The sequence below is a fragment of the Musa acuminata genome, chromosome BXJ1-9, assembly GCF_036884655.1.
Source record: "Musa acuminata AAA Group cultivar baxijiao chromosome BXJ1-9, Cavendish_Baxijiao_AAA, whole genome shotgun sequence".
NCBI lineage: Eukaryota > Viridiplantae > Streptophyta > Magnoliopsida > Zingiberales > Musaceae > Musa > Musa acuminata.
The window spans coordinates 44,103,202-44,225,097 of record NC_088335.1 but is presented as its reverse complement, the minus strand read 5'-3'; the positions used below and the strand labels follow the sequence as shown (position 1 = coordinate 44,225,097).

The 121,896-nt window shown below is 38.0% G+C and overlaps 13 protein-coding genes across 16 annotated transcripts in view; 6 read left to right on the top strand and 7 right to left on the bottom strand.

The window, feature by feature from the left end:
• The first annotated feature begins 202 nt into the window (after window positions 1–202).
• Window positions 203–3,330, top strand: LOC135593696 (probable protein phosphatase 2C 27). The gene is made up of 5 exons (XM_065083924.1): window positions 203–497; window positions 601–965; window positions 1,066–1,251; window positions 1,724–1,929; window positions 2,623–3,330. The coding sequence occupies exons 2-5, from the start codon at window positions 789–791 to the stop codon at window positions 3,179–3,181; spliced, it is 1,128 nt and encodes a 375-aa protein (XP_064939996.1). The 5' UTR covers window positions 203–497; window positions 601–788; the 3' UTR covers window positions 3,182–3,330.
• Window positions 3,331–7,664: 4,334 nt separating this feature from the next.
• LOC103998803 (F-box/kelch-repeat protein At5g42350) lies at window positions 7,665–10,229 on the top strand. The gene has a single exon (XM_018818505.2). The coding sequence runs from the start codon at window positions 8,080–8,082 to the stop codon at window positions 9,868–9,870; it is 1,791 nt and encodes a 596-aa protein (XP_018674050.2). The 5' UTR covers window positions 7,665–8,079; the 3' UTR covers window positions 9,871–10,229.
• Window positions 10,230–12,435: 2,206 nt separating this feature from the next.
• Window positions 12,436–15,677, bottom strand: LOC135593694 (protein indeterminate-domain 5, chloroplastic-like). Of its 2 annotated transcripts, none has more exons than XM_065083922.1 (4): window positions 15,521–15,677; window positions 14,797–15,049; window positions 14,265–14,664; window positions 12,436–13,599 (listed from the first exon to the last, which is right to left on the bottom strand). In XM_065083922.1, the coding sequence occupies exons 2-4, from the start codon at window positions 14,957–14,959 to the stop codon at window positions 12,585–12,587; spliced, it is 1,578 nt and encodes a 525-aa protein (XP_064939994.1). In that variant the 5' UTR covers window positions 14,960–15,049; window positions 15,521–15,677; the 3' UTR covers window positions 12,436–12,584. The 2 variants fall into 2 exon arrangements, with proteins under 2 accessions (XP_064939994.1, XP_064939995.1); XM_065083923.1 differs by having other exon boundaries at window positions 14,797–15,038; window positions 15,521–15,671.
• Window positions 15,678–21,437: 5,760 nt separating this feature from the next.
• Window positions 21,438–31,778, bottom strand: LOC135594374 (probable adenylate kinase 6, chloroplastic). Its single transcript, XM_065084757.1, has 4 exons — window positions 31,434–31,778; window positions 28,477–28,617; window positions 22,805–23,077; window positions 21,438–21,829 (listed from the first exon to the last, which is right to left on the bottom strand). The coding sequence occupies exons 1-4, from the start codon at window positions 31,722–31,724 to the stop codon at window positions 21,686–21,688; spliced, it is 849 nt and encodes a 282-aa protein (XP_064940829.1). The 5' UTR covers window positions 31,725–31,778; the 3' UTR covers window positions 21,438–21,685.
• A 365-nt stretch (window positions 31,779–32,143) lies between these two features.
• LOC135594373 (lignin-forming anionic peroxidase-like) lies at window positions 32,144–33,493 on the bottom strand. The gene is made up of 3 exons (XM_065084756.1): window positions 33,197–33,493; window positions 32,923–33,114; window positions 32,144–32,837 (listed from the first exon to the last, which is right to left on the bottom strand). Exons 1-3 carry the CDS (start codon window positions 33,422–33,424, stop codon window positions 32,277–32,279), a joined length of 981 nt encoding a protein of 326 aa, XP_064940828.1. The 5' UTR covers window positions 33,425–33,493; the 3' UTR covers window positions 32,144–32,276.
• A 1,238-nt stretch (window positions 33,494–34,731) lies between these two features.
• On the bottom strand, window positions 34,732–43,350 carry LOC135593693 (tobamovirus multiplication protein 3-like). Its single transcript, XM_065083921.1, has 11 exons — window positions 43,089–43,350; window positions 42,564–42,654; window positions 42,415–42,467; window positions 42,248–42,340; window positions 42,076–42,147; window positions 38,933–39,005; window positions 38,811–38,856; window positions 37,635–37,698; window positions 37,491–37,544; window positions 37,325–37,402; window positions 34,732–35,278 (listed from the first exon to the last, which is right to left on the bottom strand). Exons 1-11 carry the CDS (start codon window positions 43,227–43,229, stop codon window positions 35,186–35,188), a joined length of 858 nt encoding a protein of 285 aa, XP_064939993.1. The 5' UTR covers window positions 43,230–43,350; the 3' UTR covers window positions 34,732–35,185.
• A 3,477-nt stretch (window positions 43,351–46,827) lies between these two features.
• Window positions 46,828–52,577, top strand: LOC135586530 (pentatricopeptide repeat-containing protein At2g17140-like). The gene is made up of 6 exons (XM_065083920.1): window positions 46,828–49,356; window positions 49,619–49,974; window positions 50,412–50,513; window positions 50,611–50,730; window positions 51,683–51,806; window positions 51,974–52,577. The coding sequence occupies exons 1-2, from the start codon at window positions 46,832–46,834 to the stop codon at window positions 49,743–49,745; spliced, it is 2,652 nt and encodes an 883-aa protein (XP_064939992.1). The 5' UTR covers window positions 46,828–46,831; the 3' UTR covers window positions 49,746–49,974; window positions 50,412–50,513; window positions 50,611–50,730; window positions 51,683–51,806; window positions 51,974–52,577.
• Window positions 52,578–52,974: 397 nt separating this feature from the next.
• On the top strand, window positions 52,975–62,164 carry LOC135593692 (eukaryotic initiation factor 4A-III homolog B). The gene is made up of 8 exons (XM_065083919.1): window positions 52,975–53,393; window positions 56,906–57,146; window positions 57,233–57,313; window positions 59,177–59,284; window positions 59,365–59,484; window positions 60,938–61,105; window positions 61,302–61,388; window positions 61,781–62,164. Exons 1-8 carry the CDS (start codon window positions 53,083–53,085, stop codon window positions 61,892–61,894), a joined length of 1,230 nt encoding a protein of 409 aa, XP_064939991.1. The 5' UTR covers window positions 52,975–53,082; the 3' UTR covers window positions 61,895–62,164.
• Window positions 62,165–62,854: 690 nt separating this feature from the next.
• LOC135593691 (protein BRICK1-like) lies at window positions 62,855–65,650 on the top strand. The gene is made up of 2 exons (XM_065083918.1): window positions 62,855–63,085; window positions 65,318–65,650. The coding sequence occupies exons 1-2, from the start codon at window positions 62,953–62,955 to the stop codon at window positions 65,437–65,439; spliced, it is 255 nt and encodes an 84-aa protein (XP_064939990.1). The 5' UTR covers window positions 62,855–62,952; the 3' UTR covers window positions 65,440–65,650.
• Window positions 65,651–76,330: 10,680 nt separating this feature from the next.
• LOC135594372 (BTB/POZ domain-containing protein At3g19850-like) lies at window positions 76,331–79,064 on the top strand. The gene is made up of 3 exons (XM_065084755.1): window positions 76,331–76,616; window positions 76,700–77,890; window positions 78,413–79,064. Exons 1-3 carry the CDS (start codon window positions 76,554–76,556, stop codon window positions 78,824–78,826), a joined length of 1,668 nt encoding a protein of 555 aa, XP_064940827.1. The 5' UTR covers window positions 76,331–76,553; the 3' UTR covers window positions 78,827–79,064.
• A 6,527-nt stretch (window positions 79,065–85,591) lies between these two features.
• Window positions 85,592–94,126, bottom strand: LOC135593689 (photosystem II stability/assembly factor HCF136, chloroplastic-like). The gene is made up of 8 exons (XM_065083917.1): window positions 93,601–94,126; window positions 92,383–92,618; window positions 91,356–91,486; window positions 90,190–90,322; window positions 87,922–88,044; window positions 86,882–86,956; window positions 86,037–86,152; window positions 85,592–85,824 (listed from the first exon to the last, which is right to left on the bottom strand). Exons 1-8 carry the CDS (start codon window positions 93,935–93,937, stop codon window positions 85,758–85,760), a joined length of 1,218 nt encoding a protein of 405 aa, XP_064939989.1. The 5' UTR covers window positions 93,938–94,126; the 3' UTR covers window positions 85,592–85,757.
• Window positions 94,127–101,990: 7,864 nt separating this feature from the next.
• Window positions 101,991–115,164, bottom strand: LOC135585021 (ENHANCER OF AG-4 protein 2-like). Of its 2 annotated transcripts, XR_010479776.1 has the most exons (13): window positions 114,791–115,164; window positions 114,237–114,313; window positions 109,100–111,070; window positions 108,465–108,978; window positions 108,175–108,283; window positions 107,754–107,866; window positions 107,495–107,682; window positions 105,552–106,140; window positions 104,949–105,477; window positions 104,740–104,835; window positions 104,542–104,641; window positions 104,261–104,418; window positions 101,991–102,318 (listed from the first exon to the last, which is right to left on the bottom strand). XR_010479776.1 is itself a non-coding variant. In XM_065083916.1 (12 exons), exons 1-11 carry the CDS (start codon window positions 114,899–114,901, stop codon window positions 104,571–104,573), a joined length of 4,368 nt encoding a protein of 1,455 aa, XP_064939988.1. In that variant the 5' UTR covers window positions 114,902–115,125; the 3' UTR covers window positions 102,198–102,318; window positions 104,542–104,570. The 2 variants fall into 2 exon arrangements, 1 of the variants encoding a protein (XP_064939988.1); XM_065083916.1 differs by lacking the exon at window positions 104,261–104,418 and having other exon boundaries at window positions 102,198–102,318; window positions 114,791–115,125.
• Window positions 115,165–119,956: 4,792 nt separating this feature from the next.
• Window positions 119,957–121,896, bottom strand: part of LOC135585018 (transcription factor SRM1-like) — a 4,571-nt gene continuing 2,631 nt past the window's right edge. For both annotated transcript variants that reach the window (XM_065083914.1, XM_065083915.1), the window contains exon 3: window positions 119,957–120,555. In XM_065083914.1, the coding sequence (XP_064939986.1) occupies window positions 120,276–120,555 (280 nt within the window). In that variant the 3' untranslated portion in view covers window positions 119,957–120,275. The remainder of the gene's footprint in view (window positions 120,556–121,896) is intronic.

Genomic DNA, 121,896 nt, shown 5'->3' with positions numbered 1-121,896 from the left:
AATTATTTATCTGACGTTTCCGTGGATATTATTATTTATCTCTCAGCAACATCGAATCAGATGACGACAGGTGTCCCGGTCGCGATCACGTTTCACGTCCACGTGCGCCAAAATACTAAATCTCGACCGTCCATCCATCGATGGCGTCATCAAGCGGTCAGACATCATCAACACACCCACCGCGTGGAACACAAGTCGGAATCCACTCCCCACCAGCGGCGCCGTCGTCGTCGCGCCCCTTCCGTACCGAAACGTGTCCACTCCGACAGCCGCGAGACGTCACCGGGGTAACCCGAGATCGCCGGTCACCTATTAAACATGGGAACAAGTAAATCCCGCATCCTCCGCCGCTCTCTCCTTCCCCTCCTTTCCCTTCTGATCAAAGCCCGACCACCCATTAGCTCCAAACCTTCGCACTTGGTTCGGGAGAGTTCTTCCGGTCTTCGCCCTTTTAGATCAGTGTACCTTGTCGCGGCAGTAAAAAGTTGGAATCTTTGGTGGGTTTCTTTGCATCTTGTTCATGATTGTTGAGGAATTGTCGGTACGAGATGCAGTGATTTGGATGCTTTTGGTGCTTTCTTCTTCCTTTTTTTATGGCAGATCAAGGAAAGTTGGGATCTTGGAGATAAATCCATTGCCTTGACTTGTAGAGACTGGCTGGTGGGGTTATAGGCTGCTTCTCAGTTGTCTCAAGGCTCCATATTGGTAGCTAATCCTCCTCCTGTTGAGTGAGAAGGGCGTGAGGTTTCTGCAGCTTCGAGTCTCTCGAGTGGCTGAGGTTGTTGGAGATGGTATCAGGGGCCGACTTGACGCCTTCTTTGAGCATAATGAATGGCGGATCCACGCCTGACGCCGAGGACCTCGAAGCGCCGGAGGGACCGAGGTCGACGAGAGCCGTGAGGCCGCCCCGATCGGTGATTCGTCATTGCGCAAGCGCTGCGCGGCTGGACATCGCAGCTGAATCGGTGTGCTCTGTTCTGCTAATTACGTCCTTCAACTGTTTTATTTAATTTCTCATTGCATGAATCCTAGATTGTGGAATTTATTGGTGTGATCACTATGTAGGAGTTTAATGTTGGTGGTTTGGGCTTGACGTCTTCCTGTTCGGAGTTCTCGCCGGTGCTCCGGTCTGGAAGCTGGACTGAGATCGGTCTGAAGCAGTGCATGGAGGATGAGCACATCTGTATCGACGACTTGGTAGACCATATCGGAGAAAATGCCAATATCTCATTACCGGGAGCTTTCTATGGGGTACATCTACTATATGTTGTTATTGGTTGCAATTCAATTTCATTCTTCACTTATCATGTTCTTTAGCTAAGCTACACATACTTAAAAGTCTTGATCATTGTAGAGTCCGGATTGAGGATTTGCCTCACTTTAAGTTTCCTTTCTTTTATCAAGACTTTTTATTTATGAGATTATGGTTAAGTGTTGTCCATCGAAAAATAGAATAGTGTTTCTTCATTTTTATGAATCATATTTATAGTTCTATTTATTATGATCTTGAATTCTATCCTTGTTATTTATGGTTCTCTTAATATCTTGCTGCTTAATCTGACTTTTGTGTAGCTGATGTAACTTAATAGAATCAGTCAAACTGTCATGCATCACAGTTCGTGCATGTAATCTAGATACCAAGACAACGCATTAGGAGTGATATCACACTTTGGATCATATCATTCAAGCAATTGATTTAGAAACAATTGTTTGTCGTGAACAGGTTTTCGATGGCCATGGTGGCACAGATGCAGCAACTTTTGTCAGATCAAACATCCTGAAGTTCATAATTGAAGATGGCTACTTTCCCAGCTGCATGGAGGAAGCCATTAAGAGTGCATTCTTGAGAGCTGATTACGCCTTTGCTGACGCATGTGCTCTTGACATCACCTCAGGCACCACAGTGCTCACGGCCCTTATTTTTGGAAGGTTAGGCTTTTAATTTCAACCGCCAACTGCTCATTTAGCATTTATGGCTTTTGAAGTTTAACAAGTTAGGATAAGATGACTTCTCTGCAAATCTTTACCATTCAATGAAACAGCATGGTCTGTCTTAAGTTATACGTGACTTCCCAACTACTTCAAAGGGTTTCTTGAGCTGCCCCACTTAAGATGCTGGTTGGATTTTTGGTGAGGCCAAATTAGCTGTCATGATAGTTGACCAATGATTTCTTTCTAAATGGTTAATAAATTATTTGAATCTGCCAATTCTTTTTGTTAAATGTGGGTGAGAAACTTGGATAGAGAAAGATATATCACTATGATTACAAGAAAGCAGCCTCAGTCATATTTTTGTTGAATAATTCCAGCATTATTATGAAGCAAAACCAATAACTTTTGTGCGCCGAGTGTCAAATGATAAGTCCTACTTTTACCTGTTGACCATATGCAGCTATTATCATGTTTAGCATACTCTCTAGCTAAGTTGTAAGTTGTTGCTGATTTTATGAAGCATGACAAGTCTCATGCTGGTTAAGATTGTCTATTGACACAGGTAAACTGCACTTCAAGTTTAGTTAGGTCATGGATTCCTTCGATAAAGCAACACATATTGTGATACTTACCAATATATATTTTTGTTGTTTTCCTTTCCTTGAGATCAAATTTTCATTTAAAATACAGGACCATGTACGTTGCTAATGCTGGTGACTGCCGAGCGGTGCTAGGTAGGCGTGGCCGAGCGGTGGAACTGTCCAGAGACCACAAACCCAACTGCAGTATCGAAAAGCTCAGAATCGAGAATTTGGGAGGTGTTGTCTATGATGGGTATCTAAATGGTCAAATATCAGTAGCAAGGGCTCTTGGTGATTGGCACATGAAGGGCCCTAAAGGATCTGCATGCCCCTTGAGTGCAGAGCCAGAGCTGAAGGAGACAGAGCTCACAGAGGAAGATGAGTTCCTAATTATGGGTTGTGATGGTCTATGGGATGTGATGAGCAGCCAGTGCGCTGTCACGACAGCCAGGAAGGAGCTCATGGCTCATAACGACCCCGAAAGATGCTCACGGGAGCTAGTCCGAGAGGCACTCAAGCGAAACTCCTGTGATAATCTTACAGTTATTGTTGTTTGTTTCTCACCTGATCCACCCCCACAAATTTCAATCCAGAAGACTACAGTTCGGAGAACCATATCAGTCGAGGGACTGAACTTTCTCAAAGGAGTACTGGACAATAACGTCTGACAGAGAATAAGAAGCAAAATTGTTCCTTTCCACTTCTCTTTTCCTTCTGAATGTCTCCATCCTGTACATAATTGGGACCTCATGTATTTTGTGGCATTAGGCCTGTTTCCAGAAATAATACATCATAATGTTCATCTTTTCCCTTCCAATTTTCTATTTAAATACATGCACAAAGTATAGTGCTGCTCCTATTCACTCTGAACTTTCTGATGGCATGTCTTGGTGATGTTCAAGACTCACTCAGCACTCCTGAAAGCCAAAGGGTGCTTTTATTCTTGACCTACTTGTCATCTAGTTTCTGTGTTTTATGTGGTCCTATTGTTGGATGACTTTTGTCAAGCTCAGTGTGGGGTACAAAAAGCACTGCACTTAATGAGAATTTCAGCATCTATTGTAGGGTGAGGAAACAAAGGAGGCATCATTGTTTGGTTGTCAGGCTTCTGCCACTGAACACTTTAAAAACTCATGGAATGCATGAAGCAGTGTCCACCATTTCTTTCAATCAAGCACATGATGTTCCTTTTTCCAGCTATAATTTGTTGGCTTGCATGAAAGAGATTATGAAGGTACCAACTTAGAAAGACTTGACTATTGTTAGAGCCAAAAATAACACTAAATCCATCATGAAATGCACCTATGGAACTAAAGGAAAGCTTAGAACTCAAAACACAGCTGTTCTCTTGCCTTCTGACTATGCTCTCAGAAAATATGCAACTTAAGTTTCAATATGCAGTCAGAAGTTCTTCAAAAATGATTGTGCCAGTGCAATTGTGGGATAAGACCCACCTTTCTGATGGAAATAAAGTAATCATTGTGAGGCAAACAGTAGGCTGATGCAAGACCCATTATTGTGTGAACATCAAACAACTGTATACATTTGGAAGCATCATTCTATTTATGGATCATTACTTTGGATCTCAACATTTTGGTATGTTACTAGGTCATCATCTATTGAGATAGTGCAAGACAAGTGACAAATACTAGAGTCTCAACCACTCCACCAACATGACTGCATTTGCCAAATTCCCAAATAAAACAGGCTTGATCAATCTGATCTGAGATAGTGGTATTTAGGTTGATCAAGTCACCCATAAAATAAATAGTATCGTCTCTGACAGGCCGGGATACTAATACATTCTTCGAAAAATATTAACAGAGAGCATAAGATGCCAAAATTTCATATTTAAAACATGTTGAGTAATCAATTGTCTCATCATGCAGGAAATGTGCATTTTTCCTCACAAATATTGTACTATAAAGTATCCCAAAAGGAAGGTTTTAATTTAATTGATAGGTATAACAGTGTGGTGTGGATCATAGAAAAGCAAGATCAGTAAGCAACTTTACCATTTGTCAAGATATAAACAAAGAATGAAAAAAGTGGCTCATAGAAGAGCAAAATGATGTTTGCTTAGGGCTGTAAGCAACTTAACCATTTGTCATGATGTAAACAAAGAATGAGCAAAGTGGATGAAGTGTCCAAACCCAACAATCATAATTGAGAGTATTAGCCAAATGAATATTTAAAATCTCACCAACTAAGTGAAGAAAAGTGGCAATAGGAACTGAATTTTCTAAGTGACCTCATGAACTCAGCAATCCATTGATATTAACATAATTTATTCTATGTTAATAAAGGTGGACCAGCTGTTAAGAGGTATGCTAGCAAGTCAAGATTCCTCTCACACCTTAGGGCTTTGATAATTATCAATCAACAATGGAAGACCACTCTGAACATAATTGATCATATGGTGAACTCCTTTTCAGGCCCAAGAGGAGTAGGTAAATGTTTCCAGCTTTCATGGGGCACAAGTATCATATTTAGTATAAGAACATGGAGGATCCATTTAGGATGGCAAGAACTACTTTGGCCCCAGTAGTCTTTGATTCATAAACCCCCCCTAGCTCTCTCACTCTCTCAGGATAGAACACCAACCTATAGCTTGAGATTGCCTTCAAAATATTTTAACATCTTTTCTCAGATCATTAAGGGTTGATCAATCTAATTTAGAGCCTAATATCTGTTCAATCAACCCTGACTGAGGCATCACCTCCCAAGTGTGGGCAGCCAGGCAGGTGGTTGAGGTGTAGGGTGAGGCACATTTCATCATAGGGATGAAATTTGTAGTTCCTTGGAACCTTTGAATCATTATTTTAGTTCTTTTTGTTGATGGAAACAAGTAGTGGTGGACAAATGCAATAGAAACTGATGTCTAAAAAGGATTTTCAATTATGATTCTTCCTTTAGATGCTGCTTTCTTTCCATTCCTTAGCTCCTTTATGAGCCATTTGCTTAGGAGAAAATGTTATAGAAGTGAAGTGAAGGATATCTTTGTCAAAGAAAACAAGTGAGATTGGAGCCATAGTGTTGCACCAAATGGTTGCCACATTTATAGCTAATCCTACATTTGCATCTCAATCATTAACTTGAAGATTATATCATTGCAATCATTCCAAAGAAGAAGAAAAAGAACCCCATAAGACAACACCAAACATGGGTTACATCAATGTCATATAAACAAGTATCTAAGATGAAGTATTGCATACAGTTACAAAATTAATGTTCATTCTCTCAATAGATATTGCTTTAACATTTATAGGACAATTCTCATTTTTGTTCCTAGAACTATATTTTTTTAAAAAATGACTTTTTGTCACTAGAAAAATGCTATTTTATTGTGTTTAACCTTAAAAATTTGTTAGAGCAGTTGATGCAAATAATGTTGCCTTATGGATTCTCTATCCTCTTCATTTTAACCAAATTTATTGTTTATAACTCTTGAATTCATTTATATATATATAAAAAGTGGATATATGGAAAATTTACACCCCCATCATTTTTATTTCTGTATAAGTATTTGTCCTATGTAAATCATGTCTTTATAACAAGTTTCATTTTCCTCATGTCCAAATTGCCCCATCCTTCTATGAACTAACTTCCAATATTTTTTCTCTCTTGTAATAACTTTAATTTAAATTCTTTTTCTCTCTTGTTTTCTTTTACATAATTGAATCAATTTAAATTGGTGAAGGTCAACAGTCTCACCAGTCACACCTGCATTTGCAAACTTGAGCTCCATTAACAGCTGCACATGGACAACATAATGAAGAACTTTATTCTGCTGCAGCCCCAACCTCAAACAAGTCATGCTGATACCATTAATCTCTACAGCAACTTGGCCTCTGTGGATGTGCAGGTGTGGAGTTACTGCTTCAGCCAACCATGTTCTCACCACTTCCATGGTCCCTCCAAACTTGCTGTGTATTAGTTTGCTTTAACCACTAATATATTTACTTTATCCTCAAGCTTGGGAATCAGCTAAAGCTGACTTTGATGCCAATCTTTTGAGAAACATGACTGGCCTTCATCATGATAAATCCTTCTGGTCAACAGCACCATGATCATCTTGTGTTCAGAAAGCTAAAGGCTCTTCCTGCTGTGGATTAGTTTACTTTAACCACTAATATAATACAGTGGAAGAAGTTATCCTCAAGCTTGGGTATCAGCAAAAGTTGACTTTGATGCTAATCTTTTGAGAAACATGACTGGTCTTCATCATCATAAATCCTTCTGGTCAACATCACCATGATCATCTTGTGTTCAGAAAGCTAAAGACTCTTCTTGCCTTGAGAGAAAGAAACTGCAATATTTTATATATATGAAGGAAAACACATTGTCAATTATCCACCATGTTTAATGTACAGAAACTAACTATTTCCAAAATTATTATATATATATGAAAATAATTAAAAGATAAATAAAGTATACAAAACTGTCACTCCTATGAGATGTAAGATTAGGAGAAGATCAGTATATATAGTCATATTTTTGAAATTTAAGAACAAATATGAAATCTTTTCGATATGTTTAAAATTAATATTATGACCCTTAAGATCAAAATAAATCCTCTCACTTATCGTCTCTCCATACGCAAGGAGAGCATATTATGTCTTGATTAATCTCATATTTGATATGATCTATAATAATAATAATTATTATTATTATGATTATTATTATATAAAATTTTATTTTAAACTAAAAGAAAAAAATAAATGTTCCTCTTAATAAGAACAATGATAGCAAGCACATGCTAATCTAAAAAAATTTATATTTTTTTTTTCTTTTTTGAACAAATAGGAAAGTGAGAACAAGATTTGGAATCATAACAATTAAAATTAAAATTTGATATCCACTGAATCAGTGGATCTTGCAGTGAGTACATAATTGTGGTAATGTTTCATGCCATACAAAGAATAGCATGCACGAGAAAGCAGAAAGAAAAAGAAGGGGGGACGCCGGTAGAGCTGTGGGTCACTTGGGATTTGTGACACTCCATGTGCTCCATTGAATTCTCAGTACAACCTACAGCCAATCGAATCCAATCTTTTTTGGGTCCCGCAGAGGTCCCTTTCCGGGTACGAAACGTGACGTCGCGTTGTGTTTTCTTTTACCTTACCTATAAAGTAGAAGTAAGCCCCCAAAATTGACCCGCTGCATATCCGTCGCCTCCTCCTCTGCTGTTTACGGGAAAAGCCTTTCCGAGATTGGATCGCCACAGAGATCTCTCTGCGTCGTCGCCACGGATAGAATAGAACGGTCTCGGACCTCGTCATTTGGGGTTTGCGCCTCTCATTCAGCCCCTGTTTTGTGTTCTTGGTTTGGTTTCCCTGTTCCTGCCTTTGGTTCCGTCAAAAAAGGAGCTTCTTTTCCTGTTTCTGTTTGTGTTGGAATCTAAAGATCGTAACTTGATGGTGTTTCTACCTGGAAAGGGCGAATTTTGATGGCTTTTTCTTGAGTTTTGGTTTTTTTGTGGTGATATCGTTGCTTCCAAGAAGTCAATTAGAGAGGAAATTCGGGTAATTTATGTAGTAGAGAGAGGGTTTGAGCGTTTTCTTGGATGGCTACCATCAGCACTTTGAATAGATCCAACAGCGACAGCAGGACTTCCCTTATCTGCAATGACTCCAGAAAAGCTACCAACGAAGGTGGCGAGACGTCTCATCGCAAGGATGTGGAGGGGTTGAGCATTTCGAAGAGTCTAATGCGGGGCGTGAGCGACAAGTTTAAGAAGACAAGGAATGTTCTTGGAGCTCATAGTGGTGGTGAGAGCTCGAGGACTAATTCCTATGCATGCATGGGGCTTTCTTTGAGGGGTGGTGGGTGCCGGGTGGGGACTTGCGAAGATCTCGATTCAAATATTAAGAGGCGGTTGAGCGCCATGGACGATTGCATGCCACAGAGAATGGCTAATGGAGTAGAAGAAAGTGGGGTGGTGTGTTTCTCTTATGGTGTTTCTGAGAAATTTTGGAGAAGAAATTCCAGAAAGGAGAAGGGTTCTGTGCGATGCCCATCGACTTCACCTTCTGCTACCCCAGCTTTGCTTCCTGATGATGTGTTGGAAATGATTTTTGCTCGGCTTCCATTATCATCGATCGCGATGGCTCGTTGTGTCTGCAAGAAGTGGAGGTACCTGACTGGCACACACCATTTCATACAGATGAGAGCCGAAGGTTCTTTCGGTACTCCATGGCTGTTCCTGTTTGGCATCATGAGGGGTGGGTGTCATGCTGGTGACATTTATGCTTTGGATGCCTCTCGCGATTGCTGGCATCGGATTAGCAATGCTGTTCTAAAGGGCAGGTTCCTGTTTTCTGTTGCAAGTATTAATAGTGATATCTACGTCGTCGGTGGTTGCTCTAGCTCATCTTTGTCAATGGAAAAGAGCTCCATCAAGACACACAAAGGGGTCCTGGTTTTTAACCCTTTAAGTGGTTCATGGCGCAAAGCTGCACCTATGAGTTCGTCAAGGTCAGGACCTATTCTGGGTGTCTTTGAAGTCGGAGCCAGCTGCTGTTTATTTAAAGCTAGAACTAAGTCTCACGATCGGCCTCTGTTAAAGTCTCGAATTGGTGGAGTGTCAGATGTATATGAGGATCCTCACCGTCTCTCTGTCAGGCTACGACTTAGAGATGCATTCAATGAGGAGGATGATTCATCAGAACATAAAAGAAGATCGTCCAACTTTGTTAGAGAAAAGACAAGCGAGCAGTTCAAGTTTGCATTGATTGCAGTGGGTGGTCGTGGGCCTTGGGATGAACCTCTTGAGTCTGGGGAGATCTACAATCCTGTGACTGATAAATGGACTGAGATTGCAAGTTTGCCAGGGGAATTTGGAGTGGTTTGCTCAGGTGCCGTATGTGGCCAAATGTTTTATGTCTACTCAGAGACAGATAAACTTGCTGGCTATGATCTGACAAGAGGCTTCTGGATGACAATACAGGTCGCCCGGCCACCTCCCCGTCTTCACGAGTACTACCCGAAGCTCATTGCTTGTAGCAGCCGGTTGTTCTTGTCATGTGTGTCATGGTGTGAAAGAGATGGCCAAGTGAACAGGAGGGAGAAAGCTGTAAGGAAGCTTTGGGAGCTGGATTTCAATTTGCTGACATGGAATGAGGTCTCACAGCACCCAGATGCCCCCATGGATCGGAACGCCCTGTTTGTTGCAGATGAGAGCATGATTTACAGTGTCGAAATGTTTAGAATATTTGGACAGGTACTGGATTTCCTAACTGCTTGTCACCTTTCTGAAACTGGACTGGAGTGGAGTCGTATCACCAAGAAGCATGCCACACATGAAGTAGATGCTTCCTCATGTTTAGTAAAATCGATGCTAGTGTTGCACCTGTGAATTTCTGTCTTACTCAATCCTTTTAGTTCTTTGGTTTGTTTACAAGCAAGGTACCAGCGTGCATGTACTTTGCCCATGAAAACTAACTCGGAAGTGAAAACGGAGTATTGATGAAGCAATATACATCAGTCAACTATTCACTGTCATCTGTATGTTTAGGTTGCCTTGAAGAAAAGAAGGTATAACTTCTCTCAGTAGTCATCTGTTTTTTAATTCCTTCCACACATGTTCATTGTTTATTGAATTGCTGGGGCAAAATTTGTTTGCGATTGTAACAATTTCTTCATTGGGTTGTGAAAGTTGTATTTGGATTTGTGGATTTCTTCAAATTCAATCAAGTTGTTGAAGTATACTAGTTCAATCATTTTCTTTTGTGTTTGGCAACAGTGATGCATCACTCTGGTTGGTTTCAGTTCTACAGAAAAGGAACATATATCCAGAACTGATCTTTTGGAATTTGCCATTATCTTTACCATATATGTCCTAAGAATTTATGTTCTAAAAGAGCTTATTACAATATTAGAATGCATGACAAAGCCAATAACTTGATGTCTGTATTAGTTGTCTCTCCGATTTATTGGAATTAGATGTTTGTGATCCTGTGATAACCAATGGGCAACCTTCGCTGTTTTGTGATGTATTGTAGATAGAGTTGATGCATAGTGCTAAGATGGTCAGCTTCACAAGCTGATATGTTTCCAGTGTCATCATGCACAATATAATTAACTTTATAATGGCTACTTACTATATGGGGTGACTTTGTAGGAGATCTTTCAACAAGCTCATGATTGATTTGTTTCATCTTATATTTGGCCACAAGTAATGCTTGGATTACACAAATTGTGTGCAGGGAATCATGGATGTGTTGGCATTGATATAAGAGTGACATGGTGTCCATATAGTCTACAAGGAGTTTTGATGTTTCACCACTCATATGGATGACCTATGCATAAATCTCATCTGTTCCTTATTTTCTGATGAGAAGTGCAACAATTGACCCTAAATCTCTTAATTTTGCACATGAGACTCTCAATTGCTGTCATGATATGAGAATTCATCAAATTCTGTCAAACAACACATTTTAATAATTTATCATATTAAACACAATAGAGTATTTTCATGAATTTATATTTTCTTTGTAAAATAAAATATGAATCAGTTTATAAAATAAATATTGACATTATATCTATATATATAGAGACTAAAAATAAAAACTTAAATTGTATTTTATGTCGCTAAATTGTGGTTTCTGGCATCAATTACAACCCAATCCAAGTTAAGCTTGAGACCTATCACTTATCATTAAGTAATCTGGAATATATTATTTTTTTCCTTTGAACTATCTTTTAACCTATATATTTTAAATATCAATTCCTTTTCCCTTAAACTATCTTTTAACCTACATGTTCTGATAAGTATTAATTTATTTCAAAAGATTAAAGAACTAATAGAAATGGGAGTGTGGACCAATTAAATCCATTCCATGCATCTGCCTCACTTGGCATTACCCTCTCAAACATATCATTTGGCTTGTAATGGAATTGAAGACCTGGAGAGCATCTTCTCCATGGCTGAGCTATATTATCTGCACTGTTCTTCATATATATACATATATTTAAGGATCATCTACACTTATCAAAGGCATGTGCTTATAATTTCCATGTCAATAAGGACAAATTCAGATTCCCTTCTCCTCTGATTCATTTTTTGATCTATAATTTGTCCCTCCAAAAATTAAAAAAAAGGTCAGTGGAAAAAGTAATGCAAAACCTATATATATATATATATATATATATATATATATATATATATATATATATATATCCCTCTCTCTCTCTCTCAAGCACCAGAGTTGTGAGTCAAACATGTGAATTCCATTTCTAAGAAGACAATTCTCTCTCTAGCTGGCTTAACCAATGCTTACTGAGCAATGACTGCTGCATGTGAGATATGCAAAATATCTGTAAGCCAATCAAATTTATTTTATTAATAAATAAAATAAATTGTTTCTGTATAATATGCTTTCACTGTGTAAAAACTTGTATCGAGTTCATATAATTAAAATATAAATATCTGATGATGAATATCTTGACTAAACCAATTTTTAATACCTATGAATGACAATAATGAATTATTTTCTTTAAGATGATAGAAAAAAGAAAGAGATAACTATCCGACTTGTTTGGAAGGAGGAAATCTAAATGCCTAGCAGAAGTTCTAGGGTTAGCGATGTCGGGGGTGCAGGCTGACGTGGCCAATCCGGTCAAATCTGTCGGTGGACGGCGACCGGTGGTCAACGCATGGTTATCGCATTTCAAAGCAGTGGTTGGAACTGTGGGTGATGACATACGTATGTACGACACGTCAAAACATTCTTTTCACCTAATGTGGATTATGTTATGCTTACTTGCGTCCTCTCTCTCTCTCTCTCTCTCTCTCTCTCTCTCTCTCTCTCTCTCGCGTCTTAGAATCCAAGGATGGGTGGTGCATGCTGCCATGGAAGTCTCGTTTTGGGGACTGAGACATGTGTAAACCATGCATCAAGTTAAGCTTCCATTAACTCCGTGAAAGAAGAAGACTTGTTTGTTCTGAGTGGCAAATGCAAGTTATTGGAACCTGAAAGATGAAGTTATCTGGATCCTATCCTACCGACCAAGATTAACAGTGACACAGTACAGAGAGTATCAAAGACAGCTTCCTGAGTCCCTAAATCTCTATTGCAGATTCCCACCGACAAAAGATGGAGTAGAGGATCCAGACTTCATCTCTGAATCCAGTTCGTCGATGTCCATGCCGGAATGCTGTTCCCTTCGTGCTATCCCTCTCCCCATGTTCCTCATCATGCTGCCAACCCCAAGGAAGTCTCTGGTTAACCTATCGGATGCTCCCCGGCCAGTGGCTGATGGGTATCCCTGCAACTTGCTCTCGTTTCCACCACCGAATGAACCAGTACTGTTTCCAGTAGCGAGGGAACTCATAAGGCCTTGGAATTGGGTCTCGTCCTCTTCCTGACTTGCTGCGCTCTCTCTAACACCGTCGAATGACCTGCCGAGTCCTCTGAGTAAGGAGCTTGCAGTGCCACGACTGGACGTGGCGCCCATTTGCGCAGCCTTCTGGAGAAGTGCAGTCGCCGACATGTGCGGTGGTATTGATTCCTTGCTCATGGAGTGGTTGTACACGGAAGACATGTTTGGGTCGAGATGATTGCTCATGAGATTTCCTGCAAACAGTGTGGTTGGCTCATTGCTTCCGCTAGCATTGCCAAGTTGAGCAGGGATCAGGAGATGAGCGTTTGGGTTCATCCCAGCACTGCTGCTACCGGCCATGGCGTTCCTGTTGCTGCTGTTGGAGAAGATGCCAAGGTCGAAGATATCAAAAGCAACTGCGGCAGATGAGGAGCTGGCATGAACCTGCAGATCTTGGAGTTGCAGTAGGCCATGAGTGCTTTCATTGAAGTCTTGGTGGCCGGAGCCGCCACCAAGGTAGAACGAGCTGGCAGACGGAGGTGGACGAAATGACGGCATAGTGAGGTGATCGAATTGGGTTGCACCGCCACCGAGCCGGATTTGATCTTGCAAGGACGAGAGTTGCGAATTCACCTGAGGAAGATCTAAATTGATCCCATTGTCGCCGTATAAATGGCTGCCGATGGACATGGCCGCCGGAATCCTCGCACTCTCTTGTGCTAACGCATCACAGAAGGCTCTGTGGGTGATGAAACTATCACGCCTGCATTAATTACAATGAGTTCATTTACCTCAGAGGAATTAATCTTCAGACAAATGCTTCGTAATGATGCTAATAAAACAAGCTTAATTAACGTGAAAATAGTATTAGTCGCCAAATTAGCACTCTATAAACCATATTTTACTAAGACAAGATTGGAATCCAAAGTTTTACTATAGATCGTCAAAGTCTTTACCAATTAGATTAGCCGACACCCTCGAAATATTATGATCAATTCCGAAAAATAATAAAAACAAAATTTATGATAGATTATCAGAATCTTTGTAGACTCACATCTCCAAACGACTTGTCAGTTTTTGTTGTCTTGTATACCTCCGACGAACAAGACAACAACCATGGCATTCACCACGTGAAGGGAAGAGATAAATGGGGTTGGCGTTGGTTTCAAGGAGAAGGATGAGTGCCTTTTGTCTGAAATCTATAAGCCAATTCACGTGGGAGCAGTTCTCCTGACTGCGTTCCCGGACCTTCTTCTTCCTTGGTGCACTGGGAATCCTAAGCCCAACTGTAACTCGAGAAACCCTTTCATGCGCAGCTCTGCTGTGCGGGGGAGTGAAGTGCCACAACCATCACCGTGAATTGAATGCTAATGCGCAGATCATGGATTCGATTTGATGGCTTGGTGGGTTGATGGGCGGATACAGTACCTGGAAAAGAGGGTTCCGCAGTCGCAGCGGTACTCGCGAGTGCCGCAGGTCTTGGAGTGCGCCTTCCAGTCCGACTGCACGGCGTAGCGCTTGGAGCACTTGTCGCACTTCCACTTCTTCTCACCGTGCTTGCGGCAGTAGTGCTTCTTGATGCCGGTGAGGTCGCCGAGGGCGCGCGAGGGGTCGTGGTGGACGCACGAGGGTTCCGGGCAGGTGTACACGCGGCGGCGGACGACGTCCTTGGGGTTCTTCTGCTTCAGCTTCCATGGCAGGTTGTGGCCACGCCGGTGCAGCTGCAGGTTCTGCTCGCGTTGGAACCCTTTGTTGCACACCTCGCAGATGAATCTGTTGGTTGCAAGAAGTGATTTTGGCGACAAATTGATCACCTCCGCGTCAGGATCTGATTTTGATCAGAACTCAGAGATTATGATCAGATGGTTGATGAAATTGGGTGAAGACAAGAAGAAAGAACGGTGTGAGAGCGAACTAGGGTTCGGAAAAGATCAAAGTCCGTAGAAGGTTGGGTACTTGCTTGGATTTCCGGGGAGGGTCCTCTTCTTCTTCTGAGGAGATGCAGGTCGAGTAGCAGCTGCCGATGAACTCGACGATTGCTGTTTCTGTTGCGGATGCTGCGTGTTGGACTGATCTTCCTCTCTGAATCCAAGGAACGGTACCGACGAAGAAGCGGCTGCCATTTCCTAAAGCAAAGCAGAACAACAGCACCGCCTTCTTGGTCTTCTTCTTATCCTCAGCAAAAGCTGTTCTTTGTGGTGGCTGTAAGGATCCTGATGTGAGTCCAAATCAGAACCATAAACGAGTCATCACTACCCAATATGCGACCATGATCTCCCCTTTGTTCTTTCTCTCTCTCTCTCTCTCTCTCTCTCTCTCTATCTCTCTATATATGTATCTATTTTGCTGTGCCCAAATTATCTTCAAGCTACCCCTTCTCTAGATCTAAAAGACAATAAAAGAACCAAAGAGATGAAGAGAGAAAGACCCCAAATCTTAGTACATGAGGTGTGAATCTACACATCCATGATACAACCCTAAAGGAAAACCTCCAAACTCTACCTCTACTACAGAACAAAGAAAGCTGGCAATCCAAACAGTTGCACTCAAATCCAAATATAAAGAGAAAGGGAGAGAGAGAGAGAGAGAGAGAGAGAGAGAGAGAGAGAGAGAGAGAGAGAGAGAGAGAGAGAGAGAGGAAACAAAAACGAAGAAGAGGAGCAGACAACAGAATTAAAGCCAACCTCTTCCCTTGTGTTTGAGCTTCTGCTACTTCTTAGAGGTGGAAGAGACCAAGGAGTTGGTGTGTGATTTCTTTGGGTTGCTTGTCATACTTTTCGCTTTCTCCCTTCTGCCTCTATGATTCCTCATCAATTACCTAGAGAGAGAGAGAGAGAGAGAGAGAGAGAGGTGCTATTGATGAGGTCTCACGTAGGCAAGAGATAACAAGTTTGGTGGCTATATTCCTCTTGACATGAAGACAAAAGACAGCCTCTCATTCCAAACTTCTGAAGCCATGGTGGTAAAAGAACACAAGAACCAGTAATTAACACTCTCCCTATCTTACCACAAGTCAAAATGAGGCTTGAATGCCATGGACATTGGTCAACATATAGATGTCACATGACCATATCCTCCCTATGTTATTACTCAGACAGTACTGATTGATGGATATTCACTTTTTATACAACTAAAACATTGATTACATGATAGAATATCAAACTCACTTGTCAAAGCTTAAGAGTTCTTTTTTTTGGGGGGGGTGGGGGATGTTCACCTTTTATATAACTAAAATATTAATAACATGATAGAATCTCAAACTCACTTATCAAGGATTTTTTTTTTTTTTGGACTAAAGATTTTGATGGTTGATAGTAGAATATAAGGATCAAAGATTTGTAAAAAGCATTTATCATTTGGATAGTAAACAAGAAACTTTGTTGTATTTTCCTTATGTCTTCTTTTATATAAAAATGACTAGAAACTTGGTAAGTGTTTTTTGGACTAAAGAATTCGACGACGGTTTATAGTAGAATATAAGGATCAAATCATATCCTCACCATTTACTATTTGTCAAAAATAAAATATATCATTGGGATAGTAAATAAGAAACTTTGTTATAATGTTAGTATTTTCCTAATGTCTTATTTTATATAAAAATGACTAGAAACTTAGCACTGTAAATACTCTATCTGAACTTATATGAAGCATGAAAATCCATGATGATGGTGATGATAGCTCTAAATCAGTAATATAATCTCAGTAGCAATGTTCTAACACAGTAAATTCAAGCCTAATAAAGACCCCCAAGAGCCTAAATTGATTTAGAATCACCAGAAATAATTTGGTTGGTAGTCTTTCTAGCAAAGTTAAAGTCAAATGTCCTCAGTGCATTGGATTATATTAAATTGAATCATCTTAATTGGCAAGTGAGATTGGTTTTTCCACGGAAGATTAAGTAGATTCATGGCTTGTGATCAATAGATCACAAATGACCATAGCCTTTCTCTTCATTTGTGATCAATAGATCACAAATGAATCATCTTAAGATTAAGTATGCTAATGTTATACTTCTTGAGCCATTAGTAACCAAGTTATTACTGTTTGCTATCTTCAAAACCATCCCATAAGGCTTTGGGATTCTTATTATTCTTTCACTATAGTTATGATAATTATGAAAAGTAATCATTTAGTATTTCCATTTTTTTGCTGTTAAAACATCATATCAAAAAATTGATCAATTGTTATAGTGACTGCTAGCTTAAAAAGAAGAATCAAAATTATTCTGGTTGTGCATTGATGGATGCTAAATCATATTATCAATCTTAATTTCACTATTCAGTGTCAACTCCATCATGTCAAACTTGACTCATATGTCAATTCAACTAGCAATGGCAACTCCTTAGTCAAAGTCAACCTTTCACATTGACTATGACATTGTCCCTCCAATTCCATCTAACAATAAATCAAACCAAAATTGATTGAGGGAGTCTTTTATGTGTCACTTGATAGGAAGCTAAACCCACATAAAAGTGAGAAAGGATGCATATAGATCAGTAGTCTGGAGATGCAAGAAGAAGAACAAGAGCTTTAAAGTCCTTTACATCAAAAATTAATGAAAGTCTCTCTCTCTCTCTCTCTCTCTCTCTCTCTCTCTCAGAATAATAACACACACATTTGCTTTCCTTCTGTTTTGGCTTCTGTTCAACTCTATAGAGTAATTTGACAAAGAAGTACCTACTGAAAGAGAAAGGTCATTCATCAAAGAACATCAAAAGCATCATCAAGCATTCTAGCAGAGACCATCACAGAACAATCATGCAACACATTTTGAAGGTTGGCAATTCACAGAGAACAGAGACAGGAAAAAAAAAGGACCCCAGAACAGTCCCATCTCTTGTTTGTGTTGTGCTGATGATTGTATCCTCATGATGATGGAATCAAACAGCAGATGCAGAGGCCCACATCTAAAGTGGCTTTTTCCTGCTAAAAGCTGAGATGGATGGGTTCGGAAAACCACAACACCTTTCCACCTAAATGTTAGAAGACTGTCACCAAATCCCCAAACAGTGGATGTTCTTACTGCTTGTCTTCATAGACTTGGACTCCTCTGCCTGCTCTCTCTCTCTCTCTCTCTATGAGTTTTCATTTCAGCAGTCAGTACACTAAAATGGTACCATCTTTTTTCTGAGACAGCATCTTTGTCTGTACAAGACTCACCAACTAGCAATCATGTGAAAGATTTGTTCTTGCAGCTGTGTGAAGCCCACGGTTGTTATTTCTTGATTAGAGAGATAAGAACAAAGGATAAATGCATCAAGGTAAAGGATATATATTCTACAATCCATTTATGGTCAAGTCAAGGCCATGTATCTTAGACCACAGTCATCAATGCAGATTGCTCATGAACATTGCCAAGGGTGTGATGTACAGTGCTAATCTGTGCCTCTTAAATGGATCAACACATCACCAATGCTTGAAGGAGATCAAAGAGGTAAATTGTTTTACTTCCTTCAACACTAGAAGAACTTTTTTTGCGTCATGATTCACCACTGCCATCTAGGCCCACCCAAGATCATTTCATAGTAACTCTTTATACAATTACAAATATTTATATCAGAACAGGATATGAGTTGGAATCCTATGTGTCTCTCTCTATTTCATAGGGTGCTTAATTGATATTTATATAATATCTTTCTTTTTAATTGGCTTACATCATTCGCTTTCGGTATGGTTGACCACCAAATCAATAATGTTTATCACAATTATTTACTCTTGCACAATGATAATGATTTCGGACGACGAATCTCGAGACTACGGTAAAGTTACTTCTTTGTGATCTTAATCATGAGAGACTATGTAAATATTGGATTAGGGAGAACAAGTAACATTTCTCATGATAAATTCAAATACTGATTGGTGGATTTTTTAATGTCCAAAGCATACCTTCCCCTTTCTTTAGAGAACAAAAGTCATTCAAAAAAATAAAGGAGTTCAATGCGAGTTTTACACATCAACCATGACAAGCAGAACAACCAGGAAGACCCAAACTAAGGTGGGAAGAAGAGGAGGAGAACTGAAGCAATGGAATAATTGGTGACTTGTCTTTAGCATCTGTAGCAATGCAGTCACATATAGATTCCTGTGAGCTGGGGGATGGGGCCAAGTGTTTTAGAATGCTGAGAGTGATGTGAGGTGGCCATCGGGTTATTAGGTTTATGATCCAAACCCGATACCAAATCGGATTATGATGAATAAATCATGAGCTTTATGTGTATCTAAATTGCTTAAGTTAGATTAAAATATTCATTTATCAAGTTTAGAATTAGTGTAAGTAGTATGAGATGATTAATGATGCCATGGGACAAATGATTCATTAATTTATTATTTTAAAATCCTTTTATAGTAGTGAGACTTGATAGACATCGCATCATAAACAACAAATCGTCGGATCACACGTGATCGATAGGTGGTATGGATGGCACACTAACACCACATGGCAACACGTGCCTAACACATCGATCGCCCAAAGCCATATTGACCACATATGATCGATAAGTGAGAGGTGGTCCAGGTGGCATGCTAACACCACGTGGTAACATGTAATAAACACGTTGATCGTCCGAGACCAACAACAACCACACTTGACCCTGCATCATGTATTTATAGTCTGAATTGAGTCAGTGAAGAAGCACACACCTTGGACTTCATGAAAATAATATCATTCTCCCCATTTAGCCTAAGAATGACGTGCAATAACCCCACAGTCGTCCATAACCATGGATGTAATGACCCTCAAAGCTACTTATAAAAGGGAATCATGCATTCCTCACATATTGAAAGTTTTTTTATTATCAAAGTTTTTCGACTAGACCAAATGATTCAAACTCAAAACTAAATTGATCAGACATTTGTTAGGAATGCTCTCGATTTAATCCTGTAGGTTCGATAATTCCGTGTGATGATCGGGACTAAGACTGACATGGGAAAAGTCTTAGTTAGATCTGAACCCATTTTTATCTTGAACAATTAATAGTAAACTCATCCATCCCATATAAGTTTATTTAAATCTTAACCCATCTTAATTGGGTGAAATATGCCCGAGATGCATAAATCAAGGAAAATCGACTCGTGCCTATAGGTACCTCCTTTATGTTGCGAAGGAACAAGTTAACGACAGGCTTGCCAGGTGGATTGAACATTGAGCTCTCGACCCCTCTAACATGAGACCTAAAGCACGCCTTAGGGGCGGGGGATAAATGGTAGGGAACATATTGACAGTCAATCAACATTCAACACTTGTCACTATGTGGAGGCTAGTATGGAAGGAAAAGGTTCCAGTCACCCTCCACCTACCAGCCCTCATAGACAATAGTCTAATAGAGACGGTTTGAGTCTATCTTTCTTCTATCGCCCACGTGGACAAAACGTCAAAGGGGGACGTTAGGACAATTGCAGGTTGTCCCCTCCGTAAACTAAGTATAAAAGCTAACTCCTGGTGCTATATCGAGGGATTCTCTTTTCGAAAAAAACTCATATCTCAGAAAGGACCTCGAACTAACTTAAATGTCGAAGAAACTGGGTCAGGAAACTTCTCCCGATATTAGTCTTAGTATACGTGACGCCTCGAAAGCTCTCCCACCACTTCGAAGCAACATTGAAACTACCCCGGGACCATCTCAAAACCACTTTGGAAACATCTCAGAGTCACCCTAAACACTCCTACGCTCTTGGGTTTGGACCATGTCGGATTGACTCGGACGTTGACGATGATTTACCCTAACAAAACCTAATCCATAAGTCCTACCAAATTAAATCAGCCACATTTACCACATCAGCCTTCTATACTTATCAAAAATTTGTTTCAAATCAGATTTGGTATAAAGAATTTTCTTCTTAACCACATTAGCTCAACTTCGATACTTGGACACCACATCGACACTACGACTTTAACTCTACACGTCAGTTCCTTGGCATCTCGAATCGCACCATCCTGTTTCTACTTCAGACTCGGACTTGGTCATGTCGGCCCTACCATCTCACTTATAGTTCTACTTCGGACTCGGACTTGGTTGGTCATGTCATCCCTAGCATCTCACTTATTGACCTACTTTGGAGATAACAAATCTAAAACATGTAGCATAACAGTTAATGCTAATAATCCTATGTAGTCAGTGATCTGACTTTGGAGATAACACTCAAACAAATCCAAATCAGGTAACATAAATCTAAATTAATGATAATAATCCTACCTACTCTTGTATATAGTCACTTGCTCCTGCTTTATGTGAGACAGAGACTATTTAGTTCCATGTTTCAGCAACTTATCACACACGACACCTGGGAAAGCTTATTTATATTTATTTGGTGTCTGCAGCTCAAAAATTATAAGACCACTTTTTTCGAAAAGCCAAAACAATTTCAATACAGTCTGTGATTTTAGTCAACAATCCCATTACTGTGAACTTTAATCATATTCGAAGAAATATGGTGATGTTGAAATTAGCCAAGCTGTAGTTTTCGTGAAAAGTAGTGCAGATATGAAGCAGGTAATATTTCTGCATCAACTCATGCATCATCCTGTTCTTGAAAGATTAGAAGGAACATCAGAAAAACCATACGACTTTTGAACTTAAACTTGGCAGAAAGAAGCTTCATCCAGCAAGATCAAAATCACTACTTACAGGATTAGTTTGACCTCGATCATTTCAGCAACTCTGACTTGGAGCCATTCTTCATGAAATTACAATCTCAATGTAATTACAGCCTGAGACAGCAGCTATCCCATTGTAATTACAATCTCAATGAAATTACAAGCTTAGATTGAGACTTCATAGACAAAATTGTTGTATAATTAACACATACATTGATTATACACCTGAGAAGGAGGACCAAATGCTGAAGTGTAATCATGCTGATGCTGATTGTTTGTCGTCATGGTCAACAAGATTCAGTGCTTGCAACAGCTTTGGCCAAGATTCAGGGATCCCTCCTGGTAAATCAAACTCTAAGAGCTTCCCTCTTGCACGGTAGAATTCCTCAACCGGTTTGCTCTGTAGAAATAAACCATAATTAGGCAACATTATCATATCTACCACATAATTTGGTAGGTAGGTCAGGCAATCACTATAAGTATACAGCATCATCATATACAATGTTTGATACTTATCCAGCTACCAGCATAAATGAAATAAGAACAGTTATAAGCACCATGACAGTGAACATGCACTCAGATGTGCATGTGATTGTCAGCATCACATCCGTACGGTCCCCTGATCATCTCGAACAACATATCAAAACCACTAGTATTTATTGATGAAACCATGCTATCATTCAAAAGGGGGAACAAATAGGATTGTCCGAACACTTATGGTCTACAAGAAATATTTTCTTAGTGACTTGAACAAGAGGCTCACATTCATTCACTGAAGTGGTTGCTGTTCATCACTGGGCTATCTTCGTTCCCATCATCAGTCTTTCCCAGTAAGCTACAGTTGTAGTATAAATTTGCAACCACTCGTACTTGTGTTTTGCAACCACTCACATTCTTTCATTCACTGAAGTGATTCTAGTACCACTGGACTGATAAATATCGATCCATACCAACCTGTACTGTCAATATTTGAAACCTTGCCTACAACAGTATTGACTGTTTTCATATACAACAATTGCAGATATCTCAATAGGAATTTATTTAATCAAATGTTGACTTTAAATCCTTGATATAAATTTTATGGCCAACAAAGGAAAATTTAAAACTTGCACTCAATTCTTTCCATCCCCATTTAGCTTGAGTGAACTCCTTTTCATTCCTTTCCTTTCCCATTTCATTTCAAACAATAAAAAAGTGGATTAAAGAATAATTTTTTTCCATTGAAACAAACAAAATAATTTTTCAGTTCATTTTCCATGGAAGAGGTTTTCCGTAAGTCAATATTTAAATTTTTGTTGCACTTGAGCATACAAATAGTAGATCAGGAAATTGAGCAATTATTCTAAAATAAGCACATGATAAGTTAGTGTCTTACCATTTCATTATATATTCGCAATCGCTCTTTCACGACCTCTTCAGTATCATCTACTCGAGTTACGAGTTTTGATGCGCAATCTGCTGGGGGTAGAAGTGGAGCCATAATAAAATCTGGCCTCCCGTTCTCACCCTTGATGTTGACGGATGCAACATTATAATTCCCTCCACAGTGGCTGCAAATTCTTCTTCCAAGGCACTTTGCAAGCAGTGCATCTTCTCTGAGTTTAAGATTGATGACCAGGTCAATTTCTGTGACTCCCTCTAGTATTTCCTGATATATTAGTACATGCGCAAAATAAGAGCACACTCAATTTCTCACAGCATTAATGTTAAAGATTAAAAGCTATCATCACTATTTTCAGGTAAATATTTTAAGATCTGTTGTCTGAACATCAGATTGGCTGACACTGAGCATAAGAAAGACTTCTATACAAAAGGAATAGGACTTCCTTTTTCTTTTTATTTGTTAGAAATTTGGAGCTAAGAACAGTGATAAAATGATTTTGAAATGTTAACACTAAATGGCAAATCTTGATGATAAGTTCCAGAGATACTTGAGACTGTTTCTGGACTTGTCTAAGGATTAAATGGGGGAAACAGCTGAAGCAAGAGTGTTTAGATTACCATAGTACTAGTGATTTATCTTTAATAAAGTGAGCTAATCAGTAAAGAATATAGACGAGGAGTTGAGAAAAATATTTCAGTAATAATGGGCCCTCTGATGTGACACGAACATTTCTCCAGCTAGAAAGTGACAATGGATAATCTTAACAGACTTGTAAATAGAACTTCCAACTTATACCAAGCTTATAACTGCATTCTGATACTGATTTGTGTGGTGAGATTGCATGTTTTGAGCACTAGACAACCTTAGAGACCAAATGCAGAACATCAACATCTTTGTGTTGCTAGTGAGTTGGTTACTCGGCTTTATACTGTGCATATTGTTTTACCATTTTAGCATTCATGGGTAGAATTCCTTCGAAGAAATTAGAAGACATTTGCACTCTTATCAGCACTAAGACCTTGGAATATATCACATGCTTCATGTAACTTGAGTCTCAAGATACAAGACTTTAGAAGTTCTTGTGCAACTAGTTTACATCTTTTGAGATTGCTTATTAATCCCTTAAATATTGAAGGAAAAATTGTGCAAGTATATACCCTTGTAAATTAGCGATACTTACCACTCTTAAGTTTAGATTTAGCATATTGTCCTTACAAATCTTAAAAACTTATAAGTATGTCACTCTAGTTAATATATGTTAGTTGATTGTTGGAATAATGTCATTGAAACTCAAATTGACATGAATAACACATCATCCATTAGATGACTGTTAATATAATGATCTTGAAACTCCAATTGACATATACCCATCAAATTGAGTAGCTTCTCAGTGGACTCCAACCCTCTTCCTGATGTAATATTATCGGCTCTAAGTCTTCAACTCCCTAAATCCTCAAAATATATATTACTCTTCCAAGATGGAAGTGTGTAATGAAAGGAAAAAGAAAAAGAAAGAGGAAGCCTAAGGCAATTGTAGTGAAAGAGAAATGAAAATAAGAAGTAAAATAATCAATGAGAATAATAAGAATGTTTTAGGCATGTATTGATGTATCACTCGATATGGTACAAAACCGACAGTATGTATTGATTCTCTAGTTGACCGATAAATTGACCCAACCCATTTCGGGTGGTACACTATTAGGGGGCGTACCAGGCATCAGTGTTTTTAATAAGCGCCCAATCGCTCGCCTAGGCACTCAAGTAAGGCAAGACCCGAGCGCAACCTCTGGGTGACGCTATTTACTGAAGCGTCGCCTGAGCACAAGCACTAGGTTTTACCATTTTAGCATTCATGGGTAGAATTCCTTCAAAGAAATTAGAAGACATTTGCACTCTTATCAGTACTAAGACCTTGGAATATATCACATGCTTCATGTAACTTGAGTCTCAAGATACAAGACTTTAGAAGTTCTTGTGCAACTAGCTTACATCTTTTGAGATTGCTTGTTAATCCCTTAAATATTGAAGGAAAAATCGTGCAAGTATATACCCTTGTAAATTAGCGATACTTACCACTCTAAGTTTAGATTTGGCGTATTGTCCTTACAAATCTTAAAAACTTATATGTATATCACTCTAGTTAATATATGTTAGTTGATTGTTGGAATAATGTCATTGAAACTCAAATTGACATGAATAACACATCATCCATTAGATGACTGTTAATATAATGATCTTGAAACTCCAATTGACATATACCCATCAAATTGAGTAGCTTCTCAGTGGACTCCAACCCTCTTCCTGATGTAATATTATCGGCTCTAAGTCTTCAACTCCCTAAATCCTCAAAATATATATTACTCTTCCAAGATGGAAGTGTGTAATGAAAGGAAAAAGAAAAAGAAAGAGGAAGCCTAAGGCAATTAATTGTAGTGAAAGAGAAATGAAAATAAGAAGTAAAATAATCAATGAGAATAATAAGAATGTTTTAGGCATGTATTGATGTATCACTCGATATGGTACAAAACCGACAGTATGTATTGATTCTCTAGTTGACCGATAAATTGACCCAGCCCATTTCGGGTGGTACACTATTAGGGGGCGTACCAGGCATCAGTGTTTTTAATAAGCGCCCAATCGCTCGCCTAGGCACTCAGGTAAGGCAAGGCCCGAGCACAACCTCTGGGTGACGCTATTTAGTGAAGCGTCGCCTGAGCGCTCGCCTAAGCACAAGCACTAAGCGCCTCGAGCAAGCGCCCAAGTGAAGGTGTATTTTGTTCATGCCTGGTTTGATTGAATAGGCAAGTTGCTTCAATCGAACCAACTAAAGAGCTATGACACTACCCCCTCGGTGCGCCCAACCTAGCTTTGAAACCCAATGTCCGCCATAGCTCCCTTTGTCGCTTTTGCCTTCGTGCATAGCTCCCTTTGCCACCAACCCCTTCGTCCGAAGCTTCCTCCACCGTCAACACCTTCACCCGAAGGTTCCTCCGCCACCAATGCCTTCGTTTGAAGCTTCCTCCGTCATCGTTGCCTTCTTCCATAGCTTCCTTCGCCATCAACGTCTTCGTCTGAAGCTTCCTTTGCCATTGTAGCCTTCGTCCGAAGCTTCCTCCACCGCTAACGCTTTCATCTATAGCTTCCTCTATCGCCTTCCCCCACCTTCCTCCAAAGCTGTCGGTTACTCCTCTAAATTGTTTCATAGCAACTTTACTGTTTTGACATTTTTGTTATTAGAAGATGAATGATATGATTTGGTACGTTATATGATTACAATTTAATATAACATTTTTATTTTTATAATCATATTTATCAATCGTAATATATTTTTATATTTTAATATCCTTAAGCATCTTGCTTTGCTCGGGTAGGTGCCTCAAGCATTTGGGACTTTGTGCCTTTTAGCGCCTAGCACTTTCAAAAATACTCTCGAGCATTACACCTCTTGCATCACCTGTTACAATTTTTACTAACCAATGCGGGTTAATAATAGTCAAATTTTGACCATATCGGGCTCTTCTTGGGTCAAATCAAGTCCCAATAATCAAATTTATGATTGGGCCCTATTTTGGCTCTTTAGATCCTCCTCCCTCCTCTCACTCACACTCATTCAATTTTGTACCCTTATAACCTAGAATTTCTAGTTTATGGCTTAAACACATTTTATTCTTATCAAAATATAATTTATATACCAAGAAATTACGAGAAAAAAGCCCTCAAATAGGGCTTTTTGAATTTTAGGCCATTTTTTTATCCTTCTCTTGGAACGTCAATACACTAGTAGCAACTGATATGTAATGTACGACCAATAACCAATATAGCCAATCAGCACGAGACAACATTCCTTAGTTTTCGATATAGAGAATTTGTATTTAAACTAAAGTTAGCTACTAGTAAGAATGGAAAGTAGTTACAAAGTTTATTAGATGGGTGCTAAGAGGAGTGACATATGCGAAGGATCTTCTATTTCCAAAATTTGAAAAGATAATCATGTAAAAACCCTATTAAAAGGGTGGTCTAAAGCAGAGCATTAAGAAAAACATAAACAACCTTGCTCTTGCAAGCACGAAGCTGATAGAGAATATCTAAATTTGTCTTGAGAGAGTTGAGAAACTGAACATGCCCCAACGCCAACCATCAAAGGACAAAACCGTTTCTGGTCATATGTTGGCACCTCAAATATAAGTCAGCATGGTATGTGCTAATGTCATTCACGCTTGAGAAGCTTCAACCGATACAACACATGTAAACCAACATAACAGTCTTTGTCATGGAAGTAGACATTGTTGAATGGAAAAGGACTATCAAAGATTTTTAAAAAAAAGGGTACCAGGCAAAAGAATACAATATAAAGTTAATGATGGAATAGTACAAATTTAAGCCATATAGTTAATTGCACTTTATAACCAAGATGATCATAAACCAATATTAAAAAAATTTATGATTTCATGGATTAATTTACAAGTACCATATTTAGGGTAAAAACTTAAGGAACCTTAAAGATAAAAAAATTTTATTTTATGTTCGAAGATCTCATTTCCATAATTGATTTTATGACAAATTATTTAAAAGCTACACTTGTTTGTCCACAACTTTGAACTAGCTGTCTTTCCTTTTTAGCCGAAGTTTTATGCTGATTCCATTCTGTATATTGATGTAGTAGAGCCAATCTAATGATCATGATTCATTATCTTAGAAAGAAAAGTTTGGCAATTATATTGTGGAAAACCATGTGGGTGGTCAACAAAGACCAAGGCACATTTGTGCCAATATGGGGACGCCAATCACTTTTAAAGAGGATAGAAAAAGAATAGAGGGAAAAGGAAAAGAGAAATCAAATATAAAAGAATTGCTTCTACCTTGCTTTTAGCAGCCAAAGGCACTGTTCTCTAACATCTTCCGCTTGTTGTTTGCTTCTTTATATGGCAAGAGTGCCTAGCTATTGGAGCTGCAGCTGAACAAGGCATGGGGCTAATGTCTCCATACACAGAGAACAGAACCAAAGAAACTGTACTATTCCTTTAAATGGCTGGTTCCCTCAAACAGATTATGTTAGTTCAATTGACTGGTTGGGTTGACTGGGGCCAACTGTTACACAGAAAATACAGCAAAGAACAACCAAACCGATCCTTCTTCAAATGAATGAGGTAACTAATTGCATGGAATAAACAGTAAGAAAGAAATAACAGTTACTCTAGAGGAGATACCATGAACATAAAGTTACGAACCCTATTGCCACCTTTTACGGCAACCTGAAATCTACCTTTGCCATTTCTACCTAGTAGGAATTGCTAAAAAACAAGATCGGCCTTAAAAATGAATCATATATCCAAAAACTGACTGCATTGCTCCAGCAATTTTCATTACGAGCTTCACAAACTTTAAATGTTTATCATCCACATCAATTTACAAAATCAAATTTAAAGCTTAAATGTCTACAACAATCAAAAACTAGTCACATTGCTTTAGATTGCACAATCTCGGTTTAAACAAATTTTCTGCACAAAATAAAACAAAATGAGATGATGATCAGCCAGCACGGTAACCAAAAATAAGATGGAAGCTACTAAGAAGCCTAAATTCTCAATCAACTTTATCTTTAATTAACCAAGTAGAAATGGATATTACATTTTGTATGCTTCGTACAAAATTCATTAGCTTACCGCTTGTCTTATTGTTCGTGGGAAACCATCAAGAATGGATCCAGATTCAGCCTTAGTTGCTCCATGTTCAAGGCGTTTAATTAACAAGCTCATGATAATCTCATCTGATACCAATTGACCATGATTTACAATTCCAGCAAGCTGCAAAATAAAATTACAAATTATAAGTGTAAATAAAACTGACATCTGATAGAGCAAAAAAATCCTTTCACTCACTGTCACATGAAACAGAGCTTTCAAACGCTAAAGCATATTATAAGCAAATCATGAGCACTTCAATGATATTGAAAGATATTCTATTTCTTCATCGAGAAGTATGACTTATGGCAATCTGAGATAGAAAGGGGCAACAATACAACTCTGAAGGAACAGATTTCCACCCAACTATAAGATATGTAGCCTATTAATTTTATATCAGCAAGTAAACACTATCGAAACTAGATTTTTTCAGCTGCAGAAAATGTAGAATGAATTAACAGAGGAGAGGAATATAAAGTTGACAGTTCTAGAAACAAAGTTGCAACTCTCAGCTTCTATCAATTGACAACAAAATAATTTGCCTATGGCCTATCTAGAACACTATAGCAATAGATACTTCATAGTGGTCAAAACAAAAGATGATTTTTTTTTCCACTGAAGTGATTTCATTTTGATTTAACCCAATAATGAATGATTAATGATGAAATCCATGTCAAGTTTCCCGCAAGATGCTCTCTCATCCTCAACATATGCTATTACCTCTATAAACAATAATCAATTGACTTAGGCTATTTTGTGAAAAAATCAATATAGTAACATGTTCTAGAAAGTATCCACCAAACAGTTACCAATACTCCCAAGAGTCAAAGTCAAGAATCTACAAAGTTTGAAACCTATGATGCCCGTACCTACCACATACGAAGAACAAGAATGGAACAGCCAAAACATGTCTAGAGCATGCAAAGACATATTAGTGTTCAACATAAATTTCACTTTCTAGTTAGTTTATTGTCACCCTCATAGGCGTATATTTGAAAATTCAAATAGTATATCTACCATTCGATTACATGTTACAACTTTCTTTAGAAAAAGTAAGGGTGATCCAGTTACAAGCCTGCGAACGTGAAAATCTAGGTAGGGGGCAATGTGTAGTCTTATCTTTGCAAGCATGTAGCTTCTTTTGCAACTCAAACATCTGACACTCTTATGTAACGAACGGGCAGCCTTATTTTAGCACAAGGTTCACCATGTTAACAGAATTATTTATGTCAAATTTATCCAGTTCTAAACAGAATACCTAACTAAAATTTCTCTATGTAGTAAATGTTCTTTTGATATTTCTAGAGCCTCATGCTAAAAGGAAAAAGGAAAAAGACAACCTGTGTCATGACAAGAATAAGTAATTGATTTTTCAACTTCCACACCAGATTTATTTTTACAGCACTAACATAATTGTGCCACAGAAGCTAATATTGAATGGTAATTTTCATGACCAAAGACAGATATTCATTAGAAAAAGCAGTAAAGTGCATCAACAGTTAGCAATTGACATCAATAATATTGGATCATAAATGGATGCTGATTAGCCAGTTTTACCTAGAAAGCTGGGACATTGCCTATGAGGAACTTATAAAGTTGTTGGATTTTAATTTTTCTTTTTGCAAATAACAGTTATTACTTCCTTCCAAGAATTAGGTTTTCGACAAAGACTACTGCAGCCTCGATGAACTAGCATGAACTGACGGAATTATGCACTTTTAAAACATGGTTTTACTTGGATGGTTTATTAATCAACCAGGGCTAGTAGTATGCCAATGATCTTTCAGTTATTGCTTCTGTATTGTATCATGAATTCATCAGAATTCTACAAATTAAAATAAATCGATAACTGTAAACTTGCTACACTAGTGATATGAATAAAATACATTGATAGACAAACCATTCATATCACTTGGGGCACCAAAGATAGTACCGCCCATCAATGATAACCACATTACTTTTGTGTTCCTCTTTTATTTGTGTATCAATGGAAGATGTTCTTATTTCACTTAATTAGGCACAATACTTGCCCAATTAAGCAATAAATGTCTTTGTTCTTTTACCCTAGGACTTGTGAGAAACTGTTAACTTTTCTTTTTTGTTTTTTTTTTCATTACATTACAGTGGCAACTTGAATGATCAAGTTGGTATCTGATGAAGCCTTTCTCTTCGTTTCCACTAGTGGATGATTATAATGACCATCAGAAGGTCTTTAGCAACAAAACTTGACATTAATATCCATGGTTTGTCTTGCCAGTCCGTACCGATATACCGACCAGCTGTTAGTATGGTACGTACCAAATTATACCGAGCCGTTCTGAGCATACCGAAACATGATACATGCAAGCATACTGATGTACCGCCCATACCAAGTGGTATGCTGTGGTACGACAAACCTTGTTAATATCATAAAATGAAGAAGGGATGGAACCAAGTTCAAGCTGGTAATATTGTTTCATTCTCTCCTTTCCTTCTTAGTCCTTTGTTGTGGAAAAGCATATGAAAAGATGATTCATTTTAAAAAGGCCAAAAGTTGGTTATTTTTGGGGAAAAAAGAATTTGTGATTTTGTTGTTCATCCAGTGTGGACCATTGTAACAAATTACTAAATACAAGTTATAAAGAATGGTTCTGCTGCTACATGCCAAAGGATGTCTCAATCAGTAATCAAACATAATCATCACCTCTTATGCAAATTTGGTGCAATTGTTATGCTCACTAATTGGTATCCCATCAACTATTTTCATGGCCAGCATTAACCAAGCAACTAGACGTAAACCAACTTCCCCATCCTCTAATAATCCAAAACGTAAGCAACCCCCATTAGAATATAAAACCACTACATTTCCAGTTCATAGACGGCGTGCACAGAACAACAAAAAAAGAAACAATATAAATGAGCAATCTTTAGCTAAGACAAGCGCACGCCAACGAAATTACCTGCTGAGCAAGGGGCCCTGAGGAGGCGAGCTCCTCGCGGACGAGATCACCGGTGGAAATGTGAGGCACCCCGAGGAGCTGAGAGAGGCGGCTAGCGTAGGTTCCCTTCCCGACGCCTGGACACCCCAAGAACACCCAGTGCACGCCCCGGCCATCGGGATCCCTCGTCATCGGCGACCCCAGGCGGGCCAGGCTGGTCGAAAACCTAGCGCCCATCGCCAACGACAGCCACATCCTCGCGGGAGACCAGACCGCGGCGCAGCCTCTCCACAGGCGACTGACGGCATCCATTTCGCCGGAGCCAGGTGGTGGAAACGGTAGACACGATGAACCAACTTCGAGTCTTCTTCGACGAAAGGCGGTGGGTAAATTCTTTGGTCGGCGTAATATGCTAAAAGACCCCCAAAATAATCTAAATTTCATGTTCTCTCCAAAATTACTGATGTTTCGAATTTAGCCCTCTAAATGTAGTTATACAAAACATATCCCTAGGCAATCAAAAAACTTGCATATATACCCCTACATATATATATATACTATAATTAATATTTATATGCTTTAAAAGCTATATAATAATAATTTTATTAGTTATTAAAGTTATATAATTAATATTTATAAGCTTTAAAAGTAGTTATCAAAATTTTATTAATTAAATTATTTAATATTTTTTTGAAAAATATGATCATCCTTTCAAACATTTAACATGTAAATGAGTAATAATGGAATATCTTATTGAACACTTAAACATTGACAGATCTTTCTCGGTTGTGTACTTACACTTGACATCGTGTTTATTCAAAGCAATAGTATACAGAATGGATCAAATGATATGGTAGGCATGCATCAGTTGATGGCGCTGCAAGTCCTTCTGACCTCCCCTGCTGAGCCAGTGAGGGGGGCGATGTCGCCCATCTTCACCATTGCGGCCGCGAAGTCGGCGAAGAAAGCCGCCTGGTTCTTGCTGTAGTACTTCACCATGTCGCCGGTGGGCCCGTGGCTGAGGAGCACCTGGTCGGAGTGCAGCAGGCCCTTCTTCTGAAGGAGGTTCTTGTAGTAGTTGTTGTCGAACGAGTTGGGCGTGACCAGGTCCAGCGGCGCCAGGGTGCTGTTGCCGAGAACCTGTGACGAGGGGCAACGTCGGCGTCGCAGGGCGGCGAAGCCATGGTCGATGTTGGGCTCGTTGTAGATCCTGTTCCGGAAGGTGGCGCACTGAGCTTGGCCGATGGTGTGGGAACCTGACAGAGCAACCATGTCTTTGATGCTAAGTCCTTGGCGAGCAAACGAGGAGATGAGCTCATCGAGGTTGTCGAACGCTACGGGCAGGTCTCTCTGGACCAAATCTTTGTTGGCCGCAGTGGTGGAGTCCCTTCTTCCAAGCTTCACCTTCCATGTCGGGCCACCAACCTGCTCAAGGATCGCTCACAGTTCAACGCGTCCGGAATTCGAATGGAGGCATCAAGTAGAGTACATGATAATGGCGCGCGCTTACGTATTCCGATGAGTCCCGCGCTGCGACGGCGAGGATGTCGGCGCAAGAAACCACTCCCGGGCACACCTTCTCGACCGCCCACTTGATGCTATCGATGACTTCGTACCCTCTCGCTGATCTAAAGTTCTGGGGCGCGTTCTGTTCGCTCACGATGCCCTCGGCATCTTTGAGCAGGAGCGACGCGTCGCATCCCTGGCGAAGTTGGCCGAGCATATGAAACCGATGAGCGCGCACACGAGGGAATGGCGAGGGGAAGAAGAAGCTTGAAGCTTACCTGAACGAAGCAGTCATGGAAATGGAGGCGGATAAGCGACGCCGCCATGCGACGCTCGCGTTCGACGGCGCGCCTCACGGCAGCCCTGATGGTCGAGAGAGCTTGCGGGCAGGACTTGGCGTAGTACTTGGGTGTCAGATGCGCCTCACAAGACATTGCAGTCATGAACAGTAAGAGCGAAGCCAGCAACAATGCCTGTGTGAAGCTGGAAACTCTTGCAGAACTCATTTCCACGATGGATTGCTGAAGAAACGGATCGATTAAGTTGAAGGAGAAAGAGATGAGGTAGCTTTGTGATGATGATTTGTAGAGGGTGACAGGGCCAATTTATAGGGCCAAAAGCCACGCAGTGGGAGATCTCCACACTCAATCTCCACGAGCGGCAGATTCAAAGCTCTTCCTTCAAAGTACATGCAGCTTCCCTCCGTGACAATGTCTACTAGCAATCTTCTCAACAACTCTGGTGGAATGGTTCATAGTTTGACATGCTCTTTCATTGAGTTACACTCAATCTAATAGCAATCTCTGTCTTTTTGTCCTTAAAGATGACAAAGATGAGGTGTAAAGTGGCTGCTTGTGGCTGACTGTTCCTTTATTCACATGTTATAATAGCAAACTTGACATGGTCTTCCAATGATTTGTTCAATAAAATAGCAGTGTTTGAAGCAATCAAATCTTAGAAATGTAAACTAGTTCTAGTTATTGTTACTTTCTATCATTAATCTTTTAGGTTTTCCTAGGCAAATCTATTTGGACCAAACTTTGCCATCAAGTTGTGGCCTGCCTTTGCAGTTGATATGATGGGTCAAAGCTGGTGGCTTTGCTTAAGAATCAATCATCGTCGGCTTGGTCCTTTTTGTTGATAACAATTATGTTGCCATCAATCTCTGAAGCAAAAGAAATCAGCCAAAGACAGCATTTGGATCAGAAACATTTGCTATGTTTATTCTGCTACGAAATAGCACGTGAGATTCTATTGACAGGATAAATTCCAATGAACAGCTCAAGTGGATTCCTTTGAACAACATGTGTCATTGGCCCATAATATAGTTAATTACTTTCCCAACATGAGTCTAAATCACAACATGAATATATTTAGCATGAACTATACAGTGGTTTATTTGGACACAAGAAAGGATTCATAAGAGATGGATTATCTTGGCAAACTGTGGAGGCCCAAACAAACAAAGATTGAGTTGAATGGAAGATAGAAAACATGACCAAACATTCAACTTAGACCGTCAGTTTAGACTGATAGGTTTGGTGAATTAAATCTCCTCCTTGTAGCACATTTAACTCGCCGAAGACCTGCTCCAAATGCTCTCAAGATGAACTGTGCACTTGATTCCAGCTGCAGCTTGCGGATCATTCAGAGGTGGTGCCACAGATGGTATGTGATTCACTCCCCTTAATTCTGATGTTCTAATGTTCATCACATTGCAGTATATGATACCGGGAATAATTTATAGTGATATTTGCAGTGACAAGACAATACGATTTGCACAACCATGCACCTAATTCTTAGGCCGAGAGCGTAAGGAGAATGAATACATAATTAAACACATCAAGTTTTACTTGGGCATCCATAATTAACATATGAGACATGATGTCATGGATAATTTCACATTAACGCTGATGCATTTAAGAAATTCGAACCGAAGGGGACAGCAAAATGACAGACAAATAACTTCAGATCGATATAGCTGCAGGCTGCTTAAGGCATATAAGATCTTTCTTGTAAGTTGCAGCTCAGAAACAGATGGGTGTTGCAGATTTGAGACTCATAGGTAGACCTTACATAAAATGTTCCCAAAGATCAGCAGCCTCTCCCAGATGCTATTTGTAAGAAATTGAGCAGCCTTAATGTTTGCAGTTATTTCTGATCCCATGTAGCAGACTAAACTGATAGAGCATCGACTTCCCAAGCTATTATATAGATTACTTCACGAGATTGAGAAAAGGATGAAGGTGGTAGGATCGATCCCTGAATCAGTGGATTGGGTGGTATTGGGTAATCCTGCGCTTAGGTGGCAGTTTCCTTAAAATGAAAAGAACCAGAGACGAAGGGAGAATTTCAACAAGCTGCAAAATTTCGCAAAATTAAAATAGATTAGTGATACATGTTTAGCATGTCTGATTATGTCAGATAAGGCAATAGAAAACGAGAGTAAAAATTAATAGATTGATGTGGAATCATATGCAGTTTTACAAGTCTACACATTTACCTTAGAAGTCTACGACAAGTTACACTTCGATAAAACATGAATGACAAGTTCATATCTTGGCTTAGCAAAACCATCAGCTGAACTTTTTGAGGAATAAAACAACTTCCATTTATAATCTGAGACCACATTCAAGAGCAGTAGAATTCCCCCTAAAAGTGGTGGTTACTATTCTTAACAATGACCACAAAATTGTGTAGGTTAACCCCCCCAAAGGTAAGAGGCATAAAAGACTTCAGTAATAACTAATTTGAGACTGACTTATTGACTACTGTCAGCATGAAAGTTAAAACTCTCTCTCCTGACAAGTGAAACATAAAATAGTAACTTGTCCATGCAAATTCATGAAGAAATCCTTTGATGTGTCCTAGAATAAGAAAATGCGGAATCATTATCGCAGGGCAGTTCTTTTGACTGACTTGCATGAAGGCAGGATGTGATATGCCTATAGAGGCCTCAGTAATTGCATAGATACTCCAGAAAGTCAGATTATGTGACGAAAACTGCATTGGTAGGATATAAGAACCATGTTATCATATGTTTTGTTCCCTTCTTTACTCCACATTTTAATTGTCTAAAAAGATATTACATGACAATAAAGTATGGTCTGTATAAAGTTCACCATTGTTTATTGTTTATCGCTTGAACAGGTTCTAATATGCATATAGGACATTTCTAAATATGCCCAATTTCTAAATTATGAAGTGTTGCTGAATTATTTAATTATAAATGAAAAGTCCTATTTAAACCAAATGATGACTGCACATGTGGTGACCTAGAACCATAATATGCACCTAAATACCACGAATGTGCTTGTAATACATTAAGTCATTAGCAATTATCTTTTTTTTTTATTTGGACATGGGACCAGTTAGGAAAAGGACTTTATGATTTTCACACACGAGAGCTTGCTATAATACAACTTAAAAAATATGCCAACCTTATATATAGTTTATTGAAAATGTAAAATATGTGCAATGGTTAGATTGAACTAAGTGATTAAGATGGAAAGCAAAATTCCCAAATAAAAGAGAGAAAAATTGGATAACAAATAGTTAAATCAATAGCAGAAACACTGCTCAATCCTCTCTTATGAGTATCAATCCTCTCTTATGAGTATCAAACTACTCCAGGACTTGTCAGAGCATTATGACTGAACCAAGAGTGGAACATCATTATGAAAACCCCCTTCACCCAAGCATTTGCCATATCCACGCTTATATATTTGTTTGTCTTTCCCTAGATGATATGAAATATAACCATAAAGAATAACTGCCTGCTTCAAGGTAATTATCTAGCCTGTACACACCACATGAAAAATTGATGACATTAGAGTTAAAATTATTACTTGCTTTTTGCAAGAATCTAAAAGAGGGAGGAAAAAAAAGCTAAATAACTTTGTTGTACACAACGAGTGACACCTAGATTTGAGCTTTTATAAGTCCAATAAAACAAAAAATTCTTCTTGGTATATGCAACAACAAAATGAAGATATCTCTTAAGTTGATACTAACAGCCAATGTTGATAATTATCAGTCACCTGATCTCAAGCTCATGCCATAATATTTTGAGAATTGTCAGATGAAATCAGATAATATGTAACACTAAAATAAGAATTATTGCATCTTCGCTTCAGGCACTCAACCATTATACCATAGCCAGATGATGGACAAGCTTCAACACTAGATATTTCCCGACTACCATCTTAATCCCATTATGGGACTTGCCAACACAGAAAAAAATAACAGTTAAAGCAGTATACCTCTTCAGATATAGATAGACACTTAAAAGCACGGAGTTATGCCACACCAGATGTGAGAAAACGTGCTAAACTTCAATACTAAATTGTTGCCTATAAAGGAACTGCCTCAACTATGTTAGAATGTAGCTAAGACTTGAATCATACCAGATAAAATAAGAAGTTCAGAATTGGATGGTTTAGAACATCAAGATCTGCAGCCTTATCAAAGGCATTGAAGCACATCTGTGAAGCATTGAATAAAATAAGAACTTACTAGATCAACATATCAATTTTAGTTCACATAAAAATGAGATATAATATTCACACTTACCATAATACACCTCAACAGGAAACATAAGAAACAGATGGTGGTTACATAGCCAACCTGAAAAAGACCCCATTCACTCAATCAACTGCAGCCAAACTCATCTAGAGCCAAAGTCTCACACAGAGCATTAAGAAAGTCAAAATATACCTCCTGTAACTTTTTCCGCCGTCCTTTTGATTCGACAGGGAAGCGTTTCAGCATTAGGAAGAGCCTACCAAATATAAAATATCACTCAACAAGTTCCATCTTATAAATAACTATACATCACAGAAGAAAACCTGATAATACACATTAGTTTTGTTAAACCTGTCTGTAGTGATTATTTTAACTTAATATTTCAAATTTTATGAAAACAGTTTTTCTACCCAGGTAAAGTTGCATAGATTAACTCTCTCCAAACCCTGCATTGGCGAAACCTTATACTCTGGATTATCCCTTTTTTTATTTTAACAGTTATTTTACAGCATTTAAGAGTAAGAAAACTCTTACTGGTAACCTAGTTAATCATAAATTCCAATGAGCCTATCATATGGATTTTCAGCCTTATATATCGAAGATTTTCTGTTAGTTCAAATTAATTATTTCAGCCTTTACTCGCATGACATGCATTGAGTTTCTAAAATGAATAATTTAAGGCATAAACAAGCAATTAAACAAAAGAGAGCAGAAAAAATAAAATTGAAAGAAAAATATAGCAATTGTTGTAAGAAAAAGAGTATTTCGTCTAATCTAATAAGAAATGCCAAAGTCTTGCTGGCTCACATGCTTCTTAAACAACATTGAACTCAGATAACCGAATTCGGCAATCATTTTAAAAGCATTTGCCATGAGTTTCCATCGATATTTGTTCAACAATATGTAATAGGCAGAAAATCATAAAATAAAATAAAAACTAAGAAGTGCACTTGTTTCATTTTAGTAAAGAAGTATCAAGTGAAATTTCAGAAAGAGCACAAGTAGAAAACATCCATATTTAGAATGATAACCTAACCAAATTCCAAAACAACAAGCATAAAGCCTTAATAACAGAATGTGCATTTATTAAACTTATTGAGGGAGGTTTTCAAGGATGTAATCAAACAAATGCAGAAAACATTAAATTCATATGATGATTCATGATAATAGATCTTATGTATATTGAACATTTCAACTGGGTAACGCTTCTTCAATACAGGACTGCCTATTTGAGCATTGATATGCATTAGTACTTTGAATACATCAAAGCAGAAATTCTACTAAAGATACATGACTCACAGAGGATAATAGGAGTGAGTCAAATAAACAGAAAAATGTTGGTACAAAAGAACAAGTTAAATAGCACACCTCCCTCCATATAAAAGAAACCCGAGGGCAGCAAACAATGAAACACCTACAAAATAGTAAAACAACCCATTTCATAAAATTCAGAATCAACTACATAAAATCCAAGTGTTTAGGACAAAAACCTGCAAAGAAGATCTTGGACAGGATAATCATAGCTTGGATAGGCTCCCACCATAAGAGAAACCAAAGAACAAACTGCAGAAATTTATAAAAAATATAATAAAAAAAACTCATTTTAGTCTCTTAGGCCCCAAAATGCTAACACTAAGCAAAAAAATTAACTTTGGGACTGAGAAAAGGTACCGAAGCTCAGTACATTTTCCATCACATTTGTCAAAGATGGATCTTGGAAAGAAAACTACATATGCATTAAAAATGCTAAAAGATAGGATTCGCCAAAACTTGCCATGAACATGTAGCACACCTTTACAGGTAATATACCGACTTCATATGATGATAAACAAATCAAGATTTGCAATACCATCAGGGACAAAATTTATTAGTCCCACATGTTACCAGTACATAGACCAATGTAAACCGGGCAATACGATCGGTGCAGGGTCAGTACCACAGGGTACAGGATGATATATGCTCTGTACCAGACAGTTTCTTCTTTTTTATTTTTTCAGCCTCTTTAGGATTTTTCCAAAACTTGGTATGCGCAGACAGACACTCTATACACCAATACAACACTGGTCCCAGGCCTGACTTGTACATCAGTACTGGTACACGAAATTGGTGAACCTTGAAACAAATATTATGGTGCTACATGCGACTATATTAGTGCATAACAAATGATGAGATTAATTGAAAGAACAAACTAACATGGAACTCATGCCAACCTTCTGAACAGAATAAAAAAGTGACATTCAATCTAATCATCATTTCTACTGATCTCTTGATCAACTCTCCTTTTAGTCATGATAACTAAAGCCCATGGTTTCAACTTTCAAGTACACATTAACATAACATGGTAGTGATTTTTAGCAAAGACGGTGCGAGGAATATTATCCAATCCGCTACAATTATCCACAGAAGCCTGGAAAACCAACTTGAATAAGTACAATCATTTTCTGTAATATACCTAGGATTTTGTCACTCTGTCCCTCACTCACATAAGTACATTTGTGTTTGTGTGCTTCAATTTTTTTTTCCAATAATCCTAGAATTTGGAAGTACTCAGTTCTCCCTCTCCCCTGCATTTGTATAGTTGTGCTCATTTGAAGTTCTGTATGAGTATGTGAGGGTTGATATGAGTGGACAAAGGAAATGTCTGCTGAGCAAGAATGTAGAATGAGAGCATTTAATAAAACCCCCAACAGACTGTAGAACTATTTATGATCAAAGGACAAAACTTTATTGCTTCTCAGACAATGCCTTGGAAAAGACCAGATTCTTCAATATGCTTCAGAAATGAGACATGCATGCTAGACACGACCATTGCCTACAACTAGGGTCATTGGCCTAGATACTTGCAACTTCTGGGTAGTGATGCATGACAGAAGATGTGCATGCATATTCTAAGGCCATCAATTGTAGATTCAAGTTCTACAGGGGTTGACATCCTAGTATTACTAGGTTTTGCAGGTATACATGCAACGCCTCCTTTCAATTCTAATGAAAGACATCTAGCCTATATGACAATGACTTATGTTCCAACACTAAAAGCTTAAGTCCCATGGCGCATTTAGCATGTTGTAACAGGATAGGACTAGGTGGATCAAATAACTGAGTGAACATCATGCCAGTACAGAAAAGAATACCATAAACTCTCATAGAGATACAAAGGAACAAATCTTTTCCAATAAGCTAGGACCAAAAATTATAGTGTTCTCTTGGGCCTAATGTTTAATATAACTGTAAATGAATATCAAAAAAGAACAGACAACAGGGGAAGATTATTAGATGAAAATGATTATTTTATATAATATCTCCACAACTTACTTTGTAATAGGATGTCCTAATTCACAATAGTCCATGATATCCAGTCCAATTATCCAGACATGCAAAAGAGTCAAGTAGGACCAAATTATAGTTTGGTAAAGAACACACATTTCAATAACATGTTATGCCTCCATTGGTCATAGTTTTTCCATTGTCTTGTCAGTGTCAAGAAGAATTGTCCCTAAAGCAAACCTTAAGACTTTCCTTTCTTGTAATCTGTTCTCAGTTCTAAATTAGGAAAATTTCAGAAGTTTGCTAAATTAGATAACGCTGAATCCTATATCAACTAAGCTTTTAAGGTCTGTGCAGAACTCTCACTTGAGTAACTTTTCTTCATCTTTGAATATTGGATCAGCTTTAGAGGATTAACATTAGGCCACCTGACAGTTGAAGAATTTTGTTAAATTATCGATAGATTTATGCTCCACGACCAACAAAATACTCATCGATAATTCTCCGGTGATACTCCCATTTGCACTCACATATATGCCGCAATCAAATGTCCGAATAACTCCATCCACGCTACAGCCTTCAATTATAGCTTCACTACCATCACTTTTAAAAACCGACATTTTGCATTACATTCATAACTTCCACATGACTAGTTGTAACCTATCCTGATTATTTTTCTAATTCCTCAACTTATCATAGAATCTCTCAAACTATGATGGACTTCTATCTAAGTCTTATCCTTAACCCTACCCCTATCATATATTCTCTGTTCTTGGCATCAATTATTCAACTTAGATTCTCTTCGTAACCTAAAAATTTGTTTGAGATTTCCCTAGTTTACTCAGCTAGTGGCACTTCTTTATTTAATAGAACTCTCTTTGTATTTATTTTATAAACTTTTTTCTCACCATCTCATACTATAATAAAAAAAAGGCAGTTTTCAGTAGCTTCTACATAGCCAATATGAATTGAATCTAGTAGAAAACAAATGAGAAGTGTTCTAATTCCCATCAAATAGTAAAGAAGTGATGTTTGAGACCAAGGATCCTAATTAATAAAGGCATCAATTCAGAACATCAACTCTTCATAAAGAAAAGCATATTTCTGAGAAATTATAAACAAGAAGTTACAGTAAGTCATGATGCTTTAAAAGTAAATTAAATTTTCTAGAGCCTTTTCTTTTAAGCAGGTAATACCATCCATGCCATCAGATGCCTTGGCTATAAATCTATCTCAACCTTTGATTACTAAGGAATGTTTGTTTCAGTAAGTATTTATACAATCAATAGATATTGATCTGTAATTACATAAATGAGGCCCGACCCTGATTTATGCTGTCTACCACATACACAATTAACTATGTCATTACCTGAATGGCATAAACCACTGCATTAATTGTATAGAAGCATGGTCTAAGGCCATCTATAGATATTGAACGTGCCTGCATGAGAATCCATTTCAGTTAAAGTTAGCTGACTAAACATTAATATAAAAAGAAAAATATTTCGTTGAATAAAGGAAAGAAAAAACTGATGACATACCTGGTAATATATTTCAGCCCAAAATAGTACCAAGAGTGCATAAGTAGTGAAGAATGCGAGACCAGGCAAATCCAAAAGAACATGTTGAATGATCTGTACGGTAAGATAATAACAGTTCAATACCATCACAAGAGGTTCTATGGCGTTCAAAATTATGTGTAACAAACCTCAGGCTTTATTTTTTGGATATGCCGACGAAATACAAAGATAAGCGATCTAACTGCAAAGACAAGAACCATAGCGAAATCAGATGCAATAAAATACCTCCTCGTCAAGTGTATTAGAGTGAAGCACATCAGTAAAGCTAGATTCTTACCACCATTGACCAGGAAATTCAGGAAGTGAAAGACCTTCTGCGTTGTCCAACCAAACTCTGGTACTCTGCACTCGATTCTAAACAGTTGTATCTGCAGACTAGATTATTTCAGTAACCAAGCAGAATAAGAATAATTAGAAAGCAAGAAGCATTTTGTCACCGATGTGCCATAAAACATTAAAGAGTGTATTTTTTTATAATTTGTTAAAATTTTCTAGTAAACCCTACACGAAAGAATCATAGCATGTCGTTTCATCATCATTGCAACCATCACGTATGGCATACAGTTCAAAGCAGTAAAAGCACCTAAACTTGCTTTATCTTTTCATATATTTCTATAATTTGCTCAAATTTGCGGTTCCACCAAAGCCTAACCCCACAAATCGTTAGCGAAAGGTACCAATTCCTTGATCGATAGACACCCTATCATACACAAACTGCTTCCTTAACACACGAAAATGATCGATCATCGGAGAGGAAAAGGCCAAATCGAGTCATAAGTTTGCATAATCAAAGGAGGATTACGAGAGCGACGGCGGAAACTAGTCCGAAGAGGGCGGCGAGGGCGTGGAAGATGCGGTCCTGCCACAGGGTCGAGTTGTTCACCTCCTCCCACCAATCCCAGCCGTCACGCAGCACGTGCGCCGGTACCGACGACGACGCCATGGGAGCTCCTCCGCTGGAGTCCAAATTTCCCGGCGGTCGGTCGCTCGCCGGGGATTCGCGATCCGAGGCCGGGGAGGGAGGGAGGGAGGAACGAGAAAGGGGACGAGGGGGAAAATATAGTTACCGAAAATATAGAAGATAAATAAATAAATAAACAAATAAATCGGACGAGAAAAGTCACGGCCGCGGGATCCGATCACCTCCCGCCGCAGCCCCGGGTGCGATCACCTAGCGACACGTGGCGTTAGCGGAAGAGCAGCTCAAGTAATTTAAATTATGTAATAAAAATTATAATCAAGGAAAAAATATGATTCATAAATATATTTACATTTTTAATTTAAATTTAATATCTTTTTCTTTTTGGGTTAATTTTCTAAAAAATCTCTAATTTTATTTTTTTTCAGATATCGTTCATTTTATTTATTTTTTTTAATTTCAAAAAATCACAAAAGTACGGCATCAACTACTTCTTTTTCAAACTCATTATATTGAATAAATCTAATATATCGAATCAACCTAAGATTGAATCGGTCCAAAATAAAGAATAATAAATAAATTGAATAATATATACTAGTAAAAGTGAAAATATAAAAGTTACAAATATATATATACTATAAAAATATGACAAAAGAATGGTATAATTACAACCTTTTAATTTTAGCTTAAATTAACCAAAAATTAAAAAAAATCCAAACTTTTGAGAGTTGAATTAAACTAAATTGCTTTTTAATGGGGTTGCATTGGATATTTTTAGAGTTTCATAATATTTTTGGTATTTTTTTATGACCTCATTTACACTATTTTAAAATTTATATTACATTTTTCTTGCCCTATTCAAAAACATTGCAACCCTATTAAAAAATATTATAACTCATATTTTTCATAAATTTTTAAATTTTTAGAAAAACCTTATAAATAACTTACAAAATTTTTTAAGAGCATGGGATGTGAGTTACACTATTTTTGAACAAAACCTCAAATAACTTAGGTTTATTATAATAAAAAATATTTTAGTTTTAACATTGAATGAAGCCCTGATTGATTAATTTTTCTGTTTTTTTAGTAATCAGAATATCTAATCCTGATTAATTCAACTCTTAAATATTGGATTTTTTTATTTTTGATTAATTTAAGCTGAAATTATGATGTTGCAATTGTGTCATTCTTTTGCGATAATATTATTATTTTTATAATATTTTTTAAATCTATAATTTTAATATTAATTTTTATTTATATATTAATATTATTTAATTTACTTGTTATTATTTATTTTGAACTTGCTTAATTTTTTGTTTGATTCAATAGTGTTCATTTAATATACCTTTGTTATTTTTGAAACATGGGAAAAAAATAAAAATAGAGAGGAAAAAATATTTAAAATAAAAAATGTATCTTCTTTTTAAGTCTAATATTTTAAATTTGAAAGATGATAAAAGATTCATTAGTATTTGGATTTTCTGTCAAACAAAGAAAGATATTGAAGCATAAATAAGTATAGGACAAGTGGGGAGAGGAGTGATGTTAAACTTATGATTGTTGGGTAGTTATCACTAATTAGTATTATTGAAGGTAAATGTAGATTGTTTAAATAGCAAGTTAATAACGATCACAAAAATGTAAATAAAGAACAACTTCCTATAAGCACCACACATTATTACTATCCCAATAGCATTATCTACCTATATCCTTGGTTTGGAGATATTGATATTTGATAAAATTAAATTATTATTTTGAAATAATTTAACTTCGATTAATAATAAAAATAGATTAATATATATTGAAGTTTAATATAAAAACATCATACAGCATATTCAAGATGGCAGCCATAGAGGAAAGCTATTATTGTACGGGCAACTAATAGCAATCACTGAAAAGAGATTATTTACAATCCTCTTTCTTTCTTTTTTTGTTATTTACAACCTCATATTAAGATGTTTAAATATTTCTAATTTATTCCAAACATATCTATCTTCAATCTATAACTTAATTATAATAAAATCTTTTCCCTCTTTACCTATAATCTTTTTTTTTCTTTTCTTCTTTTTCTCCTGCTCTTCCTTCTCTTAACTACTTTCATATATTGCATTAACCCAAAAGACATGAAAAAATAAAAAAATAAATATAGATGGGTTATGAATAGTAAAATATAATTTATTATTTAAAAAATTATGAATTATAAGAATGAGGCTCAATTTTTTTATTTTTATAAGAGGTTTTTTTTTTTCAAAAATCACAATTAATGCCCTTGGTCAGATCCCTTCAAATCAAGTAGATCCGTATTCTTTACATTCAAGTTATACTCAGGTTATAATCAAAATACCCTTGAGTTATATTGGAGATCTATTAAGAATATATTAATTTTTATATAAACTTATTCTAAATTCATCATAAAATAAAAAATAAATAATTTTGGTTAGAATTATTATTTTAGTAGAATTCTTAAAATTTGATAATAATTATCTTAAACATATCTACGATAAAAATATTAGTTTTAAAATGAGTTAGGTAATCAACTTTAACTTATTTCAATATTGAGTGTAATTAAAATAATATATGAAATAGAAAATAGGAATTAAGGTTTTGTGATTAGTTTTATAATGAATTTAGGATTAATTTGATAAAAATTAATATATTTATTAACATGTCCCATGAACGAGTGTAACTCAAGTATAATCCGAGTTTAGCTTATGTGTAATAGCTTCTTTTGGATAATTTAGAATAATTTTGTATAGAAATTAATATATTTTTTGTGAACTATAACTTGAGTTTTCATATGTAGAATAATTTTGATTTTATGATAAATTTATGATAATCTTATATAAAAATATATTTTTTAACCATGTGTAATTAAGTACAAAACATAACGATTTTTCTAGTAAAATATGAGGAGGAGGAGAAATAGAAGGAAAAATATAAGGAAAAGGAGGAGAGAGTGAGGGAGAATGAGAAGAGGCGATGAGTGAGAGAATGAGATGGTGACGAAAGTTGAGTGGGAAGGGAAGGAAGCCGAGAGAAGGATGAAAAGGGAGAAGACGATGGAAGTGGAGGCGGAGGCAGAGGCGACAAGCGAAGGTGATGGGTAATTTGAAAAAAATCAAATAATAATATATGGTTCAATTAAATGTAATAATCATTTTTTAAAATAATTTTATTAGAGATATTTGGGTCAAAACATAAAAAAAAACCAACTCCTCTTGTAAAAATCATTAAAAACTATCAAAAGAATAGCTCAACTGAGAATTAAGGAACGAAGAGCATTTACATCCTTCATGCTCAGGTCGTTGGACTCACCTAAGTTCGTACCTGCCTTGTTATTGGAAGCCGTATGGACCTCATTGTAGGCCCACGTGGCCCACTTACTACGCTAAAAGTCTAAAAATATTTTTGGGCAACGATTACTTTTAATATTTATCTGTACAGATCGTACACAAAAATAAAAATAAATTTATTTACATTATAATGATTTTGACAATATTGGGTGGCACTATTAACTGGCTTGGTAAGAATTGGGTAGGCCAATGGGTGCGTGTTTCAAGCCACCGCCTGCAGATGCTTTTAAAAGGGCCCAAAATGGAGGGAGGCGTGTCCGCCTCGAGGCCTCGATGAACTCCTCCGCCCTAGCGGCCGAACTCCTCTGTCGTAATGCCGGCAACCCGGCCCTGGCGTGGCGCCTCCTCAGGCACCTCCTCTCCTCCCCCGCCGCGCCCCTCCCTCCTCTCCGTCTCATTATCTCTCTCTCCCGCCTCCTCGTCGTCGCCCGCATGCTCCCCGAGCTTCACCATCTTCGGCGCCTCATCCTCCTCCCTCGCCACCCTCCGGCCGCTGTTCGCACTGCCCTCTCCGCCCTTGTCTCCGTCTCCGCCTCCGCTGGCCTCCTCGATGACGCCCTCGCCCACTTCCGCTCTCTCCGCTCTCAATTCCCCTCCCACCCTCCTTCCACCCGACTTTACAACTGCCTCCTCAAGTGCTCCCTCCGAGCCCATCGCGCCGACCTCGTCGAGGTGCTCTACAGAGACATGCTTCTCGCTGGAGTTGCCCCCGAGACGTACACGTTCAATATTTTGATCTTTTCCTTATGCGACTCTGACCGTATCGAGGAAGCCCGGCTGTTGTTCGATAATATGCCATTAAAGAATTGCCAGCCAGATGAGTTCAGCTTCGGGTTCTTGATCTGCAGGTACTGTAAAGCAGGCCTCAGTCACAGGGCGGTGGAGCTTCTGAATGAGATGGAGAGACTCGGGCGCTCACCAAACATAGTGATCTATAATACATTAATTTCTAGCTTTTGCAAGGAGGGGTCCATTGGTGAAGCTGAGAAGTTGGTTGAGCGGATGAGAAAAGATGGTCTTTTTCCTAATGTTGTCACTTTTAATTCTAGGATTTCTGCCCTTTGTAAGGCAGGTAAGGTATTGGAGGCTTACCAGATTTTCAGAGACATGCAGGAGGATAATGTGTTGGGTTTGCCAAGGCCGAATCAGATTACATTTAATCTGATGTTGGATGGATTTTGTAAGGGAGGCATGCTGGAGGAAGCCAGGGCCTTGGTGGAGTTGATGAAAGTTGGTGGATCCCTTACAAGTTTACAGAGTTACAATATATGGCTGTCAGGGTTGGTGAAGTGTGGAAGGCTGCTGGAGGCCCAACAATTGTTGGAAGAAATGGTTCAACAGGGTATAGAACCTAATTCATACTCTTATAACATTCTTATTGATGGTCTTTGTAAGGAAGGGATGATTTATAGTGCTAGATCAGTGATGAGTTTGATGAAAAATAATGGAAAGTCACCGGACCCGGTAACTTATAGCAGTCTACTCCACTGGTACTGCACGAGAAGGAATATATCAGGGGCCATCAAGATTCTTCATGAGATGACTAGTAGTGGATGTTTTCCCAACAGTTTTACTTGCAACATCTTATTGCAAAACTTGTGGAAAGAGGGGAGGATTTTGGAGGCAGAGAAACTATTACAAGAGATGAATAAAAAAGGATATGGTTTAGGCATCGTAACATGCAATATTGTCATAAATGGTTTGTGTGAAAATGGAAAATTGGATAAGGCAATTGAAATTGTTAATAGCATGTGGCAGCATGGAAGTGCAGCCCTTGGTGAACTTGGAAATGCATTCCTCGGTTTGGTGGATGACAGAAATGAAAAGAAAAAATGTTGCCCTGGTCTAATCACCTATTCAATTTTGATTAATCACTTGTGCAAGGCTGGAAGGTTAGATGAAGCTAGGAAATTATTACTTGAAATGATGGGGAGGAATGTTGCTCCGGATTCGATAATCTATGACATTTTTGTACATGGATTTTGTAAGCGGGGAAAGGTGTCATCAGCTTTTAAAGTTCTAAGAGACATGGAAAAAAAAGCATGCAGACCAAGCACAAGAACATACAACTTACTGATATGGGGTTTGGGTAAAAAACACCAAATAGAGGAAATACTTGACTTGATTAATGAAATGCAAGAAAAAGGAATCCCAAAAAATGTTAGAACTTATAATAACCTAATCCATGCTCTCTGTGATAGAGAAATGGTAGATAAAGCTGCTTCACTTCTAGAAGAGATGCTTCATAATTCCATTCTTCCTAACATAACTTCTTTCAGCATGTTGATCCGGGCTTTCTGCAAGATTTCTGATTTTGATGCAGCTCAAGCCATGTTTCATGGAGCTTTGACTGCATGTGGACAAAAGGAAGTGCTCTATAGCTTAATGTGCAACGAGTGTTTCATGTATGGAAAGATAACAGAGGCTAAGGAACTTCTTCAAATCGCTCTAGAAAAGGAGTTTTCCCTGGAGCATTTTCCGTACAAAAGTCTTATTGAAGAACTTTGCAAGGAAGACAGCATAGATGATGGGCACAGTTTAATCAATACAATGATTGCTAAAGGTTATGTGTTTGATCCTGCAACATTTATGCCAGTGATTGATGCTCTAGGGAAGAAGGGAAACAAACAAGAGGCTGATAAACTTTCAGAGAAAATGATGGATATGGCAGCTCATCATGATGAATCCATGGTTTCTTTTTCTGATCGTCTACATGGTGACTCAGAGAATAAACATCAAAAGCAAAAGCAAGAGCAAGAGGTTTCTCTTGGAAGCGATTGGCACAATCTTCTACACAGGTATAAATATTCTATTTCGTCTTTTTGTTTGCAATTTCTAGGAACTTCAAATATTATTGGGCACATGTGAATATGAAAAGGTTTGACAATCTACATGTTTTGGTTTCTTCTCCTTTAAATGACAGTTCAATTATGAAACAAGGAAACTGTATTTAGTAGGCCAATCTAGAAATCACTACATAGGTCTCCTGACAGTTATTCTTCAATTTAACTGTTTACTGAATCTATCATAACAGTTTTGTAATCATGCCTGTATATGCAGAGATGATGGAAGTGGAATAGCTATGAAACTTCTAAAGAGAGTGCAAAAAGGTTGGGGTCAAGGAAGCATACCAGCCCCACGACCACAGAATTTTGATCTTGTTGATGAGTGGGAGATCACCAATTGATTCAAATGTGGAATAAAACGGTTGGTTTTAGCCTGCGCAAATGTATCAAATTTTGCTCCAGATCCTGTATTTGATACTCTCGTGGGTAGTTGGTGCTCTTTATGCCTTGTTTATTAATTCAGGACATGGCATTAAACCTCAGCTCCAAACTGTTACCTCAGAGAAGTATGGTTTCCCAAAATGGATCAGTTGCAGACCTTGTTCTAACATGCCCTGAAAGTCCTTTCAGGTTTGTTTACTGTGCTTAATTTTTTGTCTTTTTAGCTTGAAAATGGGATAATATGGGTTTGGCATGGTTGCTGACAGACTGTTTAGAATGTTTGTGGGGTAAAAGGGGGGCATATTTAGAATTTAATTAGAAATGTGTGGTGGTAACCCATATTAAAAAGAAGAAACAGACATCCATAAATAACAAGTTCTACAGAGCTATAAAGTCGGTAAAGGCTTCCATTATCACAGATATGGTGCATAGCCCATGTGTCTTTCTCATGATGAGATGCTTGCTGTCTTATGTCTGCAATTTGGTAAATATAGCGTGGATCAAAATAAAAATAACTTTGTAGCTTAGTCATATCTGGTTAGCATATTGAATCTTTGAATATTTTGTAGATCCTATAAATTTGTCCTGAAGTTCTAGCCTGCTGAAAGTTTTGTAACATGATGCAGGAGTTTAGTTTCATGTGTCGTCAAAGGGGCAATCCTTAGAAGGGCTTACATTATCATTTTTAAGCTGCATTTTGTCTTCGACATCACTTCAAACTGGCACAGGTGGATAATAGTAATACAACTTTGATGCTTATTCTTCTCTTTTTGTAATTGTTGCGGTTTATATACATCTTTTGATTAATTATTTATTGCCACATAGGTGTTTTTTCTGCCTTAGGCATCCTAAAACAATTTGTGTTTGGAAAGGACAAGAAAACTACTTCAGCAGCAGCATATCAAACGAAGCTGTTGGGCTCAGTAATTATCATTCAGTACTCTGGTATGTTAAAAATAGTTCTTAATGATCATGATGTTTTAAAATCTTCTTATTGTGATTTAATAAACTAGGAAAGTGGAAATAAGTTGCAAGTTACCATGTTACATATAGATTATGAGTAGAAGATGCCTAAATTGCTATGTGTAGGTTGCCAAGGATTGTCGGTACCCGTTCCGATGATCTGGTTAGACCTGGTCAGACGGGTACATATCAGTCAGTATTGGTGTCTCGTTGTCAGTATGTATCGTTGTTTCGAAGAGGAAGAAAAAGAGGGAGAAGAGAAAGGGGCGATGGAGGAACTAAGGAGGAGGAAGGTGTAAGATGAAGAAAGAAAGGGAGGCAATGGAGGAAGAAAGAAGAAGGGGAAGTAGTGGAGGAAGAAGATCGTGCGATGGAGGAGGAGAAGGATGAAGGAAGAAGTGGAGGAGACGAGGTAGGCATATGTATTAGAGAGATAAACAGAGGTAAATGGGCAGGCGATGCCCATTAACAACGGCGACAACAACGACAATGACATCGTGAGAAATAGGGGGAACAATAGTACTGAATCACTTGAAACTAGAGCGATTCGTGTACCGATCCATGCCCGGACTAGTACGTACTTCCTGTATCTTCTTTATCTTCTAGGACAAGAAATTTGATACTTGCTGTTTTATCCTACTAACAAATATCATCTTCTCGATACATGTCTCTAATACCTTCATTTTGATAAGTTCTCTTGTGGCATGTCTATATTCTCATTCAATCCCTGTGAATGAATGGCAATGTGTGGCTTTACTTTGTTTCCTTGCACAGTCGGAAGGTAATTGATTAGAATTTATTTTCAGAAGTTTCATCTGAGTATTTGGAGTATCGAAAAGAAATAAATTTAGTGCAATTAAATTTGTAGTATTAACTTAAACAAAGTTGAACATTGGTTATGATCTAAAACACAATCCTTTCATGTTTTGCTCAGGCTTCGGACTACTTAAGCAAAATACATACACAATTGGAGTCAATAAGAGGATCCTTTAAGCAAAAAAAAAGGAATTCAGTCAACATTGTTTTGACTTGTCATTTCCACTCAGTGGATTACAATGGTGAGAAAAGATCCATGTAACATACTGCACTCAGCTGGGGTTCATAGCTTGCTGTTTGTTCATATTACATTTGTATAATTTCTGATAACCATTTGAAAACCTTTTATATTCTAGTTAGCAAATGCAAGAACAGTCACCAGATACTCCTGCCTCTTGTTTGATCACAGTATCCCAATTTTGGTGGAGAGGGAGAAGGGAGGACAACCATAGGCAGAGGCAACTTGCTGAATATTGCTCATCTTCCATTGACAATTCTTGCTTGATGAATCCTGGAACTGGTGTGGATGAGCATAACATTGTATCATAAAGAAGACCGACTTCCCATCAGTTCTTCAACGAGAGTCATACATCTCATCATCACAAGATTACATGGTACGATTTTGTCAATTTTTGCAATGAAGTTTCATCTTCTCTGGAAGAAATAATTCAACGCTTGAAACAGCATAACGAGAGGATAATAAACGGCGGACATGGATATGGATGGTGTTAAAATGAGTTTTGTTAGATGTTCCACTTTGTTCATTTTAATTAGGGTGTATAAAGATCTGCTTTGTTTCATTTTTAATACTAGCATTTGTTCATCTTGATAATAAATGCTCTTTTTATTGATATTAATTGCCCTGTATTTACTTGACTCTATACTTCCGGATTACCTTGCTTGGCAGCGTTGCAACATGATGTGTATGCACACTGATCAAATGATTACTTTTATTTGATCCAATTATTTTTTATATTAATCGAGGCAGTTCAGTTTCAAAAGTTGATATAGCCCTTTATGTATGTCTATATAAATAAATATATGAATATACTTTATTTCATTCTCTTAGTCATAATAGATAATGTAATATTATTATACATAATATTACTAATACAATATATTTAATCAACATGAGTTTATTATTATACATATTTTTTATTAAATTGATGGTTATCATAATAACACTATAGAAAGTAATATTTTCAAATATATTTTGATTCGAAACTAGTTTTCAAATATACAAGATAATTGACGCAACCAATAGTAACACAGTATCGATTGCATTATTTCTCGATTGAAGCAGATTTTGAACATTACATAGAACTGTAAGTTGTGCCTCCAACCCAATCGCTTCCTTAAAAAACTAATATATATATATATATATATATATATATATTCGTGGATAATTCGAAAAAAGGCCTCCAAGGGTGACGTTTCTAGGGTTCGAGTCGTCCCTCTCGTTCGCTCCCTCGCCTCGCCTCCGAAACACCACCTCGATCTCCTGGTTTCTTCGTCATCATGGCCGCCGCCAGCACCGCAGTCCCTCGGAGCCGGCAGCCGCCAGGCCGCCCCATGGACGACGAGAACCTCGTCTTCGAGACCAGCCCCGGGGTGGAGGCAATCACCAGCTTCGACCAGATGGGCATCCGCGACGACCTCCTCCGCGGGATCTACGCTTACGGGTTCGAGAAGCCCTCCGCGATCCAGCAGCGGGCTGTGATTCCCATCATCAATGGCCGCGACGTCATCGCCCAGGCGCAGTCCGGTACCGGGAAGTCCTCTATGATCGCCCTGTCCGTCTGCCAGATGGTCGATACCTCCATGCGAGAGTATGATTTGTATCTTTTTTTCTTTTACCTCGATTTCCTTCCTTATTGTTGTCAATTTTCTTTCTCATTCTTATTTGTGTTAGGTTTATAGGCTAAGTTTATATTTGGTTTACGTCATGGGAACTGTACACTTGATTTCGACTATTTCAAGCTTGGTTGATGGCTGGGATTATTGGTTGCAGAAACTTATATGACCTATTGTCCATCGGGATTGTTAGTTGCATCTTTTTCCTTTTTAATGGCATAAGAGGTTGCTTTGGAAAATTATCAAACATACTTTAGAGAAGGCTGGACAATCATGTCAAATTGTGAGTATTATTCTTTTGGGTTAAGCTAGATGTAAAAGCAGTTTGACAATTGGTAGAGTGTTGACATGACTGGAGCTCCCCAGTTACATATTTTTGCATTTGACCAGCACATGATTGATTTTTCATGCTGAGGGACGTTTAGATTTCTACCAAGAGACCAAGCGACTTTCTCTTTTCCCAAATGAAATTTGTTGCATGAACGCCATTTCTTGTCTAACCTAATTGTTTGGAGATGCATTAATAGAACAAGCTTCAATCTGGATCGGTGGAATGTGGATTCTTTAAAGCTAAAATTATATGTTATTTTGCTGTTGCATTTTTTTTCCACGTGCAATAGTAAATAGGGGTTGAAAGGGGTATTGGAGCTAAGTTGGATGAAGGAATAGCATGAGAAAAGATTGTGTGCTGGATAAATATAATTTAGTCTCTTCAAATAAATTATGGCTTAGAACTTTGTCTTTCAGCAGATCACCTCACTATATACAAATTGTATTGTGCCATAGTTTGTAGTATCAGCTCATTCTAATACAATAAACCCTAATCAATTCGGTATTGTAGATGAATCATTTGATCTAGGCCAATTTTTGAATCTTATAACAAAAGACAATGTTGTGAACATCTAATTGGATCCTCATATTTAATAGCAAAATTGCTAGTTGTCTTAGTACAAGTACATCTTTTGCGGGAAAAAATTATAGGAGTGGCAGATCAAAACAGTTACATTTAACAACCTATATATCTAAATGATTAGAAAATACGTCCTCCTCAAGTATTTAAATGCAGCATTTAGACTATAGAAAATGGAGTTCCAAATACAGGTTCTTTTGTCTGTCAAACAATGACCATCTTCCATATCGTTTGCCTTATGGCAAAAGGTAAGGCAGGATAAGCTTATAGGACAATCATGATTGTCTAGTAATTGACAAGAAGGAAATGAACATGAACTATTCTGTTAGATGGTCGGTTGCAATCAAAATTAAGCATCACAAGAAAGATAAGGAATATATTACCTTTTCTGGATCTTAAGATTTTTTTTATTTTGCTTGTGCTAGGAGAACAAAGATCATTCATTAAAAAAATCCAAACCACAGTCTTGTTTAATTGACTTGTCATCTCAGGATCAATCTTAACTATCCTGAATCAGTAAGATTTGGCTACAATCTGGCTTAGTTCTTGGTTGTACTCTCGTTGGCAAATAGTTAAAATCGAGGTGAAGATTCATGCTTATGCATAAAAAAGATCCTGAATGACAAATTGGTGCTTGAACTTTGAAGGATTATTAAGGAAACTGATGCAATTCGGCTCAACATGTTTTCTAAGAAAAAGACTAGACTTTTTTTATTTAATTTTTATACTTTTTAAGTCAATATTTGGTCTGGTGTTGAACCAGATCACTCTTTCAGAGTCTCTTCCTTTTCTCTGATCTTTATTAAGTTTTGGTAATGGTAATGACATCTACTTGCTATTATAGAGAGTCATTTTTATTGTCCTTGAATTCTTTTAGAATCTACGTAAAAGTTTGAATAATAGGAATTTTATTTTTGCAAGTCAAATGTCCTATCATAGAGAAAGGAGTCAGATGTATGTTTATCCAAGACTTCTAAATCTCTGTTCTGCATTTTCTTTCCTAGCATTAGTAGGATGTAAGGTGGAGAGGTCAAAAAAATCTCGTCAGCTTAGTTTTTAATGAGCACATCTTAAAAGATTTTTACAAGTTCCAAATTGTGATGTAGCTCCGAGAATCTTTAAATGATTCTTGGATCTACATCATAGTTTGGAAGTTCAAAAACAGGATTGGAATTGTATAGGGGCAATACAATTGACATGAAAAATTGGAATCGGCTATTATTTAAATCTATGAAATCATTTATATAATATGTTAGGAAAATATAAAATTTGTGGATCTAACTTTTCAAAACAATGTATATATGGATACAAAGCAGTAAAGATAAAAGAATATATGAGATAACAATGAAATTAATGGAGAACAATTTATTAAATTAACTAATTACATACAAATGGATATAATAATCCAACAACAAAGATTAAACATCAGGAAGGTTTTGTGACTTGTCTCCGACATTCTAGTGAAAGCATTTCGTGAACTTGATATATGTGGAATTATTTGTACTTTGTAGTTAACAATTAATCAATTCGGAAGTTTATTGAATAATTTAGTTTGGTTTTCTTTATTCATTTAGCAGCTTGTCGTATGTAGAGGTGGTAATAGTAAAGGGTATTTATGTTAAGTTCTAAGTTTTATTTTTCTATCTAAATTTCATATAATTGTGGTAGGCATGAAAATCCTGTTGCTTTTTCATGCATAACCAAAAACCCAAAAACCTTAGTAGTGTAGTAAATCATACCATATAGTGTAAATTATGGACAGTATTAATCCTACAATTATGCTAAGGAATGATGGTAGAGGATGGTTTATGGAACTGTGACTTGAACTAAATATGAAGTTGTGTAGATATATTTATATTATTTTCCTTGTTGGAATTCACAACCAAATGTCTCTCTACATCCGACCACTGTTCAAGACCCCTATGTAGCAGAACACAGGCCGACTTGCACGGTAAGAACCTTTGCCATGATTCTAACTGAACGATGTTATGCATGAACAGGCTTTATAATATCTTGCAGAATAAATAAATGTCGTAATGCGATTCACTTTTGCCTATCCACTTATCTATGTTGTGAAAAAAACACATCATTTCTCTGCATTGATTATTAATTCTATCAACATGAAACAGAGGCTAAACTTCATTAGTAACAGATACTTTATATTTAAGAAAGATGATATGTGGTAGGGATAAACATCAATTAATGAGCCAATGCAAAAAACATTTTAATGATCAAAATCATAAGCCTACTTGGATATCACATTTTCTGCAGATTGAATATTTGCAATTAATAGTTGCAACTTTGGAAAAGTGAACCTGGAAAATCTTTTCTTATATGATGTATGGGGATATTTATGACATTTATATGTTTTATAATATCTCAACTATTTGAGATCGATATATGTATCTTTTCCTGCCATTGTGGTTTAATGCAATATTTCTGATTAAAATATTCATATCAGATAGTTCCTAAAAATAAATACATGTCATACCTAAGGCTTTTACACACAAATTCTGCATTCACATGATTCACCATTATTAAAACTAATCTGTTTAAGTTCATGCATATCTTTTTCAGAGTGCAGGCACTTATTCTGTCACCTACTAGAGAACTTGCTGCCCAGACTGAGAAGGTGATATTGGCTATTGGTGAATACATAAATGTGCAAGCCCATGCATGCATTGGTGGGAAGAGTATAGGGGAAGATATTAGAAAGCTGGAGTATGGTGTTCATGTTGTTTCTGGGACGCCTGGCAGAGTCTGCGACATGATCAAAAGGAGGACCTTACGAACAAGAGCTATCAAAATTTTAATCCTTGTTCGTTTTCCCCTTGTTGTCATCAGTTTAATTATCTAAGCAATATCTATTTGATCTTTTGAGCTAATATTGTGTTATTGGTATAGGATGAAGCTGATGAAATGCTGAGTAGAGGCTTTAAGGATCAGATATATGATGTATACAGATATCTTCCTCCTGAACTTCAGGTTTGGTTCAAGAATCAGAATCTCCTTTGCCCTTGTTCACTATTATCAGCTTTTATTACATGGGTATAATTATTACTTCAATTGGTGCAAGCAAATAATTCCATGCCTCTATAAGATAGGAATCTCGAACTTGCTAGGTGAGCTTTCATCACAAATATTTGATTCTTGGGGTTGTCTCGAGTTCTAATAACAATTTCCATGATTATCCTCATGGAGTTTTATATGGAGAGTGAAATTAAGGTGGTACAAGGAAGACCTGGGTGGAAGAGGAGGGTTAGTATATGAAATACACAATAAAAGAGGTAACCAGCATCTTAAAAACCTGTCAGACCAGGAACCAACACTCGAACCGGGAGATTTCGTCTAGTCTGGTTTAAAATTGTTTTTTTTTTAATTTTAATATAATCTTCTGCCTTCTGTTGGCAACTGTTTTCATTGTCGACTGCAAGTCTTCCAATTCCTCAGCCTCCTCTTTCTTGTTCTCCTCGTTTTTTCCTTCTCCTTCTCTCCTTCACCTTGTGCTTCTCTCATTCTTCCCTCTCCTCATTCTTATTCCATCTTCTTCTCTCCCTTCTTTTCTTTGACATGTGCTACTAATGGATAATATTTTATTGAAGAACAAGATTTTATAAAAGGAAAGCTTTCTTCCACTTAATTAGCATAGGGTATACATAATATATGTTATTGGAATGATTTGAATACTATCTGAGTTACGTTTGGGATTGTTGGTGGTGTCATCTTCTTCTGTTCTTCCTTTCTCTCTCTATTATCTTCCAAATCATCCACTTGTCATGAAAGTGACATCTGGGCAGGATTAGGGGTTGGAAGTTTTGAATCATGTATTATGTTCGTGAGATGATAAGCACAAGGTGAGTTGTTTTTCGGCCTATTAGTCGGGTTATTATCGTCTTTGAATTTTCTTACTCTATTCTTTCCCAGTCATCCGCTCTGTACCAATCATTTTTTATCATTCTAGCTGATCCTATCGAACTCCAATCTACAACCCCCATATGTATTTTTTGATCCCATGGTAGACCAACACATTTTCTGGCACATGTGCGACGTATTGGAAAGTTTGATAATGACGCAGGATATGAAAGAAATTCTTGGGTTCCTACAAGTGCTTCCTCAAAGCTCGAAATCAAGAACACATATAAGAAATTTTGAAAGATGAGTTTTCCATGGCAGAGAAACAACTACATTGAGCTAGAGATGTAAGATGAATCCCATATGATCTACATGAATACTCTAAAGGCGTTGGAGAAGACAGCCAATATGCATCAAAACATCATTGCAGGGTTTTTAGGAAATCAAGTATTATTGATGATGGATCAAGCGTCCTCTGTGACTGATCTTCTGATCTTAGCAACTGTGCCTATCAAATGGTGAACTGGTGATCTGCCTATGTGGTCATGATGCATATGTCAGGGCCAAGTTGACACTCATATGATAGCATAAGATCTTGGTTAAATTGCATTCATATATAGATTTCGCTACTTATCCAACTAGATTATTGCATTCTTTAGGTAATTATTTAGATATTTCTGTAATAATCTCAATAAGAGTTTATGGTAAAATGAAGGTGAGGATCAAGAACTGCGAGGGATTGAGGTCACTATAACCATCACATATTGGTCCACTGGATTATGACAGTTTATTTAGAAAGCTGTTTTAGGCATTCTTGGTTTAGGTAATTTGGGAATCTTAGAACTCTGGTGGTCAAGGAGACTTTTGATGTCTTGGATTTTTTTTCCCCATCTTGTTCTTCCAACTTTTAAGCCCTAGTAACAAAGTCTTACTTTTGTTTGTGCAACAGCATAAATGATATTACATGTCATTGGTACATATGATTTATTTCTGTAGGTTGCTCTGATATCTGCAACACTTCCTCATGAAATTCTGGAGATCACCAACAAGTTTATGACAGATCCCATAAGAATTCTTGTCAAGCGTGATGAATTGACACTGGAGGTAAAGTATTTTCTGAATTTTATTATCAAATCTTATCTTATTCTTTTATGATTGCTAACCTTTTCATGCTATCACTCCAGGGTATCAAGCAATTTTTTGTTGCAGTGGAGAGAGAGGAGTGGAAATTTGATACGTTATGTGATCTCTATGACACCCTTACTATCACTCAAGCTGTTATTTTCTGCAACACAAAAAGAAAGGTGATATACAAACCATTAGATTTAGGCAGTCAGCATGGTCCTGATTTTGAAGCAAGCTGTTACAAATGTTTTAACCTTTTGTTTTTGCGCAAAAAAATGTTTGAATTTTTAAACTAACATACTAGTGCGTTCTCATTTTTCTCCATATACTTAAGGCATCTCTAAAACGTGTATCTGCTGAGTGGAAGAAACTTATAATAACAGCCTTGTCAACTGAAAACACAAATCCAGTTTTTTTACTACCTTCAAATATTCTTTTATGAAAATTAGTTTACTTATAACTGTTTATTGTTCCTCTATTTCTAGCCTTTATTTTTTTGGGTTTTCTGAATCTGATAGCCAATAAAGGGGAGTGCTTCATTTAATGTAAGAAAAATCAACATTATAAACAAGTGAACAGTCCAAAACTTTTTAAACAATCTGCAAATTAGTATGAAATGCTTTAAGTTGCTAAATAAATAGGTAGAACGTGACACATCTGGCTTTCAGGGTATGTTGCGTCTAAGTTCAAAAGTAGATAATAAATCAGAAATATATAGTTATAGATAAAAGAACTTTACAAATTATTGGGGAAGCACTGCATCCTTATCAATGAATTTGTTCAAAGTGATGTTTTCTTCATTAGTTCTGCAGTCATACAAAACTCATTATCAATCAATAATAGTGATATATCAATTTTAATAAAATCATGGTAGGTACTTAGGATAACTGCAATTGCTGTATATTAGAAGACAGATTGATATCTTCTTGGGCAGCCCATGACTTGGATTAGAAACCCATACATACATTAACACTGATTTCGGTTGTGTATATTCCCTGGGTTGAATATAGAGGGATATGAATCTAGGCTTTAGGAACCGAAGCTGTATTGGAAGGGTTTTATTAAAAATCTTTTTAACATGCCTAGTGTTAAGAATAGTTGTTGCAAAACATTGTATTCTTTGTACAGAATGTTGATTTTAGCTTTCCAAAGCCTTCAAGTTCGTCATAGTTGAAGTATTGCCTGTATGCTTATCGTGAGCACATAATATGGTATCCACTGCTTTCAGCTATCAATGAAGGCATCTTTAATCAATCAATGCAACATACATTATTGGATGATAAAAAAAAGGAAAGGGAAACAATGAAGTTACCTGAAAAACATTGTTTGAGCATGTTTCTTGGGTACCACCGTTGACTGTCATGTAAACTGTGCTTCTTTTCCCAACTACTAGCAACACAGACATCATCAATCATGTTTCTCGTGGAAACAAAATATTGATATATCATCATAAAACTTTCCTGATGTCTACTTAAGAATGAACAAACATTTTTCTTTGGAGATAAACTAGATTTAAATTTATTTTCTTGAAGTTAACCAAGGCTCCATTGTTTGTCTTCTTACAATAATTTATGGTGTACCTTTGTATTACTTGCAAATTAGATTGATTGTGGTGCTAATTGTTTCTGGCAGGTTGATTGGTTGACTGAGAAAATGCGCAGTAACAACTTCACAGTATCTTCTATGCATGGCGACATGCCCCAAAAAGAGCGAGATGCAATAATGGCAGAATTCAGGTCGGGGGCTACTCGTGTGTTGATTACTACTGATGTATGGGCAAGGGGGATTGATGTCCAGCAGGCAAGATCTTGTGCTGAAAACCTTTTTAGTAGTTTTTCATAGTATTGTAGTTAACTGTGTGATTGATTACATGTGAGTCCACCATAATACCCCTTTTCTGGAATTCAAAAAGTACAGTTTGATTTTTAATTTTTTTTTTACAGCAATCTCATAATCTCTTCCAAATAATATTTTTTATATTCTTTGCAATGGGCAGGTATCGTTGGTAATAAACTATGACCTTCCAAACAACCGAGAACTCTACATACATCGGATAGGTCGTTCAGGACGTTTTGGGCGCAAGGTAAGAAGTTTTTTTTTCTTGTGAGATTACTTTTTGTGAAAAGTTTGATCTCTGTGTCTTTGTCTTTACTTCTCTCTCCCTCCCCCCCTCCTTTTGGTTGGTTATATAGAAAATAGAAACCTTCTCAAAGAACCATGAACCAACTGAATCACCAAACTAGGGCACCACCTCAACCAATGCCAATGATCTTCCCCGAGATACCTAGTTACCAAATACATTTCCCTGGCTAAATTTCTGAGAAGCTAGGTTTCGGACCATGTTGACTTCATCAGAAAAGGCACTGCCTTCATTTTTCATGCTTCCAACCAGTATAATTCAGCTAGTTTCCTTGGTTGAGTGAAAAATGATTTGTTTTTACCCCCCAATAAATGGTTATGTATGGGGTTTTGTAGGGTGTGGCAATAAACTTTGTGCGCAAGGATGACATCCGTATACTAAGAGATATCGAGCAGTACTACAGTACTCAGATTGATGAAATGCCAATGAATGTTGCCGATCTCATATGAATACTTGATACAAGGACAAGACGTTCACCTCTGTGGGAAACACTGCAACAATTTGCTTCTCGACTATTATCGTTAAACCAGTTGTGTGATGGTTCTGTATTGCTGTTGTCTGCTGGAGTTGATGATTGCTTACTTTCTGTAAACTAAGCCTGTAAATTTTCTGGGATTCTGCGGAGCTTGATGGTTATCTAACTTCGTGCTAGGAGTAACTGGAGGATTGTAATCGTGGGTGTCTGTGAACCTAAATGTCTGAACTAATTTTTCCTGGTATCTTTGACTTGTTTATTCTTTTTCAACATAGAGATAAGGTGGTCACGTTGACCATTGACACCATGGTCAACGGCCCCACACGGAGAACCTTTGTATTTTCAAAGGTAAGACTTCGTGCGTCCACTTTCCTCGCATCCACGTCGGTGCAGTGGATTATTACTCTCGAATGGATCACAGGTGATAATTACTCTCGAATGCAAAGAATATAGCAAAATGCTATAAAAATAATCTTATAACAAAAATAAACAACGAAAAAGATGATATTCGAGGTGGGATAATGATAGTTCCTATATCAGAACCTTCCCATCAAGAGTTAAAGATCATTATCACCTCAAGCTAAATGATGGTTACCACATCAGAACCTTGCTATCAAGGGTTACCACCTCAAGACAAGCAAACTGTGCACTAGCGGCCACCAACTACCCTTCACTTCAAGCCAAATTGACTAAGTATCAATTTTGCATTTATTATTTGAAATTAAGTTATATATATATATATATATATATATATATATATATATATATATATTATAGTAGGACATAAAATATTGCGCATAATATATTATTGCTTCGTTAGCTGTTGTCAGTTAAATATTAGTTTAAATAAACTAATTTGGATTTATAAAATGATTTGAGGATCACCAAAATTTATAATGATAAATATATTCACCAACTTCTCCATCTGTCATCCTTCATTACAGGCAGCTGCTACTGCTGATCTGCTGCTGCTTGCTGGTCTCCTTCCTCCTCCTCGTTTGGTTTGTTGTGATCAGATCGGATTCAGATCGAATGGCGAGGGCGGGAGGGATGACGAACGCGGTGAACGTGGGGATCGCCGTCCAGGCCGACTGGGAGAACCGCGAGTTCATCGCCAACATCTCCCTAAACATTCGCCGCCTCTTTGACTTCCTCCTCCAATTCGGTCCGTCTCTCTCTCTCTCTCTCGTTTCGCTTTGATGCAAATTAGGTGGTTGTGCTTGGGATCTGATCAAGATTAACCCCTCGATCGTGAGATACCAAGTGAAGTCTATCCTCTGATATGGGAATCGTGACCCCGAGACGATGTGGATCCAGGTGTTGGAAGATGGGGGGATTCGGAAATGGTACTGTCGGCGGATGTATTCTTCAATTTATTGGGTTCAGGGCGTGGTCAATTCATCGTCTTTTTGTTGGATTTGTTTTGAGATGCTGATATTATCGCTAATGCCGCATACTTTAGGATCTAGGTCTTGTAATCCTTCTGTCTTTGGCCAATTGTCAAGCAAGCAAAGAAAGAAAAAGAGGGAAAATGGTCGAAGTTAGGATGCTCGCAAAAGCTTGGGAATTGTCACCTTGTCAATGACCAAAATAAGATGAAAGGACAATATGGTTACCTCTAAATAGTAGAATAAATGGGAAGAAATTTCAGCTACATATTTTAGCGCATTTTCATTATTGAAGTTGAGGAAGCTTGGATTAAGTCTCTTTCTTTTGATCTTTGAAATGCTCACTAGAACTAAAATAGAAATGCTGAAGGCTCTTGTAGGATGTAAACTCCTGAGGACAAGTCTGAATCCATTAGCCGGACCCCTGAAGTCCAACTTTGGCTGTGCACTGCCGATGACTTGATGTAGCTGTTTTCTAGATTATGTACAGGCATGAATAGTAGGAGAATCAACTTTTCTTGTTTTCTCTGTTTGCAGAAAATTTAACTTTCATAAAGCAACAATAAAGTTCAGAAGAACAGCTGCTTAGATATCTAATTAGAAGTTGTATATATATAATTGGATAAAGTTTAAACACCTATTCCATGGAAGCATGGAGCAAAGATCTAGCATGCCACGCTCAAGCTTAAATGGTGATGTTGAGCGGCAGCAAGTCATGATATGGCAGAGTGTTTTTTTAGTGCTATAACATACTATCTAAAACTATAATAAAAATAAATTTGGTTAATTTTTGGCAACATTAGATTTCCATTTGTTCAATAATTTTGGTCAAGAATAGGTTATCTTAATAAACTATTCTAGTTTTCTAAAACAATGTAATTACAGTCACATAAATTTGTTTCTGCTTTTGTAGGTCTATAAGTTATGTTGTACATTATATGTTATTATGTTCTCAAGGCCAAGGCTTATGATGTATATCTATTAAATTACCTTAGATGTCCTTTTAGCTTAGTTTGTATTTCTTGCCCTAGACATTTTCCACATTTTTATTTGTCGTGGGAGATTTTGGATAAGTAATAAGTTGCTAGGTGGCAGCATAGTGGCAATTTGAGATGACTGAACAAAAATGGATAAGATTGCATTCCTACCAAGGATTTAAATTCATTTGGAATTAAGTGTATTGAGTTCTTAACAAATTATTGTCTGATTGGCATCAAGGTAGATGTGGTAGATGGTTTGCCAATTCTGGATTCTTTGTAACAGAGGAATCCATCGCCATAGAGATATTAGAAACTAAGACATGCTTGGAAGGAGGCAGATTAATTCTTTCTTGCATTTCAAGAATTTCATACTTTTCACCTTATGCTAAATCAATATGTCTTTTGTCTCTGTTGAGACATTCGGATTGGTTAGTGTATTGTTGCACAAGTGATGAGTCTCAAATTCGAGCTCATGTGTGAGCATCATATATGCCATTGAACGTAATGAAAATATTTTTTAAATTTTTAATTTTTAAAAAAATCGATATGCCCTTTGAGTGGACATAAATGTCACTTACAAGCATTTTTTTGGACATAAAAGTACTCAATTGCTAGACATCTGCATCCTTTGATTGAGGAAAGCTATTACCTCATCTGAAGCTGTGATATGAGTACTCAATATTGCAGGAGGTTTCCCATGGATATAACTTGTTAAATTTACTCCCTTTTTCGATGATTATATCTTTGTTCTTCATCCATATGCATCAGTTGTAAGCATGACATCTTTTGCTGCTTCTAATACTTGGACTGACTGGTGTCTTTGGTGCATGGCATTCTACAAATACTTTTTTGATATCATGAGAAACATACGTAGATAGAAAACCGAAAACACACATGGCTATGATGAATGTGTTGGGCCTAATTAGAGAGTCTAGGCTATTGAAATCTAATGAGAATAACTCATTTTTTCATTAATGCACCCATGCATGTGTTATGATTCTTCATGATTTCATTCTTATGCTTTTCCAGAGGCTACAACAAAAGGCAAGCTGGCTGCATTGAATGAGAAGCTTGATGTCTTAGAGCATAGGTTGCAGGTGCTTGAGGTCCAAGTCAGCAGTGTAACAACAAATCCCTCTGTGTTTAACTAAGTTGTACTTCTGATATGTTCTCTGATACTGTAACTAGATTGTTAGACCTCTGGAAATTACAACTTATCTTGTCAATTTCACACATCGTTTTTCAATATGGCCATGGGGATTATATATGCCTCTTATTCAATCTTGATAATGTAATTTGTTGAGAGTGTGACAGTATGTCAACCATTGAAATTTATTGAGATGATAAACTGGTGACTTCTGAGCCTTTTGACTCATCTTAAAAATGATGAACAGATTGGTTGATAGATACATTTCACAGTAAAAATAACTTAAAATCTCTACAGCTTTTCTGTGTTAGCTGGATCTTAAATCTGTCTTATTTGGATGGATCTGGGTTGATAACAATTGAAGGTATTATAGTCACAGATGCACGAACTAGTTATTGCCGTTTAGCCTTCTGTTTCTTCACAAAATATGTTAACAAGCCTTTGACATTTACATGAATCTGATATTAATTTCTATGAATGATTGTGAATCAGGTAAACAGTCTTCCTACCCATAAGAAATCTTGGAAACTCCTGTGAGTATTGTGTTGCATCTGCATTCTTATGTGATTCTATGTTTTACAGAATCTGATCAAATTCGAGTACATAGCAACCTCTGTCCCATATTGTCAAGTCTAATTTGGATCCAACTTGAAATGCTTATAATTTGATCTGATGATATAATATATTAAAAAATGATTAGGGATGATGGTGGATTAATTTTTTTTAGTACTTGATTTTGTTCGACCCATTTAACCAAGATTTGGATATCCTTACAGTCTAATTGCTCCATTTTTAGTAATCTGATTCAGGTTTCATAACTGTTAGATATACCATCTCAATGTTAAAATTGTTGAAGTGTTCAAAACTGAACCAGCTTATAAAATGTATAATAATTAGTAAGACTTATGTAAAATTGCTACAGAAAAGTTTGATCAAACAGGTATAAGACCTTATTATCTTAGCTGATATGACAAACTTCTTGCTAAAGAGTATTAATCTTTTAGGTAAATACTGCTATACTTGTAGCAGGAGAAGCTTCACCAGATCACAGGAAGGAACAGAGAGCTTCATTACCTTCACCAATGTATCAATGTCAGCTTCATTCTCAGCGACATCGTTCACTGTCAGATGCATTGTTTGCTTCATCCATGGAGTTTGAGACGCCGACAAGAAGAGATACAACACCTGCACTCGACTTCTGTGGTCTGTACACTGTAAGATACGGAAAGTGAGCTCCCTCCGCAGATATACTTACCATTGTCTTCCCTCTTCCTGCATGCTTCAGTGCCCAATTAGTGGACTGTCTGTACTCAAAAGCTTGTCGATGGTCGGTCCGTGAACTGTCGCAGGAACAAGCTTTGCCCAGCAGAAACTAAGGGAGCGTTTGACTGCACCTATCCTTGGGTATGTTAGAGGGATATTTACGAAAGGATAAAAGACAATAAAACGGAAGAATAAAACGGAAGAATAAAAGAATAAAACGGAAGAATAAAAGAAGTGACAAGAACACCAGATTTACGTGGTTCGATCAATTGACTTTGACCTACGGATGAAAGAGAAGCAAATCACTACTATAAAAGGGATAATTACAAATGTCTTAGGAAGATGTTCCTAGGCCATAAAATACCCGAAAATACTAAACAAGAAAAACCAAAACTGTAAGCCCAAACTATTTAACTGAGTGTGGACTTAAACCCAAAGCAAACACTTAGGTTTTTCTTGTGGTGCCACTTGTGGTGCATCTGACTTTAAAGCTCAGGCCCTTATTTATAGTTCCAATAGGAGATAACAAGCTTGTTTTTCCCGATGTGGGACTATGGGACTTGCCAAACTAACAAATCTCCACCTTGGCATGTCCCAACAAAACTTGCTCCACCTTCTTCACAAAAGCCCCAATGGGTAATCACCAACAATGAATACCAACCAAGTCCAAACACTGCTTGAACTTGTAAACCGGAAGAGGCTTCGTAAGCATATCAGTTGGATTGTCCTTCGTATGAATTTTCTGAACAAGGACATTTCCCTCAGCAATGATATCCCATTTGCATCTAACAATTTTCTTACCCGAAGGCGGCTTCACAAGATCCCAAGTTCTATTCTGATGGAGAGATTCTATTTTTTTATTTATCGCAATCAATCACTTAGCGACTTAGCGAAATTATCATAAGAAACTGCATCTGAATAGGTAGTAGGCTCACCAACTTCACTTGTTTCTTCTGCAACAGACAAAGCATATGCAACCAAATTTGCATATCTTTGTGGTGGTCGAATATCTCTCCGTAGTCTATCCTTGGCTATGGAATATTGCTCTTCCTCTGGATCATCTGCGTTAGTAGACTCAGGACCATCTACTAGCATTCTTTGAGTAGAAGAGTTCGACTGAAAAGAATCAGACTTACCAATCTCAAACTCCACCTGCTTCTGCGCACTATCATTTATACAACTAGTAGAATCCTCTTTAGAAGATAACATAGATAATTCATCAAAAGTAACATCTCTATTGATTACAAATTTTGGGGATTTGGGATCAGAACACCATAATCTGTAACCTTTCACCCCAGAAGCAAACCCAAGGAAAATACACTTTTTAGCTCGAGGTTCTAATTTTCCTTCATTTACATGCATGTATGCTGGACACCCAAAAATTTTTAAATCAGAGTAATCAACAGGAGTACCTAACCAAACTTCCTCCGGAGTTTTAAAGTTAAGTGCTGCAGAAGGAGCGCGGTTGACAACGTAACATGCCATATTAATCGCCTCTACCCAAAAGTCCTTTGTCAACCCTGCATTTGAGATCATACACCTTGCTCTCTCCAAGAGTATTCTGTTCATACGTTCGGCCACACCATTTTGCTGAGGCGTCATCCTAACAGTGCGGTGTCGAACGATTCCTTCATTTTTGCAAAATTCATTAAAGTCACATTCACAAAATTCTATGCCATTATCTGTTCGAAGCTGCTTAATCTGTTTACCTGTTTGTTTCTCAATCAAAGCCTTCAATTGTTTAAATGTTAGAAAAATATCATTTTTATGCTTCAGAAAATAAACCCAAACTTTCCTAGAATAATCATCAATAAAAGTTAACATATACCTAGCACCACCCTTAGACTGAACATGAACTGGACCCCAAAGGTCTGAATGAATATAGTCAAGAGTACCTTTCGTTTTGTGAACTACCGGAGAATTGAAGCTGACTCTTTTCTGCTTCCCAAAAATGCAGTGTTCACAAAAATCCAATGGCCCAATACTCTGTCCGCAAAGTAGACCCCTTTTGCTCAATATACTCAAACCTTTTTCACTCATATGACCCAAACGCATATGCCATAATTTGGTGATATCAGAATCCGACAATGATGATGACGAGACTGCAACTGAGCTTGTGACAGTAGTTCCTTGCAAAATATATAAGCTACCAGACCTGCAAGCTTTCATAATAACAAGAGCACTTCTAGAAACTTTCATAACTCCACCTTCAGTTGTGTATTTACACCCAAGAGCCTCCAAGGTGCCTAAAGAGATGAGATTCTTTTTTAAATCAAGAACATGTCTAACATTAGTGAGCGTCCTCACAATACCATCATGCATTTTAATTCGGATTGTGCATCTACCAACAACATCACATGCAGCATTATTGCCCATCAAAACAATTCCACCATTACAAGATTCATATGTGGAAAACAAATCCCTATTGGGACACATGTGATAAGAACAACCCGAATCTAAAATCCATTCATTTTTAGACCTCGTCTTGTCATTAGTAGCAGAGAAAATATTTTTAACATTCTCATCAGTTGCTACACTAGCTTCAGCGGATTCAGTAGTTTTCTCAACAATTTTTTCCTTTTGCTTTAATTTATTTTTCAATTTAAAGCGATCAGTCTTAATGTGCCCCATTTTATAACAATATCTGCATTCCAAATTTCTATGTTTGGATTTAGATCTAGATTTAGATCTACTACTGTCAAATTCTCTTTTATCCATTCTCCCTCTAACAACCAGACCTTCAGCCTGATCCCCTTTACTTTCCTTAGTGATATTCTTGTCTATCTGCTCCTTAGATTTCAGTGTAGATTTAATTTCTTGATACGAAACTATTTCTTTTCCATAAATCAAAGTATCACGGAAATGCTTAAAAGATTGGGGAAGAGAACACAAGAGTAATAAGACCTTATCCTCGTCATCAATTTTTGCATCTATATTCTCCAAACCCATAATCAAGGAATCAAATTTATCAAGATGTGAGAGTATAAATGTACCTTCAGTCATCCGAAGCATATACAAACTCTGCTTCAAGTAGAGACGATTCTCCACTCTCCTCTTCATGTACAAGGCTTTAAGCTTGTCCCGCATGCTCTTAGCCGTAGTCTCCAGATCTTCCTTTGATATATCATCTGAAATATTCTCAGCTCCCTGTAGTGCCAAGTCAACTCTGTCTTGAACCAAAATGGCCTCCATCTTGAGTTGCCACATGCCGAAGTTGACATTTCTATCGAATTTCTCGACAATGATCTTTGTTATTGTCATTGTTGCCAAAAGATCCCGAAACCAAGCTCTGATACCAGTTTGTTAGAGCTAGCCTCAGGATATTTACCAAAAGATAATTTTGGCAACCCAACAAAGATAATAAAGCGGAAGAATAAAAGAAGCGACAAGAACACCAGATTTACGTGGTTCGGTCAATTGACTTTGACCTACATCCACGGACGAAAGAGGAGCAAATCACTACTGTAAAAGGGACAATTACAAATGCCTTAGGAAGATGTTCCTAGGCCATAAAACACCCAAAAATACTAAACAAGAAAAACCTCAAAGAATAAGCCCATACTATTTAACTGAGTGTAGACTTAAACCCAAAACAAACATTTAAGTTTTTCTTGTTGTGCCACTTGTGGTGCATCTGACTTCAAAGCTCAGACCCTTATTTATAGTTCCAATAGAAGATAACAAGCCTGATTTTTTCGATGTGAGATTACGAGACTTGCCAAACTAACATTGTACTATCGGTATCATCACAAATGTAGAATATTATTTGCATATCAAGACCGCTTTGTTCGACTGTTTCTAAGACAGTTGGCTGGAACCAAGCAAAACGAAAGGAAGACGACATTCCAAGCAGGTAGAGTTGTACCAAAGGCCATTTAATTGCAAGAGGCCACGGTTTCAAAGTAAGAAAGGCAGAAAGAAAGATCCATTAACTAGCAAAGGTGGAGTTGTACAAAATACTGTACTCTTCTTGTACAAAAGAAAGGTGGCGGTTTTCTGAAGCTGTCTTCTGGATCGAGAAAGAGAGAGCGACTGAGAGAGAGAGAGAGAGAGAGAGAGAGAGAGAGAAAGAAAGGTAGGTGGATTCTGAAGCTTAACAGCGACAAGTGGATGAACAAATGTCCCCTAATTTAGTGATGAGATAAATACTAGTGGATCAACACTTGCTCTCTGACAAGAACTTCTCACAAAAAATTCAATGATTCATAGTCAGACTTGTGTTTTGGCAGAATCAGTACAGAGATTCTATATTGCTCACTGCTACAAAAAGGAACTGTGAGTAGCACTATCTGTTCGTAGTCTTCATAAAGCTCGACCTACAACGGAAGAAAAAGAGTGTGTTGTTCTTCCAAAATGTACAAGTAGAATATGGACAGTACAGATGTTGCTTTTGTGTGAATAGATTAGGACTTACTGTTAGTAAAACACTTTGCTAATGCGCTATCATGTTGCAAACTTGTAGGAAATTAAAATGATTTCAACATCTATTTCACAATCTGAGAAATCTACTCACTGCTGGATTCTTTCCACAACTTACTTGTAGTTGGAAGGATCCAACTCAATTCATTTACAGGCACTACACATATGGATCCTAAATGAACTTTTGGTCAAGAACTTCACACAAGAAACCAACAAACTAATACCCAATATTTTAGCTTTTTCCAATGCTGCATTATCATAATTTCTTGTTGATGTCTGACTAATGTGGTTATTTCTCTCACATTAGTATCGAGCACTGTCCCAATGGTTGAATGAGATCAACCATTCTTCACATCCATGCAGCAACTACATGAAGCAGCTGTAAAACCAAAAGAAGAACATACAATATGATCTGTAACAGGTGATATGGCTTACTGATCATATCTTGTGACATCTGATCATAGCTGAAACATGTGATATACCTCTCTCTCTCTCTCATGCTGAATAGAGATGATTGAACCCCAAGGATAGTGGAGATGAGTTAACTGCACTCAAGAACACTTAAGCCAAGTCACTAAAGAAGAAATGGCACATTCTACCGAAGAACTCATCCCCCCCCCCCATGCAGAAATATACATATCTTAATCGTGTATCCCATGAAGCTGCATGCACTTCTACTTCTTCTCAGACTCAACTCGACAACAACCCTAACAAGCTCACATTGTGTTCAACGACTGCTGTATAACATGTGACAGACTGAACAACAAGCCTAGAGAGAAGGCAGTGCGCAGGCCTCCGGCCAGAAAATGATCGGCTTTACTTACTGAAACCAGAGTCAAAAATCCAAGAGAAACCAACAACGAGTTGGTCAGAGACTGGTTGCTTGCAGCAGCACAGGTTAAACTTCACGTACACAATCCCTGTTCTCCCGCACATTGATCCGCATGCAATGCGCGGCAAAGATCCAACACAGGGGCCACCACATATGCCATTCCTATCGATCATTCCTCTCGTTGCAGTGGTAACTGTGTGTTCACGTGAGGAAGAGCTCGAACTTGCGCTGCAGAGAACGACGACCCATTAGACGAGTTACAATATCCCATAGAAGTAGCTCCTCATACACATATATTATGCATGAAGAGTACACATATTATGTGGCTTGGAAACAGATATATAGTTTTTCATGGGGAAAGAACCATTAACTTGTATATATCTTGTCTTCTTCTGCAACTTTCTATATCACTTTATCTACTTCTTGAAGACGTGATAAATTAGAGATGGAAAACAAAAACTGTTTTAATTTTTGTGTGGAAATTAGTGCATGGAAATGCGACAATTTTAGATGGAAGGAATCACGCAAGGAGGACAACAATTTAGAGGGGAATTGCTTTACTTTTGCAGACAGTGCATGTTTGGCTTGTCTGCATATAGTATTTCGAAGGACTGTTGTAAGATGCTCTTTCTGCCAATTCGAGATCTCCATATCACATCTGAATTACTCTTCATAGATGAACTGTGCATCCGATGTTTCAATGGTTTCTTATGTCCAATTCACCTTTACAGCAGCAAGAATAATAGTTCCAAACTGAAGCACCATAATTCAAACTATAATATTAGGTTATCTTATATAATGAATGGTTATGATCACATAAAATGGACTCTTCTGAAATCACTATTATTGCAAACATTATCAAACTATAGACTTTTGATATGGTAAAATGGAGAAACAAATTCAGATGACATAATGTGATTACTCTCTCTCTCTCTCTCTCTCTCTCTCTGTGAGACTGTTGGATTAGGATTCAGTATTAGGTTTTCTGAGCTTCTTAATTTGTGGGAGGCTGGTCTTCTTGTCTTGCCAATTATTTGAAACGTAGCTGGCGAGATCCTTGCACTGTCACACACATGTTCATGGGTCCTACGACTCCGACGTCCATGGCCAACTTCCAAGGCCTCTGCAAAAGAGGAAGGACGTAACCAGTTGCATGCAAACCATAAACATCCATTTCTTGACCTGACTCAAGCATGCAGTCTCCCTGTTCCTTTTTCCCGGTCTCAGACTTCAAACTTACGCTACACACACCTTCAAGACTCACATCTCACATGAACACACACACACCAGGAAGAGGAGAGACAGAGGGTTGGCCACTGCTAAGCTACAGTAAGGTGATCACTGTTGCGTTATTCTCATGGCATGCATCGCAGTTTGGGGGAACATTTCAGGTCCTTAAATCTATCGGTGCAGCTGCAGCTGCATCTGCTGGCTTGCTATGTTGAGTACAACTGCTACTGAAGGAAGCGTCAGGATTCTGGAATTCTCTGCTGCTTATGGAGTGCTTTTCATGCATGGTAGGTAGGAAACCAATTGATAGGTCTCTAAGCTGGCTCATTGGTTTGATTAGCAAGTAAAAATCTAAGACTGCTTTCTTGTTTTTTATTAGAATCAATCTATAACCCAATTAAAGTCCAACCTTATTTTTAGTAACTACTAATTTGTTTCCTTAGTGCTTGTCTGATATAAGATGTTACTTGAGTCACAATACATGATTTTTCTTTTTTTTAAAGTACATTTAGGAATAGGAGAGGAGAGTATAAAAATCTATAAGTGAATATACTGTACATCCTAGAATTGTTAATGTCGAAATTGATAATCGTTATGGAGTTAATCGGTCAATTTTTCGAGATCCGTTGGATGATTCTTTTAAGAAAATTTCTTAATGGTCCTAATTTTACTTACATGATGGGTAAAATTATTTTGATGCTCAAATTAGTCTGAGCATCCAAGAAAAGGTCCTTATTTATAGTGAGCATAGAAAAGAGTATTCTTTAAATCAAGAACATTCTGATTTGGTTCTAAATGTCCCAAAATATTGACCATATAAGAAATATTAGAAGTTAAGCTATCAATAATTTCTTTCTTATATATTTTTTTTCTATGAAACATTAATAACATGAACATTAGTTATACAAGATTTGAGGATCATTATAATTAAACAGATCCAAGACAACCTTCTTTCTTTTATTTTTTTTCTATGAAACTAACTACCCTTGTAGGTTATACAACAATTACAAAAATAATTTATGACTGACATCCAGTAATTTATTTCATTAAAATAAATTATCTTAATGTGGATTGTATATATAATTCACACCTTATATAATGAATTAATGCTTTTTTTGGTCTACCCTATGAGTAGGTTTATGACTATGCATTAATGTATATGCATCTATGAAGTTTGTATAAAACATAGAATAGAAGACATCAATTGTTTTCTGACAATCACAGCTAAAGATAATTTTATATTTCATTATATACTCAATACATGAATTATTTTACTAACATTCTTACTTGTCATGAGTTATAATAATATATATATAGATACATAAGTGTTCATAATGCTTAACAATTTTGTGTGCTCAGGTAAAAAAAATAAAGTTAATTTGGCCAACATTTAACTCTTCTTCATGTAATTATTCAAGTGTTGATTGACAAGATAAAAAACCTCATTATAATTCAAACATAATACTAATTGGCTTTTAAAGCTGAATAAAATATGATACAATAATCAATCAAACCAATATGTTAAATACTTGAAGTAATTTAAGGAACACAATAAAATAAAACAGTCATTTTTATTTGTTTCTAATGAAAACAACAAAGTGCATGTTTTCTTTTCTGCAATTCATACAACATATTGTTTTATCATATCAATGCCAACAAGTTGTCCTCTTTCAATTGAAAACAATATGATTATATGTACAGTGGGGGACTCCTATCTCCTATTCTTGTAGGATAGGCTCCACAGTAATGTAGCCATTCCATCATTAGTGATCAAATGACTATAATAATTGATGAATATTAGGCTTATAAAGCAATATGTTTATCATTTGTAACCAAAAGATGACATTTGTTTATTGTTAGGAACTGATTAGTGTTTATCAAATGACTATAGTGAAGAACTAATTAGTGAACACAACTCATAGCTACAAGTATTTGCTTGTGGAATTCTTTCTGAGGCCTTTGGAGTTTTAAGATTTCTTGACTCCATATTATTCCCACTACATAAAAATCAGGTTTGACAAACTCTTAGCCATATAATTTGGACAAATAATATAGTTTTATAGGATATTTTGCCAGGCATTGGCATTAAAATCAATGCCAAAAGCTTCCTTTGGACTCCAAACTTGTCTCAATGTCTCCTTCAAAAACTTGGGCTGTTGTTTCACATTGTTCACATCAACAAGTCCTATGAAGTTCCTGAAATTAAAGGGTGGAATCTTCATCTTTTTATAGCCATCACAAGAAACATGTAGTAGAGGAGCTACTTCCATGTTCTATCTACTTCTTTACAAGTAGCATAAACTTGGATTAGTGCAATAACAAATACTTACATGTTGATTATTATACACTACAAAGTCTGAAACTTCTCAGTATGAGTTATCCTACAAACCTGCAGCCTAAATCCTACTCCCTATTGGGGTTTTCTTAACAGTAAGCACTTGGATGTTCTTGGTGGTCACATTAGGAGAAAAGGTCTTGGTTGCATCACCAAATAATATACATATAGATAAGCAGTACCAAGGTCATACTGGTCACCTCTGGATTTCATCTTTTAATCTGCAGACACTTGTCTTTGAGTGATACCTAGGGTTCTTCCTTGCCTGTTCTGCCCTTAATTAACCCAGGTTAATCATCTTGGCTAGAAAAGATGAGACTGTTGTCACCCTGAATTGCTTGGCCAGCCATGCATGAGGCTTGGAGAAACATGCATGGATGATGTTGGACCTCCCACTTTTTGAGTAGCTCTCACTCCATGCCAAGAGAGACGAGGGAATCCTTTGTCCTCCTCTCTCACACCAAAAACCTCAGAAGCCAACCATTTCTCCATTTGTCCTCCTCCTCCAGTTCAAAACCAAAGGCACAGCCCCTACTTGGTTCTTCCTCACTTGTGTGCATGAGGAGGTGTCCTGATGGTGCTGCCCTCCTTATGATGGTCCATTTCCTCCACCTGGTAATCATCCCCTGGATTCAATTCCATCATGCAGCCTCAAAGCCTTTCCCTCCAACCCAAAGGCTGCCTTAAAACCCTAATGGTGACAAGCCTGTTCGATTACACTAGAGCAAATACAGCTTCTTGGTTTCCTGAGTCTGTCACCAGCTGCAGACAAAACCCATGCAATTCCCCACTTACAAGAAGAAAACACTTGGAAAGACTCCCGTTTATGTGAGTGGGTTTGATGAGAACCTTATCATTTCTACTTCTCTTACATGCATACATGAAGAGACAAACACAGACAACCATCAAGTAACTGTAGAGTGAGAAGGAGTCACCCTATCCTTAAACCTCCTCTTTGCGAGCTTTCTATCTTCTCCTCCTCCTCCTCCTCCTCCTCCCCTAGTGTCTTTCATCCCATCTTTCTTGGCGTCCAGGAGCCATGCATGAGCTCTGTGATCTCAAGGTCCTTGTCGATGGGCAGCACACTTTCCTCCTCCACGAGGTGTTCGATCTTTAACCCCTTCCTCTCATGTGATGAATCGTTTCAAGAAATCTGAATCTTGTTGTGTCTTGGCTCTAATGCAGAAGACCATCTGCTCGTTCTCGGGGAGGATGAAGAAGATGGTGAAGCAGGAGCGCAAGAGAAGCCAAGGCAAAGGCTGGGCGGCGCTCAAGATGATGGAGTTCCCCGGCGGCCCGGATGGGTTCGAGTTGGTGTCAAGATTCTGCTACAACGGCGGGAGCATCGCGATGAGCCCAGCCAACGTTTGTGTCCTCCACTGCTCTGCGATTCTTCTTGAGATGACCGAGGAGGTCGCCGCTTGCAATCTGTTGAGGCAGACGGAGACGTTCTTGGAAGGCCTCTTCTACTGGACGTGGAGCGAGATCTTGACGGCCTTGAAGAGCTGCGAGACCTTGTTCCCCACCGCTGATTCCTCCGGCCTGGTCTACAAGCTCATCTCCTCTCTCCTCGAGAAGATCTCGGCCAATTCAGGGACGCCGCTCACGTCCGCGACACTCTGCCCTTCCTCCTCCTCTTCCTCCTCGTCGCCCGAGACCTCCGGCCTAATGCGCTCTTCATCCACCAAGACTTCCGAGGCCAGCAAGCCTTGTTTCGGTAGGGAGTGGTGGTTCGACGATCTCACCAATCTGTCCCCCACCATCATAGAGAAGATGATGAAGGCCCTCGGAGCCTATGGCACCGACAACAGGAACCTCATCTTGACCAGGTTTCTCTTGTATTACCTAAAAGCTGCAGGCCAAAAGCCAAGCTTTTGTGGTGGTGGTGGTGGTGGTGGTGGTGGAAATCATGGGCAGGGCAAGGAAGAGTACGGTGGTCTCGCGGACACTGCAGTCTATGGAGTGGCACTGATGGGAAGAACAGCCTTTTCTTGCAGAGGACTCTTCTGGGTTCTGAGAGTGGTCTCTGGCTTGGGACTCAGCAGGGAGTGCAGGCAAAAACTGGAGATGTTGATGGGCCTCATGCTCGACCAAGCCACCTTGGATGATCTCTTGGTCTCCGGTCACAATGATGGTGCCTATGATGTGAATCTGGTGGTGAGACTGGTCAGGATCTTTGTGGGTGCTGAGGAGAGCAATGCTTCATCCCTGCAGAGGATGAAGAAGGTTGGAAGGCTAATTGACAAGTACTTGGGCGAGATCTCCCCTGACCAGAGCTTGAAGGTCTCTAAGTTTCTTGGACTGGCTGAGAGCCTCCCAGACTCTGCTAGAGACTACTTTGATGGGGTCTACAGAGCCTTAGACATCTATCTTGAGGTAAACCATCGAACACCTTTACGGTTAATTCTTTTCTTGGATTACAGTTTGATTGCATGTAGAGATAGGCAGTCGTTTGGGTGAACATGAAGAGTACAAGAACTTCTGCAAATTCTCTAAATCTTTGTTACAGAGTACTACTAGAAGCAAGAAAGGAACTGCTTAATCATTGATGTTTCTGTGAGCTCTGCAATGTGTTCTCAAGAAATGTAGTTCTTCATTCATTTGGATAAATTGGTAGGAGGTTGGAAAAAAAATTCCCTTTTGATCTTTACATTTTTGTTTCATTTCTAGCTCAAATAAGTACCACATCTTCAGAGGCACAATTCAATCCTGTTCTATCTGGTGCTTGATGACAACCCAATCCTATATTTCTGTTTGCAAGTGATCAGCTATATATGAAGTCAGCAGATTCCTGACATGAATTCATTTCTTATCATTACTAGCTGACCTGAATGCTTTCATGATCATGATCACATATCTGCCTTCGGTCATTGCTGATTTGGTTTGATCTTGCCTCAGTCACATCCAACACTCTCTATCGAGGAGCGAACGAGGCTGTGTCGATGCCTGAACTACGAGAAGCTCACGCTCGAGGCCTGCAAAGACCTTGCAAAGAACAGGAGGATCCCACCAGGGATTGCAGTGCAAGCACTGGCCTCGCAGCAATCCAAGCTCCAGATTAGGACTAATGTAGATGACAGGCATGGCACAGATCAGAAGCTAAGAAGAGTTAAATGTGCCGTGCCAGTGGAGCACAAGAGGGCTTCTCCAAAGCTACTGGACGAGAAGGAAGAGCTAAAGTTCAACCTGCAAAGAATGCAGAACAGGGTGATGGAGCTGGAGAAAGTGTGCCGGGAGATGAAAGGTCAGATGTCCAAGATGGTCAACAACAAGTCCTACCACAATGCTAGGGGACTGTCAAGGCTCTGTTAGCTGTGTGCTTCTCCACTGTCCTCCTCAACCTCTACACCTCGCGACACCGAGTTTTTCTTTCTGTATAGTTCAGTAGATCTGAGTGGTGTACATTGCTTGGTGAAGTTTACTTCTGATTCAGTTTCAAAATTTTGCCACCTACTGATTTGTTCTCATTCCTACCTTGTGTAGTAAGCTCTAGATATATCAGATCATCGAAACTGAAGGCTGTTTTCAGATATTGTAAAGCTTCTAAGTATCCTAATTGTCATTCTGAGTTTGATTGAGTTCTTCAGCTTTCCTTTGCTTTCCTCATTCATCAGCAAAGGTGTCCACATGTTTAGGGATGAGTCTGACTACAATTGGCACATGATACACACTTGATATTTGTTTTGGTTATTCCAAATCCAGAGGCATTCATATCTCCACCACATCTTGATATTAAACACTTTTTACTCAGAATCATAACAAGTATCAACATTTGGAAAGCCACTTGTGGATAGATTTTTGCAAGTGAACGGTCAAAAAACAATTAGAAATCACTGCAAGTTACCGAAAAGTGAAGTAGATTATGTTCCATATTCAGATGCATTTGTAGGTTGTTGAAGAATCCAAGAAATAATCACAATTAGGATGCCTTCATATATAGACAAGGTGGTGGAAAATGTGTCTGTTTCCAATGGACCACATCTTCCATTTAGCTTGACATATAAAATTTATACTCTCCAAGTGGTTTCCTAAAATTTTATTGAGAAAAATATCCTCCATAAACTCTAAGTATTCAACATGTCTTGTGCTCTGAACTCTCTTACCTCCAATTTATACTCTCGAGGATCATTGAATAAATAGATAAGTCAATGTTTAATCCACATAAACCAAACTAACAGAAAATATCATATCATAGAAGACAAGCAAGTGATGATTCCATAGGGCCTCTGCACCTTACTTTTCTTTTGGGTTTCTTCCTTTGGACAATTGATGATTAATAATACATGAGCTGGTCATGAGGGTTGTACATCTGGTGAATTTACACTTTGAAGTATGTGAGATGATTGAAACTGAAGGGGGATTGTTGAATCTTATAAATCCTTCAGCTGTCCTAATTATTGATTGTTTTGGGATATGTTCTTCACCTTTGATTTCATGGTTAAAGCATTGCTTGTTTCAATGCATTGGGATTTCAAGCATCTCTGCAAAGCTGACATAATTGTTGCATTGGGTGCTATGATTCAAAATCTCATTTAAACTAAACTAAGAATCTTACAGCATGATAATGTTTGTAGCAGGGGTACAGTTCTTGAGATCAAATGACTCAAGAGTTCTAAATATTAGCATCTCCAACTTATTTGATTCCATACAATTTTCCTCTAAATTGTAAAAATAATGATTGCATTTGGAAAGCCACATCTGAATAGCTATTTACAAACAAATATTTTGAGATCAATGATCAAAATATCCTATTACAAGTCACAAGCTACTGTACAAATGAATGAGATAATATTATTAGATTCCCTTTTTTAGATGGATGTGTAGGTTGTTAAAACATCACAATCACAATGTGCAACAAAGGGGCATCTCAATGCATGACAAGCTGTGTGTGATAAAAACCAAAAGCAGTGGGCTAAGTGCAGAAACTGTCAGTCTCTGTTGTGAATTATTTTAGGCTCTAAGGATGCATTATAATCAACAAGTGGTTAACATAGATTCTATGAGAGAGAGAAAGAGAGAGAGAGAGAGAGAGAGAGAGGGAGAGAGAGAGAGAGAGAGAGATACCATATGTTCTTCCCTTTTTAAATAGGAAATCTACAACTTGTTCAAAAGCAAGAGAGATGTCAAGATAGATGTCATGGGGCTTTGGAAAACTTTGATTTAGAAAATGATTCCACAAGAAGAAGTTTGTATCAATTTCATCAATTGTAGTCTATAAGGTAGAGGAAAAGATAATTAAGGAACATGAGGAACATAAAGAAAATATGTGAAGAAACTCAATAATGGTAGGAAAAGTAAGCTATTATTTAGGAGCAGACTGAAGAGGAAGATTGAAGAAGAAAAAGAAGAAGGATAAAGAATTCAAAAGGTCATAAAAACAATGAATATGTGATAGGCTTTAGAAAAACTTTGATAAAGGAAATAGTTGACAGAATGGTTGTGCAAACAAGCACATGAAATCCACCAAAAGAAGTTTAAATCCATCTCATCAAATATATAGATCATATGGTAGAAAAACAGAAAACAAGGGACATGGGAAGCATAAAGAAAGAAAAATGATGATGTTAGGAGAAGTAATTTATTCTTTAGAGAGGAATTAAAAGTTTAATATGTGACAAAAGATAATAATAATAATAATAATTTCTAATACAGAAATACAAATAATAATAATAATTTTATTCACCATCATTACTCATCTCTTAGTAACTCTACTTGCTCATTTTGTCCCATGGTACAAAGTAATATGATCATATCCTAACATGTAAGACTAATTATGAGGAAATATTAGATAGAATTGACTTCAACAGTTCAACACTACTGGCTATGTTGTCGGTGAGCGTTTGGAGCAAACAATAATTCTGATTCCATGCATGTTTGAATGCAAATTTGTGTGTTTCTTGGATGATGACAATTATTGGCTCGGAAGAAGAGGAAGAAGAAGAAGAAGAAGTCGGCAACCTTCTTCTTCCAAATCTTTCTCTCGTGTGGATCCATCCAACTCATGTTGGGGTGTATTTCTGTACATCTTGTCTCTGAGTCACTATCATCATGTGGTCGCACTTCATCTTAGAATCTACAATATAGTTATAAAACTTGGATTGGATCGGATTGGATAGTTCGATCGGATCACAAAAATAAAAAATCAAAATAAGAATTTGACAGGGAAAAAATATCATTGACATCTTGGTCAACCCGATATGATCTCGACTCGTATATATAAAAATATTCAAGAAAAAAATATCATTAACGTCTTGGTCAGCCTGATATGATCTCGACTCGTATATATAAAAATATTCGAGATGTCTTCGAGGTAGAAATATCGTGTTCCCAAGGTGAAAATACCATGCTCTCAAGGTGTCACTTGCACCAAAACAGAGATAAGGAGGGGTTTCTTGACCTGGTCCCTTCTGTATTCTAATTAGTAATATGAAATCCCCAAATGTGAGTTTGAGTAGTTCAAAATGAGTCCATTGTATTGGGTTTCCTTTTATATATAGAGGATGAGAAGGGAGTCTATAATTACCTTTCTGGTTAATAATGGATGGGAAGGAAGCTTGTGATTGTCTTCAAAGCTTGTGATTTCTTTCTTTATTATAATGGATGAGAAGGAAGCTTATGATTGTTTTTTTGCTTTGAATTTTCGACTATGTACCCAGATGGGTGGAGGGTGACTTAAATCTCACATTTTATTCCCCCCTCCCGTGAAAACGTACTTTGGGGCTCTTGTAAGAGGGGTTTGAAGTACATTATTTAGTTTGTCCGACATGAGAGAATTCAAGATCTTATCTTGTGGGTCATGTTTTTTCGATTAAGGTGGTTTGGTCATATTGGGCTTTTGTTTCTATCATAGCAGATTTTTTTTCGGATGAGTCAGGTTTTCCTGACTCACGCATCTCAAGTGTATTTGGCCTTGCATCTCCATCATAGCAGATTTATCTTAATGCGGTCAAGTTTTTCAACTTACGCGTCTCGGGTGCATTTGGTTTTGCGTCTCCGCCATAACAAATTTATCTTATCATGGGTTAGGTTTTCTCGACTTATGCATCTCGGGCATATTTGACCTTACACTTTCGCCATAGTGAATTTATCTTGGCATAGGTCGGGTTTTTATAACTTACGCATCTCAAGCACTTTTGACCCTATGCTTCCATCGTAATGAATTTCAAGTCCTTTTTCCACTATAACATATCTTGAGTCTTCTTGTCATGGCAGACTTTAAATCTTCTTTCCGTCATGATAGATTTCTCATGTCCCTTCTCTGTCGTTATGGATCTTGAGTCTTCTTGCCATGGTGGGCTTCAAATTTTCTTTTTTCTATTGTAGATTTCATATCTTTCCTCTACCATTATGGATCTCAGGTCATCCTGTGTGGCAAACTTCAAAACTTCTCTTCACCATGGTGAATTTCATGTCTCTTCTCTATCATAATGGGCTTCAAATCTTCTTTCCACTATAGTGGATTTCATATCACTTCTTCATCGTAGCGGATCTCAGGTCATCCCATCGTGATGAGCTTCAAATCTTTTTTCCACCATGATAGATTTCACATCCCTTCTCTGTCATAGTGGATCTTGGGTCTTCTCGTCGTAGCGGGTTTCAAATTTTCTTTCCGCCATGATAGATTTCATATATCTTCTTCGCCATAATGGATCTTGGGTCTTCCTGTCACTGTGGCAGATTTTGGGTCCTCTTGCCATGGCGAACTTCAAGTCCTCTCTACCTTGTGGATGATGTCAATTTCCATTGACACATGACAATGCTCTCTGCCGGAGACATCACGTTGGATCTCATCATCGTTGATGGTCTTAGTGGCAGATCGGAGGCTAAGTTGGTCGATGAGTGCATATACCCAACTCTTCATCTTTGAGGTAGATAGTGACCACGTAAGTGACGATCACCTTGAGGAGCTATCCCTTGAACTTCTTGCTATTGAGAGTGATGGGACCTTGTAGGCTCTCTCGCACAATACAGATCATGAGGAAGTCAATTAAGGTGGACTTGCTAGAGCCACTCGCCCCCCAGCACCGCGAAGATCTCCCCTTCTTTTGCCTCACCAAAGATGGAATTCAATAGTGTCTTGGTACTAAAGATCACCTCCAGCGGCGGAGTCAATGGCGAGGAAAAGAGGGGTGGAGTGGGAGGCTAAGTGGCTACCGACACCACCTCCGAGGGCAAAGTCATCGAGCTCAAGGACGGGGTAATCTGGGGAGGCATAGCCATCGCTCTTGGTGATGTCATCGATGTATGCATCATCGACGTGCATGAAGAGCCAACTGAGAGTAATGGACTTGTTGCCATCCTCACCTTTGGAGTCGAGATCACAGGGTAGTCATTGCTCTCAATGACGCTGCCATTAATCATGAGGACGTCGATTAGGGTGGTCATCAACCGTGTTACCACCGTTGCCTCTGGAGTCCTGGTTGCCATTAGCTCATGGGCTATGTGATAAAAAGCTAGCCGAGGGTGATAGACTTATTGCCACCACCACCGCCTCGAGAGGTATGATTGATGAGCAAGACGTCATAATCAATATCTTCGGTCTTTGCCAGTCGAACAAGGATATATTATCTATGAATCGGGGCATGGTATCACTTTGCTATCCCCTTTTATCTTGTTAGATGTTGGTGTTGGTGGGTGTCAGTGCCGATGATGGTTGAGCTGTGGATCACGACTGAGATGGTGGCATTGCTTGTTGGGCTAGCTAGAGCAAAAGCGGAATATAACTTGCATCATGCCCATTAGCATCTACACATGTTGGGTGAGGTCAGGAATATCTTAGCGGGGATGAGCAGGTAGGTCAGGGTCATTTAATAGATGCATGTATCATATCGATATTTACACTGAGATGAATGTATCCACATGTGGAAATGGTAGCTGTTGCCTCTCGTCCCCTCTAGCGAAAGTACTACGGGTTAAGGGCAGGGCCTCCTCACTCGAGTGTTCATTGAGAGGATTAGTAAGCAGATGTTCCTATGATATTGGGTACTCCTTCTAGCACCAAAATTTTAGGGAAAAATATCGTTGACGTCTTGGTCAACCCAACCTGGTCCAAACCCGTATGCATAGGAATCTCTGAGATGTCTCCGATGTACAATTATCATGCTCCTAAGGTAGAAATATTGAGCTTCTAAGGTGACACATACATAAAGACTAAGGTCGAGAGGGATTTCTTGACTTGATCCCTCCGACATTCAAGTTAGTAATCTGAAGTCTCCAAATGTGGGTTTGAGTAGTTCAAAAGGAATCCCTTGTATTAGGTTTCTTAGAGAATGAGAAGGGAGTTTGTGATTATCTTCCTGGTCATAATAGATGAGAAAAGCTTGTGATTGTATTTTCTGCTTTGAATCTTAAAGTGAAGGGTAACTTGATCTCATCTCACAATCAGATGTCAATTGATAGTATATTTGGTATGAAATGCCTTCACCTTTTTATTTATTATCAAAGATTTTTTTAAAAAAATATTTATATAAGAAGGAATTCATTACTTTCTCATTCTCACAATGTTGGATTCGTCCAAACATTATCTGTGTTATGAAAAATATTTTTATAGTATGATCCATGCATTTTATATTTACCATAGTATATAATTACATCATCATCATCATCATCATCATTAAATCAGTATTGGCCAGTGACGAAAGACTCGATCGAGTTGATTTCCGTTGCAATTTTAATTGACCTGATATGAGTGACAACAATAATGTAAAACCTCTGTTTAATTCCACATCGGAATTAAGAGTTAAAATTAAGAATGATTTATAAAGATACGGTAATTGAAGTATTTTATACCAGTAGATGCCCTTTTTTAAGCTTAAATACCTTTTTTTTTTGCCAGACTAATCAACTGTTATGGACTGCTTTAATTCTGGCAAATTTTAGAGTGCTGTAGATGGATGTGGAGAGTAAGAACAGGGTTGGGGTAATTGCAATACAAGGAATTCTTTTTGAATTGTGCATAGAGCACCCATCTTGCATTGTATATTTGACATAGATACAAGTCATATACACGGATGACAAAACAAAAAGGAGAATATTTACTGAAAAGTTTGCGTTCAAAATTCATGCAAAACCTCACTCTACAATCACCCAAATTAGAGTCGGGTTTCTTGATTTAAGCAAGATGTAGAATCTTGTACAACTTGTGGTGGAAACATAATGCATCTCACAGCGAGAAAATGAGCATATTGTATCCATCTTTACAAAAGCTAGAAGAATCTCCTCAAATGATCTGCTACATCAACTATCAACCGAGGTACCGAAGCAAGACGCCGTCGTTTCCCAGAACGAAACCTTTCTCATCAGTGACAAATCTGCACAAAAAAGGGCTCATCAGGAACCATTTTAATTTTCAAGTCTAGGATGTGCATGGGTGCGAAGATTTTCTACATCTACTTGATCATCAGATTTGTTTCGATCATCTACCGATAGAATATTATGATGGGAAGACATAAGTTGGCATATCATGCCGGTAACAGAGAGAATAGATGCAATAATAAGAACCGACACAGTGTAGAAATATTACTTTACTGAGTATAAATTTGCCGCAATGTTATCTGCAGCCTTATCACGGGTCCATGTCTTTCCTCCATTTGTGGTTCGCAGAAGGATGCCACTTCCTCCAGCAGCCCAAGCTTCATCCTGGTGTTGTAGTTGACAAAAAATGTTGTTATATCCACTTGTTGTAAATGGTATTTGGCACAACAGATTTGACTTGCTTGTCAAAAAATTATAGACTTATTTTTAGTGTCATAAAACTTTAGCATTTGACAATATTTTGGACTGCATTCAACCTTTTACCTTGCCAGTCCCGTCTAGTCATGCCTACAATTTTGACAGAGATGACCCAAATAACTTGGATTAAGTGCATATTAAGATCTTCAGGTCACTTCAACAAAAATAGTTCGAGTTCACAGACCCAAAGAACTGAAGAAAAAAACATCTGTTTTGTTGAATCCCTTCCCTATCCGATATGTGGACAAGGCTTCTTGGTGAGAAAGCACATGAAACAAAATCCAGTTGTCAGTCCAAATAACTGAAGATTTTTTCCGTGTTCATGAATGCATATATTGACCCTTCCTATTGACAGGAACCTAATGCACTGGGTCACCCTTTTTTATTCATGAAAGCACCACAAATCTTATCCACAGAATTACTCACAATTTTCCTCCACATTAAACAAAACAACTGGATGGTTTAGCAAAAGAAGAAACATGAAAATATTAACAAACATTTTGAACAATCAAGAACTGTACCTTGTTATGCATAACTCTAATTGCACATGTAATAGGCAGCTAGTTTGCTAAGTTTTGTTTAGACACAATAATGGAAGACAACATTCCCAGAAATTAATGTTTTCATGATATTTACCTTTGAGCGATAGCCAACATCAAGAATACCAAAACCCCTACTCTGGACAGGAACTTCCTCAAAGTCCTCCGTTATCTGCAACATGTAATGAATACTTCTGATTACAAACTCACAAGTCATGTGAATAAGTTTTGCCAACAAGTCTGATACACGTTTATCAAGACAAGTAGTTAAATATAACATGATATAAGAAAATTCTGCTCCTGATATAATTAAAAGGCAACAAGAGAATCAGGAATCACCAAGAAACAATTGATCAGAATCAGGAATCAAAGAATAACAATGGATTTTGAACATTTTACTGGAAAAATGACTCTTGACTTTTACTAGGAGAAATGTTTAATGTTAAACGTGAAATAACATATCAACCTGCCACAAAGATAATGTCAAAGATATCAGGATATGTAGTTTATCAACCACTTAACTCTCAAGTAAACAAGGTTTTTCCTCGAGTCCAGAAGAAACATAGTTTAAATAGGACCAGAAAGCGTTTGGATGGAAAAGAGTTAATTAAGAAAGAAAGAGGCCAAAGAACACTTGCAGAAATTAATTTGTAGTATCTCGGCCCTGATGCAGAAATTATGAATGCAGATCAGATTGGTTTTATGTTGAATACTAATGTACCTTAAGTATTTCACAGAAAGTGAAGGCACTTTGTTTTAACAATCCAAATTTTCAAGTCACAGTTTAAATCGGATATTCTGAGATTCATAGATGACATTTCCTGTTTGTACCCTTTTATCTTATATCATGACCATTTTGGTGATGATTTCGATGGATGTTGCAATTAGTTCTTCATTTAGATGATTATTGGATATAGTTCATCTATTTAGTATAATATAGTTAATCTGAATTCTTTCATCATAATTTCAACAGTATCATTGTTAAAATCCATTTATTTTCATCACCTACGTTCTCACATCTGCAATAGAAAGTTGCATATCCCAATCCTCAAGCATAAAATGATAAAAAATAAAATGACTCATAATAGGCTCATTTTCTCTTTTAATTCTATTTCAACTATACATAATTTTTATTACCCCTGTGCCTTTACTGAGATAAAGTCCACCACCACGCACAAGAAGCCAAAGGCCACCATCAGATCTCCATCCCATATTTTGAATACGACGTGCAACTGCTCTATTATGGGGTTGCCAGAATGCCTGGAGAGAAGGTCAAGTTTTTCCAAGTGAAAAAGGATAAATATGGTTGTGGATTTTTAAGCAACATTAATAAAATCTGGAGATATAAGAAATAATAGAGAAAAGAAAATTTTAGTGTTTAAATGTTGTTGATATATGGCATCATCATATACTAAGAATTACAAAGCAAGTATAAAAAGTTGTTGATATCTTATGCTTAGTTGCAATATGGTGATAATCATAAACAAGTTATCGAAACAATTGTTATAAGTAATTTCAAATCTGCACAAATGTTGAAAAACTATTTTCATGTCTAACATAGCATTTACCAAGATATAAAATAATTGAAGCCTCATTATGCTTATTTAAATTTGATAACTATATAAATTGTTGATAAATGCTCCATCAATAATTTCTCTCATGGGTGAACATGAGTTTGGAGAACACATGCACTCCAAGGACCACAGGTGTAAAAGCAAGGAATTAATTAAATATGTTTATGCAGGCATGTAGTCCTCAAATGCCAGTCGAAAGGAAGACACGTGGCAAAAAAATTGTTGTTCAAGTCTGTACATAACATACGCAAGTTTGTCATTCTCCAAGATAGACAAATATGTCATCCCAACTAGTATATAACAGTTCAAACCTCTTTGTTGCACCCAATTATGCAAAATTTTCCTTGCAGGATTTTCAGCAATAAGAGGGAGTATGAAAGGAGACAAAAATCAGAGCATGTCCCTTTGACTCTGTTTCTATCAGATTATGCCCTGTCATTTGAGCTGATAGATTTCACATCAAATGTAGAAAACATCCATAATATCCAGTAATAACCAAGGATTTGAATACCGTACCATACCACTCAGCACAAGTGGTACGTACCGGTCCGCTAGCAGAACGGCACGCGAACCGCTCGTGACTAGGCGGTATCAGGTATTTGGCCTCGTATCGGGCAATATGGGGCTGTACTGAGTGGTAATAGTCGAAATTTCGACTGTTTTCGACCTATACTGGTCGGTACCGATCGATTTCGACAGTTACCGATTTATATCAGTTTTCAAATGGTCAATTTGATCATTGGAGGCATTCTAAACAGTTTTTAAACCCTTTCCTCCTCCCTCTTTCAATCCATTTCACTTTCACACCTTCTTAAACTTTCTCAAATTCATTTTTACTCACAATCTCTCTCTTATTCTCATATTTTTACTCTCCTAAACTTAACAAAGCAACAATTTGTGGATTGGATCAAATTTAAGAGAGGATTAAAAGGAAGAACTTTTTAATCAAGAGGTATAATACGGAGCAGCAGATCAGTATCGAAAGTAGAAGTTCTGACATTCACCAATACATGCCTCAGGAGTCACCTCGGACATTGATTCACAACGATGATCCTACGACTATCACCACAATGTTTCACCAATGGCATACGGTGTATCAATACATTATATCGTGGGATCAATTTCAGGATTGGGTCCAACAAACATATCATACTGATATACAGATATATAGGATCGAGGTTCTCAATCCACCACCCGTGGAGGCTCGTCGTTCAATTTGGTGGTAGAATCAGGTATACCTATACATGTGATTACTTAATTCATTTGAATCTTAAAATTTAAATTGTATACAAAATAATCTAACAATTCAAATAATTTTTCTATAGATAATTTAATATTAATGGAAGGACGATTCGGAACGGACCGAAACTGCAAACTTTGCACAAGGCTACTCCTTAAAGCCCGAAAAAAATATAAAGCACTATTCTTACCTAATTTACATTAGTTTTGTTAAAACTATACTGAATGTACATTTATTTCTAACTTAAAAATCTTATCCTAACTTTTTTTTCTATATTTCAGGTATTTTCAGAGGGTTTTATACTTATTTTAGGCGTATCGCTCGGTACGCCATACCATACCGTACCAAGCAAAGCTCGGTACACCGATACGATACGAGATTAAAAACTTTGATAATAACATATGCTCAGCTAACAGAAAAAATGTCAATGTTATGCTTAGAGTTAAAGAACAGTAACTACCTTAGAAGTCATGATAAAACATCTTTGATTCAGAACTATTCAATGAGCATAGTAAGGCACTTCTATCGGATTATGTTGGTGTGTAGAATTTTAAGTGGGGATATCATAAGAATCAAAGTTCAAAAGCAAACCTGTCCAGGTTCCCACGTTAAGTAGAAGTTTCCTCGACTTGAGACAGCGACATATTTGCCATCCAGAGAGCGATTCACTGTGTTAAAGGTTCCTGTATAATAGCTCGCACCACTTATGCCACTAGAAACTGTTCTGCACAATAAATAACCATGACAAGAAAAACAAACAGAAATAATTTAGTCTCTGTGTGTCATTGGCAATAGAAACTTGATGGTGATGCTGAACGAAAGATAGCAACATTGGAGATTGCATGTTATGTAAATTACAACATATTGTATCACTTAAGATCATGAATTCAAAATTTTGCCTGACAATATTTGAACAAGACAATAGAAGAAGAGAGTTTCTTATGTCTCTCCTTTGTTTGTATACAGGATGAAGTACATATAGTCAAACAAGAGAAAAGAAAGAAAGGAAAGAGCTATCTAAATAAATCTAGGTGCTAATCTATGAAATATACAACTAGCAAATGTATACAAATAAGGTAACACACCTACGAATGAATCAGCAATCATATCCTAGTCTATCACTTCAAATAAGGTAGCATGTCAAGAATCAAATCATAGCAGATCTTGACATATCAAATCAAATCACAGCAGATTTGACATATCTCAACAATATTCACATGGAACATTTAAGAAAGGTATTTTGATATAAGGGTAAATATTTCATGAGGTAGGTTTCAGCCAATGTAGGGTTTGGGAGTGTTAACATAAAGTGTTTCATCTACAAGTAAAGAGACTTTTTGTGACTCGAATACTGATTATGTAGGTTGCAAAGCAATTTTACCATGGATCCAAGACTTACTCTCTAAAGAAAATTATCTAAAGAAAAGTTATTTTGATCAACACAGAAAATCACAGTATATCAATATCTAGCCTACCAAAATAGAATCCAGTATTAGATATTGAAAAAAAAAAACCATAGTGATTAACAACTTTCAATAAACAGGAAGCAACAGTACCAAGTTCTTGCATCTCACTAAATGGTTTAGCACACCCACCATACAAGAAATCTAAACGTGCAAGTTGCACCAAAGAAATCATTTCTATTTTTCAAATTTTAAGGTCTCAAATCATAACTAACCACCAATGATTACACTAAATATTTCCCAAGGTGTTTGGATTAAATTGAGGGTGGATTAGCTAAAAAACCACAATTATACCTGTTAAGAGTAGCTGATACAGTCTCTTGAACAGCAGCCTTCCAGTTGTATCCTCGATTTGATGTGACATAGATTGCACCTTGATCAGTGACCATCTCTGCACTTTTTTCCCCTGTTGCTTTAATGTAAACCTGCACCAGCAGTAAAGTATCTTTTTAAATGTGACATAAAACTAGAATACGAAAAAGCTGAAATGATTGTCAGTTGAATACAGTTGGTCAGGTTTGATGTTTGATGATCGCAACTCTGAACATCACAATCATTTAAATTGATGTAATACAAAGTTTCCTGCTTTCTCTATGTTGTAGATGGATTGTGTGCATTTGCAGCAACTTCTTTATTTAGGAAGACTAACAGTTAGTTTTTCAAGAATATATTGCAGTGCTAGCATTTGGATCCAACTAAATGTAAAAGGTTTCGTCCTCCAAAAAAATCGTTTGATAATTTTATATCAAATTTCTAATCAAATAATATTTTTGGGGAATTCTTGACACCTGCTTTTTTTTTAATCAGTTGATCGTTGTGCTTAAACAAGTCAGAACTGTCTAGACTCCAAATATCTCATTTGCTGGTGTCCAAAGTGGTTCATGAAACTAAGCCCATGTAAATAGAGAAATAATAGGATAATGGAGTAGACTATGGACCAGGTCAGTCAAATTTTGAACGAGAAAAAAAAAAGAGAATTAGGCCAGTCCACTCAATTTACAATTTAATTGCCTACATGTGAGAACACTTAGAATTTTCCAGCATGATCATTCCTTTATTGGTTTTGACCAGAAAGTTGAGATTAATTAATAATTTGCAATCAAGAAGATTGATTTAGAATAGCCAGTGTTTTAAAGAAATTGTTATTAATGGAATCTTGAGATACAAAATGGATCTAACAAAATGCATTTCAAATAAAGAAAGCAGCAAGAAATACAAAGTAATGAAAACTTGTAATAGCTTCTTAGCTATAAACACGAAGTAGATGGAATTGTGCTTATACAACCCAGAGAGTAGCATGATTCGAGTAGAATTTTATTACCATATCCCCAGGAAGCTCAGCACTAAGAGGTATTCTTTCCCAGCTTTCACCTGCATCTGAAGTGTACAACAAAATAGCAGGTTTTCCAACAATCCACCCTTCCTTTCCTTTGAAGCTAATGGAGTTGAATCTGTAATTAAAATCTTCATCTTCTGCAGAAGATATAGATCGTGGGACCCAAGTATTTCCCCCATCTTTTGTCTCCAGTATTGTTTGCCTTGTTCCCAGAAGAAAACCTGGAGAATATTGACTATCTTTTTATCACATATGTAAAACATATACCCTTCACATTTCACAGAACCTAGAATCATTCTATATACAACTGAACAAGAAACTAAAAGGCAAAGAAAATAATGGTGAGAAAGGCCATATGTCGCTTAACAAACAAACTAACAAATACACAAAGAGCTTTTCTTTAGAGAAAGCTAATGCTAGAAATTGCATGCCATACAGAAAAAAACAATGAGTTCTTAAATTGCATGCTACAAGCTGTGGTAGCCATAGTAACACACTGCTCAAAGATTCAAGCGTCCATCAAACATAGATTCAAGCACAGAACTAGAGTTAAAAATTGTCAAAGAACCAATTACAGACAACAAAGGAAGAGGTGATATCTCAAGAAAAAGTCGACATCTCCTGCAATTAGGAAGGCTATCCAAGATGGAAGCGTGCTACAACAGTACCTAACACCAAGAAACTCATGGATTGAAGAACAAAATTAGAGTTGAAATTGTCAAAGAACCTTAACAGACAACAAAGAAAAAGGTGGTATCTCAGGAAAAAGTCGATATCTCTTGCTATTAGCGACGGCTTTCCAAGATGGAAATGTGCTACCAATAGTACCTAACGCCAAGACACTCAATGAAGACAGTAATAAACGCAACTCCAGTTAACGTAATTTGAAATCTATTTGAGCCAATTAAAGTTAATGGTGTCGATAAGTATCATCCCAACTACGAACAGAACTAAATCAGTCCAACAGATGCGTGGCAAATTGGAGAACAAAGAGATCATAGTTTAAAGGGAAAACATCAGCTAATATTAAAGAAAGAACACAAGCAATCATCTTTTTTGTTCTGCTATGAACGCTTTTTGGGGGAAACTACTTGCCAATCATGAAAGTACACTTAATATGCATTCCAGATGTTGCGTTCCAAGTTCTCAAGCAGTTCAAGGCAGCTTAAATCGCGAAACGAAGACGAAGAGGGAGAGAAGGACCGTGGTTCATGTCGTCGGAGACGAAGGCAATGTCGAGGAGGACGACGCCAGGGTCGATTGGGAGGTAGACACGTTCCCACTCAGAGAGGGCGGGCTCCTCGGACCTGGCGGGGGCGGGGGCTCCGGCGAGGGCGGCGAGCGCGAGGGGGGCGGCGGCGGTCTCGAAGATGAACTCGCGGCGAGTCGTGGGGGCGGGGCCGGAGGGGAGTGAGGCGATGGGGAGGAGAAACCGGCTGCTGTGGCGACCGGGGGTCTTTCTCGTGTAGGCGGCGAAAGGGGAGGCAGAGGAGGATGGGAGGAGAGATTGGTTGAGATGCGCGAGTTGGAGGGTCGCCATTATCGGGTGGAGGAGGAAAGCGAGGGAGTTGCTATCTCCTTCTCTCGCTCTCTCTCTTTCAGGTATTCGTCTTAAGCTTGTAAGAGATGGAAGCAGCGGGAGCGCATCCCCGCCTTCAGTTTCTGCTCGTGTGGTGGTGGGAGGAGCTACGCTGGTGTCGTCGAGGCTTCTCAATGCTTTGTGGATAAGACTCGCACGCTGTGGAAGACGTAACACAGCATGGCATCCAAATAAATAAATAAATAAATAAATTTGATATAAAAAAATCAAAATGGTATATATATATATATATATATATATATATATATATATATATCAAAATTAATTTGATTTCAACTTAAAATAGCTCAAAATTAATATCGGAATTTTTTTAGTCACACAATCTCAGAATGCGGAAAACAAATGAAAAAGTCGAATGAAAAAAGAAATTTAAAGAAAAATAGTGAAATGCATCAGAAAACCAAAAACCTTGGAGAGCTCAGACAGGCAATATTCATCTAAATTTAGATTAGTAAGTCGTGCAGGTATCCCAAGCACGAATGCCTCTCCTCATCGCTCGACAGGTTAGTTCTGCCTCCTCTTTCTTGAGGTATAGTGTCATTTCGTACCGTAGCAGTATGGGACTAAATAGGGACATGAAAACACACCCTACACGACTCCAACATGGATCACTTCAATTCGTTCGGAAGAAAAGTTCGAAGCGATAGCAGAGTCGAGCGAGATTTGCATGCACGACTGTGTTGCATCAATCAATCAATGTTTTCAGCGTCAAGAATAGGCAATGCAGGTTTGGGTGCAAAATTAGCTGCAAACGAATGATTTTGCTGCCTCCGATTGGTGTCTTCGACAGTGACTGACCAAAATCCAATGGATTTCCCATTCTCTTTTCCTTTGCTTTTGGGCAAATGAATGACAATTATATTTATCCCTCTAGTGATTAATTAAACTTTAATCAAGTTTGATAGATCTATCTTTATTAATAGATTAATAAACACTAACATTATCAGAGACTAAACAGCATGGCTGGTGTTCAGAAGATACAATGAAAACACATAAATATAGAGGGCAAAAAAGAATCACCAAAGAGTCTTGTTAGCATGAGCGTTTGTGCTCAGATATGGAGATTAGAAACTATAAATAAATGTTTCTGGCTACTGTCTAAAGAACCTAACAATATCTAACACACATGTTTGCCTTGTCAAAGATCCTAAGCCATGAGCAAGTAAACAAGGTGTGGTTAATACATTAGTGTTTCTGATGCCCACAAAACTTCCATGGAGATTCTTCATTCTTCACATCGATATAGACAGCTGCAGAATTCCTATGGTTTTGGCTACTACTTCTAGATGGCCACATAAGACATTGCACAAGCTCAACACCTGCTGGCTGACACATGTGAGAAAAACAATGACATGGTAAAATTAGTGATACAAATATCAATTGAAATCAGCTTCTAAATGAATACAGTTTCGTATAATAATTTTTTATATATGGAGCTTTTGAGCCCCCTGAATCTGTACAGAGGACCACAGACTTTATAAACCAGTATTTTTAGATCAGAGTCTGTGTAGTTGGAAAAGGATCCACTCAAATTGAGGAGGAAAGTAAAAGATTGTCATTTTGAGAGAGAAACACATTAATGCATAATGTTCAAGTCATAGAACAAAAACTACAAGAGAGACACAAAAACAGAAGAAGATCAAAATCGAAAGCAATCTTAGGGAAGAACAGTCAAATCACCATCAAAAAGAGGGCACAAGATGCATGGTCCAAAAGAAATGCAATAGGAGGAAACAACTATTCTCTATGCTATTGCTGTGGAGGATGCTCGCTTAATCACAAATCTTAATTCAAACGAAGTAATATCAATTCGGACATCATCAAAGACCATCAGAATTCAGAAATGGTCTTGTAGCTTACAGAAATCTATTGGGTAGCTGGTTGAATTCTGCATAAAATAAATTCATAAGTCAATGATGCTCTTCATTAGTAAGAATAGACGGTGCTGAACCAGCGATTTAAAAAAGGCGCTCGGGCAAGGCGAGGCGAGAGGCCCGAGCGCCTCGCTAATCTCCCAGGCGACGCGCTTCAAACAGGCGCCGCCTTGTCACGGACAAACTTCTAAACAAGGTGTTTGATGTAATGCTTATGTATGTCCGTGTCTTTTGGCATGTTCATGCCTTGTACAACATGTAAAGGGGCGGCCAAAGGCTTAATAGTCCCATTTTAGTTGGGTTGGTGGCCTCTTTAGGCTTGTAAATAAAGGTTGTGTCATGTTGACACGTACGAGAGATTTTTGGTCTGTAATGGACCATTTTACCCTTTTGTTGTGCCACTGTTCAGAGCTTGTAAAGTCTTTTGTAATTTGCATTGTCTATGAAGTGTTTTTCAGAGATGTTTGCTTGTGGATCCCGATTGAGGCGTTCTCTCTAGCCCGTTCTCTCTTTTGTTGGTCCTAAGGGACAATGGGAGACTTCGGGGAGGCTGACCTTTGCGGACGGACACGCAAGGGTGCCGCACGACTTAGGCAAAACCAGCTAAGTCCGTGACAGATGGTATCAGAGCGGGACAAGCACTCATAGAAACACTTAGCATGCAAACGTGGGGGACCTAGCGGGGCTGCGTTGAGGGCAGTCAGCACACGCGCGACCGTTTAGGGGGAAAAAGGGCATGGAGATGTAGGGAAAAGGAGTCGCTCAGAGGAGCGGGCATCCGAGATTAGCATTCAGAGGAATGGCCAACCCTTCGCGCAAGAGGCACCACGAGAACAGGCAAGCTTGGAAGAATGCGGAGCGCACAAAGGTTGGGATGGCTGAGTTTGAGCTACGGCTCAACGTTGACAACTATACTTGATGGTGCTCTAGGCAAGCGAGGCGCTTGGCAAGAATGAGACCATGCAAGGTGGAATGAGTTGTTCATCGATCGAAAGAGTTGTGCAAAGCTCACAGAGGTGAGGGGAATTGCTAACTCAAGGAATTCGGTACTCATACATGGGCTTGTATGCGGACGATGGAGTGTTCGCGGCCATCCCAAGGCGACCGAGACTCGGCGCCATGGAGCATTGAAACTTTCTCTTCGGCATGTGAAGGATACGTCCGTAGGAGGCTGAAGTGTGCAACGAGTTCAGCATGTTGCTAGGCCTTGAGTGGTGCAGCGGGGGCTGTATTGACGTGGAGTCGCAATCTAGCAAGTGAGTTTGTAGGAGGCAGAACAATGCACAGTTTGTTCAGCAGATCGGAGTAGTCCAAGGGGATGGTGGTCTCCGAAATGAAGAGAGATGTTGCTCCAATGGGACAACTATCCAGGAGGGATAAGTCCCGGCTCTCCAAAGGGAGAATCATGTGCGACGGACCGCACATGTTGAGGAGGAGTACCTCAACAAACAACAACTCCACGAAGCTCGATGGACTGAGCAAGCGGCGAGGAGTCGTCGTATGATCTCGCTTGAGAGAATGCATTGGTGGATGCATTGCGAGATCAAGTGGGGGGGCGACCCAAAGCAACTTAAATGAAGGCACACTAGGAGTCGATATAGAGATCGGACTCAAGGGAGGGCTGACCCGTGGAATGGTGGGCGCGAGGGCCACCATCGACTCAATGCAAAAACGAGGAGCGGAACAACTTGGGTGTAACTTGGCGAAGTACCCAAGCCGCATGAAGGGAGCCAGCATAGAAGTTGGAACATGGAGCAGAGGCACAGTGCTTTCCTTAGACAGAGGTCAAGGACATGAACTCTTGCAGAGGCAAGAGTAGGATCATGTTGTTCCATGGGGCCTTCATTCTAACAGAGCGGACTCATCTTGCATGGTGCCAAAGACGAAGGGAGCTTCTAGGCACATGCACCTTATCTCGGAGGAGCATTTAATGGAGGAACTAAGGTGACTCAATTTACGAAGGCGAAGTTGGGTTCAGAAGGCCTTAGCACGGGGCAAGAGGATGCAGAGGCGGGTACTCTTGAAGAATATGCCATAGTGTTGTCATTCAAGTTGCCATGAAGGAAGCAGTGCGCAGCGAGGATTGTGCTGGTAGGGGCAGAGGCCTAGGATCCAGACAATGGTGCACAAATTACAGTGAAGTCGGTGGACTTCGGGAGCTACTAGGCGACGGAATGTCCTAGAGCGGTGCTTCATCTAGGTGTGACCCAAGAGTGGGTGGATGAAGGTCGATTGCCAAAGGAGCGAACAAAATCGAAGGTGGAGGAAACCCTGCGATGTATTGGCAGAGGCCACACATGGAGGGTTCACAATTCGAGTTTATTCCACAAGGATCAGAATGCAATGGAGATGTCACCAGGAGGCGACATGGTGCAGCGGATCGTGGTGGAACAATTCGTGGCAATGCGATACACACGACTTAGTCCCGGGAGGGACTAGATCATATGGAGGTATGATCGGGAGCTACTGGAAGCTCCACTTCGGTGAACAACACGACGGCAAGAAGGGCTATGGATTCAAGGAGTGAAGGCCATGGTACCGCAGAGGCGGGTCTTCCGTGCGTGCATCGAATTTTGCTTCGGATGAAAGCCTTGGTCATCGGCATATGGGGGCTGTGTTCCACCAAGGGAAAAGTTCGAATGCAAGTACTAGTGAGTTCCATGGGAGGAACTTGATCATGCAGAGGTATGATCGAAGCAGCTGGAGAGTTGGACTGCTCCAGAGCTCATATTCGCTTAAGGGAGCCCGGCAAGTCAGAGGACAAGGCCGAGTAAGCGAACGTTGCTACCAAGGAAGCTAAGGAGAACAGAATCGGTGCAAACTCTACAACGTGATGGCAGAGGCCATGCATGGGAGTTGCAGTCTGTCTTTCCATCGACCAAACAGACTGCTTGGAGAACACAGAGGTGTTGAAGCAGGGGGTCGAAAGGGGCGAGGAAGCGACGACGAGTCCAGAGGGACTTAGCTACCCAAAATCAAGCATCAGTTAGAATGGAGGTGGCCTCAGAGGAGTGCCACGGAGACATATCTACTGATCGTGAAGAAAAGGGATGCAGATGCGAGGCGACGGATGGTAGGGCCATGGGCATGACAGCGCCATGGTACCGCAGAGGCGGGACTTCCGTGAAAGTCATTGATCCCTTGCTCTCATGGAGGAGAGCGCTTGGTCGTGAAAGGGGCCGAGGAGGTGGAGGATGCAGAGGCAATCTCCAAGTACCGAGACAAGGCTGAAAGGCAGAGGCCGAAGAACTTCGTAAGACCGGTGTCAATGTGCTTCTCATCAAGATAGCCGAAAGTGAAGGACTTCGGGTCATGCAAGAGTGCATAACCAAGGAACGAAGCAGGCAGTACGCGGTGTTGTACCTTTGCTACTCAGTGGAGTAGGCGGTAGGGTTGATGGAGAAGACGGTACAATCCCAAAGGCGACCAAACCTATGAGAGAACTACTCCAAGTTGGGGTGAAAACTTCCTGCATTCCAGAAGTTCAATGGCATTGAGAAGGTGAATCACAGTAGCTAACTCAACGCAAGGAGTACAAACACTTCAAGTACTTCAGAAGTATGAGCAAAGAGCAGGCGAAGGCCAGTAACCAGCTCGATGCATGAAGTACAACCTCGAGGAGGCGGGCGAAGTCAAGTAACCTTTGCCTTCTCAACTCTTAAGAGAATGGGTGAAACCGAGTACCCCAATTCTCTTAACTATCCAGCAGAGGAGCTCTGCATATGTTCAAAGACCCTTCGAAGATAATGGAAGACAATAGTTGTCAAATCCTCACCAACGGTGATCAGTGCTACTGAGAGTAGATTGTCCGCTTCATTTCCCAACGAAATGCCAATCGAAAGCGGAAGTGATGCGAACCTACTTGGATGTGATGTGACAACTAAGTGAAGGAAGAGTCAATGAGCAAATTTTGTGGAGGAAGGACCCAAAACTTCAGAAGTTTGCGAGACGATGCTCGTTAAAGCTCCAACAAGCATCCACCCAGTTCAAGCAGCATGAGGAATTTGAGAGACTGGCGCAGTAAGGATGGTCTTTTCCTTCATTTGGGGGATCCGCAGGAATCAACAAGGATCAACACAACTCAGCCAACCCCACACCAGAGTCAGAGTCATTGGTGAGTTGAAGCAGCATGGCGGATCAAAGGGTCGACTACTCAAAAACAGCAGCGGAGAGCAGCTGGGAGCCAAGAGGCGCATTGTAGCTGGAGCAGAAGACTGAAGACTCAGCAAAGGCGAGGAGTTGCAGTGTCGACAAAGGCTTCAACGAGGACGTCGAAGGAATAAGTGGGGGAGAATGTCACGGACAAACTTCTAAACAAGGTGTTTGATGTAATGCTTATGTATGTCCGTGTCTTTTGGCATGTTCATGCCTTGTACAGCATGTAAAGGGGCGGCCGAAGGCTTAATAGTCCCATTTTAGTTGGGTTGGTGGCCTCTTTAGGCTTGTAAATAAAGGTTGTGTCATGTTGACACGTACGAGAGATTTTCGGTCTGTAATGGACCATTTTACCCTTTTGTTGTGCCACTGTTCAGAGCTTGTAAAGTCTGTTTGTAATTTGCATTGTCTATAAAGTGTTTTTCAGAGATGTTTGCTTGTGGATCCCGATTGAGGCATTCTCTCTAGCTCGTTCTCTCTTTTGTTGGTCCTAAGGGACAATGGAAGACTTCGGGGAGGCTGACCTTTGCGGACGGACACGTAAGGGTGCCGCACGACTTAGGCAAAACCAACTAAGTCCGTGACAGCCTGGGCGCTCGCCCGAGCCCAGGCGCTGGGCACTTCGGGCGAGCGCCTGGGTTAACTAAGGCGACCGAACCAAGATTTTAGGTCTGGTTCGGTCTATGATGGTTAGTTGGTTCAATCGAACCAACTAAAACTGATATAAGTGACAAACGAACCCTAACCCTCGCCACTGCCGATCCCGATCCCGATCCCGCTGCTCGCTGCTATCACCGCTCGCCGCTGTCGTAGCTCGCAAACGTTGCCGTTGTCGCCGCTCGCAAATGCTGTCGCTGCTCGCCGCTCCTGCTAGCAAACGTTGCCACTGTCGTTGCTCGCCGCTCCTGCTCCCACTCCTGCTCCCGCTCCCACTACTCGCAAACGCTGCCGCTGTCGCCGCTCGCGCCTCCTAATACTCGCCGCTCCCGCTCCCGCTCGTCGCTTCCTCTTTTCTCAATCAGCCGGCTCAGCACCCCTTTACACTTCCTTTTAACGGTATACGTATACTGTATACTATTAAATGTTAATATTATTAAGTTTATTTGAAATGATTAATTTTTAATATTGTTAATAGATTAATAATATATTATTTTAATTTAATATTATTAATTTTTATTAATTATATTATATATTTTTATATTATATTATTAATTATATTATATTTTTTTATATTTTAGCGCCTCACTTCGCTCGGGCGAGCGCCTAACGCCTCGGACGTTTTTGGACCTTGACGCCTTTTGGCGCCTAATGCTTTTTAAATCACCGTGCTGAGCACAAGCTAGTCTTGTATAAGTTATTGATCTATAACATAAACTGGAGACCAATAAAAAAATATTGAAATTATAGATTTGGTAGTCTCAGTACATTCCAGATATAAATTCCTTTTTTCCACTGCTCAGATATATTCCAGATATAATTAGTAAGAATAGATGTGTAGACACAGTCAGCTTTCTTTCTTGTCAACTTGGTTTTAATAGTTCACATCATGGTTTTAAATCTCGTCACCCGTCCCATACAGGTACGTGCCTGTGATTTGTTATGCAAAACATAGGTAATTAAAATAAATTAGTTGTGTTTCCTTTTTTCTCCTGCCTTGTTTTCCCACTGCTCCCCTTTTTTTTTTCTTGTCACTCATCTTATAAAAATATAGATGAGACATGAACATGCAACAAAGATATACAAAAAATCCCAACAACTATCAAAATTATACTGTTACCACACCTTACGACTAAAAAATATGGAGTTTGATTACATACCATGAGCATTTAAGAAATATTTATCCCCCAGAGCGCATACAAAACAACTTCACAGTCTCAACTCCAAATAAAAGAAGTAAGCAATGCACAGGTATAAAGATGAATAAAACTGAACAATCATCAGTTTGATAGTTTCAACAAACAATAAGCTTCAACTTTTTCTTCCAAATGTCATAACAAAAAGTAAGTTAGATACACAAACACTTGAGAAAAAATAATGCTTAATGTTCATTCATTTTGACCATTACAAATGGAATGCAAGGCACAAGTTATGTTTATCAAAATGCCAGTGCTGGAGCTATCAAAAGCCCAGTGAGAAGTTACCGAACTGTACAAATTTCTCATATAACTTATACCTCAGCATTTGAAGTGGCTTATCTGGCACAAAATCTCTAAGAACTTTTTCAGCGTCCCCAAAAGGAATCCAAGATATAAGTACGTATCCATATAAACCACCATTTATCTAGTGAATCACCTGCGACAGTTATAGATTAGTTCAAATTGGTAGAACTTAGAAGAAAAAAAAATTCTGGAAACAAAAAAGTTCTAACTAAATGTGAGCCTACCAAGAGTCTGTAGTTGTAATGCAAGATAATATCCAACAATAAACAGTCAACAGAAAAATAAATAAATAAATAAATCATGGCGAAGCTAGAATCATAGTTAATTAATACATAATGATGCTTACTAAATTTCCAAAAACACCAGTATCACCTCAAAGCTAGGACTTCCAGTAATTATTTGAATCCCTTGACTATCATAAAAAACCACAAAGTAGGGACCTATCTTGCTCACAGCAATGTCTATTTCAAAATTGTTAACTACCTAGCTAATTCTGATGCAATTCAGGCTGACATGGTGGGTCAAAGGAGTCATTTAGTTTTTCGTCCATATTTGTGCATGTTGGGAAGAAGCATAAAGAAAGTATCACACCTAAAGAACTATAGGACAGAGTGGTTGATAAGAATCAAAGGTTAAAAAACAACAAAATTACAAAGAAGGAAGAGAGAAAAAAAGGCAACCGCGATCCTGTTACACGCTGGCAACAACCAGGCTTCTATATACCACAAAATGATAACCAAGACTAATTAAATCTAATTTGATGTAACACATGCCTCATAAACCTCCCATATTCTGAATCATAATCATACCTATTTGATTTGTTCAACTGACTCCTAAAGCTACAATTATCTGAACCACAACTATTAACTTACACATAAATATATTTCCCCAGACTATTCAAAATCAAAGGAGATCGGATTGATTATCTTATCCAAACAAAAATAGCCATTGATAGCCATTAGTAAGTAATCACATAATGAACTCTGTAAAATTTTAAAAAAAATCTAAAAGTCCATAAAACTAGAAAAGAATATTTCACATGTTTAGACACATTGACTTAACCCTACCACCTATTGCTGGCTCGATTTGGACTTGATCCCAAATAATCTCAGAAAAAACAGTCTTGATTAATTGCATCAACTTTTTTATACAGCCATTTTACGCTAACGGCTCAATATTACAAGATAAAATTGAATAAGAAACATTTTTATTTGTAAGCTGAGCTCTTATGGTCACTCTCAAACTTTAAGCTCTCACGATCTTAATGATTCCTCCCTTGGATACTGTTGTAAAGCAGAATCATATTAGTTATGGAATAGACTCAAGGGGGTGAAAATTTTCCTCCCTGATTTGTAATGTGATCATCACTTAAGAATGCCATGTCACAAATTTTCTTGCCATCACACATAATCATATTTACTAAGTTCATCAATCTTCAGACATCCAATAAGCAAATAACATACACTAAAATTCTTTAAAATGAATTTAAACAATTAATCATCAGGCTAGTTTGTCATTCATCAACATGAGAACTTCACTCAGACTAATTAAAGTTAGTTTATCCATACCCAATTACTTTAACCCAAGGTCTCTAAGTACCGGTTAGATTATTAATGCATGGTCCAGTATTTACTAGTCTCACCAAAAAGTATACTTCGAACCGGTGCATATACGATTTATTTTTAGTTTTTATTATCTTATCCAGTATATACAATTGGGTGGCACAGAACAGTATACAGTCTGGTGTAGCAGTTCGTAACCAATTCAATAGGTTATCAGAAACTGGTATGAACCGAAGTTTGAAACCTCTGTTCAATCATAAGTGATCCCGCTACAAGCTTGAAGACTTAGATCTATGATACCAAGGCTTTCTCAAAAAGCAGAATTTCCAAGTTTGTTACTTGTCTTTTAATTTTAACATTCCATATTCAGAGAATGATATCAAATATAATGGAATCAACCTCATTTCAACCATTTTTCACAAATTATGGAATTGGACATTACATATGATCAGAAAGATGTACGATGATTTTACAAAAAAAATGTTACCAGTTGCCTATACAACATGGACTTACATTAACGAAGTCAGTATGTTCGATGCAGTTGCTAAGACAATTAGAATGTACATATTCCTGTCAAAAGACTAAACCAAGTATCACAACTCTGATTCTTTGATAGCATCTCACATTGACTGCAGCTCGGGTCTCAAATTCTCAGACGTCTTAGGATAAAACTGAAATAAATTCAAGAAAAAACAAGCAAAATCTATAATATGAGGATATTAGGTGAAAGATAAAGAAAAAAATCTGAAAATTACTCTGACAAAGTTAAGGATAGAAGCAAGATCAAATATTACCATATCTAAACATGTGCATACAGCTGACTTTAGCCTGGTCTCCAACTATTAAGACCAGGAACATCTGATCTGCCTGGCAGCACTTGGCGAAAACCATGGCCTGCAGGAATGAAAAGACCCCATTTAGTCTAGGTATGATGAATATCAAATTATCAATCTTGGGACTGTTGGAGCATCTTTCCTCCAAGTCAGCACAACCTGAGACTGAACCTCCAGAAGGCCTTGGATTATGCACAGGAAGCTGAAATCCCATAGGGTTCGACAAAGGTCTTTCCCTGGTAGACCTCATAAATCCTGCCCAACAAAAATTGATTGTTAAGAATCTCACCATCCTAGGTTCAGTTTCCTTTACAGGGTTCACAATACAGATAACCACATTCATTTATCTGCAACATATAACCACATACCATCCTGAACAATAGGGGCGCCTGAGCATGATGGTCTTGCTCCAGACACCCAAGCAGCATGCTGATTATCAGGGCTAAAATCACTAGAATGCACTTTCCTTTGTTCATCAGACATAAGTTGTCTTTGACCATTTGGAACAGATGTCAATGTGTACGGATTGTGAGATTGAAGCACTGGTTGTTGACTCATGGGAGTAACATGTGGAAAATGGCCAGTGGGCATTTGTGCGGTTGGAAGAGGATAAGTGGAGGGAGTTTGTGAAGGGGGATGAGAATTGTAAGGCCTCTGGTGGAAGGATGAATTGCCTTGTTGAAACTGGTGAATGTGATGAGAATTCTGAGGGGCTAAATACAACTCGTTATGTCCATATTCAAATTGCCTAGATGAAGTAAAGTTACTTAGACATTGTGTATTGCTCATTCTATTTGCCACAGAGCTTGGATGCTGCTGTAGAACCACTTCACTATTTAAAGCAGTTTCCTGGCCCTGAATTGCAGCATTACCAGCCATATCAACCAGTTTGTTGCCCTGCACACAGATGCCAAGAGTTAAACATAAAACACATTTAAGTCACTAGACAAGCAACTATAAGAAACCCATACATTTTGTGTCCTGAGCTCTTCCTGCACAGGGGCATAAAATAAAGACGGTGGAGAAGGTGACACTGTTGGTAGAATTGGAACAGAAGGAAGAGATGTTTGTCCAGATATTGGCAAGGGTGGTGGGGGTGGGGGTGGAGGTGGTGATGGTGATGATGGTGGAGGTGGGGGAGGCGGCGATGGGGGTGAGGGAGACAAGGGTGGAGGAGGTGGCGGTAGTGGTGGAGAATCCAAAGGAGGTGGAGGAGCAGTAGGTAAAGGGGGCAGTTCATCTGGATTAATCGATGTTGCTTCCAAAGTTATGCTAGATTCCTGATACTTTAATTCAACTTTTTGATAATCATTTCTCGTTATGCCCTTCTCATCTTTGGACAAAGGATCATCTTCCATTTCAAGTTCACCATCTACATCTTTTAGTACATGATGATGTCTGTCACTCGGTGTCAAAGAACAAGTGTCTAATTCTTCTAAAGTGCTGCCAACTCCAACTGGCATTTCATTGCCAGAATCTCTGCAAAGGGTGGTAGGGTGATCTTCCTCATCTTCAAATACATTAGTAGACAACAATCCGGGCAACTGAAATGTTGTATTACTGAAAGAAAATAGAAACAAATGAAACACAAAGAGTAAGAGAATATCATGTCAAAGTAAAGAAAAAAAAGATATTATATAAGTGGTTGCAATGCTATGCAGTTCCCAGTCCATTAAATGCAACACCCAATCTTGATTTTGATCTACCCAAACATGACTGAGAAGTTCAAACTACAATATAGATCATTAAGAATTGCGTAGATACATAGTCCCTTAGTTTGGACTTCAAAAACGATGACAAGCATTTTTTTATTGTTTAGTAGAAGACTAATTAAGGGAAAAGGTAGTTTGGAGTTTGGACCTTAAAGAAGACGACAAGTCTGTTCATGTAGCGAGAGTAAGAAATCAGCAATAGGACAAGCAGTTTGGACTTTGAAGGAACAGCTAAACCTAAATTCAAAAAAAATCAGAAATATGTGATCCTTAACATCATCACTCCTTTCTTTGCCAAATAGAAGACCTCGGAATTCAATTTTATTTTTTCACCAAAACCCTTTTGTCAGGTAATTATTTCCTCTTCTTCTCTTTCCTTCCTGATGACTCCACACCAATATCAAAAATTAAACCAAAATAAGAAATTCAGTTTGGTTCAGTTCTGTCTTTGCTTCTACTTCACACAATTATATGTTAATAAAAAAATGAAAAATCCAAACAGTTAGTTTCAAACTTCAAAGTTCAAACATCTGGCAATAACCAAGCCAAACAGAACAGATATACCCTTTTCCTAGTAAAAGAACCTTCCAAACCAATCTAAGATCACTAAAATCTAAGACGCAAGTTCCTTTTTTTTCATGGCACTGGCAAGATACCAATGAAGTGCAAGCTATGCCTTCATGAAGTTTGCTGACACATATTTGATTGCACGAAGTTTTATCTTTCAATGTGTTTGGTCTCCAAATTTATACCAGCAAAACAAAATTGATTGGTTTTACCAAAATAATTTAAGTAGAATTTTGAAGTGATTAACAAAGATAATTCAGCATCATGGAACCATATATGAGATACAAGGGTCAAAGTGATGCAAAAAACGATTTTGGTACTGAGATGTGATAGGATAGTGTATTTGCAGGACATAGGTACACCTCTTAGTTGTATCGGAAATTAGTTGCTCAAAGACGAACTCTTCTAATTCACAGTTTAAGAAACTTGAGATTTCTAGATGTATCATTATATTCAAAAGTCAGTTGCCCAAAATATGTAATTTTATTTATTTATGATCATAACAGAATGCAATTATTAACATAAAAATTAATAAATGTTAAGAAAACAATATAAATGAAAGACCGCTCAAAAATTGGCAGGCAGAGCCTACAAAACCAAATATTAAACAACAAATTTGAGATGTCACACTATACCTTCCATACTCATCAACATGCATGCCGTCCATTTCTCTGATTGGATCATCCACAGACCTCTCAGCTCGAGATGGACGTCTAGGAAAAAATCCAGCATTCACATCAACATTAGGAACTTCAATGTCATCAATGTATCGACGAAGAAGAGATTCCGGCATAATTTTCCTTTCAAGCCATAGCCTCAGAACCTGAGAATAAAAGTTTACTTCTTTTAACAATGCTACAATACAATCAAATCATGAGAAAGTAGCAAAATTACCTTGAGACACTGACGACGATTCTCCCGAGCACCAGACCCAGGTGGCGCAGCAGCAGCCAATAAGCGTGGTAATGCTTCCTGTATTGTAGGAATGTATGACGACCCAGCAATCCCTGCAGGTTATCAAGATATCAGGAATAAAAAGAAGTTTGTGAAGATAACATCTATAGTTGCAGCAATTCTAGAACATGAAATAGACCAGAAAGATAAGAGTATATGACACAGAAAAACACCCCCATAACTAAATTCATTGACACAATTTATTGTTCAGCACCAAAGAACTGAATCCACATTCTATTTTATTGCACCTAAAAACTCAAACAAGGGAATAGTGGAACAGTGCTTACTGTATTAATTGAATTCTACCATAAACTCCAAAAAAAAAAGGAGAGTAGAGTTCTACCAAACATGGACTTACTACCTTTCTGGGTATGTGAACACTGAGTAATAGAGTCAACGAGGAAAAAGAGGTCAACTCTACGATGAAAGCTGGGTTCAGTCTCCAACTTCTGAATAAGTAGCTCCACAATCTGCAGACAGTCATATCTATAACCCATTATAATCTGTCACTGGCTGCAATAAACTATTCTATCAAACAAACAAATGATCAAAAATACATGGTAAATACAGATCAGGGCATATAAAAACTGCTAAAACATGAAAAATGCACAAGCCATATACCATACGGCATGATTATGCAAGTATTCTCACCTCACCAACAATGCCATATTTGGCACACTCAATTGCTAGCCGAGTTGCACGTCCAATACTGTCCTTTGTCCTTGAAAGTGTTTCTATCATGCCCTCAAAAGCATCACGTGCAACAGCTGCTTCAGTACCACCACTTAGTGAAACCCCCAGTGGCCTTTGATCAGGACTAGTCCTGTGCTCACATTCTTTGATTTCCACTTTGTTTGTTGAAGGAAGTTCCCAAGGAGCTGCAGATGGAGAATCAAATGGCATTGAAGCATAAGTTTCTTTAATATCCCTTTGAGCAGAATTTGTTGATGAAAAGGGAATTGGTGTAGCAGGACTTGGGCTCCTTCCAAAGAGTGCATTTGGAGACGATATTACAGGAATAGCATTTACAGGAGGCAGGCATCGTGATTGTGCGTCTCTCCTTTTTGCTTGAGCAGCTGCGATAAGGTGCTTCATTGACTTAGTGGTATCAGTAAACACAGATTCGCTATAGCTCGCTACTTTCTCTTCTTTAGAAGCTTCTGATCTGTAAAATAATGAAACAACCAGCAAATAATCAAAGAAAAACTCACACAAAAACAAAACATCTTTTCTCTCCAAAACCACAAAATTAACATGGCACATCTATCTAAAAAATGAATTTATACCTTTTATGTCCTAAAACATCCTTTTGAGAATTCTGCCCCCCAGGGTGTTTGTTATTGAGCTTATTTCCAGTAAGCACAGTAGTGTGCATATTGCATTTCGAGGTCGCCTTTACGCTAACTGATTTACTTGATGCCTTATTTTTTTCTGGTGTAGCTTGACTTCGGGATGAGCTCAACCTCTCAGTTTGGTGGTTTGAAAGTTTGGATGGATGATTTTGAGATTTCTTTCCTGAATAAGAACCCAAGGGTTTTATATCAGGCTTTATAAATGTTTGATCTATTGACTTCATTGCATCATCGACAGCAACAGGAGTCTTGGGTGATACAATGGGTGGTCTAGAATCACCGAATGATGATTTCTGATATTCTTGCTTCTTAGGACTTTGAGAAGCTTGCAGGCTTTCTGATTTTTCTACCCTCCTCTCCTTGTACTTTTCAGCCATCTTGACAAGCAATGTCACATCATCTGAAGGCTTCTCATCCCTGATAAGATCAGGCTTTTCAGCCACAGCATAACCAGATGGAGAATCTTTGTTACCCTCCATCACAGAATGAAACTTCTTTTCAGAAACAGAGATGCCTGAATGTGCTAAAACCAAGTTGCTAGTAGAATCTTTATGAAATGGGGTCTTCTGTCCTTCCTCCACTTTAACATCATTAAGCCTACGTGATCTACGTCTATAGCGGATGTGTGTACTCAAGGACCTATCAATCGTTCCATCTTTCACAAACCAAGAACCAGTTTGAATTGTACTTGCAGTGGCTTTAGTGGCAGTAGTAGCCACTGCATCCATGCCCTCAGAACCTTTGGTCGTCGAAAGGACAACCTCGTTACAAGTTATAGGCATCCCACCATGATGCATTTTCATTTCTGATGTTAACTGATTTTCAGTTTTCATGGAGATTCCAGATTTTTCTGTCTTTACAACTTTACCACCTTTACTTCTAGAATCAATATTAGATAAGTCATTATGTCTTGAGTTCTTCCGCTTGTCACTATTCTCCTCTACCATTTTTGATCTTTTAACTGGACATGAATCTTTGCTTCCATCCAAAGTCCGCTTTTTATTTCTAACCTGGAAAATCTTCACTGTTGATTCACCAGAAGACATTGACCCTTTATAGCCATGTTCTTCAGAAACATCTGTGGCTTCCTTGCGCGGGTCACTATTTTTTTTTTCCTTTTCAAAGGAATGTTCTTCAGATATTTTCAGACTCTTTGATATTTTTGAATTTCTCAAGTCAGTGTCTCTTGAAGTCACCCTTCTGCTATCCTCTCCAGTCACCTTTGTTGTTTGATGATCACTTTCTAGAACCTTCAGCACATTACCTGCATTTGTCTCCTGAGATTCATTTACATCTTTAGAATCACTGGAATCCTCAAGTCCATCATGAGAATAGATTTTTGGAAGTGGCTCTATAGTATCAGTTTTGGGTAACGTCTCTGGTTCATTTCTCTTACTAACATCAGAATTAGCACACATTAATTTTTCCTCCGTACCAGAACAAGTATGAGAAGCTGACTCGGAAACTGCAAGTTTTTCTTTCTTTGGAACTTGAACACCTTCGCTTGAAGTTTTGTTCCTTTTCAAGAGGGATCCAGGCCCACCTAAAGTCAGATCAGAAGATACATCTTCCTCCTGGCTCCTTGAACCCAGCTCCATCCCATGTAGCTCATTATTCGAGCAGTCATTCTCACCTCTTCCATTATAATGTGATGGCTCATGATGTTCCCTTAGATGCTTGCTATCTTCGAAACCACTAACCGAGGGAGATGCAAGGGCAGAATTATTCCTGACAATATCCTGCCCTGATTCTCCTGAATGTTTCTTGTTCAATTCTTCAAAAGCCTCACATATCTCCTCCACAGCACTAGTGAAATATTTCACTGTTTTACCCTGGCAACGAGCTATTAACTTACCCTTTGACTCATCAGTAAACACCTGAATATCAGCTGGTAAAACAAAGGCACTGCAAAAAGAAAGTCAAAGAAGGTGATGGCCATAGGTCCACAGAGTAAGCAATCATTTGATTCATGGATAGTACAGAACATAACCACATAAGATAAGTCTAGCATAGAAAGTATTGTATCCACGATTAGAAGATAAATCTCCATCATGTTTATTTTCCAAGCTTAAGTAAGATATTCAAAAATAAAATGGAGTGCTTGATTTGAAACAAAATACATGTTTCTCAAATGATTTATAATAAATCTCCATCATATGATTAGAAGATAAATCTCCATCATGTTTATTTTTCAAGCTTAAGAAAGATATTCAAAAACAAAATGGAGTGCTTGATTTGAAACAAAATACATGTTTCTCAAATGATTTATAATAAATGCACAAGGCATTTGGCACATTGCACATAACCAAAACAGGAAAAGGAACAGCTACAGACTTGCTATTCACTAGCCACACCCCTTTCCCACTGCATAGAGGTAAGTCTGTTTTCCTTTTTTTTATTTGTTTTCCTTGTGGGCATCACATTAAGGGACATCCAGAATTTATATTTGGCATATAATTTTGGAATTTACCAAGAGTTGATTTTGGTTTAACTTATGAGAACTTAAAGTGAACTGATGACAGAGGACATCTAGCTTTTCAGGAAAATACTAAGCCTCAAGTTCGATTGGAACTATTACTTCACTCCAAAGTGAGAAGTAAATGGAACAAAAAACATATTCTTGACCAGTCATGATCAATCCTGAAGTGTATACTTGTCGATGAGTCAAGGGAGCATCACAAATACAAACAAACTTCTGTTCTGTCAGGTATACATCTTGAGAGAGATCAGATAGTCTTTTGATAAAGATTAGTTCAAAATAAATTGTGAAGATGCCTCTTTTATGTCAAACATGAAACAAAAACACAAATATTGTTTTATAGATCAATTATATTAATGTGAATAGATGCAGCTGTAGGTTGTATCTACATAACTCCATTTTGCTTGAACTCGTATACACAGAGTCACTACATACTGGTCCAAACATGAACCGATATGTGGACCACCACCTTTTCAGGCAGTCTGGTCCTGTCTAATTAAAAGGCTGATTAGGGCTCGTGATCACAAGCCCTCTGCTCCGTGGGCACTCATTGTCATCCATCGTCATAAACCTCCCCCCTTCTTGTCATCATCCGGCGATGCCTATCTCTGCTCTTCTCATTGCTGTCCACTGCCACCCACCTCCACTCTTCTGGCTATCATCCACTGACCTCACTGCCCTCTCTTCTTCCTCTTCTCTTCCTTCTCTTCTTTCTCCACCGTCTCCTCTTCTTTCTTCCTCTTCCTCCTTCCTTCTCTTCCCTGATTACTTGCTCCTCTTCCATTCTCTTCCTCTTCCTCCACAGCCTCTTCATCCGAGTCTACTCAAGTTTCACAATCAGGTCAAGGACATGCTTCCATGTCCTCTCGTTCTTCCTCTTCCTCCTCCTTTCCTTCAACTCCTCTTCCTTCACCACCTCCTCTTCTTCCTTCCTACTTCCTTCTCCTTTCTCTTTCTTCTTCCTCCTCTTCCTCCACTGTCATCGGTTCCTTCTTCTTCTTCCTCTTTGAATCTTCAGTACATACTAGTATACCATGTGTCGATACACTGTTTTATCGATCAGGAAGTACCCATTCCAGTCCAGCTTGGTATAGGATCCCAGTACGAGATTGCAAAAGCAGTCCTTGGTTGTATCTATCTCTAGAATTAATAGTTAAACCAAGAATTGTAACATATAGACTAAGTTCAAAGGTGGCTTGAGTTTTGTTCTTCCATTTACAACAATTTAGTTGAATCTTGAACATAAAATCTTTACATAACTGTATTCTGGCTTTCTTATGTAGATATATTCATCAATTTAGTTTCAAGAAACTAATTTCTTGGTCAATGAGGCCTATGCAAATCTAGCATAGATCTACTTGTATTTAAGTTGATTCCACTCAAATATAGCCTAGATGCATTCAAATCTGAACAAGATTCATGCACACATGACCTATTTGGATCCAACCAAGACATTCAAATCTGAACAAGATTCAAGTCAGTCCAGCCTAGATCCATTTGGATTCAGCCAAATGACTGAATATGACCAAGATTCACATAGATCTAGGTTAGAACCACATAAATCTAGTTTAACCTAGATCCACATACTTACAAGTACTTCATGAACTTATTATTTCAAGTACATATTTGTAATACATGTATCAGATGCCCACTATAGCACTTTTAAGAGGTATTTATGCATACCCTATTGACATATGCTTTACAATCAGCCTTGGAGACAAAAAAATATATATAAATTTTTAATAAAATTAGATATCATGGTGGGTCCAACGGTCCAACCAGTATAGATCAGTACATGATCATACTGACAAGGATCGATTTGTGTACCATACTGGTTCAGCTGACAACTGATATCAGTATCCACCAAGATTTGAACTTTAAAACTTAAAACGGAAGTGGTGCAATTTTTTTAAGAACAAAAAAGCACAACATCCTTCAACTTCAAGCTGCATATATTTAATAAAAAATTTAAAAACCAACATAAGCAAGCACTACCTAACTAACAAATTTTAAAACAACACCAAATTTGGCTATCCAAATTTCAAAGCTACCTGAGGATATGAAGTAATGAAAAAAGTACCAAAATTCAAGGAACACCCACTAAGTGCCCCTTTACATGATCTCTAACTATGACTTTAAAATTTCACAAAAAATACACTAATTAAATTACTCATCTTGACTACCTCAAGGCAATAACACGAAGTTTCATGGTTTAACATGAAGATCCTGTTTTATAGTTCAAAATGGTTTAGTGATCCTCCTTGAGTTTCTGATAATTTCTGCATCTTTTCCGATATAAGAATAGTGTTACAAGTCAGCCAGCATGCTGCTCTAAGTGGGTCGGCTAAGCTTTAAGCATCCTTCAGCAAATGTGCTCACTTATCAATGAAGAATCAAAAAGAAAAATAAAGATAGCTTACAAATTCAGTTTTTTGCATTAACCATAAAAGCGACTTTGTGGTCACTTTGTCCCCATAAAGTAGACAATGGTCTCAAATCATGAGTTTAGTCATCAAAGATCATCAGGCAGAATATAGCAAATTAATATCAAGAACAGGTGACAGCAAAACGACAATAACTAATGAGACTTACATCTCAGAAGTCCCAAAGAACTGAACAAAGTATTTCCTAGGATCTGGTGATCGATCAAATTCTTCTGGCCTGCTTATCTGACGAGAAGGTAGCCAACGTTTTAATCGAGGTTAAACATATTAAGAAAAGGCACGAAATGCAGAGGATTTCAGCACAACAAAAGGGGTGGATGGAGGAAAAGAAAAGCACAGTTACAATTGCTAAATCATCTTGAAGAACCAAATGAAAGATTAACAAATATTGCGATAAACGATGAATCGCTAAAGGGAAAGCATGGAAGATGTCTCCACCACACAAATCAACGGAAGGGAAAGGATAAATCGCACTTAACAAGAAATAAAACACAACGTTCGTAGAAAAACCCCAATAAGAACAGCACCACTGAACCAAGAAACACACAACAGAATAACCAATATCCAAAACCCTGGGTTCCCGGTTCCGAACAATCCAAGTAAATGCAACACAGACATCGGCAGACGCCGAATCACAGAAGCATCAAAAGCCCAATTTACATACAATACCAGAGGAAAGAACAACACAGAAATCGAGCTGACCTTCGCGGGCCAAGCAGGATACCCCTTCACCTTGGCGAGAACGAGATCCCCCGGCTTGAGCTGTTCCAAGTTCTTAACCCGATTCCCACCTCTCCTCCGCCCGGGAGGCATGGTGTCGAGCCCACAAACCCTAACGCTCTTCCCTCTTCCAGGAACACCACCGCCTGCGGACAAAAGCGACTGCGGGAAGGCAAAGGAAACCCTAGGGCTCCGGTCGAAGGGCGGTTCTCCCGCTGTATCCCGCGGCGGCACGGAGGGCTACGGCGGAAGGATCGGGCGGCGGCGGAGGACGGGCGGGGGAGTCGGGCGGCGGAGCGCGAGCATTTCGAACGGCGCAGACGAGTGGGCGAAGGGGATTAGGAGTGGCGAGTCACGATGAGATCAAAGCATCTAACAAAGGAAGGTACATGTGAAACGCGTTCCATATAGAACCACCGCTCACACGGATTGGATCGAGTTGGCTGAACCCAACCAGCTTATCAGGACCCAATCTGAGAACAACATCTATTTAAGAGTTGTGAATAGAGACGGAACCCTTTAATCGAGATTGGAATGGATTCAATCCAATTTAATTTAAATACTTAAATTATTAGCCGAATGTGGACGGAATAAAATTTGTTATTGATTTTTTTTAATTGATTCAAATAAAGAAAATTTATTGTTTAATTTATTTTTAAGGAACTCAGACTTTACTAATTCTTGAAAATCTAAACAAAACTCGTGAATTAAAATATATATATTTGGTATTGAGATTTCCACTTCGGATAATGATGATGATGGTCTGAGAAAAAATAAATAATCCTATAACACGATTAAGGATGATAATGGTTTGGAATCTATTTAAGACATGGTGCTGCGTATTAATAGATTTAAGATAAGGTGGGATGAGAAAACAATTATCTAAACTAAATTTGGATGTGTTGGTAAGTGCTTTATGCATTACATATATAGTTTTAAATAAAATTAGAATATGAATAAATCTTCTAGAAAAATCTAAAGCACTTCTTATTTGCTTTATTCTTGTAAAATATTTTTTATTTTTTTAAAAAAATTATCCATGGTCTTCACTCGATTGCTAAATTGCGAGTTGTCTCTGCTATCGTTGTCCTCGTTACTTTCATCCTGTTGCGAGACTCGTTGCCTCTTAGCACCTTCTAATATCAACCCTCTGTGTGTACTCTTGAGAAGAAAATAAAAGAGTATAAGATGAGGATATTAAGACCGTATAAAGACGATAAAAACGTATGGACAATATGAAGTAAAAATAATCGGATAGAAGCAAAAGTTAAGGATAAATTGATCATTTATGAAATAAGAGATGCTCTATGAAAATATTGCAAAATGAGTGTTATGTGAAAAATAAAATAAAAAAAAGTTGATATTTTTTCGAAAAAATTATCTTTAAAATATTTGTGTCTATTTTTAAATTCAGATGACATAAGTTTTCAGGAATAATCCCTAACCTTTTGGGTTCAGCAGAAAACCCAATAAGAACAATCAGGCCCGGTTCGGTCCATCGAGGAGGGAGTTGGTCGAGTCCTGCTGCTTTAGGCATTTCATCGAACACTTGACGGCACGCGTAGGTCACCGTGGAACGGAAACGATGGTGTGGAACTTCCCACCGACGCCGAAGCAGCTGGCGGCCACGGCGGGCGTGTTTGGGATGGGCGTCGTGCTGATCGCCGTCGGATCAAACCTCTCCTACGCCAACATTGCTCCCCAGCAAGCCCGCGCCGAGGCGCGCCGCCAGTTCTTTAAAGAGTACCTCCGCAAAAAGTTCGACCACTAGCCGACCTCCTCCTGCAGCACCCGCATCCCCCTTTGGGTATCCTTATTTCCGAATTAGTATTTTGAGTCAATTACAACAACAATAATAAAGCTGTAAGTTTCATCTATTTGGAGTTGTAACAAATCATATATTTAGTTAAGTTCAGAGTATTTTGAGTCAATTGGATTGCTTTATTTAGGAGTCTTGAAACCAGAGGTTTGGATGTTATGCACGTTGCTATCCCTATTTGATGCCAATTCATGACTGAATGTACAAAATTCGGCGCACGATCATAAGTTTCAGACCGATAATTCCATAAAGTGATGGCTTTTAGGGGTAATTTGTTGATGGATTGGTCGCAGGACGGTTATGTACCGTCCAAGGAGGCGATGACATTGGTTCTTCCTCTTTGAATGACTTGAGCTTCTCTCTGTTCTGCAATTTAACTGCATGCTAGCATTTGGTGGGCTTATTATCTCTTCGCAGTTAATATAAGTTCCAAGAAGGTGTCGATTTGAAGAGTCCTGAGCTTGACCAGCGGACTGCTTAAGATGAAATAGTGCTTCAGAACCTTTTCCATATACATAACTTTTTCGTGGTCATGATCACACTGCCATATCTTGAGGGTTCAGAGCAAGCAACAAGTCGTTCGCAAAATATTTAACAAATCCTTCCCATGTAGCTACACTATAATATATTATGCAAACCAATCATGTGTTCAATCTCATTTATTTTTTGTCTTTTTAGTCCTCCTTCAATCAAGGATGTGAATCCTGTGTTCTATTGCTGATAGCTCAAGTGCCTTGTTTAAATGTTGGTAATATGGAGTTGGTTCATAATTGCTTATCATTGATTGTTGATGATTCTGAACCTGCAACTTGTTTGAACCTAATCATCTCTCTGTTATCAAGATGATAGAGCATGGATCTTATCTATGCCATGTCAAAGCGAAAAATGAGAAGTAGAAGAAAAATTTATGAGGGCGTGCATATTTGATGGCTGTTGGTTTAATTTTATAACTTTGCTTGAATTATATAACTATGTGATTATAGACATCAATCGCTCGTACTCCTGGGATAATTAGAAAGTCCTTAAATAGATCAAACAATCTATTCTTACATCCTAAACTCTTTATAGTCCAAATATTGAGGGTTGGACTCATTTACTCACCTCCATGACCTATTTCAGTATCCTTGTGTTGGATCTGAATTCACGAGTAAGACATGTATTAAAATTAGAAGATGATCCCTTTTTGTCTCCTAAGGCATCTTATGAAGCTGTAAGAGCAACGTTAAGTTTATCTTTCTCATACGTGTTTACCTTTTGTCGCAAATGTGCAACTGAGTCCATTTCAATGAAACACTGCCTATTAGACTGAAATATAGACTAATCTTTAAGTACAGGTACTAGGTACAAACTTCTATTATGAATGTAAGGATTGTGTTTCCTTCATTACCTGCAATGTCAGATATTTCAATGCTTGCTTGTTTCTTTATTTGGGTTCCAGTATCTAAAAACTATGAAATTTCAAATATCGCAAGCATATATTTTAAGAGTTCTGTATATTTTCTATCAATTCTGTATCATGAGCCAACCAACTGCTTTGCAGAAATTGATTTACCAGTGTTCTTGATTCAATTAATGCACACCAGTATTTGGATAATCTTGTGTCAGATTATCCTTGGATAAAAAATTGGTGTAATCTGACTGGATTGTGAATTACTTCAGGTATGCAATGCAAAAAATTAAAGGTCGTCAAGGTTTCTCATGTTGCAGATCCCCTGTTGAATGAAGAGTACAACGTTCATGGTCTGTCAGCTATAATACTCTCCAACGATGGTAGGAAAATCCAGCAAATCAAGTGGAAAGTTATATGACAAATATTAAGCTAAAGAGAATATTTTGAAGTTCACTAGATTCTACTACTGTGATCCAATCTTCTTAAAGTTTGATGAATTCCTTCAAATGTTGCTTAAACATTTTTCTATTCTAAATCCTCAACAAGAGAAAGTGGATGGATCTTGAGGAATGATTTCTTCCAGTGAACCGGATGTTCCCTTCTACCGAAGCTATTTATGTCTTTTCCTACATTGTAGTTAACTATATTTTTTCAAGACAATATGTGAATATCTGTATATAACATGAGCTTCTGTATGATCATTGTTCATCTGGATTTTGTTAGCATGAGTTAGCAAGTGTTGTATCAAGCTGAACATATCTGGATTCTCAACAATGGAATTATATGTAGATGAAACAGGTAATGCTGTCAACTTTGTTATGGTGAACTAGAAGGAAATTATCAAGCTCTTTGTCGCGCATGATCACACATGATCTGATGTTTATTCAAGAACAATCAAAGGTTATCTGATCTGAGAAACTGGAATGGGGATCCAAAAATGTTGTTTCTGGTGAATTGTGAACCACCTGTTTATTATTTGTGCAATGGATACCAGGTTATGGAGTTGGAGGAGACAGACAGACCATTCATCAGTTGCAGCCAATTCCAACTTAGAGATCAGTTTGGACTGAGAATGATGAGAACTAGAAAGAAGTGAAAGACATGGAGATGTTATGTTGCTGCAGTGATGTGTACTGTTTGGAGAGAGCAAATTACTAGTATTTTACATTCAGAACTAAGCATCTCACTGTTTACAGGATTTAAACTAGCAGAAGACTTCAAGGAGGCTTTTCTCTGTGAATATATTCTTCTAATATGGATAGTTACATACATATTTATATATGTATGCATATGTATACATATATACATATGTATATATATACATATACATATACATATGTATATGTATATGTATATGTACATATATATATGTACATACATACATATATATATATATATATATATATATATATATATATATATATATATATGTGTGTGTGTGTGTGTGTGTGTATTTATATATATGTATATATATATATATGTATATGTATATATATATATATGTATATGTATATGTGTGTATATATATACATATATATATATATACACACATATACATATACATATACATATATATATACATCTATATATATATATATGTATATATATCTATGTATATATATACATATATCTATGTAAAAGTAAAAGATTTAAAGAGATTATTTCTATAATATTTTTAAAGAGATTATTTTGAGCAGTGATCCCAAGTTACAAATGAGATCCATTCTCTATGAGAATACAACAGAAGCCTCTTATAATAAATTGTTTATGCTTCCAAATGAGCAGCAATTATATCAAGATTATTCCAACTATCAAGAACCATGTCTGAAACAATCTTCTTAGAAGGAGCTCATGAAATCATAAAAGGAAGCATCTAATTATTTCCCTAGAAAAACCCTAGCAATAATTACAGGAAAAACCAGTACCAATTCCATCCATATTTTGGGACTAAAACAGTAGATTTGTTGAAGAAAATGGTTTGAGAACACCAGATAACAATCTTCACAAGTGTCTTATCGGTAGATATTCTATCTTCTCCATACTGAATCAGTCACCCTAAAGCAACAAACATACACACATCATTTACATATATTACTTTTCCTCTGTGGTTGATTACTTTGAACAGATGCAGCATATAATCATAGCAGTTTCAGCTCTAATTATGTTACATAAACAACATATCTATGTACTTCTACCTATATCCAATAAACATCACTTGTGCTTTGTACATTAACAGATTCTCTGATGGTGTTGTCGGCTTACTGGGGCACTGGGAACTGTAGCTCTGGACGATTAACTGTAGCACTGCCGCTAGCCAAACCAGTGACTGGGCCTTGAGGGGCTGATGCATCTCCATCTCCGACGCTGGTGATATCGTGGATGCTCGTCCTTCTCCGTTCCTTGTTCATTGAATTCAAACGGATAAAGTATTTCTGTGCATGACTTGCAACCTGTGTGGGCGTCCTTGATATTACAAAGTTGCGAGATATGCTCCTCCAGTCTCCTTTCCCATATTTATCAAGTCCAAGAAGAAATAATCTGTCAAAAACCAGTCAATAGGTATAGAATTTAGGATGCTGCATTTTCAAGAACTCTTGATAAAGAATGAAAACCTCGATTTAAAGGAATGATGAATGCTTGATTTTGGATGCACAAACTTCAGGTGTTGTCCAGTACTCTACATTATAATTGATGTGCATCAATTTTATGCATTTTCACAGTTTGTCCAAATCTTATACCAACCATTGAAGAAATTCAAAGCGACGGCACCATCTGGAAAGATCATCAACCATTGCTTTGTGTTGCTCATGATTTACCACAGTTTGTGTAACATCTATTTGTGTCATGTTTTCATACCAATAACAGGTCTAAGTGCAAAAGCAGGAGGCAAAATTATGGAAAAAAAAAGAAGCAATGATTCAAAAGCTGCTGAGGTCCTTTGGCTTTCAGAACTTGCAATTATGATAGTCATAATAGCTGAGATTATGTGATCACATATTATGATAAACAAAGATGGGGTTCTGAAGTATTTACTATTTACTAAAACTATGGCAATGATTTACAGAAGAATTCATTCATTGGCCAAAAAACCCATTATAATTAGTCTAGCAATTTGCTGTTGAAATGGTTGACATCATGCTAGCAGAAATTGAAAAGAAAAACAAAAAAGAACATCTCTGTTGCAATATGAAGCAAGATTCAAAGGTAAAAGTTGTTATTGAGGAAGGTGTGTTTAAGTTGAAAGGGACTTCCATCATCTAAAACACTTGGTCTGACTCTGACTGAGATAACACAGGAAGCTATCAGATGGATATGTCTATATGGTGCAAAGAAGCATCATCATTTCTTACTTGAATCATGTAAAGCACCAGCAATGTCTTTGCATATGTGGATGATACTGTGTTCAAACAACATAGTTTCTTGGAAGTCTAAAGATGCATCTTTGCAACATCTTTGCATTTATATCTGTCTCTCAATATTCTCTTAGAGACCAGAACTGCTAAATCAAGAAAAAGGTATTAGGTTGAATAATTTCTTTAATCAAGGAAAAGGCAATTTATTTGCCATAACTTCCAAGTTTTTCCAATCAAGAGCAAGAAGCTTAGTTTTATGTGTCTGCTCTTATTTCTGTTTCCATATACCAGCTACTCTAAACTGTGACAAAGCTCAACCTTCTCTGACCATTGAGTCAGTACCTTCAAAGTGTGCAATACTCAACCTTCTCTAACCATTCAGTATGAAATTTCCCATGCTTAACCAAACAACAAAAAGAGCAATCATTCCAACTCCATCTACAAATGCTTAATCAACCTTACATGCTTTATCTAACTATTAAGAACTAAAGTTGTGTGTTTGCCTCAAATTTGGTGTGTGTGAACT

What these genes read in the sequence shown, in the direction of transcription:
- LOC135593696 (XM_065083924.1), top strand. Translation starts at nt 789, where the DNA reads ATGGTATCAGGGGCCGACTTGACGCCTTCTTTGAGCATAATGAATGGC. An exon ending in TGGACATCGCAGCTGAATCG is followed by an intron (nt 966 to 1,065) that starts GTGTGCTCTGTT and finishes ATCACTATGTAG; the next exon opens with GAGTTTAATGTTGGTGGTTT. An exon ending in TACCGGGAGCTTTCTATGGG is followed by an intron (nt 1,252 to 1,723) that starts GTACATCTACTA and finishes TGTCGTGAACAG; the next exon opens with GTTTTCGATGGCCATGGTGG.
- LOC103998803 (XM_018818505.2), top strand. Translation starts at nt 8,080, where the DNA reads ATGGCTACCATCAGCACTTTGAATAGATCCAACAGCGACAGCAGGACT.
- LOC135593694 (XM_065083922.1), bottom strand. Translation starts at nt 14,959, where the DNA reads ATGGCAGCCGCTTCTTCGTCGGTACCGTTCCTTGGATTCAGAGAGGAA. An exon ending in GACCCTCCCCGGAAATCCAA is followed by an intron (nt 14,665 to 14,796) that starts GCAAGTACCCAA and finishes GATCAAAATCAG; the next exon opens with ATCCTGACGCGGAGGTGATC. An exon ending in TGCGGAACCCTCTTTTCCAG is followed by an intron (nt 13,600 to 14,264) that starts GTACTGTATCCG and finishes TAATTAATGCAG; the next exon opens with GCGTGATAGTTTCATCACCC.
- LOC135594374 (XM_065084757.1), bottom strand. Translation starts at nt 31,724, where the DNA reads ATGGATGCCGTCAGTCGCCTGTGGAGAGGCTGCGCCGCGGTCTGGTCT. An exon ending in CACGAACAATAAGACAAGCG is followed by an intron (nt 23,078 to 28,476) that starts GTAAGCTAATGA and finishes CTAATATATCAG; the next exon opens with GAAATACTAGAGGGAGTCAC. An exon ending in TGCGAATATATAATGAAATG is followed by an intron (nt 21,830 to 22,804) that starts GTAAGACACTAA and finishes TTATTTCTACAG; the next exon opens with AGCAAACCGGTTGAGGAATT.
- LOC135594373 (XM_065084756.1), bottom strand. Translation starts at nt 33,424, where the DNA reads ATGAGTTCTGCAAGAGTTTCCAGCTTCACACAGGCATTGTTGCTGGCT. An exon ending in TCCATGACTGCTTCGTTCAG is followed by an intron (nt 33,115 to 33,196) that starts GTAAGCTTCAAG and finishes CAACTTCGCCAG; the next exon opens with GGATGCGACGCGTCGCTCCT. An exon ending in CGCGGGACTCATCGGAATAC is followed by an intron (nt 32,838 to 32,922) that starts GTAAGCGCGCGC and finishes ATCCTTGAGCAG; the next exon opens with GTTGGTGGCCCGACATGGAA.
- LOC135593693 (XM_065083921.1), bottom strand. Translation starts at nt 43,229, where the DNA reads ATGGCGTCGTCGTCGGTACCGGCGCACGTGCTGCGTGACGGCTGGGAT. An exon ending in GGGCTGAAATATATTACCAG is followed by an intron (nt 42,148 to 42,247) that starts GTATGTCATCAG and finishes ATTCTCATGCAG; the next exon opens with GCACGTTCAATATCTATAGA. An exon ending in CAGTGGTTTATGCCATTCAG is followed by an intron (nt 39,006 to 42,075) that starts GTAATGACATAG and finishes AAATTTCTGCAG; the next exon opens with TTTGTTCTTTGGTTTCTCTT.
- LOC135586530 (XM_065083920.1), top strand. Translation starts at nt 46,832, where the DNA reads ATGAACTCCTCCGCCCTAGCGGCCGAACTCCTCTGTCGTAATGCCGGC. An exon ending in TGGCACAATCTTCTACACAG is followed by an intron (nt 49,357 to 49,618) that starts GTATAAATATTC and finishes CTGTATATGCAG; the next exon opens with AGATGATGGAAGTGGAATAG.
- LOC135593692 (XM_065083919.1), top strand. Translation starts at nt 53,083, where the DNA reads ATGGCCGCCGCCAGCACCGCAGTCCCTCGGAGCCGGCAGCCGCCAGGC. An exon ending in GTCGATACCTCCATGCGAGA is followed by an intron (nt 53,394 to 56,905) that starts GTATGATTTGTA and finishes TATCTTTTTCAG; the next exon opens with AGTGCAGGCACTTATTCTGT. An exon ending in ATCTTCCTCCTGAACTTCAG is followed by an intron (nt 57,314 to 59,176) that starts GTTTGGTTCAAG and finishes TTATTTCTGTAG; the next exon opens with GTTGCTCTGATATCTGCAAC.
- LOC135593691 (XM_065083918.1), top strand. Translation starts at nt 62,953, where the DNA reads ATGGCGAGGGCGGGAGGGATGACGAACGCGGTGAACGTGGGGATCGCC. An exon ending in TGACTTCCTCCTCCAATTCG is followed by an intron (nt 63,086 to 65,317) that starts GTCCGTCTCTCT and finishes ATGCTTTTCCAG; the next exon opens with AGGCTACAACAAAAGGCAAG.
- LOC135594372 (XM_065084755.1), top strand. Translation starts at nt 76,554, where the DNA reads ATGCATGAGCTCTGTGATCTCAAGGTCCTTGTCGATGGGCAGCACACT. An exon ending in ACACTTTCCTCCTCCACGAG is followed by an intron (nt 76,617 to 76,699) that starts GTGTTCGATCTT and finishes GCTCTAATGCAG; the next exon opens with AAGACCATCTGCTCGTTCTC. An exon ending in CCTTAGACATCTATCTTGAG is followed by an intron (nt 77,891 to 78,412) that starts GTAAACCATCGA and finishes ATCTTGCCTCAG; the next exon opens with TCACATCCAACACTCTCTAT.
- LOC135593689 (XM_065083917.1), bottom strand. Translation starts at nt 93,937, where the DNA reads ATGGCGACCCTCCAACTCGCGCATCTCAACCAATCTCTCCTCCCATCC. An exon ending in CTGAGCTTCCTGGGGATATG is followed by an intron (nt 91,487 to 92,382) that starts GTAATAAAATTC and finishes CTGCTGGTGCAG; the next exon opens with GTTTACATTAAAGCAACAGG. An exon ending in ATGTTGGCTATCGCTCAAAG is followed by an intron (nt 86,153 to 86,881) that starts GTAAATATCATG and finishes CTACAACACCAG; the next exon opens with GATGAAGCTTGGGCTGCTGG.
- LOC135585021 (XM_065083916.1), bottom strand. Translation starts at nt 114,901, where the DNA reads ATGCCTCCCGGGCGGAGGAGAGGTGGGAATCGGGTTAAGAACTTGGAA. An exon ending in TTCTTTGGGACTTCTGAGAT is followed by an intron (nt 111,071 to 114,236) that starts GTAAGTCTCATT and finishes TTCTTTTTGCAG; the next exon opens with TGCCTTTGTTTTACCAGCTG. An exon ending in CATGTTGATGAGTATGGAAG is followed by an intron (nt 106,141 to 107,494) that starts GTATAGTGTGAC and finishes ATTTTCTTTCAG; the next exon opens with TAATACAACATTTCAGTTGC.